This window comes from Xenopus tropicalis, chromosome 6 (assembly GCF_000004195.4).
Source record: "Xenopus tropicalis strain Nigerian chromosome 6, UCB_Xtro_10.0, whole genome shotgun sequence".
NCBI classification, from domain to species: Eukaryota; Metazoa; Chordata; class Amphibia; order Anura; family Pipidae; genus Xenopus; species Xenopus tropicalis.
In genome coordinates, this window is record NC_030682.2 from 95,685,705 (window position 1) to 95,829,883 (window position 144,179).

Genomic DNA, 144,179 nt, shown 5'->3' on the forward strand with positions numbered 1-144,179 from the left:
TCTTTGCTGCTTCCACTCAAAATGGTGGAGAGCCAGCACCTAACTATTCTCCTATATACCTTTCTCCGCCCCGCCTTTGGCACTCCCCTTTGTAACAAATACACTATTCCCCGCTGTGATGCTGTGCAGGGTCATGCAGCCCCTCCTCCGACTCTGCTGCTCCAGGGCTTACATTCTCTACTGCTGCTGCTGGCTGAATGTAAATGTAGCTCTATAAAATATGTTTATTAATTAGGTACTGTAGGTCTCCAGGCAGAATATTGCTATAGGCTACTCACTATCTCAGCTGGGTGGTCATAATGGAGGTAAAGAGAACAATACCTCTCACACACACTCTCAGATAAAATCGTGGATGCAAGAAAAAGCTATTTCACTTAGCAGAAGATCATCAGCTTCACATCACAGCAGCTTCTCTTGGGTAATACATATACCACACCATGTCCAACCCCTAGCATATTGGACACTTCCCATTAGAGTGCCTATAGTATGACAGGTGTCAGCTGGAAAACTACTGCACACTATAATCCTTATTGGAAAATACATCTCTTTTTACTAGCTACCCTATTTGTCTCACACTCCTAGAGGCCGATGACAGATGAGGAGATTAGCCACCCCACGATTAATCTCCTCTAGCGGTGGTGACTTATCTTCTCAAATGCTTTCGTTGCCAGCAAGAATGTAAATCACCGGTAGGAACACATATGTGTCACTTTAGCAAGGCAAATATGTTTTCCTACTGGTAATTTACATCCTTGTCTGTCATCAGCCAGAGTATGATATATATCCCGCCCTCCTTCAAACAGTGCCCTTCCCAGACTCCTAATGTGTCTGGCCTTACTGAGACCTCTTTGCCTCAAGTCATCCAGAAACAGCCATCCCCTTCATAAAGTGGAGTCCAAAATGAAAGAACTATTGGATTACTTCTCTTTTATAGACTAGGGTAATACCATTAACACCCCTGGGCCATTGGTAACAGACCCCACCCTCAGGGCACAAATTGTTGGAGGTTTACTCTTTGAATCCCAAGGGAGTACTGATCATGAAGTTTTAACTTGCCCTTTTAACCTGATAGATAAGCCAGTTATTCAATAGCTTTGTTTTTAGCTTTTAGGACATTGTAGTGGCAAACTGATTATTTTTGGGGGGGGGGGAAGGTGTTATACAGAGTCATGCAATTTGTCTGGTAATTGACCAAGTCACATAGCTGGAGAACAATTAAAATGTAGGGAGACTTAGCACCCCTAATTAGAGACCATCTGCTTAAATTTAAATATAATTATTATTAATTACTGTTATGCAGTGCAAAACCTTCCATTGGTGGCCTCCCCAAACTATTTTTTAGAGAGAAAAAAATAATAATTACTTTTTAAGTTTTAAATTATGCAAATCATGCTCAGGATCTACTGAGTCTGTAGATGTGGCAAATTTTTATTAGGAAAGTTGTTAATACATATACATTATTTTAATTATTGGATTAATGCTAATGTACTATAACCAGCATCATTTGAGATTTAGTATATTGTTCTGTTTAATTCTTGCATCATCACAAATAAATTAAATTGCAGTTTGGGCCTTTCTAAAACAGTTTAAAGGATTTTGACCTCAGTGGGTTCTACCAAACATCAACAGCCTATGTTTCTTTCAACATGCATCCTCCTCTCAAACCTTTGAAATGGTGCCAATCAGCTAAAAGTGCAGTGTTTAATTCACAGACATATCTGTCCTATTCAGTCCTGTTCTCCAATACCAGTGACCTTTCCACAAGTCATATTCAGCAGCATATATCTTTTAACATCACATGTATCCTCACTTACATCTTTCTGAAATAATTGGTCTGTCTGGGACAAGACCTCACTAACAAGCATATGCGGCCTTGGCTTTAAAATATGGCAGTTTTAGAAGAGCAGATTCCAGAAGCCAAAACTTTAGTTATACTGGGATTAAAACCTTTTTGTTTTATTTTCAAAACTTTAACTATTTATTCATATTCTCTTGTTGCTTTCTTCTAAACTCTTGTTTATGAAGAAATGTTAAATATTAAACATAGACCCAATTACAAATAGAATTTTACTCTGAAATATAGTGCTGATAAGTTTTATATATGCTGAATATATATATATGCCAATTTAATTCATGGGTTGTAGTTTAGTAGGTAAGGATTCAGAGCTGAAACTGAACATTGATAAGGAAACTTATTTTACTTTTTTAAAACAGCTCACATTTAATATAATGTTTTTTTATTAGTGGGCCCTCCCCACCAAAAATACTAAAACATGTCTGTAAATAGCTATATTATAATAAAAAGCTTCAAATAACCTGTAAAACATATTCTTGTAATGGTGCTTAGTGTCACCGGTTCTAATTTATATAGACAGAGACAAGTGATCCCCTGCATTTACCCATTATCTATATATATAGGACATTAAGACATTCTATGCATTAAGCTACCAAGAAATGCCCTCTCCTTTAAAGCAAAACAGGGATTGTTTGTCCGTATACTGAAATATATTCAAGCTGGCCAACTAAGTCAGTCATCCCCAGTCTGGCTAGGCCTACACTCACTTTCATTTAATTCATTAAGAATTCTTCTGTTTTACCTGCAATTTGCTCAGTACCCTGGTGGGCCAGTCCGACACTGTCCCTGTGGGACCAATAAAAGGGCAACCATTTAGGAGGTTTAACCTTCTAAAAGGTACAGTTACCAGGAAAACTCCCGGTGGGCCCAGGGGTCAGTGGTCCCTCCTGCTCCTAACCATTTGGCCTGCTTCATGGTCATTCCCTATTTTTGAATGGGAACAAAGAGAAGAAATAGATGGAAGGATAAATAAAAGAGACTTGAAGAATAAACTGGTTGAGTAAGGAAAGGAGGAAAAATATTTTGGAGAGTGGGCCTAGGGTCTTAGATTTTCTGGTGGGCCCTTGGGGTCCCAGTCCGAACCTGCACAGGGATCACCTGACTGTAGCTGTAATCAGTATTTAGTGATGTCACTTATGCCACAAAACTAATTGATACTTGCCCATTGTAAGAAACAATGTCACCCATATTTAAAATATAAAGCTATATCAGAGATCAGTGACCTCTCTAAAAGCAGGTCTTTAGGCGTTATGGTGACTACAATATGCATGGTTATAATTATATAAATTATATAACAGGTAGTATATTATTTTCTGTATTATGTTTATGCTGTAACAATCATTTTCTTGTAAAATGTAAGCATTTGATTTCTAGAAATAGTATAGATCGTATAAAAGTGTCATTTGGCAGTAAAGGAGCTTAACATGGAACATTGTCTCCAGTGAATGTCAGCTAACTATTAAATGGTGCTAATGTGGGATATTACAGTCAGTACATTAAGTTTTGTTCTTAGTTCCTTCCTAATAAAAAATGTTATGGTATAAAAAATAAACAAACAGGTAGTTGAGAATGTTATATTCAGAACAATCCATTCATTTTCTCCTGCACCACTCTCAGAAATGCTCTCCTAAGCCTTAAACCTTCCTTTCAAAGTGTTTGCTATTACTGCTCCCCATTAATTTGATCTTTAAAATGTACAAGCCTTAAAATACAGATTAAAATTCACTCTAAAAGCACTAGCACAACCCCCCCCTTGTAATTTAAGACCTTAAAGTGATAGTGACAATAAAAAAATACTCTTCAAAATATGAATGTACATTCACTGACAGAGCTGCTGAGTAATTGTTATTTGAATTTCCTCAACCTGACTGTCCCTTCTCACCCTGTCAGTTATAGCTTCTAATGGTAACGGACTCCTGCTGCACAAATATGGCAGCCCCCTCATAGAGGAACATTGGGGATCAGATAGGTAATGTAAAACAATCTGACAAATACTTTTATGGCAAAATGATAAATATCAGGCAAACACAATATTAGATAGATGTGAAAAAGGTTTAATTTTTGGTGTCAGTATCTCTTTAAGACCTTAAGAACCTTACTCTCCCCTTATTTCTACACTCCTATGATTTGCAAAGATACAGTTTGGCAAACAACCTAGCAGCTGCCCCTTACTACCCTTACTGTTAATGAGAGTTTGCCTAACTCATATAAAATGTGGAAGGTTAATCGCTGGCCTACAGGCCCAGACTGGGATTCAAAATAGGTCCCGCCATTTTAAGTACAGAGAGGCCCAAACATCCCCCCACCAGCCCAATAAATAGTGACTGTCTATGGCACCTTACAGCAGTCCCTCTGGCATTTGCCAGAATCCACAGATTACCAGTCCGGGCATGCTGGCCTATCCTGATCTCCATCTCCATGGTTTTTGACTTAGGGAGTGTCACTTTTTAATGGTGTTTCACATCCCTCACTAAGACACCATGATGTACACTCACACTGAACGTTCAGGGCTAAATGATCATACACCTTTTATAATGTGCTCTTCTATAGTAAATGATGAGCCAACAACACTAACTGACTAGGCATGTCACTCAGGGTTTCTTGTACTTATTTTCAGAGATGGACTTTGTTTTGAAGGGACTGACAGTTGCGACTAACCATCACCTGAAGGCATGCTTTTAGAACCTCACCACCACCCCAGAGCAGTAGTGTTCTGATTTCTTCAATATTTACTATTTTCTAGATTTGTGTTTTGGAATTAAATGTCAACTACTGCAATGATTTCTGATTTTAATGAAAACCTGCTAGTCTCTCGGCTTTCTGTGTGTTTGTGTTTAAATGCTTGGACTTGTTTATTGCCAGTGTTAACAAGTACAGGCCATTGTGTATAAATAAAAAACATTTTACTGTCACTCTCTTCTCTATGAATATTTAAGTTACTTCTGCTGTACTCAGGGAAACTGTCGTATTTATCTGTTTCTCAGCTTCTTGTATAAAATTTGCTTTTTGTTGAACATTTTGAATCATTTAAATTTCATTTTCCTGCTACATTGCTGAACAGCAAGCATGGCCCAAAAACATATCAACATATTATAGTTGTGAACTCTATGTACCAATTTAGCTCATTTGCAGCAATTCCACTTCTTATAAATTCTTATAGCTTGACTTAGAATATAATGTATCAATAGTTATTAATAGGTTGGTATAAGACATCAGACACATTCGGAAAATGGAAGAAACTAAGAATAAGGTTAGAAAGCACTGTGCAGTTAAAAGAAATAGGACTACAAAGTGGAAAGGCGATTATTAGAAATCCCCTCTTGATTACAGATCAGTCATTTCTATTCAGGGATTTACAATATAATTTTAGGGACTTTCACATTTGCCATTTCAGTATTGTCAAACATCCAGTACAGGTATAGGACCCATTATCCAGAATGCTCAGTATTCCAGATAAGGGGTCTTTCTGTAATTTGGATCTCCATATCTTAGGTATACTAAAAAAAATCAATAAACCATTAATTAAACTCAATAGGATTGTTTTGCACCCAATAAGGATTAATTATATCTTTGTTGGGATCAAATACAAGGTACTGTTATATTACTACAGAGAAAATGGAAATCAGTTTTAAAATTCAGAATTATTTGATTAAAATGGAGTCTATGGGAGACAGGCTTTCCGTAATTTGGAGCTTTCTGGATAACGGGTTTCCGGATAAGGGATCCCATACCTGTACATAGTCTGGAGCACTGTACCTTTGTACAGTCTTGTTTGATATATTGGATAAGATAGCGTCAAAGCAATGGGCTGGATTCGAAAGGAAATATGGACGTTATATGCAAAAAAGATACAATAAATACTATATTCCAGGCAGCATGGCATAGTTTATAAGGGATTATTTAATATGACAAGGTGCTGTGTAAGGTGCAAAATGGTGTTTATTAAAGTGTTTGTGCCTACTGGTGTGTTTGTCTATACTTGCACTAAAAATGCTGTCTTCTTAGATGCAAGGTGCAGCAGACTTATCAAAATCTGTCTCCAATTTATTTATTGTTGTGTCCTGCATTATACACCTGTTTAAAGCAGATGGGAGTTCAAGGAGCTCCTACTTGCACAAACTAAATTGTATGCAAACCTCCCTTTCCCATGGCTCTCCAATTGTACTACAACCCATAAAAGAAAATACCAGTTAAACATCATCTGAATGTCTATCTTGAAGAAACCATGGCGTCTACATCAATTACATGCACACATCAATAACAGCATCTGATTCACTCTGCACTAATTAGTTTGTGCAAGATACTAAAGGGCATTATATAGTATTATTATAGTGTGTAAGCCAACATCACCAGTAAAGGAAAGCCCTGGAGCTATAAGTGCAGGGGCTTCATGACAAGGGATCCGAATAACCAGCAGCCAGATTTCACTGGTTTATGTTTAGAGATTGGCAGAACTAGGTTCAACTGTGATTAGGTGAGAAGGAAAGAGTTAAGGCAGGAGAAGGCTGGCCTGGGGAGGGGCGGAGAAAGAGAGGGATGTGATGTCAGAAAAAGAAGCACTCATTTCCTTATCTTCTGAGCAGGTAGAAACATCCCACCCAGGGTGGCAAGGTCCTATTTATTTCATAAAATGTGAATAAATGCTGTGGCCCTTTTCTCCACCTCTGTCTCCTGGAGTTTCATTAAGGTATGTAAAAAGGGGGTTCAGTGGGGTGCCTCAAGGGTCAATTGAGGAGTCCCCTTGTCATGTTGCCCATAGCAACCAATCAGCAATTTGATTCATGTATCTGCAGGGTTGTTGAAAGAGAATTGTAGAATTTTATATAATAGGAAAAGGAAAAATAAATCTTTTTCTTTTAAAAAAATAAAGAATTTAACATACAATATTTAGGAAAGTAGCAGTTGTGTGGGGGCCTCGCCAGGAATGGGAGCCTGGGTGGGGTCCCTTGACGTAAGGTTTCCGGTGGACCCAAAAACATCACTCCCCCAAACCCTGACACTGCCTAAGGAAAAGCAACCACATCTCTAAATGAACAGCAGCTTAAGTGCAGGTACCAGCACAGGTCTCAACTTAAACTTTCATCAGATTAATTCAGGGGGGGGGGGGGTGTAGAAGAGCAATTTCTTTAAGAGAAGGACTGGTACCTGCTGCTCTCTGGTAGAATAAAGAAGCCTTTAGCTTTTTGTGAGAATAAGCTGTCCTAATAGCGTGGGAATGCACAGCCTCGCTGAAGTTACAGGAGTGTCAGAGAGCAATAACTGACATTTTTCAACCAACAGAGTAGCGTTTTAGGCAAATTCAGATATTCAGATGAAGGATGGTAACTCCAACTTTTAGACAATAGGGGTGTCCAGTAAAGGCTAGACTAGGCCACTGCCAAACATCCAGTCCAAAAACGTATATAGAATGTATTCATTGAGTAACTGTTATATTGATGCAATAGTTTCTGATCTGTTTTCCAACTAACTCTAACCTAAAGGTGTCACATATATGAATAACTACTCCATGGGGAGCTTTTCTTCTTAAGTGGTGAAGCTGTTACACCAGACTTGTGTGAATGAACTTATTGTAATGGTTTCCGTCTTTAGTAGTTACACAGTCACATCAAACTAAAAGTTAATTCATACTAAAAGTTAGACTGAAGGGAATAAGCAGATTTCTTGCTGTAACAAACAGTTTATATAATAATAATAATAATAATGCATGATTCTCCAGATACAGGTATGGGACCCGTTACCTAGAATACTTGGGACCTGGGGTTTTCTGGATAAGGGGTCTTTCCCTAATTCGGATCTCCTACCTTAAGTCTGCTAAAAAAATTATTTAAACATTAAATAAACCCAATAGAAATGTTTTGGCTCTATGACAGATTAATTATATCTTAGTTGGGATCAAGTACAAGGTACTGTTTAATTATTACAGAGAAAAAGGAAATAATTTTTAAAAATGTAAATTATTTGATTAAAATAGAGTCTATGGGAGATGGCCTTTCCATAATTCAGAACTTTCTGGATAATGGGTTTCCGGATAATGGGTCCGATACCTGTACTAGTTTCTACCCTTTTTGACTGCATTAATACATGATGGTGAAAATAATAGAGAATAGTCCTACTCTGTTTCTCTAATCAGTCTTTCTCTTACTTTCTCTTTTTTTTAAGAGCGTAATTTTACGTGTTTCACAAATTTGTCACTATTTGGAGAATTTTTCCAAAGTTTTACAAAAAGCGAAACGGGACAGATTTGCTCATCGTTAATTTTTAGTGCTAAAAGTCACAGAAGAAAAGTCGCAACTTTTTTGAGGTTTACTATGTGTCCATACAGCTAAAAATCTGAACCTGAAAATTCACCAGCTACAACTTGAAGATAATATAGAAGTCAATGGCAGATGTCCATTCTCTTTCCTGGAAGATCCTTCTTTTGCTTTGAAACTTTAGAGGTGTCTATTTATCTGTCTATACTCATGTAATGATTTATCTAGTGATCTGTTATAAACTTACTCACACAGTTCCCTTTGATATGATTTGATCCAAGATTTACAGGTGCACATATTATAACTGCTTCCCTTTCAAAGCTTCAAATCCCTACAAGCTCAATGAACTGGGCTAATTTCTATGATTTTGATTTTGTCTCTCGTGTTGTATGATGCTCGATTCATTCCAAATCATTTCTCATATGGCTCGTGTGCACCCCCCGGTGATGAGAAATACATTAGGCCGTGAGTAGATTTTATTAAGGTAAATTTAACTCATGTAGGGGAGAAAGTATATTCATTATTTTACTCACAAAAACAGCATTTACTGATTTATTATACTTTTACTTTATTAATATTTCTGGATGAGACAGTATATGAATATATAGCAGCTGATCTCTTTTTGGAGAGGTTAAGCCTTAAATATTTATTTTTCTCCACAAATGAGCACATCTATGAACTCAGAAATGTAAATACATTTTTTATTCAGTGACAACCTACAAAATAATATGTTTTAATATTATTTATATAATCTGTGAAAGTATGCTTAGGCTGTCAAGGATGGGGCTGTGGAGGGACATGATTACGCTGTACAAGTACATTAGAGGAGATTATAGACAGATATTGGGGGGATCATTTTTCCATAAAAAGTGGAAAAACACACCAGAGGTCACCCCTTAAGATTAGAGGAACAGAACTTTCATTTGAAGCAGCGTAGGTGTTTTTTTGAAGGTAAGGGCAGTAAAGGTTGTGAAATGACTTTAAGAGGGGCTTGAATGATTTCTTGAACAAGCATATCTGAGGTTATTGTGATACTAAAATCTGCAATTAGTATAGATTTTGTTATATTTAGTTTTTATATATGAGTACATAGATAGGTTGCCCAGAGTGTAAATATGTACACTGGGGTTTGTTTAGAGGGTTGAACTTGATGTACTTTTTAACTACTGTATATAGAGCAGTGAATCCCAACCAGTGGCTCATGAGCAACATGCTGCTCACCATCCCCTTTGATATTGCTCCCAGTGATTAACCCACATTCTATTCATTCCTATGGGATTTTTTATTATTTTTTATTTCTTGATGAAGCAAATTGTCAACAACATTTGTTACAGTTATGTATTGAAAGTTCAATAAAATAGTACAACAAAGGAGATAAACCTATGGGATTTTTAAACACATATTTATCAAATGGTGAACTCTAATTTTCACCTATTGATAATTATGCTACTAAATCTTCTAACCATCTCACATTTTGATAAATCTGCTCCTTATGGCGATCCAAATTATGAAAAGACCCCTTATCTGGAAAATTCCAGTTTCCTAGCATTCTGAATAATAGGTTGCATACATGAAGTAAGTGAGTGGAGTAGCTTTGAGCATCCCCTAATATCGCTCAATCATACTGTAGTAGTTCTCAACTATAGACATCAAGCCCCCAGCAGTCTCGATTTATACTGGATCCTTACATGGGCAGACATGGTGATATATACTGTATATATATAGTAATGAGCAGTGTCGGCACTCACAGGGTTTCACAATAGTATCCAAAGAGAGACACACAGGTAGATGCAAAACTGGTGAGTTTTATTATTCCTACGTTTCGGTTCCCCACTGGAACCTTCGTCAGGGTGACGAAGCAATATAGCATGGTTCCTGGTTGGCTCCTCAACAACCTGTGACATAAAGTTGTCATGCAGCAAGTTTATAAACTTGTTCCCATTTACTGTCCTGGCAGTACTATGGCTCCAGTCAAAATCAGGATAATTAAAATCCTCGATTATCATTTGCCCTAAACTAGCAAAAAAAAAAAAAATTTTGTATTGTGCTTTTTAAAGTACGAAAAATTTGTATCTTGAAATACGAAAAAATCGTATCTTATCGTGTAATGTCCGAAAAGTATGATTTTTTTTTCATATCTGAACGATCGTAAACTGCAGGAAAACCTTTCTGACTTTGATCCTTCTGTGCAGGATTTTGGAAGCCCCCATAGGACTCAATGGCAGCTCCAACTGGGCTCAAGGAAAATCACGATACTGAAGCTTGAATGAATCCAAAACCTTCATACTCGGCGCAACAATACGATTTTGTTGCGCTTTTTTCACAAAGTATGAAAAAGTAGCGCAAATGTATGAAAAAGTCAGACAATATGCAAAAGTTGTAACCTTTAAAAAAAATACAACATTTTTTGTATTCTGACCTGTCGTACTTTGATGAATGTGCCCCTATATGTAGAAAATATGTTGGCATAATACAATTTCACTCAAATTGTTTGCATTATAATTCTTATCACTTCTCTTGTGCACAGTTGAAATGTTAACAAATTAGAACTGAATGCAAGGATATACAATAGCTCCTTAGCTACATGTTATAAGCAACAGGCCAATGCAACAGCTATAATTTGAGTACTTAGCCCAAATGTGCACCACATGCATCAGATTCAAGAACTACCCATGCTGCATCTGTAACCATTTCAGCATATCAAATACGACCACAGTCTGTGTGGCTGTCCCAAAGGAAGACTTCGGAAATGCAATAAAGTTACATTTTCTAACCTAGGCATTATTTATTAGTTGGCTGAGCATTATATGAACTCTCTTGGGACAGTTAAACAAGATGAATATATTTCGAGACATTTAATCAAATGAATCCCTGGGAATACAGTTTACAAAATGTAACTGTCATATGAAAAATAATTTGGGATAGTCAGAGCTTAATCTGCAAGAATTTTGGATCATCAGGTCACAAAAGTCATCTTGTAACAAGTTCAGAGAGGGTCAGAGAAGGCCTTTTATACTGCCTGTGGCATTAAGTATTTTAGATGCCATTTATAACAAAGAACTTAGGCCTCTGCTGTGCATCTAAGAAATCGTCTGCCAGTTTCTGCCATCTGCCACTCCTGGCAGATGTGTCATGAACAATGTAGTCATGCCTGCACTGTAAATTTTGAATGGTCAGGCATAGCAGCTATAAAAAGGCATCTATAATTTCATCCAACACTGCTCATTCTCTCTTAATCTAGAAGATTTAATAAAACCACTGGGGTTTTTTTTCTAATGTAAGTCAGTGATGCTGAATGATGCACAAAAGGCTTAAACTTGAAGGTTTGTTGAATAGGTTTAATAGGTTGGGTCGAAACAAAATTGACCAAGTGGCACTTTACTTAGACATATGAATTTACTCATTTATTATTTTCATTCATGCTATGCAATGCTATTTAATCTCTCTGATCTTCAGGAACCAACATAACTCACCTCCTTCCCCTAAAGGAAAACATACTGGGGGTATATATTATCTACTACATGAACAATGTCATATGCCAATAAGTAGTGAAATTGCTAGATTTCAGCATTGGAAACCTTTACAGCGATTCTAATGTCTAAAGCTGTATATTTCCATTCTGAATAGTTCTTATTTTCCTTGGTGATTGAACTGGTTATCGTAATATATGAATTGACTGCAACCTAAACTTGCCATTGGCATTCAATCACTTTTTGCCGGTCCAATATTATTATGCAAATCAAATGAAATTTAAACCAAAGACGGGATTCAGAAAAATACAATCCATTACAGGATATCTATACCATAGAGTTCAATTTTCTCTTCTTGCTTTCTTTTTATTCCTCTCTAGTGATTCTTTAAGGAAAGTTGACAGACATGCGGAAAATTTACATTTAAAATGATCAGATGTGTCACATCCATCAGATAAGGGAGCAGCTCCGCTAGAAAGACTACCATGGCCTTAAGCTCATGTTTTAAATCCCTCTTGTTCCCCTCTACATCTATTGAAAATTGCAGAGGCATACTGTATATTCAAGCTCCTGACAGAGCAGGATACAAAATGAACACATTGGTGAGGGTTCATTAATCTAGATCTGCATACACTGATAAACCAGTATATTTCTGACTGTTCTACTAAAAAGAAAGTATAAAAAATTCTAGCAAATAACTGACAGTTCTCATTATTTTTTTATATAGACCTAATTTATTATTAAAAAAAATGTGTACTCTGAACTCCCTAGGTACTTTCTATGCAGGACAATAGTGATTCTTTTTAGCTTTGTTGGGTTGTGCTGAATATTTGTTTATTTTATTAATAAAGCCCATGTTTTTATACCTTTTCTTTTTATATACAGACAAAGGAATATATATTTAAATACAGAAAGCGAACCAAGAGAGCATAAGGTAATTTGATTATGCATCATAATACACTGAACCAGGATAGTTATTGTGTAATTAATGCATTTCTTTTTATGATATTTAAACTCCCTCAAGAATAATTATAGGTCAGGATGAATGTTATCTCTATTCTTATCTAGTGCTGCTAATTATTGCAAGGGACTGTTTATGTATTTCATATTTTGTAATCATAAATCTTTGTAATAAAGGAGACCTATAAATGCCCTATAAATTATATTCTTATAATAATTCAATCAATAAATCAATATTGTTGATATCATTTATGTCACATAACTTACTAAATGTTGTGTATTATAATAACTATTGCACACCTTATTTTAAAATAACAATATATTAGAAGTCATTTTGGAAACTTGAGGTGATCTTGTGCCTTTTCATGGTCATGGAACTCCTTGCTGACTTTTAATATTCTTATATTTTACAATATGGGGTGCATTAGTCTATATAATCTCTAGGACTGCATAATAGAACAGCAATCTGCAGTGTTATTGTGGTCCTTTCTTTACCAGTCCTACACAGTCAAAATATAATTTACCTGGTGGCACTGGTCAGAATCTGAATGACTATGCAAGTATAGAATTTATTTTCCAGAATGCTTGGGACCTGGGACTTTCATTTAAACACTACATGTTTTCAGTTATGGCGTTTTTTCTTGTGTTTTTATTTCCAGAGTGAAAAAAATCTGAAAAGCCAATTTCACTTTTAATTACATGTATGTACATGTATGGAAACCCATTATCCACAAAGCTCTGATCTACAGGAAGATTCCATTTTAATCAAATGATTCACTTTTTTAAAAGTGATTTTCTTTTTCTCTGTAATATACAGTAATACAGTAAATACAGTGCAATATACTTGATCCTAACTAATATATAATTAATCCTTATTGGAAGCAAAACAATCCTATTGGGGGGATTTAATGATTTTTAGTAGACTTTTGTATAATGATCTATATTACACAAAGCCCCCCAATCCAGAAACCCCAGGTCTCGAGAATTCGAGATAATAGGTTCCATACCTGTACAGAGAAAAAGGAAATTAGAATTATTTGGATTTCTTTTCTTAAAACTGACTCTATGGGGAATGGCCTTCCTGTAATTCTGAGAATTCTGGATGATGTGTTAAGAGATCCCAACATGGTTAACATGGTCTACTAACAGTAGCTGTGCCACATAATAAAAAATGCACTACATTAAAAAGACTCAAAAGTAATCAGCTGCTATTTTAGCAAAGCTATGTTCCATTGTAGAACCTAACTTTTATTATATAAAGTTATAACATATAATATGCATGTATGTACTGGATGTCTAATTACAAAGCCCAAGCTATTTGAGTAAAATGGGCATCGTGTGGTTTGTGTTTTAGATATTAGTCAGACAGACATTTTTTAATACTTAGAAGATTTATTAAAGTGGTGATTCATCATTAGATGGCTTAATTAATAAGGGAAGTTGGTGTTTAGCATTTTAATCACCATTAGACTTCTATGAATACAACTGTTATGTAGCATATAAGCTACAGAAATCCTTATTGTTACGTTTGGTTAGACTTGATAAGGAAATCTTTGCAATAATTGCTTGAGCATAGTCATGAGCAAAATTTTTTGGCAGGCATGGATTTTGGGGGAATTTCCACGTTTCGCTATTGGCAGATTTTTTCAGCAAAAAGGACACAAAAATTCAGCACAGAAAAAAATTGGTGTGGAAAAAAACATGTGCACATGAAAAAAGTTACGTTTTGCAAATTTTTCGCCATTTTTGGCAAAGCGAAATGGGACAGATCCACTCATCACTACTTGAGCACTATTCTATTCTAAATGCTGGGAACTTTCTCCTACTTATTTATCTAGGGTTACAATTGGCGGTGACTGAGACAAATTCTAGCATTATCAATGAGCCATCAGTCTTTTAAAAGAAAGGATAGAACTTTGTCTTGAGTACAGCATCTCAGTACCTCCTTCTTAAAAATACAGTATACAATGTTTCATTTGAATTTTTAATAACACGAATAGAAAATACTACAGCTAAAATTAAAGAACAGCTATTCTAAACCTATCAGGACCCATATTGTTGAAATATTGGTTTGCTAAATTTATATCTTCTTTGGTGGATGACGATTAACTGGATGCTTATTAATTAGGGCTGAATATGTTAAATATTAATATGTTTAGCAAGATTTCTACAAAAACTATTATGTGTACAGTTGAAAAAGTGATGCAGTAAAGTGTAAAAACTGTGTTCCAACCAATTACCCAATTACTTTGTTGATTACTCCTGACCTAAAAAGAAAATCTATCCCTAGCCAATCCAACCCTACTAAATAACCTACCAACCATATGAACTAGTTAATTTGTTCTTTTTTATTTCTTAAATTTTAGCCTGAATACATAATGCTGACAGTCAACTATAGTGGTGGAAGAATAATGATCTTGACCCTTTTTTTTTTTTTTTTTTTTAATGGTTTGGACTAGGGCCTCTTATTCTTTTATTCATCTTACCGTTGCCGCATGCAATGCCATTCTTCACCATTCTTCACCATTCTGGGCTTCCTTTTTTGGCAGCAATTTGGGGAAGGCCCTTTCTTGCTTTAGAAAAATTAGATGCACAAAATTAGATCTCTACAGAATGGGCTTTCTGAGATGGGTGTGGAAGAACCTAATTGGCCTTCACAGCTCCCTGTTCACAACGACAGGGTTCTAAGGAGCAAGCCAATTTGCTTGTTTGCACTTTTCACCCTGCCCCACCATCAGCGCCTGTTGTCACAGGTCTGAAACACAAGCACCTGCATTTTATGGATGAATACAGCATTGTCTGTGTTTAGAAGAAATATATTTACAAGGGGCTAGGTGTCCCCCATCTTAACTCCTATTTTCACCATAACTTGCACAACAAGATCTGGCATGAGTTGAAGTGCGTAGCTATGCCCTGTATGCAATGCAGTGCTATGTCCTGAAATGCAATTTACACCCCTCACGTATGGGGCATTGTGACCCCTATAGTGTCTTGTAAAAATGATTCATCTTTGTAAGTAAGTGTGAGATTTTGCTAATTTACAAAGTAAAATACAGCTTGCCAAATGTGGATGACTGATTGCTAAGATAGATAAATGTGTTGTTTAATTAAGTCACTGTTAATGAGAGCATTGTCATTTAGAGTATTGTATTAAATTGTCACGACAAGTAAATACAGACAGACATTTTAATTGCGTTGTATTCCTGTAAAAATGTATGATTGTGAAAAATTTTAAATAATGATTTCAGTAGATTAGAATGCACTATTCATTATAAAGCCCCTGAACTTAAAATGCGTGATAGCGTATTTGAAAATGAATTACTTAGAAATAAATTAACTAGTGTTTGGTAAGACCGAACAGATGGATTTGGTAATAGGAACATATGTTTTCATATATTCAGTAAACATCTGAAACACATTAAAATACATCAAAATTCAAACTCAGCTACTTTGTTGATTTATTTCTTTTTATTTGACCTATGAACAGAAAGCATCATATTGTGCATGGAGAAATATGTTCTATCACTTTACAATACAGTGAAATTATTATTCGTCTTGAAGCTAATACACTGTAGCACATTATATAAATTTACCGAACAAAATGTAGCCTGGCAAATGGCTGGAAACATGCTGACAAATGAGTGACTTCACTATTCAAGAACTTTCTTTGTATTGTGTTTGGCTTTACATGTACAAAAGAATCCACCTGACATTGCATGTAACATCAAAGGCACTGAAACGTATGTACAGTATCAGTGTACATTCTATCCATGTCTGCCCCCCCACATCCCTTTAGAATCAAACTGATTGCTATGACAGACAAAGAAAGAGCCCTGTGATTTAGATTGAATGCCATAGGAATATCTAAAGGTTCATTTTTCTTCCAATGGATAATTCTGTCTATATAAATCTTGCGTGGAATTTATGAAGCATATATTCTTTAAGTGAACTAGCAGTAACAGAGGTCACTTTGCGGAAAGGACACTTTCATGTTGCTTATGTGGCTGATTTACTTTCTACTCACATCTGCTCTGTATAGTGGTTAAATTGCTCAGATATTTGACTCAGTGAGCAGAGGAAGCACTGCGAAATATATGTTCTTTTGACAACATCATCAATCAATTAACTGATATCATCAATCATTTATCATTCTATTGTCTAATGATGTCAGTAAAGGATATAACCTCTCTTGATCTTTAAACTTCCAGACTAATTTCAAGTACATTGTGATGGTAAAACAGATCTGTCTATTCAGCTCTTTAATGTATGAAATTCAAATTTCCAAAGTCCTATTACTAGGAAATTTGTAATTGCACCCCTTTTCCTTAATTTATACACCAGTGTTCAATGATATCATTTAGTGTGTATGGTGTCCACAGCTTAAGGTTCCCTAATTATTCTTGGCTGAATAGGAAGAGTTATCAGCTCATAAAGGCACAGAGAAGCCATTCAGTTGATAGATTAACTTGACATCAAATGATGTTGCCTCAGTAGGAACCATAGCTATCAGGCTACAATAGAAGATTCAGAGTTATTTATTCTGTTACCCAACAGCTTGGTGAAAGGGTTAGCTTCATCTATCAATCATGTGGCAGATAGTAGTTTATCTCTCATCTGTGTACTGAAGAAGAAAAGTGGTTTTGATATCTTAAATAAACAAACAAAAATGGATAATCTCAATGCAATTTAGATTTTTCTTTACAAAAATAACAGGATCCAAGGTATTTGTAAAGAGTCTAGTGTATGAGAATGCATTTGGATACATAAAAGAACCACTGTCAGATCAAAACAAGTTACCTTACCTAACCTGCCTTTAACTTGATGGATTTGTAATCAGAGATTCTTTTTGATTTTTTCTTATACTTTGTATTCTGTTAAGAATTACTGTATGCCGATCAAAATAAATAAATAAACAAAAGTACAGGTTGGTATCTGCCATTTCTTCTGGAAGTATTTTCATTTAAACCAAATTTTTAGACAATTTTCATAGACATATGATGTACAATTCTCTTATAGCTAAAAAAAATGCCATTCCTATACCTTGGAACTTTCTGGAATATGGATTTTCATGTGTTTATTTCAGCCAAAGCTGCAAAAAGAGTTCCTCCTCTGTAATACATTATCTATATAGGGTACATCTGTGGGATCCAGAAACCATTATTGAGAAAGGTCCAAATTACGGGAAGGCCATCTCCTTTGGACTCCACTGTAATCAAATAATTCACATTTTCAAAAAATTGTACCTTGTACTCAATCCCAGATAAGATAAAATTGATCTGCATAACAGGCCTCATACCTGTACATAAGTGTTGACTGGTACAGAAAAGTACAAGCAGATATCACACATGCTGAACTATTTTGACTTGCTAAATGCCACCCTTGCCCTTATTATCACAGAGAGAAGATGCCCTTTCCTTATGCAAAAGTAGTAGAACAAAGAATTTTTTAAGAATTTTTTTAATCAAATATTTTTTTGTTTGTTTTTTATTTTAGTTGAATATTTATTACTGAAATGATAGGGTTTTGATTACTTTATCTCTACATTTTATTTGGGGGGGGGAAATTAGGTTTGACTAAACAAGAAGGAACTACCAACAGTTAAACAGTTATGTACAGAAGTTCACTATTCTTTGGTTCTTCCTCACACCAGTGCCAAGGTGGGTATGATCAATCAGTGTTATGACCCAACTGTCTTATGATCCTCCCAACTATCTTTAAATACAGATGAAGTGCACTTTAATTTGACTTCTAGGTACAATGTCATGCTGTTTTTCTAAGTAAGATTAATGGTGTACTGCAGTGGTCATATATTTCCCCCCTCCAAGATTTTTAGAATCACCTAATCTGTTCTTTGCCCTTTTAATGGAATGTCTTTGTCCCAAAATGTATATCTATAGTATTTGCCCAGTATCACTATCCAATTAAATGTGGCTGGAGCAAGACATTTTCCTGAGCCTGTATACTTGTGGGTTGGGATACATGCAAGGCTGCAATGGATATGTAGATAGTAGAGATGTAGCGAACTGTTCGCCGGCGAACTAATTCGCGCGAACATCGGGTGTTCGCGTTCGCGCAAATCCGCGGACTTTTGGCAATGTTCGCCATTTTGGGTTCACCGCGGGTTTTTTTGGCGTGTTTTTTTTGGCGTTATTTTTTGGCGGGTTTTTTGGCGGGTTTTTTTTTTTTCTTTCGTTATTTTTTGGCGGTTTTTTTTGGTGTTTTTTTTACAAAGTATTTTTCAGAGAAATTTTTGCTTGATCCCCCTCCTGCATGCCACTGTCCAGGTCGTGGCACCCTTTAAACAACTTTAAAATCAGTTTTCTGGCCAGAAATGGCTTTTCTAGGTTTTAAAGTTCGCCTTCCCATTGAAGTTTATGGGGTTCGCAAAGTTCGCGAATATTCGCGAGTTTTGCCGAAAGTCCGCGAACATTTTTGGCGATGTTCGCTACATCCCTAGTAGATAGATCAACATTTAGATTATGATATTAAACCATTGCCTTTCCTTACTCTAACAGGGAGTAAAAAGACCCTTTGTGGCAACCATTTACCAGGAATTTTAACAGAGTTTTTCTGTTGTTCCTTTTTAACTGTATGCCCCACAAAGGAGCGCAATGTACAACCTATTATTAGTCATTGATTTAATTTAAGGAATGCTATCACTTTTTATTTGTAAAAATTGTTTTATACTATGTGGAGCTATATTTTAGTTATTTAATATTTGATAAGATACACTGCATCAAAAGTAGCTTTTCAAAGCAAATGTCGGAGCAAATTTTGTATCCTGGGTACAATAGAGAAGAAGCTGGAAAAGATGGAAAAGAATGATACTGTTGCAGCAACTGTCACCTCATTCTAATAGCTGCTATTCTTCATAGAGGGGCAGCTAAGGTCACATTTCATGCATTGTACAAAGAACCCTACTATTTATGCTTTATAGTCCACTTGATTGCAAGCTTTGGGAAATGGATGAGAGGAAAAGTCTATTTTTCCTTTATGAGATATGGATTTGACCTTGCTTTGTCCTTCTAGTTTCTAGCAGGATTAGAGTACTACCACTGAAAAGAAGCCACAGGAAAAAAAGAGAGTATTTTTCTTTGAAAAGAGCAGTTGACAAATGAAGTGTTCTTAGCAATTAATGACCAGCTTCAAAACAACTTTAAGATGAGGTGGTCCTAGGGCTTTCACAAAACCTGCTGAGTACAACAATCTGGTAATTAGAAATAACCTGGTCATAGATCACAATAGGGCAGCAGACATCAGAAAAAAAGGTCTTTAGCAAACTGACATCCCTGTGTTTGATCAGTCACTTTGTTGCCTTCAGAGCTATTTTCCTGTGGCTGCCTTTTCAGCCCTAATACTTGGATCAATAAATATACACACGCTTCTTGGCAGTATCAGTATCAAAGGACAGATACTCCCTGCTGACTTGCTTATACCTCTTTGGATGCATCAAACATTATCTGCATTTCTCACTTTCTGCTCAGCTGGAAATTATTGTCGAGAGCGCTTGCTTATTTGTAGCAGACTAATTAGCTGTCTTTATTTATGAGACAATTGCAATTAGAAATCTCTAGTTCATCGCCATGAAGGAAACTATTGCGGTCATGCTGGTCTATTCATTCCGGTATTGATTTATGATGTTGCTGGATTAGGAACAAAAATATTTAACATTTTTAAAGGTCTGAGGATACATAAATGTGGGTGGTTGACATTCTTGAAGTGTGATACATGGAATGCTTACTGAAAACCATATAAAATCCATGCAATTGTTAATGTATAGGGGATGTTACTAATAAAGGAGCAGACAATTAGAAATTAGGATTGTTCTTTGCTAATGCAGATGATCTGAATTGTCTAGGTCTGGATTTGTGATTATGCGCATTTAGAGGTTCATAAAGGTGTATAGTGTAATTGGAGCTAATTCAAACATTTTCTATTCACAGATACACAGGCATATAGATATACAAAGGCCTGACAGTAATGTCAGATATTTATTTACATACATGACAGGTGTCTCTGTAGACCCTAGTGCCAACTAGATGTGTCGAATACAAATGTTAAATGCTTTATTCATTCATTCATTCATAGCAATTAAACAATGCTATGCATCAGAGTTACATGACCTGTACAAAAGCACTTGGCCTGCAGCCTTGTGCGTTTTATAAATTACAGCAGGGGGAACATTATCCACTATATAAATGTTGCTTAGTGATGTCATCAGTTATAATCAGGGCTTACTTTTGTAAAATATATGTATATATATATAGGCATCTTTGCATTCCTAAGAGTACAGAGAGAAAAGCACACAGTAAACCAACTCAGACCGCATATGGTATGCGTTTCAGGAAGTGGCCATACTGTGTAACACCCGGATTCTGGATCTTATGCGAATTCTTCAGTGTCATCTTATTGTTCCTCTTGAAGAGCCACAGTAAATTAGACGAGTCTCCACAATCCCATTAGAAGAGACAACTTTTACATCACTTCATGCCAGTATGGCTTCAGCTAATGAATAACTGGTTTCCCTAATTAAGGTTATCGACCTGCAGGATAAGCAATGCAAGCTTATAGCAAAGATAAAAAAAATTCCTAAGACATCCTCCAAGCGCAGAGATTCAGACACCAATTTCAGTAATGCGAATAGCGCAACAACCAACAGCCAGATCTTCCTGGCAAAGTCAAAGTAATTTTTCAAAGAATCTGATTTCAGGCAAAGGACAGTATTCCTGATTATCCCACTTGCCTAAAAGACACCGTACAAGTAGGGGAAGATTGTAAGCTTTGCTTAAAATAGGCAATGTTCCACCACAGATCCTTGGGTGTAAAAAATCATCACCCAAGGATACAAAATCCCCTTCATGCAAACCCTTGCCATCTGTTTAGGTCATAGGGTTTTGGACCTTACCACACCCTCATATTAACTTTCCCATTCCATAAACCATAAACTTTCTTTTTGCCCAAATGCTTCAAATCACAAAGAGTGCCAACTGCAACAGCTGCTGTTAGGGCATTTAAGTTCTATTTTAAATGATCTTCTCAAATTAGGAAATCTGACACTTTCATAGTACTGTATGGGCCGAACAAGACTGGTCACCCAGTTTCCAAAACTACTAGCTAGATAGATAGTGTCCACCATAGCCCATTCAAATTCCTTGGTGGGTAGGAACCGAACCGAAAGTCAGCACGTTATGGACACTTAACAATTCAGCATCTGCAGGCAGTTAGATATTCTGGATTCTTCAGATGCGGCCTTCGGCAGCAAGGGCTACTTAGTTAGTTCCTGCTACTCAGTTTTGCCAGCTCACAGTTCAGTCACATTTGCAGTTCTCAATATCAGCTTAGAAGAGTATTTTTTCCAACTCTTTTTTGGACTGCACTGGGACATCCTCAGTTGTCCTGCACAGGTACAGCCATACGTAGAAAATGAACTTTTCTTACCTTAAAAATCTTTTTCTCGTAGACCCAAACAGCATCCTGCCAAATGGGTAGGGTGCAGGGTATTTTTTGCTGCTCGCACCTAGATAGTCAGGTCAGTTAGGTTAACCATCTTCACTGGCAGGCTTGATAATTAAACTAAAGGAAGTAGAACTTCCAGGAAGGAGGACACTAAAGAACAAATTAGTTTGTCCTGCCTCCGGAGCTGAGCAACTTAAACCCCAGTCATCCTGAACTGACAGTACAATCCTACAATAAAAAGATTTTTCAGGTAAGAATTTCTCCTTTTTCCAGGTTTATATTTCCCAAGCATTATTTATGCTGTTTCGTTTAGCAAAAAGAAACCTGATAAAAGTAGCCTTTTATCACATCCATTGCATTGTTGCTCACTAAATAGTTCAATTAAAACTACTGTAAAAATATTCATGGAATTGTGTCAAAGAGGCATTTTAAGGGAAATGAGAATGCAGATTACCTACCTATTGAAGTAACTGAATGTATAACAGATACTTTCCAAGAGGCAATTTATCTGTCTAAGAAAATGTGAATACTTTTGTAAATGCTTTATAACTCCCTTGAGAAAAATACATTACTTTCTCTGTATTAAAAGTCTCCCAACAAAAGCACATTAAAGCATATACAGGATTTAAAACTGTAAGATATATGACTAAATAACAGAAAAGCTTTTCCATATGCATCTCTACAATCATGTTTTATGTGACCATAGATAGGTTCCTTACTTCATCATGCTCCACTACCCAGTGAAGTAACAGGCCAGTCCTGACATAGCATTTGGCTTCTGAGCTCAGACCTGTTCTTATACAAAAAAGGATTGCGGAGCACCACGAGGATAAAAGTAAAAAATCAGTCTTTATTCCATCAATAGTAAAATGCACATGTACATCCCAAAGGACCTACACTTTACGCGTTTCGTGGCATTCTGCCACTTCCTCAGAAGCATCAACAGTCCATATTATGGAGGGGTTTTAATACCCATACAAATCATCACCAATTACCACACAACATATATATTAACCCTTCCCACCCCTTAGGTGTCAAAAAACCCCATTACATAACCACAAACGTTTAAAACCAAAAATAAAGTTACAAAAGCATACAAAAATTACAAATATTTTTACCAAAAGCATACAAAAGTTACAAATATTTATAACAAAAGCATACAAAATTATAAATATTTATAACAAAATCATACAAAAATTACAAATATTTATATTAGGTTAATATATATGTTGTGTGGTAATTGGGGATGATTAGTATGGGTATTAAAACACGTAAAGTGTATTGAAACACGTAAAGTGTAGGTCCTTTGGGATGTACATGTGCATTTTACTACTGATGGAATAAAGACTGATTTTTTACTTTTATCCTCGTGGTGCTCCGCAATCCTTTTTTGTATTTTACGTTTGGGATCCATCTGGGAACGGGTCCGCGTGTAGCACACTTGGGCTGAGTGGTAAGTGCTCCCGTGTTTAGGTTATTTTTTCTGGTGTATATACTCAGACCTGTTCTTGCAAGATGCTTTAGAACTGAATTATTTGCCAGAGCTGATCGCATTCATATAAATAGCTGTTCATAGAGATGTAGTACAGTTGGGTTTAATGGGGATCCTTTTTAATGGAAATCCTTTCACACATATTGAATATAAAATTAATACTTGTACTTCAAATGTTTTTTATTGTGTTGATACAGGTTGTTTAGGTAACCACAGACTAGAGTTTTAATTATTTTTTTTCTTGGCTCTGTGTTCCAAAGAACAAACTAGGGGATGGGATTAGCACTTATACGCTTCCTATAGGTGTTGCTTTGATTCTGGTAATGCCACTGTATGTGACAGCTAAGCGTCATGGTAAGTCTTTAAATCTTTTCTCAATATTAGATAGCTGATTAAGGTGATTAAGCTGATTAAGGCTCATGCTGATTTGTTGATATGGGTTACTAGGAAGGATCAGGTCACATATTGTTCCTGCCACTATAAAAATCTATTTATACCAATATATAGATACTTTGGTAGAAATCTGTAAAAAGCATGATGTGCCATGTTCTGCATTTTTATTTTGCTTCTTATCTAAGTCATGTATTTAGAAAAGTATTAGATATGCTATGTATTATCAACCACACTGTATAAGTCAATCAAAACTCTTATTTAGGAAGGATACCCCTAACTCGGGCAATTTATTTGATGTAGCACTTCTTGCATGTTTGTGTCCTCAGGAGGTAAATAATTGTCTCAGTGTGTCTAATTTAGCTTAGTAATTTAGTTTACAGGTCATTAATAGTATGAATATTAGGTATTTAATCAGAGGCTACCAAACAAATCATAATAAATTGGCTTTCAGTGATGTGTTCATCTGTAGTATGATGGTTGCTGAATTTTAATGTAACCCATACAAATGTTATGTACTAAGCAATTTACACCAGGTATAAACACACTTTATCTGAATTCTGCACAGATATTTCACATAATGTGTAAAAGAAAACAAGCATCATACAGTGTTAATATGTAGTAGTAATATGTAAAAGGTACTTTAAATAGCTTAACTGGCAGTTTGTATATTCACTATCTTAAATACACAGCAGAAGTACTCGGTATGACAGTTGCTTTTTGTTTTAATCACACCACAGGCATCAGTGCCAGTGTAGAAGGTATTTAATGGTGTTTCCTAATGGAATGTACTTTACTCTAAACCAGGGGAATTAAATAACCCTGGGGAATAACTTGTCTGGCTAACACCCATAGAGTGTGGTGTAACAGTTGCTATCCAATGACTTAGTGCAAGTCCTTATGTATGTTTCCCTTTTCCCAACACCCACTAAGGTATTTTCCATACCTGTGGGCCCTGGCTTTTCTATTATTAAGCCCATCTGCCTCAGGCTTTCCAGCAACATCCACCCCATCCAAAAAGTGGAGTCAAAAAAAGGAAAAATATGGCTGCTCCTCCCTTTTTATTGCAAGGATTACCCATAACACCCAGGCACATCCATATCACAGGCAAAGGCTTTACTTTACACAGCATGGAAATTTACTCTTTCACCTACAAACTATTTTTAAAAATCTCACTTGCACTACACTACATATTATTCCCTAGCAATAACTGGTAGGAAAAGATAACTTAGATTTGGTTGGGCAAATTTTAGCATAATGCTATGCTATCATGCTCTTTAATGGTCTCTGGTAAGTATTTGCAGTAAGTGAAATCATGCTCCAGTCATTTATATTACCTGTCAGGTTAACCTTTGACAAGTATAAGTGAAACCTATATATTGGTTTGAGGTAGAGTTGCTCAGCATTACATCACTAAGTTAGAAACAACAAAAAGTGATTCAAGGCTGCCATAGAAGTAATGATGTTATGAGCACAAATTCCTAACTTTATTCTCAGATTAAAACTCGTGTTTATAGAAAAAATGTTTTAAACAAGTTCTCTATGGGACAGCGAAAAGCAAAAAAGTTATGAGCAATCTGACAAGTAGTTTAGTAATGATGCTGTGAATCAGGTCACCATGGATTGCCTCTGCCCTGTCGTAGTTTAATACAACAGAGCAAGTAAGAAGTATTTCAATGAACTAGTAGTGATTTGCCACATAATTAATCATTTTACTAAAACATTCAAGTCATGGATGTGTCTCTAATGAAGGACTCATTGCCAAGTGATGCTATTACTTATATAAGGTCTGCTGCAAACCTGCTATGAAAGACTTTGCGTCTAATATATTACAACACAAGCACAGAGCAAAATTGCACTTGTCAATATACACTCTCAGTATACAGCAAACAAGATAATACTGTAGAAGACAAAGATAAAACTAAGGGGCTGATTTACTAACCCACGAATCTGACCCGAATTGGAAAAGTTCCGACTTGAAAACGAACATTTTGCGATTTTTTCGTATGTTTTGCGATTTTTTTCGGATTCTGTACGAATTTTTCGTTACCAATACGATTTTTGCGTAAAAACGCAAGTTTTTCGTATCCATTACGAAAGTTGCGTAAAAAGTTGCGCATTTTTCGTAGCGTTAAAACTTACGCGAAAAATGCGCAACTTTTCGCGTAAGTTTTAACGCTACGAAAAATGCGCAACTTTTTACGCAACTTTCGTAATGGATAGGAAAACTCGCGTTTTTACGCAAAAATCGTATTGGTAACGAAAAATTCGTAAAGAATCCGAAAAAATCGCAAAACATACGAAAAAATCGCAAAATACCGATCATTACGAAAAAAACGCAATCGGACTCCATTCGACCCGTTCGTGGGTAAGTAAATCAGCCCCTAAATGTCAAAATGGAGTGAAAGGAAAAGCAGTTAGATAATATGGAAAATGTATGTATATCATGATTATTTCAGGCCTCTCATCCAAATATTAATACAGGGTATAGAATCTAGGTTTAACAGATAAGGGATTTTCCATAATTTGGATCTCCATACCCGATAAGGTTGTTTTGAAGCCAGTATGGATTAATGCAGTTAAGTTGGCTAGTATGGGCGCTAAATTTGCGCCTGCCTACGCCAACCTTTACATGGGTTGGTGGGAGGAGTCTCACATCTATGGCGGTACCTCTACTCACTTGCACAATATTGTTTTTTATAAGCGCTATGTTGACGACCTCTTGTTCATCTGGCAGGGGTCAGAGTTGGATTTTTTAAGGTTTGTTGAAGATCTTAATATTAACGATTTCAATTTGAAATTCACTTGTGAATTTAATAAAACAGATATATCGTTTCTCGATTTACGGCTCGTTGCTAAGGGCTCCTCTATAGTAACCACTACTTTCAGGAAAGCATGTGCGGGGAATTCTTTATTGCGAGCAGACTCTTGCCATCCGGGCCATATGTTTAGAGGTATTCCTCTGGGACAATTCTTTCGCTTGCGCAAGAATTGCAGCACGGATAGTGCATTTATTGAACAGTCCCTCTCCCTACGGGATCGATTTTTGGATCGGGGCTATCGTTTGAAATCTCTTTCTCGGGCCTTTGAAAAAGCCTTACACACAGATAGGTCTACCCTATTATCTACACATAGGAATTCTAGTAATACTAATGCGTCTGGAGGGTTACCTACCTTTGTTACGGCCTACAGTAATCGGTTTTACAAAATTAGGCAAATTGTGAACGAACTCGTTCCAGTTCTTTATAATGATTCTGATTTAGCTACCATTTTACAGGATGGCTATAAGGTGGTAGCACGTAGGGCTCCCACTCTGGGTAACTTTTTATCTCCGACTTTATGGAGATCACAGCCTCCCAAGAAACCTACGTGGCTAACCACCAAGGGTACGTATCGCTGTGGCTATAGGAGGTGCGTGACTTGTACCCATATCAAACAATCTACTCGCTTTTCCAGCACTGTAACTGGCAGGTCATACAATATAGACTTCTATATCAATTGTAATACTAAGAATGTCATCTATCTGTTGACCTGTTCTAAATGTAGTATCCAATACGTTGGCTGCACGACACGCCCCCTAAAAAATAGGATGCGTGAACACATTCGGAACATAGTTTCCACTGATAGTAATAGTCCCCTAGCCAGACACTTTATTCATTGTAACAACTCGGATGTATCGTGTTTACAGATACAAGGTATTGATAGGATTGTTTCTGATGAGAGACGTGGTGATTTATATGCGCGTTTATTGCGCTCTGAGGTCAAATGGATTTTTAACCTTGGTACACGGTGTCCGAATGGCCTCAACTCTGTATTTGATGTGAGTTGCTATACGTGAAGCATTTATGATTTATCATTGTATTGTTATGTTATGAATTGCCTTTTAAGATTTTAGGGCGAGTTTTTTATACCTGACACGGTGGCGTTGGGGTCGTGATAAACATGCTTTTTCATGGACTTATTTGATAATTATTTTGACAGTTAATATTTAATGGGGCAGTGACTTTATTATTTAGTCATATGTCGCAACATTGGACCATACACTGTTTTGTGGTGATTGGATCTTTTCCTTTGGATATAACAGTGAATCGAGTGTTAATATATATTATGTTACGATTGGTGGTCATACCCTTATATGACATACATGGTGGTTGCGATTAAAAATAAAAATAAAAATAAATAAAAATAATTTTAGGTAATTTAAAACAATCTTTATGCTTATACATATGTCACCTTCGTTACAATTTATTTGTCTCCCTATTATCTTTGTTAATAATTTTTGCCTTCTCATATCATGTCATCAAAAATCATTTTGTTGTTTTGTAAACGTTTATATATATTCATGCTTTTTACTTGACTTTATATATTACTATGTATATGCATGATTTAGTCAATATTTAATGTTTTCATTATTATTGTTTTCATCATTGTGATTGTTTTCTTTATCTTGGTTTCATTGGGATTTTTGTTGTTTAATTTTTATGCTTTGGGGCGGGACGATTAGTTAATTATTGTCAGGTGATATAAACTATTTAAACCTTTCGTTTTAACGTACGGGTATGCCTATGACTAAGTGCGCATGCGCACGAAACGCGTTAGGTACCTGTATCCTAATGGACTAATAAAGATGAGGTTTTACCCTTTTTAATCCGGTGTGCTTGGAGCTTCTTTTGTTTGAACTTTGAAATCTAGTACAAGGTACTCTTTTAATATTAAACAAAAAAAGAAAATCTTTTTTAGAAATGTGAATTATTGTACTTCCTTTAATTTGAAGTTTCTGGATAACAGGTTTCCAGAAATAGGATCCCATTCCTGTATGATTAAATGAACTTGAGATAACAAGAAATCATTTTGAAGTTATCATTGTACCCAAAAAGTTGTGACTTCTTATTCAAACTAACACCTGGGAATATGGCTGAATATATTTTCTGTAGATTTCTCTCTATGAAACCTGCACAGTTATTTGTGCTCCATTATGGAAATATAACATGCTTTTTAAGAGCATTTTGGGTCCACTAGATTAACACTATGTTGACTTCTGCTATAACAGAATCAATTTATCCACAAAAATGGCACAAGGGTCACCACTTTAGAGGACAGTTGGTTTTAACTTCAACTTCACTTCTAAATCAGATGGCAATCAAAAACTTAAATGCACATATGTAGCACTTTAAAATATGTAACCAAAAGCTCAATTTGAGATGCCAGAAAATTCCCTAATAAGATTGATATTTACAAGCACTTTGGATGGAGGATACATAGCTGTTTAGTTGGTCAACTTTGTTAAAAACTTCCAACTGTAGTTGCAGGAATAAAGAACATGGAGCTATATTCACTCAGATCACATAAGATTCTCATTGGAAGATTTCATATTTTAATGGCGTCTATAGCAAATCAATCTGGCTATGCATGTTAATGGTCAAATTAGAGCAAACCAAAACCTCATACATATCACAATATAAAGTACTGGCTGAACTAAATTTCTCTCTGAGCAACCAGTTGTCATACAAGAGCATTTATCAATAGTCATGTCAAATTACATGCTACTACAATATTGGGGCAATTATCATGAATCAATATAGCTAATACATATCCATTGGAAGGGTAAGGTTCAGCAATCAAAGTGTTTATAAAAGTTAAAGCTCTGCAAGTACCCATATACTGTACAGTGTGCTATAGTATGTATTCAGAGATATAACTTGTTTTAGTTACCACAATAATAATGACATTGCTATACGTTTTGATGAGCAATGAAATGGAACAAGAATGTATATAGCTTCATCTGAAACTAGCAACAGTCAAGCCTGAATTTTCCCCTTCTTCTGGATCAGTTTTGTAAAAGGGTACAGTAAAGGGTTGAATCTGACAGTTTAAGTTAAAAGAAATCAAGGAAATTGTGCAGGTGTAAAGTAAAGAAATAATGTTCAAGTGAATTGATAGCACTAGACTGAAAAGCATATTTTTTTCATCTGAATTCTATTATTAAAAATAAAATGTTAAAAAGAAGGAATAACAGGGTCTCTGCAGTACAAGACTTAGGTTAAAAAGAAAGTAAGTCTTTATTAGAACAGTATAAAAAAAGAGGGAGCAGCATCAGACAACTGATGTGTTTTGGGCGCATCCACCTTAATCATAGGCATAGTAAAGGTAAAGAAATAATGTTCAAGTAAATTGATAGCAATAGACTCCAAAGTGTATTTTTTCATCTAAATTCAGTGATTAAAAATTACTAGGTGAAATAAAATGTCACAAAAGGACAATGATGTAAACAATTCTAATGATGCTTCATTTCAAAATGTAATTAAAGTCTCAACCGCTGAACAAAGAAACATGCCTTAATGAATACATTTACAATTAAAGTGGCATGTTTTTCACTTAGTTGTAATAATGTTCATTGTCTCACTTCACACATCTATTTATTTCAAACAACCACTACAGAAAAGATAAAGGTTGATTAAATTGTAGGGGTACACCGAATCTAATATAAGGTTAGAGATACAGCCCTATCTTACTACTTCTTTGTACACTCTGGCTGAATCCTGAGTGCCTCCCCTTAGCTGAATCTGAACCATTAAAAGGGAACTATCATATACATGAACAATTAATATGCTCTTTATATCATGGAAGTATAGCTTTCTAACAATAATTAATTACAGACTCTGCTTTTTTAAAATAACTTACTCTTCACTATCCACACTCAGAAAGCTCTAAAATGTTATGTTTTACAGGAAAACCATTGTATTTTACACATATTAATTTTAGAATATTACAATAATGGGGCCATGAGACAGACATTGCTGCTCAAAACGAGTTTATTTTCCATAACATAGATTTTGAGCCTATACAGGTCTTGTCAAATGTAACCAATGATGTGAATTCACATACTTGCGCCTCCCAGGATGTGCCATACAAAGGTAATGTCCACTCACAGGTATAACCACATTTCACATAAAGTTGCATAATATTCATTGTGTTATATCAAAAACCCAATATGATCAAACAAAGTTCAAGTACATAAGCTGTAATAAAATAAAAAATAGGAACTAGGATTTGGTACTACCCTATACACATAGGGGCACATTTACTAATCCACGAATCTGAATCCGAATGGGAAAAATTCGGATTGGAAACAAACATTTTGCATCTTTTTTGTATTTTTTGTGATTTATTCGTCGCCGTTACGATTTTTGTAAAGCATTACCAGTGATGTTGCCCAGGGCAACCAATCAGCAATTAGATTTCAACAGTTAGAAAACCAAAGCAAAGCATCTGATTGGCTGCTCTGAGCAACATCACCGGTAATGTTTTACTCCACTTTTTACACAGCATAATAAATATACCCCTAAGCCTATCAGCTCACACCTCCCAAAGTATTTAAAAAAAAAACATGACAAAAATAAAAGTGAATCTTGTCCATACTTTACCATTAGCTGTATTCAGAATATTCAAGAAATAATCTAGGGCAAGGGTTCAAAATTTGAAAAGGTAAAGGAAATGTGGTAACTCAAGTAAAAATAAAACATTGCATGCTCTAAAACTAATGACTATTTGGATTAAATGTGTTAAGTTACTTTCCTTCCAATACATCTCTCTATGCTCTAGTTGCTCTCAGGGGTCTTTTCTCCGCTACCATTTTCTACCTAGTACAGGTATCGGACCCCTTATCCGGAAACCCGTTATCCAGAAAGCTCCGAATTATGGAAAGCCCGTCTCCCATAGACTCCATTTTAATCAAATAATTCAGAATTTTAAAATTGATTTTCTTTTTCTCTGTAGTAATAAAACAGTATCTTGTAATTTATCCCAACTAAGATATAAATAATCCTTATTGGATGCAAAACAATTCTTTTGGGGTTAATTAATGTTATATTGATTTTTTAGCAGACTTATGGTATGGAGATCCAAATTACGGAAAGACCCCTTATCCGGAATACCCTTGGTCCCGTACATTCTGGATAATGGGTCCTATACCTGTATATGCAATTCCATCAATACAAGCAGGGGGCTCTAGGCATGTACCTCTTCCTGCTTAGTTCGGCTTTCTATCTGCCTGTAAATATCACTCATTCACTTTTTGCTCATCACCACAGTGGGGGTATCAATGTCCTCTCTGCTTGCCCCTCACTCTTGCTTGTTTTCTCCCCTCCCATATGCATGTAGTGGATAAATACAAATAAAACCAAATGGCAACTGGCTTCAGTTGCTGTTCTTCCCGTGGCAAGGCTGGAAGACAGATGTCCAGGGGGGGTACAATGCCCAGGCTTTTTTTCTGACATGGATATTAATAAAATAAAATTATTCCTATATAAATTCCCAGACGAGAATTTATAGAGGAAGATTAGATATAGAAGATTTTTTTTAACACTTGAGCATTAAAAATTTTTAAATAAAAATATATATTTATATTTTACAATGGAAATAACTTTTATCCGCTGATGACTGTACTGATTGTGAACAAATACATAACTTCTCAAGAACGAGAAAATCTGAAGCACTGGCAGAATATCTGATTCAGTCTTGGCTCAAAGACAATGCCTAAACCACTGGAAAAATGTACTAATGTATTTTTAATGTATAGCACTGTGTCTGCAAGCTTCCACTTCTGGAGCCACTGTAGGAAATGAGGAAGCTGCATGAAAGAGAGTGCTTGCCCAACACATTGCATTAAAATGGTGATTGATGTATTAATATGTACAAAATTATATTTTCTGGCCTGTAGGGGGAGGTGCTGATTGATAATAGTTACATAGTTACATAGTTACCTAGGGCTGAAAAAAGACCAGTGTCCATCAAGTTCAACCCATCCAAGTAAACCCAGCACACACAACCCACACCTACCAATCTATACACTCATATACATAAACTATACATAAAACCACTAATACTAACTGTAGATATTAGTATCACAATAGCCTTGGATATTATTTTGATGTTATGAGGGTGGGAAATGGGCCGACTGACAAGGGGCAGGGAAATGGGTTTGTTTGGCAAATATAAGCAGTGGGAGAGGGGAGGGAGGGTTTTTAAGGGAGTGTTTATTAGCAAAAACAAATTTACATTGCCGGTATATTTGTAATACTGGTTCTGGCTGATGATTTACTGGCTAAGCCATTCAAATATTGGCCAGGTGGCAACACTATAGTATGTACAAGTAAATGTACCAAAAATGCCTAACCTAGGTCTCATCTACTGTATATTATCACAGTATTTTAAATGTCATGGAACTGTTTGCATCTGTAAAGTATTTAACTTTTTCAGTTATATTACTGAGGACTTTAAGGCCATGTCCTTTACCATTTGTTATTTGTTAGGAACATATACAACATGTACATAACTGTAGAGCCAGATTTTGGAATCAGTAATAGAAATTATTGTAACTAAATGGATTTTTCTTCTTGTGGAGAACCAGACATCTTTGAACTGTAATGTAAGTTTATGCTATAGGCATTTCCCTCCGCTTTTGGATATGGAACATTTGTGTGCCATCTGTAATCTATTCTTCAAAGCATGGCAGAATCAATGTATTTCTTGTTTCTACTTGGGTCCTTGCCCAGAAATAATTATTACAGCAACTTTGTATGGTTAAAATATGAAGGATATCTAAAGGAAATGAAATTAGAGCTTTTTTTGTGTCTAAAGGGTTTCTTACATCATTTAATTGCTAAGTTCTAGACAGGGAGTCATTTACTAGTCTGATACTGTAGCAAGTAGATTTAATACTTATTTTCTAATAGAATATGCATTATAACATTATTATTTTTATTATGGCAAAACATTAATGTGGACAAGAAAATAGCCTGATAGCATGATTTTAAAAATTTTATTTGGATGGCAAAATCCAAAGCATGATGAAAGATTGCAAATGGCAGAGGTTCATCATCTGATGCCATTAATATATGTTTGGCAAGAATGAACACACTTCAAGCTGCTAGGAGCTTTCAAGTATATCTTTGCCTGTATGATAATCATAATAACCTCTGAAAAAGATTTAGTTTTCGCTGCATATTATTTTAAACCTTGCTTCTTTCTTACAATTAAAATTATATTTGGTCTTCATATTCAGAGGACTGAAAATGTTATCTACTGATACAGTTGTATGATTCAAGATATTGTGGTAAGTTCTTAACTGTAAATATAAAATGACTATACTTCTGCATTGTGCTCTTTAGCAACATAAAAAAGCAGAATATGGGCAAAATACGGGAAATGTAATGTACTGTAAACAAAGCACACACTGATAAAGCAAAATGAATACATTCATTGCACAATCCAATGTGATACAGAGGCAGAGAAGTTAATGGAAATTCATTTATAATAAATTACATTTTATTGCAGTCCCAATGACATTTAGAATATATGTATGGAAAAAACCTTATCTGTAACAACAGAATAGAAAAGTTCTACTTTGTACAAATGTTCTTAGACAGACTTTAATTTTACATAAAAGGAATACATACTATATCTCTGTACTGCAATAATTCAGGCCACTGCATGATTGAATATTAAAAAAAATAGAAAGAAAAGGGAATGTGTCCCATCAAGAAACGTCAAACACAGTAATACCTGGTAAGATAGCAAAGCTGTATTGGACATTTGTTAAAGTACATATGTTGTATTTATTAAAAAAACTGTAATTCGAAATTTTTTAAAAATACTGTACCAACAGTAGTGTAATATGGATAAGTTAGTCCACTCTTTGCTGCCTTAAAGGAGAAGGAAAGGCTACATAAGAGTTAATCTCAAGCTGCAGGCTTACCATCCGTTGTCTCAATAGTGCCCTTTAGTCTCCCCATATAGCGATGGTTTAGAAGTTCAGAAGCCAAACCAGGAAAAAAAGCGCTGAGCTGTGTGAAGAAAGTTCCCATGATGCCTCGCTCCTGTGCAGACTTAACGACTGAGGAACAGAAGCAGCGCATGCGCATGTCTATGATCCGTGGGCGCGCACAAGCAGGCGCGCTCCCCATTCATCTCCCTCTGAGCCGGCCTGTACTGGGGTCATTAAGTGGCGCATGCGCATTAGAAGCAGGCGCAAGGGGGAAGTGACATCAGCAGTTTTTAAAATGTCGGCGCGAAGGAATGAAGACAGGAGATTCTTCGGCTGGATGGTGCACCGATCCACAAGCAGCTGGTAATGTGACGGTTCAGGAGGGGGGCTGATGCCCTAAACAAATATACATATAGCATTTTTTCACTTTCCTTCTTCTTTAACAGCCTCTACTCTTGTAGAACAGCTTGTCAATAGATGTTGGAACATTGTCGATTAAAGTTGCATTGATGTGGTTTGGTACTGATTTTGGGGGTCAGGCCTGGCTCGCATTCACTGTTCCAACTCATCCCACAGGTGTTCATTCAAGTTTTGTCACCCCCATCCCAGAAAACCCATTCTATACAGACCTTACTTTGAGCATTGGGGCATTATTGTACTGAAAAACTTAGGGGCTGTTGCTCCAATAGAAGGATGCATAGAATCATTAAAAATTACATTCTACCCTTTAGCCTTCAAGATTATTGAAACCCAAACCATGTAAAACAGCCCCACGGTTTGTGTGTGGCTCACTACCTATAACACCTCACATTTCCAATCAACAGTTTAAGGATATGACGTTTCAGACAGAATATTTCTGGATACTTCAGACTAAAAATGTGTCTGGATATCTTTGGGAAGATAGTGTATCATGCAGTTTAGAAGAGTATCAAGTTCATTTTGACTTCCAGCCTTTATCAGTAAAAAACATTTAAAAGCAAACATAACCATTGTTCATAAAGATCTACAGATTTATTAGATTGAAATAATGGGAGGATTACATAATTATATATTCTTATGATAGTACAGCAATGCAACCCGTTATCTGGAATTCATATGGCCTTGAAGTTCCTGTAATTAGAAATATGTGTAAAATAAACTGGAACACATTTAAACATTAAAAAAAAAGGTATTTTGCCATTGTAGGCATCCATAGCTTTAAATTCCCTACTAGTTTGGGAAAAAGTAAGTTCCAAGACATGTAAGCTATGCCCTGGATGGTATACCATTCTTTATTTGCCCAGGGGGGTAGTGGCTAGTTTGTGTTCTTTTTTTACTGAACAGGTTGGGTGCTGCTGGCCTAAGGCAGTGATCCCCAACCAGTGGCTCATGAGCAACATGTTGCTCACCACCCCCTTTGATGTTGCTTCCAGTGGCCTTAAAGTAGGTGCCCATTTTTACATTTCTGTCTTGGAGGCAAGTTTTGGAAGCACAATGACACAGTTTTACTCCAAGCACAGCCTCATGCAGGGTAACAGTCCACATGGGGCTACTAAATAGCCAATCACATACCTTATTTGGCATCCCCAAAGATCTTTTTGCTTGTGTTGCTCACCAACACTTGTGGCTCACAAGTAAAAAAGATTGGGGATCCCTGGCCTAAAGGAACTAAGCCCATAGTGATAGTTGGGGAACAGGGACCCCATGAATGAGGTACTTAGACATCGATAGGTATAGCACCTGTTGTAGTACACTCTAGGACAGACAGCCCAGCTAGAAGAAGCATCAATGACAGTTCCTACAGAGGAGCGACAGATTTAAGGTAGCTGTTGTAAGGGTCTTTCCAGGCAGGTCTGCCCTTCAATCAGATGGCGCATCCACGTGATCGGTGGCGCGCATGAGTGTGAATACTCGTAGCAATGATACGCAAGCGTGTAAACGATCTGACGTTTGGCGTGTGTGTCGAATACTTGCGGCAGCGTGACATGTTTCAGCTCATTCGCATTGCGTTTAAAAGGACGCCAAAGGCCTAGACTCTTTGCAAAGTGATCAGCACTTTTCTGGTGTGACACTGAGCAACTTCTGATCTGTTTTTCTGTGTTTTGACTCAACCTGTTTTTGGACTTCTGATACTTGCTGCCTGAAACAACCCTTGCCGGTCTAACCTGCTTCTGCCTGATGATTTTGCTTCGATGCCCGGATTTATAGCACTCCTCCACTTGAACGCAGTCCTGCACCACCCTCAGTTGCTGCTGTTTTTAGTGGGAGATGTAGAAGAGGTCTACCTCTATGTGCTCTTCAATCAATCTTCCTGACAGCTATCCTAGGTGATACTCGGCTTGAGGTTTCCACTGGATGGGGACCTGGACCAATTTTGGTATCTCAGAAAGTTAACTTGAAACCTGCCAAGTTAATTTCCATAGTGGTTTAAGTGTGTTCCACTATAAATGGTTATTACTGCAAACGATATACCAACACATATGACAACACTGTACTGCATGAATACTACCTACTACCGCTGCTGTGTATTATCTTAATTAATAACAGCATGAGAGGTGCAATTTATCAACACCACCCATTCCACCACACGATAAGGGCCCAGTTAAGTAACAAGGTCATAATGTAATCTTGCTCTGCTTCAAAGTAGCTAGAAACCTTGTTTGGACCAAGAAAGGGTAATTCCAACAACATGGATTAATGCTGGGTTATTTAACAGCAGTTACAAGGAATTGTTTATTACAGGAAAACTGATTATCAGACAGGGAAGAATTGCTTATTTAAACCATTCTCTGCAAATAATGGCATTACCAGATTTCAAAGTATTCTGGGTAAGGGATTTTCCATAATCGCAATAAAATTGGAGCAGCAAGAAAATGTTTGTTTTTCAGCCATTATATATATATAGCCATTCATACCAGGATGTATAAGAGCCCTTCCTTTCCATTAGATGCATACAGATATCCATACACTGAAATAAAACTAGGCAACAATCAAGTATTTCATGTTAGCTCCACTGATTGACATGCATAGTTTCCAGCTGAAAAAAGTTTGCACAAGCGGTTCCTTGCATGTTTAAAACACTGTTAGTGTTGAGGCAATTTGCTTCATAAAAGCCAGTGTAAAATGTATTTTAAAATGTGAAAGTGATTGCAAAAAAAGTGATTACTCCGTAAGTTTAGTAAATATTGCACAGTTTAATGTCTTAAAATATATACACACACACATATACTGTACATATATAATAAATTATATGCTACAATGCTAAGTATACATAATCTAACCAAATCATTAAGTAATGGGAGGCCAATTTATCACTACACAAGTGTTTATCCACCTTTTACTCAGCTGCCATCTTGCATTTCTGCCATTAATATCAGTGCTACCTTGCACTAATAATTTGCATTCTCATGAAAACAGACAGATAGGGGATGTTCTTTTTTCCCCATAAAAACAATCAACGCACCAGAGGTCACCCCTATAGATTAGAGGAACAGAGCTTCCATTTGAAGCATCGTAGGTGGTTTTTCACGGTGAGGGCAGTGAGACTGGGGAATGCCCTTCCTAGAGATGTGGTAATGGCAGATTCTGTTAATGCCTTTAAGAGGGGCTTGAACAAGGATAGTATGCAAGGCTAGATAGAAAGAAAGCTTAAAATTATACTTAGTTACATATACAGTTACGTTGTATCAGTTTCACTCGCCGTTTCTGAAACTGATACAATGTAACTGTATATGTAACTAAGTATAATTTTAAAGCTTTCTACTTTTGACTCTATTCACAATCCGTTACACTTGTCTTGCTATATGTTTGGAAACAGTGATCTCTTACTCTCATTTGTTTGATTAGGAATGTTTATTGTTTTACACTTTATTTACACATTGGGTTCTCGTGGGCTGTATTTGGTTTGCGTGACGTCACTACTGCACATCTTGAGTCCGTATTTTCCCGCCTCTCGTTGTATTTATGGTTTGTTTGCACACTGTGATTCAACTTTGAGAAAGGCTGAGGTTTTCAGCCGAAACGTCAGTTCACCATATAATAAAAGACATTTTATTTTGGTACGTAAGACCTGTGAGAGCGGCTTCTTCATTTCCTACTTCTAGATATATATAGATATATAGATAGATATATATCTTACATGTACCCACATTTTTGCCCTGGCTTTATTTTAATAATGTGGATTGAATTCTCAAGTCAGTAGTTGCATTGTACATGTGTAGAAATGTGATTTTAGTTGTATCTATGATATATGTCAGTATCAAAGTGCAGGCAATAAGTCTTCCATTATTGAACCTGACTGACCTGCCTGACTTTGTGGAAACACATCTTGCTTAGTACACAAAGAATTTTTTTAAAAGGGTAAAAGCCCTCCTCCCTAGGGGTCACTATACATAGCATATTTGCGCTGCTCTTCATAAATATATATTACAATAAATACAGATTTGAGAAAAAGAAAATTATACTTTGTTCCTTGGTTTTCTATTTCACTGTTCAGGGCTTCGCTTTCCACAATGACCCCATGGCCTTTACTAGACAAGAAGACAACCTTAAGTGACAATGAGACAAATTTCATTTTGTTATGACCTGCCTTTTTATATTTTCTTCTTTTGGTTTTCCTTTGCTGAGCTGGACCACGCTGATACTTTGACAGGGGTTTTCAACCTTTGTAATAATTTATGCAAATGGTAATCCAGCTAGCACTTTAACAAGTCAATGGTATATTGAGACTGCATGCACATGAATGTGTTATACTCACAACATATCATTTTGTAATATCAATTAATATAAAATATATTCTATATTCTGCAGCTCTCACAGCATTGCAAAAGGATACCGATGCATTTAGTTATGTACAGCTAGTTCTTACTAAAATAAATATTTACTTAATTTAAAAAATAGCATTTGATCCATCCAAGATATTCAATGGCATGATTAAACTACATTGCTGTGATGAAAAATGCATAAAATGACACAGTTTAATATTAAAGTAAATATTTAGTAATGTTTTCGGTAATTTAATCAACCTACATATGAGTGTTTGATTTTGTAAGGAAGAAGAACTAATATTAAGACTCATAAAAATAATAATTTGGCAAATTTATAGCAATTCTGTAATCATACAAATACTCCTTTTAATATTTTTTTTATTTTTTGCACAAACTATATGCCTATTCCTGCAGACAATTAACTGTGATCACCCAAAACTTACTTGTCATTTGACATTAAGGGGCATATTTATTATGCTGTGTAAATAATGGCGAGAAAATTTGCCACACATCGCCAGTCTTCGCCGTGTAAAAAAACAGGGCGTAAAATTGGCACAAATTTTATACATGTTTTTTCTTCTACCGGAACTTATGAAAAGAACGCCGTTCTTTCAGCAAATTGTTTTATACAGCTTCATAAATATGCCCCTAACTACAGTATAATGGCAACTGCCTGTCCCTTCAGATCCAAACAGATTTCAGCTCAAAATGCTTGTGTATGTTTTTGGGCCAAAATGCTCCCTGTGAGTGGGAAACGGGCAATTGCTTTAAAGTAAAGGAGCCAGGACAGGATCTTTGTCCTCTTACTGTAAAATTATCCACATGTATCAGTGTAGTAAATGAGCCAAAGGGTGATTTATTTAGCTTTAATTTGTAAGATAGTAGCTGTTGTCCTGACTGTATATCTACAATCCTGCATCTGGTGGTGCAGATCCCCCACACAGTATAAGGGTAAAAAAAATAGGAGGGTACTTAAAGGACATGTAAAGCCTGCATTTGCCTACAATGTATATCAGTTGGGCACGTCTCCCCCACCCAAATGGCATTATTTGTACTGCATATATCCCCTCCACTTGCCAGCACCATCACATTTTCCTAAAGCAAATAGCAGCTTTCACCCGGTGGCCATTTTTCCTCTGATACATAATCAGATACATTAAAATCTGCAAACAGCATACACACACACAGACCCTTATTCAGCATACATTTCATCAAGAATACAGGCTCACACAGGCACAACTGTCTCTGATAAAAGTTCTGCTCTGTTTGAGCACTGTAATGGTAAAGCTGAACTCAGGAGAAAAAAACTGAAGCAGACAGCTAGAGCTGAGTTTCTATGGGAACCAGCAATGCCATCTCTTCACTGGCTGCTAGACTGGAGGGCGTCTTTAGTTTTCTAAACTTAGAACAACTGAGCATGCCCACAAGCCAGATGGGGGGGGGGGGAGGCGAGTGGGTTACAGGAGGAGAAGGACACATAAGTGATTAAGGAGATGCTGCAGCCTTACTATTAACCTCTGGACAACCAGTGTGGCAGGTATTGAAAGATTTCAAAGAGGCTGATTAAATTTTTGTGCGTGGGGTTTACATGTCCTTTAAGAGATTAAAAAAAAAAGGTTTTATTGCATAAGTAACTCAACAGGATTTGGCCCCTAAAAAAGTTGGGGGGTGCATTTTTACAGTTTTCCTGACGAAGATCCCCAACTTTTTAGGGGTCGAAACACATTAGGATAATTGTGCAATAAAACAATTTTTAATCTCTTGAGTATCCTGCTATTGCTTTCCTCATAAACAATTTTAATTCTGAATATAATACAGGTATGGGACCTGTTATCCAGAATGATTGGGATCTGGGGTTTTCTGAATAAGGGGTCGTTCTGTTATTTGGATCATCATTATGTAATTGTACGTCTACTAAAAATCATTTAAACATTAAATAAACTCAATAGGATTGTTTTGCCTCCAATAATGATCAAGTACAGGTATAGGACCCGTTAACCAGAATGCTCAGGACCAAGGGTATTCCAGATAAGGGGTCTTTCCATAATTTGGATTTCCATACCTTAAGACTACTAAAAAATCAATAAAACATTATTTAAACCCAATAGGATTATTTTGCATCCAATGAGGATTATTTATATCTTAGTTCGGATCAAGTACAATGTACTGTTTTATTATTACAGAGAAAAAGGAAATCTGTTTTAAAATCCTCAATTCTTTGATTATAATGGAGTCTATGGGAGACAGGCTTTCTGTAATTCAGAGCTTTCTAGATAACGGGTTTCCGGATAAGGGATCCCATACCTGTACAAGGAACAGTTTTATTATTACAGAAAAAAGGGAATAATTTAAAAAAATAGAATTATTTAATTATTTAAATAAAAAGGAGTCTATGGAAGATGGCCTTCCTGTAATTCAGAGATTTCTGGATAACAAGTTTCCCAATAACAGATCTCATACCTGTATTTCTATAATGAGAATAAAGGAAACACTGACACAATTGTGTAGTCCATTGTTTCACCATTTTTAGATTCAATACATTTTGTTAGGTTTCAGTTCATGTATGGGATTGCAAAATAATCAAACTAAAGGAGGTGGTACAGAAAAAAATAATCATACTCAAGAACATTAAGCCATTGGCATCATTGGCACTGGCATCAATTATTATCTTCAAACTTATGGGTTTATTGATTCTGTTTTTCTAAGTCACATATCAAATGCTCGCTTATTTATTAATAAGGAAAAAACGTGAGACAAACTCTAAAAATTTTAGTTTGAAAATATGGCTTGACTTTGTCTAGGTCCTAGGACAACTCCCATTGACTTCTATAGAAACTTGCAAGCTTTTAGATAGCAAATTTTTTACATTTAAGTTTTTTGTTTTGCACTTAATAAATACAAGACATTTGAGTTTTTGAAACATAATTCAAATTTGAGTTCTTTTAGAGCAAAAAAACATAATCCCAATTCGTGGTTAATCTATAACTTTTAAATATAAATGAAGACTGTAGTACAGTGGTCCTTGATCTTATGTGAAACCAATTGTTTATATGGCTTTAACATCAATTATTTGGTGAAAAAGGGCTTTGCTCATCACAATAAGAAGCAGATGAGGTTCACTAAGGTTCTGTAGTGAATTTAGGCTTCAGTTTTGTAAAACTGCTGGCTAGCAGTGGGTTAATACTTCTGTGTTAGTTCAGGTACAGATACACACTGGAACTGTTGGTTATTTTATTAGAACATGGCAGGTAGATCTGGCCATCTCCATGCTTGCTCTCAGCTTAACAGGAAGCACAAAACAGGAATAGGAATATCATCATCAAGCAATGGCAAAACAGTAAGAATGCCCTTAACCAAAATGTCTACACAAGCAGGTTACTACAAGTTTACCAGGAGAACTATAGGTTAAAGTAAGACTTTCAAAATGAAAGTTTATGGTGCAAACACTGAAGGTCTCATTTATTAATTCCATGGGCAGAATTAGGACCTTAGGACCCAGACTGAGCACTTGCTCCACTGTAATTTTTTCAGCAGGTGGTCAGTACAGGACATGTTGCGTCTAGCACCAATTTGTGCTCAATAGGTTGTATGGCTAAATAATGCACAAGCTTTGGTATGTCCATGGGTACAGTGCTGTGGAACAGAAGCATATGCTGTATTCACTGGAGAAGGTCAAACCTGCATTAAGACCTATTGAGGGGCAGGATGCACCCTGTTTTGGACTTTGTAAATTAACTTACACAATACAATACTTGTGACCTATATCTCTTTCTCTTCCATTTGCCGTTTCCCCTTCATAGGAAAAAGAATATGCAAAATATGAAACACAGTTGTTTGGGGTGGCCAAATGGTACTGTATAACGTTATTGCATTATATAAATGGATATAAAACAGAAATCAGTGATACTGTTATAACATTTATCCCATTGGGAAGTCATGATGGACAGCTTGATGGCTACCTCTGCCCCTTTGCTATTTTGTGTTTCAACACATATATTAATTGGATATGAAAGCATAACTCTGCTTTTGAAAAAATGACCTAAAGGTGATACACACTTTAAATAACATTCGGTACATTCTGCTCTGACAAAAAATAAGGAACATCTGATACTGGACCATGGAGATACGGGTGTATGTGTGACCACAATTCTTAATGGGTTCACTGAATAATGTTTGTGCCTTGTCAGGCAAAATTACTTTATTTGCTTCCATATTTCACAAAGGTCCACCACATTTACTTTAGTTCTAAAAACAGCATTTACTTTCAAGTCGTGTGACCTTCAAGTTGAATGAGATACCAAAACATTGTCAGCATTATGCTCTGGTAGTTTAACATGGGAAAATGATATAATCAAATTTGCAACCAATGATTTAATGATATACTGTAAACAGGTCCACATTAAAGGTGCTGCAGATTATTCACTCTAGTTATTTTATCACAAAACACAAAAACAGATTTCCTATAGCATTGTATAACAATTTCTAACAATCTATCTACAGAAAATAATAATTTAAAAATATTTATATAGGTATAGGAATTGTTATTTGGAAACCAATTATCCTGAAAGCTCCAAATTATGGGATGGCCCTTGCCCATAAGGTCCATTATATGCAAATAATTCTCATTTTTAAAAAATTTTATAAATTATTGACTTCAATGCATTTAACAAAAATTTGTTCAAAGTTTCTACATTTTGCAAATTTTTCACCTATGCATAATGCGCTGATAATGCGCTAATGCTGATAAGAAACAGTCTGTATCCCTTACTGCACTGTTATAGTGGAAAATATAAATACAGCTAATGTCTCATAGTTACCTGTGGTTACAGTTAATTATTGGTAAGCTATCACTTTATTCCTGTACCAGTCAAAAAGATTGTATACAATGCTCCACAGATATAACAACTGCATTTAAATAGTGGTTAAACATTATATTTTATATTTCATTTCATTATTATATGCAGTGCTACCTTTACTGGAAAATATAGTATTGTCCCTTCCCAAAAGTGATAAGGCAATCCAACATGCCTAGTAAAACAAAGCAAAGCAGAAGTACTGACAGATGTCTATCTTACTATGTTCATTAGAAAAATAAAGTTAAAGTGGACCTTTCATTGCAATGACAGGAATTTTTTTTTTTCATCCTGTGATTTCAGGTCATTTATCTTTTATATCAATTATATAGAGACTCATAACCCAAGAACCCAAATGCTTTTGTAAACAGTATTCTGAGGGAATATATCAGAATGAATACCAAACTTCCCTCCCAGGTTTCTTATAAACCTTTGAGCAATATATATGTTTCATAAACATAATCTTTGTGGTGTGTGTGTGGCAGTAGCAGTAGCAGTAGCAGTAGATTATGCAATCAGCCACAAACAAAGAATCATGCTCTTCTATCCAACCCCCCAACGGGAAGATAAAATGAAAACAAGCTATGTTGGGCATGAATAATAAGGCAAACTCATACCAAACTGGATTAAGTATTTATTTTTCAGGTATTCTCACATTCTTGCTAAACGTGCTGTATCCTACTTCCATAAATATCACCCACCTTTCAAACATTTATTCTTTGCTGTATGGCATTTATTACAGAAAGGAATCAGTTTGTTTCTAGCCAGCATTTTTTTTTAATTTATCGAAAAGGAGTTATAAGTGTTTTAATGAGGATTTAGAAATATTTTCCATAAAGTTTCATAAATCCATGCTTCTGATTCTTTACCAGGAAATGTTACTAAGCTTACAGGATATATACTTTTAGTCAATTATATCAGCTTCATTTATAAAATATGCATTTAAATCAGGGGGCCTACTGTTGTGCTTAGATACATTGTAGAACCTACTCGTGGTTAATTTGAAAGAAGAGACCACCAAAGTTTAATATACTTAAACTGAACACATTATATTTCCTGATGACTGAATAATTAAGTTTGCTCTTATTAAAAAAATTAGTAATTGTGTTCAGAGATAGAAAGTAAAGATCAATATGTACCAGTTAAACATTATCTCTTTGTTCCTTACTTGGTTTCTTATTTAGGTCGATGGAATGGAAATTATTCCGAAAATATTGTTATGCTAACTTCAAGCATAATAATATTATTTTTCTTATTTGTGACTTTATAGCTGCATGTTATATTAAATAAAATGAGACCAGTGCAGCAATTAAGTTATTAAAGAGCATATTAAGGCCCCCCCCCCCAAAAAATCATTTTAAAATACATTTTAAAATATTCAGAGACTGTAGCACAGCACTCCTTGCTTTATAAACAAGATGACCAAAATGTACAGTAATGACAGATGGACAAGGATGGTAAGGACCACAAACGTAATTGTAGATGCAAGAGAATTCACCAATGAGAATCCTGCTTCCTTGTACTATGTTAGTCATTTTGCTGTTATCATACATACAGATTTATTGCATTAGGAATGTACAGTACATTAAGCAGAATATTTATTATGCTGTGTAAAACGAATTTGCTGAAAAACCGGTGTAAAAAGCTATGTAAAATTAACGGAAAACATCGCCTTCTGAATGCCAAAATGTTGCACAGATTTTGCCCTGTTTTTTACACACAGAAGGCTGGCGAAGTGTGGTGAATTTTCTCGCTGTTTTTTACACAGCATAATAAATATGCCCCTAACTGAACATCTGTAAAGGAAGGATGTGCTTCTGTTATGTGAGAGAAAAACTGTGTTTCGAACTCCTCCTGGAGGGCTGTGTCAATCCATTAATTCATTAATGCCCCAATATTTATTGCCGCCTGTGTGAACATTATGGGGGCATTACATTGATTATCGAAACTGGAACACTAATCAGCAATACAGGGGGACTGTTGGCTGCATGTTACTCTTTTGATGGATCCACAGAGTGCTTCTTACAGCACATGTGAAAACCTACAATAAATGTTATTGTTTTGATATTTTTAGTATATGCTGGATGCCTAAAGTTACATGCACCTTATGGGGCACATTTACAAAAGCACGAACGCTCCGAGCGTATTTTTGCCGATTTTTTCGGGCGTCCGCATGACTTTTTCGTACGGCGCACTACTTTTTCGGACGTTTGCACGAAAAAATCGGAAATGTTTTACTGCTGTTTACAATTGTTCGGTACGAAAATTTAGTGACTTTCAGATCACCAATACGATATTATCGTGACTAATACGATTTTTTCGTAAGCATTTTCGTGATATTTGCGATCTTCCGAAATTTTCGTTTCCAATACGATTATTTCCCATTCGTGATTCGGATTCGTGGATTAGTAAATGTGCCCCTATGGGGCTGATTTACTTACCCACGAACGGGTCGAATGGAGTCCGATTGCGTTTTTTTCGTAATGATCGGTACTTTGCGATTTTTTCGTATGTTTTGCGATTTTTTCGGATTCTTTACGAATTTTTCGGATCCAATACGATTTTTGCGTAAAAACGCGAGTTTTCCTATCCATTACGAAAGTTGCGTAAAAAGTTGCGCATTTTGCGTAGCGTTAAACTACGAAAGTGCCTTTTACGTTTACGAAAAATGCGCAACTTTTCGCGTAAGTTTTAACGCTACGAAAAATGCGCAACTTTTTACGCAACTTTCGTAATGGATACGAAAAACTCGCGTTTTTACGCAAAAATCGTATTGGTAACGAAAAATTCGTACAGAATCCGAAAAAATCGCAAAACATACGAAAAAGTCGCAAAATGTTCGTTTTCAAGTCGGAACTTTTCCAATTCGGGTCGGATTCGTGGGTTAGTAAATCAGCCCCTATGTGTTAAGTGATAACTGCAAATTCCTCAACCCACTCTTTAAAACCTAAAAATGCAGTCCCTTAGTGACCCTGGTGTTAATACTGTGAGAATGGCAGCAGGTTGAATTTCCCCATTGAAAATCAATAGTTAAAATCTGATTGGCTGAACCGCAGTTACCTGGTGACTAGCTCTGCAAAGTTTGGCGACCTTAGTATTAATGTTTAAAGAATGGCAGCAGTTTAAATTTAAACATATGAAGTCTATAGGTAAAATCTGACTGGCTGTTGTTGGTCCCATCTACTTTTCTTAACTTGGAACGCAGTCACCCAGTGACAAACTGTGCAAAGTTTGGGGACCCTGACATTAAACATGTGAGAATGGCAGCAGTTAAAATTTCCCCACTGAAAACAATGAAAGAAATTGTGATTGGCTTTTGGTGGCCCCACCCACTTTTTCTAACCTTGAGTACAAAGTCACCCAGTGATTTACTGTGCAAAGTGTGGGAACCCTGGCATCAAACCAGGGGCCCCTCTACCCCCAGGCATGTTTTTAAGGGTTGTGGGCAGGGTACTGCTGCCTCAGGCGGCAGTGCCCAGCAAGTTACCATGGGCGACAAAAAGCGGCTCCCAGTTACTTAAAAAGATGAAATTCTGATTTTAAAACAGAATTTCAGCTCCTCTACTACAGAGAGCTCAATAGCTCCCCCCCCCGACACAAAACAGGTAAGAGTGGGGGGAGTGAGGGGGCGCCATCAACTTGAGGCAGCGCAGGTTGTGGATATATTAGCTATGCAGGTGCTGGTTATATGGGGCAGATTTATCAACATTCAGCTTTTTGTGGTTTTAGAGTTTGTCAAAACCACGGCTAAACTCATTTTCATGAAAACCAGAAATGCCTAATAATTTATTAAAAGGTCTGACATGAAAAAGCTTGAACAAAAATAAAAAAAAAAAAAAAACACACAACTTTTTTGCAATGTCGCACAAAACCCTTTAAGCAAAGAAAGATCTTCCATTTGTAAAAAGGACACCTGCCACTGACTTCTATATGATCTTGACAGCTTTTAGATGGAGTATTTTGTCTTGGTTGCAGCTTGTCACGTAATAAATTGGAGACAAATGTGTTGTTCTGCAACAAAATCTGATTTTTGCACAAAAAATACGAATTGTGAAAAAAATGAACTTTAGTAAATGCCCCTTAATAGCAAAATATCATTTAAATAAAAAAAAAAACTGAAACGTGAGCAATCCCTTCTCTGCTTTTCTGTAATGTTTTACATTGCAGAGTTTTTACATTAAAAGGATTAGAATGGTTGGCTGGGCAAAAACCCATATATTGGAACAATTTAATCAACACTTCTTTAATAACAATGTTAGAATATTTATATCATCCAACAATATTTTCCCCAGTTTAATTTAACTGCAGTTGTCCTATTAAAGCTCTTGTACTGGATTCATTTCAGAAAGCCTGTATCAATACCTCTGATTAATATCAATTATGTCCAGCTGAAATGTGTGATAACAATCTGTAATATTCATTTTATAGAAATGCCCTAGCGGCTTGGCTTTGTTTTACCATTTCACAGAGTACATTTTTTAACAAATCCCCTAATTAGACATTATTATTCGTTGTGACATTAAAATGAATCCAATTTTCTCCCATTCCATTCCAAGTCTGCAGGCCAAACCGAGAGAATTTAATTTTCTCTCAGAGGAGTAGTTTTCTGCTGGATAACTCTCAGCAATGGGACTTCAAAGCCATTTTTAAACTAAACCAAATTTATAATTGTTCACTATTAAGACTTTAATACAGCGTTTAAAGGTAATTAATGGGGTGTTAAAGAAGTAAGACCCTGTATTTCTTAGTGCTTATAGAATAGATGTAAAGTAACTAGGCAGGGGCATAACAGTAAGTACGCTTTAGTGCTACAATTGTTCTTTCTCAAAGCCTATTTTAGAACAGTCCTGCTGCACCCCCTCTTTTCTTGCATCTGTAACTATGATTGTACTTACCATCTTTAGAGGACTAAGGGGGCAGTCGGCCAGTTTAATAAAAGGCTGAGATCCCCTTCAAAAGTATAGTAGCTTGAGCTGGCCAATGCATGGAGAAGAGAGGGCATGTTGAGATCCCTGGCCATTTGTACCATAAGTAAAAACTGCAGAGTCGTGTAGTTTCCAGCCATGCTAAGAAACAGGAATGCCTTGAATAAAACATATGCCTTTATTATAGGCAGGATTTGCTTATAGTAAAATAATAGGCATTTATTTATTTATTTATTTGATTTAATTAATGCTGGTAGATGCCTACCTTATCTGGTTGATATGGCTTGGAAGTTTGTGAGAAAAAAACTCAAATATATATATATATATATATATATATATAGTCCCAGCAAAGGTAGCACACCCCATACAAAGGAGTAAATGACTGGGTGCTAATGCAAAAAGTACAAAACAAATGCAATAAAGGCAGGAACTTTCATCAGGGTACCCTGGAACTGAAACGTCGGTTAAATAAAAAACCATGCTATAATACGCTTTGTAAAATTTAAATTTTTTCTGTCATTTTTGTTTTGAAGCCCCGTGAGTGCTGGCCTTTATTGCATATTGTTTTATATATAACATTTTGGCCCGTCACAATGGGGCCAAAATGGCACTTTGCAACAAATTTTGCATTTGTGCAACAAAAAAAACAGTTAGCGAACCCTTTGCATTTCTTGCGACAGAAGGTTTGCAATTGCGAATGTTTTAGTTTGTGCACGTGCACTGCGAATATATAAACATTTATATGCTCTCACAATTACGCCATCTTCAAGCAGGTGTTAAACATTCTCAATGTAATAAATGTTAAATGAACAGTATTCCATTGGTAACAAATTTCGCAAAAATAACAATTTACACACTGCCAGTGATTTTTATTATATTTACCCCAATATATCTTAGGACCACTTGTCCTTAACCCAAAGACTGTACATGGTATTTAAAATCTACAAAGAATGGTGGGTTCTCTCTCACTCTCTGTTTTTTAAGAAAAGCTGATTTCATACATTTAAATGAGAACAACTGTCTTCACTGCAATATGCATCTTACTCACAGCTGGCTTCTATACTACGTGACATGCTATAATTAATTAATATTAGTAATGCAGACTGAAGAACATAAAATGCAATAACATGTGTGAAATATATAACCCTTGTTCACATAAACTCAAATCTGCTTAGCAGTTTTCTCCTTATAATTAGACTAAGTTACTTAGATTTTTTTCTTTGCCTTGACTGTAAATAAATCACACAATTTTACTTACGTCGGCAAAAAAAACATATGGAAAAACTGTGAGTAAAAAACTGGGAAAAATATATGTGTAGATATTAATATCATTATCTTTTTGTTATACACTTTAGAATAGAGAATAAATGTTAATATCGGGAGGAATGGCCATTGAAAATAGCATTAAAATGTGAGCTAAATAATGTACTACCTATTGTATCAGTACAACATGGAGCTCCATTGCCATATAAAGGCACAAAGATGAAAATACCTTAACTCCAATCTAAAGGGATGAATTATTTTTGGTTCTACTTGAAAATATAGCCCAATATTTGCCTCCAGTGTCCTCTAATGGTGTTTATAAACCATTATCATGTCCCCTCTGAAGTGTACCTTCGTAGTTCCATTACTTTTACCATTTTCGTTCCATATCTTACCAGGAATCTACCTCTTGTCAATGTTCTTATTAAAGATACCTGCATCAACCTGCACTCCAAGAACCTCTGTATAGTAGCACTCTGTGATGTTTCCTGCTCCTAGTTGTGAACTGAGTGCTGCTGTGCCTATTGATGCAGATGAACCCTCGAGTTATCTTCACCTCCTATCCAGGTAGTAGCTCCAGGGTTCCCATAGTGGAGATGACCCAGAAGAATTGGGCACACACTTGCTCTCATGCTGAAAATGAAGTCCAGTGGAATATATTCTATGCAATGGTGTTAATTTTTACACATAAGCCCAAACCACATCAGACACTTATAGTGCAGTGTCAAACACTGTGACCTGCAACACTACTATTTTACACACCAACTTAGATTGCAAACTCTACAGGGCAGGGACCACCATCCTTTTTTCTCTTTGACAGTAAGCTTTTAATCTTTAGTGAACCGGGACTTTGTATTTACTTGTACAGATATTGGACCCATTATCCAGAATGCTTGGGACCTGGGGTTTCCAGATAAGGGATATTTTCGTAGTTTGGATCACCATGACATTTTTTTTACCCATTATCTAGTACAAGTTACTGTTTTATTTTTACAGAAAATAAGGAAATAATTTTTTGAAAATTTGAATTATTTGCTAATAAGTCCAGGAGATGGCCTTTCTGTAATTTGGAAATCTGGATCTACATAACTTAAGTCTACTAAAAAATCCTTAAAACATTAAATAAACCTAATAGGATTGTTTTGCCTCCAATAAGTAATAAGGAAATCATTTTTAAAAATCAGAATTATTTGCTTATAATGAAGTCTATGGGACATGGCCTTTCCGTAAATTAGAACAGGTTTCCAGGTAACGAATCCTGTACCAGTATTTATTATTGTAATGACCCCTGTTTGTCCTGTTAATGTTATGGTTCTGCTGTACAGTGCTGCGTATATAAGTAGCACTATATAAATAAAAATATACATACATTTGTTTACATCCTACAATAAGTGGCTGCCACATAAGTGCAGTAAAATCCTTCCTTGGGCTCTGCTGATTTAATTCGGGGGAACATCCTTCTTTTTTATTTTTTAGATATCACAAACATATGATATAATGCTCAAAGCAAGTGATACCCGATTGCTTTCAAAGAGAATACCCCCAGGAAATGCAAGGCATCCAATAAATGAAGCTTAACCTTTTTAGAATTAAGTGAGACTAAAGGCCACATCAAAATCCAATAATGTTTGTGGGGTTTGGTGATATTTAGGTCCATTTAACAAAAAAGAGCAATTGCTTTGGTTTCAAAATTAACATTAATTTAGATTTGTTATAAATCAGACACAATAGCTGGGTTGCCAGTTATAAAGCTGTACACTTTTTAAGGTTTGGAATAAAGTACACTTCTAACCTTTGACCTTTTGAAATATGTCAGTTTCCAGAAAATGTCAGTAATAACATGAAAAAAAACTAACATTCTGTTTACTTGGATGCCCAAAAATGATATAATGCCTTAGCTAACAAAAAATATTGATCTAGTAATCGACGGGGGAGAATCTGTGAATACATTTCTATTTCCAAATGTAAGGGTTGAGATATAGATATTTAATATCATAAACCGACCCTTTTTTTAAATACAGGTATGGGATCCCTTATCCGGAAACCCATTATCCAGAAAGCTCCGAATTGCAGAAAGCCTGTCTCCCATAGAGTCCATTTTAATCAAATAATACAGAATTTTAAAACTGATTTCCTTTTTCTCTGTAGTAATAAAACAGTACCTTGTAATTGATCCCAACTAAAATATAATTAATCCTTATTGGATGCAAAACAAGCCAATTGGGTTTAACTAATGGTTTATTGATTTTTTAGTAGACTTAAGGTATGGAGATCCAAATTACAGAAAGATCCCTTATTCGGAATGCCCTTGGTCCCGAGCATTCTGGATAATGGGTCCTATACCTTTATAAACAAATTAGATATTATTGTCATCAATAGTCATAATTTTGTTGGGCTTTTTATATATGGCCTATATTTTATTCTTGATTCCAAATGTAAATGTATGCTATTTATTAAGGTAGCATGCCAGAATTGCACCAGAATTTATACAATTACATTTTAAAAGGAGACTGTTTGCTTAAATAGATTGTGTAAAAGTAAAATCCAAATTGTGTGGAGTTTTACAATGAATAGGTGACTGGTCAGTCTACTAATTCATACACATTAAATATAAAAAGTAATTCACAAGACCACTCACAATTGAAATATATCTACTAAAATGAATTGCAAAGTTTCAGAATATCTCAGCAAGAAAAGGAGCCTTTAAACAATTCCTGAAAATCAATAAGCAGCCGCACTTGTTTGCGGATTACTTTTGTGTAACCTTTTGCAACCCTTTTATTTGCATGGCACCATAAAAAAAAAATGTCAACTTTATGTAGTTTTAGAAAAACCGCAACAAAAAAATATGGACAAAAAAAGAAGTAAAAATGTCAAATTGTGAATTTTACATCACTTAAATAGCATTAATAGCTCCCAAAAAATACAAAAAACTTGAATATCTCAAAGTAAAATAGTCGCAAAATGATTGTCTTGGACAGATCCCGCTGACTTATGTCCTTTACAAAACGTGTTGTGGCGAAAAAATACGAATCACAAAAAAAAAGAATGTTAGTAAATGGCAATACAAGCACCATAAAAGTTCATGGAGGTGCCAAATAAGGGCTAAGATTGGCTATTAGGTAGCCTCTATGCACACTATCAGCTTACAGGAGGCTTTATTTGGTAGTAAATATTGTTTTTACTCAACCAAAACTTGCCACCAAGTCAGGAATTTAAATATAACTACTTGGTTCGGGGGCACTGAGAGCAACATCCAAGGGGTTGGCGAGCAACATGTTGCTCACAAGCCACTGGTTGGGGATCACGGCTCTACAACATACAAAATTTAACTTAAAGCTGAACAATCTCTTTAAAAATCTTCCAAACGTGTTGCAATACCAAATGTGTTCTCTTGTTCAGCCTGTTACTTGTTCACTTATAGGCCGCAATAATTTATTTATTCATATTCTAATAGTGTGTTTGGAGCACAAAGAATCAACCTTTACATGTGATACACACAGAGTTGCACATGGCTACGACAAAGGGATTAGGATAATACATAGCAGAATCTGCAATGGTAAAAAAACAAGGATTATTTGCTGACAGTAGAGCTGCGTGTCAGGCAGAGGCTGCAAAGGCTAATAATATCCGACCTTGCATAAATAGATGAATACATTTCTGGTAGACCTCATCTTGGGAATGGAATTCAGTTTCAAACAATGGGATTCAAAAAGACATAACTAAACACGAACGAGTTCACAAAAGGGCATCTAAACTTATTAAGGGGAGTGCAGGAATTAATTTATGAAGAAAGTCTTGACAAATTGGGTTTTATTTAATCTACAAGAGGGTGCCTTATGTGAGCTATGATTTATGTGTATAAATGCACCCAATGTCAGTAAAGGGATCACTTGAGGGAATTCTTCCTTCCCAGAATATTGCAAGTGTGACAAGGCCATTCATTATAATAAAGGGGTGGATATTTAAACAACAAAAACTAAAGCAGCTTTTTACAATGAAATATTTCAAGCTATGTATGTATCACTCTGTAAGTAGTTCAATGATTATTTTGTCAATAGGAACAGAAAAGGGGGGATGGTCATAAAACGTGAACTTCCCCTTAATCGAGTGCACTTAGAAAGCAAATATCTGATATTTTTAGAATTATAATTTATCCAAATACTGAGCCATCTGTGGCCCTTGATGGTCTGGATCTTGGAAACACTCAATGGAGTCAGAGGACCATCAGTGGCATAACCAGATGTTACTGGGCCCCACAGCAACTCTGTTCAGGGCCCCCAAAATATTGGAAAGTTGACTTTTTTTACTATGATATATTAGAATTATTAATTAATTAATTATGAATTAGCCCCCTCAGCAAATGCAGGGGATACATCATCTATATTTAAGCATCCAGGGACCAAGTTTATTTTTGACTGGAACAATTTTTTGTGAAAAACATTTTATCTAAATATCAATATATAGTCTTATAATGCTATAGGTTTGTTGTGCTTTTGTCTTAAAAAACATTACCTTGTCTTAGCTTATTTTCATTTTGTGTAAGAGGTTTAAACATAGCCACACACTGGCTCAACTGACCGCATTTTGTGCTTTCACACATCACTCAACTTTTCCTTGCTCCTTCCCTCTTCTTTGGTTGATTTTCAATGAGCCCTCGGCTTCTGTGCTCAGCATGGACCCTCCGGCTATTTGTTTCTCAGTATTTTACTTTCAGTCACTCATACCTACAAACACTGTCAGTCTTTCTTGTCACTTTCTGAATTCTGAAAACATATAGGTAGAGGTTTAAATTGCTAAGTCAATGAATTGTCAGACCATACCACTAAGCCATTTTTCAAGTTGTTATCACAGCTGTTCAATGAAGTGTGAGATGCATCTTCTGCCAAGATTTTTTGTAAACATCTCACACAAGCAACCTAAATGCCTGTTTCACATCTGAAATAATGGCAAAGCTATTCTGTTTTTAAATAATATATCTATATAACTGTTCATCACAGAAATACCAACAACATTGATTTAATATACACACCTTCCTGCATGTTGATATAGAAGCAGCATATCAGGCTCTTGCAAACTTGCACTGCTTATGTACACAGATCATTGAGTTGCAGGATTAATTTTAGTTATGGGCAGATACATGCAAACTGTATTATTTTATTTTTGTAAACACGCATATGCACATACTAACATTTATATATACACTTAAATGTACAGTATTAACAGTATTATATATGTTAGTACAGGTATGGGATCCCTTATTCGGAAACCCATTATCCAGAAAGTTCCAAATTACGGAAAGGACATCTCCCATAGACTTTATTATAAGCAAATAATTCTAATTTTCTCTGTAACAATAAAAGAGTACATTTTACATGATCCGAACTAAGATATAATTAATCATTATTGGAGGCAAACCCACCCTATTGGGTTTATTCAATATTTAAATGATTTTTATCAGACTTAAGATCCAAATTACGGAAAGACCCCTTATCCGGAAAACCCCAGGTCCTGAGCATTCTGGATAACAAGTCCCGTACCTGCATATTATATAAAGTATTGTCTAGCCTTAATAAATTAAGCTACAATTTACTTATCCAAAAAGCTTTCAATATCCATAGATACTACAGGTGACTGGCTTAAATGTAAACACTTGTGGGCTTATTTATCAAATTTTGAGTTTGTGAATTTGAGAGTTATTTTCTAATTCGAATAAACATTTTTTAAAAAAATAGAATGCTTTAATTTTTTTGCTGTTGAGTTTTTCAGCCATAATTCAAATGTTGTGGATTTTAGCACTAAAAAAATCAAACTTTAGCATTGATAAATCACCCCCTTAGAGGCCTGTTTATCAAAATTTGTATTTATGTGACTTTCATATTTTTTTCTACTTCGAATAACCTTGAAATTTAAAAAAAACACCAAAAACCAACCACCCTATTTATTAATAAAATCTGAATAAAAAAACTAGAATACCTTGCATTTGTACAGTATATTATTCTTTATTTTGTAATGGATTGACAACCTAAAAAAATTATTAAATAGTTTTAGTTTTGCCTAGGACTGCTCCCATTGACTTCTTCATGACCTTCCAAGCTTTAAGATGCTGAAGTTTTACATTTAATTTTTTCAAGGTTTAATTTTGCTTGATAAATATTGAAACTGTTCATTGCAATTTTGAAAATACTATCTGTTGTACAATTGTCTCTCCTAAATGGGATCTAAACACTGTTACTTACCAATCACACAGATCACTCAGCTGAAATGTACTTTGGAGTTAGTGGATGGTACTATACATTTACCAAGTCAGGTCATCAGTAGTAGTGATGTGTGGGCTGGGCTTATACCTGCAGGACCCACAGGTCAGGCGGGTTCAGGCTGATATCAGCACATCACTTGCGTGTTGAGCTCTTCCTCTTAGCCTCCATGCCCACGACCTAACACAGCCGGCTGCCTCTTCCGGTTTGTGAATTTATAGGCTCCCGCCTGTCACACCCCGCCCCTTTTGTGACATCATTGCAGGTTGGGCGCAGGTCTATAAATAGAGGGAAGAAGCCAGGTCGGGTAGGGTTCAGGTTGGGAGCAAACGGGTTAGGGTTGGGAGCCTAATTCGTAGGGTCAGTCTTTATGATATGCCAAATTAATTGCAGGCTCAGATAGCAAAACATTAAACAAACCACTGCCATCACATAGGCCACTAGGTATATGATGGCATGCCACATCACAATTTATTATACTTGTAAAATTTATTGGAACAAGATGCATTATTATTAGTGGTAGTATAAAATAATTATCATCATCATATAACTGTTATAAGATTATAAGGGCTTTTGAGCAGGAAAAGGTATATTTGTATATAGTGTCAAAAAGTTGCAATCTAGCACATTAAGATGAAGGCAGTCATTACACTGAGTATCAGTAGACCTGAAATTTGGGGTAAAATTCAGAAAAAAAGATCCTAGTGATAAATAGTCTCACATTGCCAGTACAGATGTATAGCTTCAGCACCTTCTAGCAAACTATAAGTGACTTTGCATATCCAGAGTATATCATTTCTGTCCAAAAAGTTTTCTGTAACACAACTTTCCTTAGTTTTAGGATTTCCAGCAAATAAAATAAAATATTCCCATTCCAAGCATGAAGTCTGAAACATGTGCCAAATAAAAGGTAATAAGCACATGTATCTGTTTTAAATATGGTGCACTTATGTATTAGTTAGGGTACTACAAATTCAGGTCAGTAAGTCAATTATGTACAAAGCACAGTACTAACTTGCAAGAACGTCAAAGGAATGCAGTTGTTTAATATTATTTCAACAATTAAACTGCATTTCAATGCAAGACCTCTTCATCTTCTGAAATGTTGCCTTTCTGATGGCCACTTAAAAATTTTCTTTTAAAAAAATGTATGCGCTGGACCGGTCGACTAATGTAAATTATTTGACTCTTTTATTGCCTGTTGTGGCCACCAAAATGCTTTGCCAAGACACGATGTTTAAAAATAGCGAACTATGAAATGCTGAAAACTAGAATCTAGGGCAGGTGGCAGTTAGATACTTGATAGCCAGTAGCCTCTAGGTTGTATGGGCAAGTAAGTGGCAGTAGTTGTTTTTGCTCAGGCAGAAGTGCAATCCTGCACAAAGTGCAGAGCCAGAGGGTGCAGGCCAGCCTTGTCCTTGCTGCTGGTCTTTGCACTCCAAAACAGAAAGACCAGTGAAAATTTTAGATAAGGCATTATGCAAAGTGCAATAAAAATGGACTCTGCCTTCAAACTTATAAATTACCGCTATATTCTTTGCAAAACACCCTTAAGGTTTTCAACAGTTTTTCTTTAAATTGGGTTATCATTTAAATTAAAGTAAAAGAAACATAATGTACTGTTGCCCTGCGCTGGTAAAAGTTGTGTTTTTGCTACAGAAAGACTGCAATATTTTATATAAATAAGCTGCTGTGTACCCACTGGGGCAGCCATTCAAGCTGGAAAAAAGTAGAAAAGGCACAGGTTCCATAGCAGATAACAGATAAGCTCTGTAGAATACAATAGTGTTTTATCTGTTATCTGCTATGTGCCTGTGCCTTTCCTCCTCAGAATTACTGCCCCCATGCCTACACAGCAGCTTTGTTTATATAAACTATAGCTATAGGCAAACACACCAGTTGTGCAGGGCAGCAGTACATTATATTGGAATTACTTTTCTACACTTTCATTTGTTGGTGTTACTGTTCCTTTAAGGTTTTTGAAACAGAATCACTATATGTTCTCACAGCAAGGGAACTGCACACTTTGTTCTCCCAAGAGTAATCTAGTCTATTATATCCCTCGGTCTAGATCTCAGGTTTATTGAAAGCTTTACTTCTGCTCTCCCACACCAAATGACAAGACCTATTTATTTCCCAAAGTGACATTAATTCTAACCTTTCACTTTGTCAGAGAAGAAAGACCTGGGGGAAACTGAGGAAATATACTTGCAACTTTGTATTGTATATTCTGTTATTTATTTCTGTTTTGAGCAAGTGTAGAAGCTGTCTGATTGTAAATAGGGTTTTACTGAGCTAGGTTACGGAATGGAAGTCAGTGCTTTTGTATGTTCTGTGAACTTACTTTTGCTTATGAAAACAACCAAATCAGAATTTCTTAAAGGGGTAGTTATATTTTAGTGTATAACTTTTATAAACTTGGATTTTTTTTAGCTCAGGAAGGTTTATTAATCAAAGTTCAAATTTGTGAGTTTTTTCCATTTGGATAAACTCAAATGTTTGCTATTTAATAAAACATTTGAATACAAAAGAACTCAATTGAACTCAATTGAATAAATATTCACATCACATTCGCATTGTACCCATCAGGTCTACAAACTCCTCAGAAAAAATCAAAAAGCTAGGACAACTCCCATTGGCTTCTATAAGAAATTGCAAGCAAAATATATAATTTAAATTAGTGAGATTTAGAGCAAAAAAAAATGCTGAAAAAAAAAACAAAAAACTGAATTTGAGTGATAAATAACTCCATTATGTTAATATTTGACTTTAAGGGGCTGATTTACAAAAGGTCACTTAATGCATAGTTTCATGCGTTAAAAAGTGATTGTTAATTAAGTAACGATTCATCAAGGTCATTTCGCATTACTACTCATATCACATGCGCAAAAATCTCAATTATCGCAAATTGTTATGTCCATCGCATTGCAATAATTATCTAATAGAAATGATACTATCACATAATTGACAGACATATTTTAAATGTTAAAAGCATGACATATGGCGACAATTATTACAAATATTAACACCTCCTAGGAGTGGGCGTTACTAAACAACATTGTGGTTTGTGTGCATTTGTGATGACAACATGGAGTTTGCAGTGGAATTTTTTCTTGAATGTGAAGATAATCAAGTACAGTATGTGGTCATCCTAGAGTGATACATCCTCCAGTTTTCAGGGAAGGATCAACTCTAGAGGGATTATCAGTGGAGGAAATAGTGAGGAGCTATAGGTTTAATAGAGCAGCAATCTATGGCCTGTATGAGGTAGTGGAGCCTATCTGCAGCCACTAACTAACAGAAGCCATGCTGTTCCTGGCATTGTGAAACTTCTGTGCTCCCCTCATTTTTTCAGAAACGGAAGTTTTCAGAAAGCTGGAGGGATATATGGGGGAGTGTCACAGGCCACATTTTCACGTTGCCTTGGGCAGGTCCTGGATGCAATACGTTCAGTGTCTGGGAATTATATCAAGTTTCCCATCAATAGAAATGACTGGAACATTGTAAAAAGACAGTTCTATTGTGTCAGTGGCATCCCAAATGTGTTAGGTGCCATAGATTGCATGCATGTGGCATTTAATACCCCACTAATCACAGAGCATTTTTTCCAGAATCGCAAAAAATGACCATTCTCTGAATATCCAAGTCGTGTCTGACACTAAGATGAATATCATGAGTATTGTCTCAGGATTTCCAGGCTCCTCACATGATTCTTACATCTTGAAGCAGTCAACAATAAAATCGCTTCTTAATTCAGACAAGTGTCCTTTTTGTGAATCGATCGTTAGTTGTAACAATATAAAAACTTGTTTTTTTGGCCTTTTGTGAATCAGCCCCATAATCTGCTATGAGATTACTACGGCTTAAGTACCCTAGCAACCCAGCAGCGGTTAAAAAGTCAGAATGAATGATAAATAGTAAAAGATCTTAACAAAGAGATTAGTAATGAAACATCAGCATAACTATAACTATATAAAATGAAACTTCATGGTCAATCTGCTTGCAAGCTGAAAAGAATATTAAGGAAATACAGAAGATAAAAAACAATGAAAACCAATATAATAGAGAGATGTAATAAAATGAAAATAATATGCACAATGCAAACAGAATATCCTCTTTGTAAATCATGTTTCCTTTGCTCATAGTTAATAGAAAGGAAGTCTGGTTTAAAATTTGGTTTTCTAAGACCTTTTAATTCTTCAGAGTAGTAAATATTAAACAAACTTTTGGGGATTGAACATAAGAAATGTTTTTCTGTGTTTTTGCCACATAGAGAATAATTAAAGACAAAATAAACTCTCCTCTGGTCTAAATGGAAAATGAATACACATTTTTAGGTGATAGACACAACCTTAATTTATAGAAGGTTCCTTAATGCAAAATTTTGGTAATGAACAGTCTCTAGCAAAAGGATTATTTACATCACTGGGCTTTCTGATGCCTTATATCAATAATACAATTGTTACATTGATAAGCTAGCCCACCATGGTAGCTTCCCCAGTTTATCAGTTAATGGTTTTATTGTGAGAAGTATTGACAATGCAGATGTTTCCCTTAAAACTCAGCTGTTACCTTCTGGAGCACTAAGACATTATTTTGCCTAGTCCTGCTCTTAATGGCAAATGCCCATACCTGGTGCACTCTTATTTTCCAATTTGTGCCTGTATGTTACCCAACCACTTAGATTGCAAGCTCTATGGGGCAGGGACCTCTTTCCTACTGTGTCCCATACCACATGGCACTTACTCCCTTTGTATTTATATATATATATATTTATTGTATTTATTTATTATAACACTTGTCCTCCCTGTGTGTAATTTTGTATAGTGTATGATTGTACATCGCTGCATACCCTTGTGGCGCTTTATAAATAAAGTTATACATACATAAAACTATAGCTGTTTTCACTGCTGAGACATTACTGGTATGATAAGAGGATCTCCTTATACTAAACTACAATTATGTTGTTTATTCATAGCATACATATTGAGAGCAATACAGTTTATATGTAGGAATAAAAATACTGGATGTCCACCTGTATGGCATGAGAGTGTGCTATACACAAATCAATCAATTTCGTGTCAGCGTGTCAGCTATATACATGGTCACTGTGTTTTATTGTTTGTCCGCAGTATTAGAAACAGAGACAATAAAGCACAGCATCAACTCTGCTCTGCGCTGAGGTGCTGAAGACCAGTTTCATCACTCATGGACAGTTATTTATCCTCAGCATTACATGGGTAACTGTGCCAGCTACTATACTACTGTGGTAGGGAATAAGGACTCTTTATCATTTTGGTGCTGTACATCTGTTAGGCAGTACAAATACAAGAACCCGCATTGCTGGAAAAATAACAAAATGTCTATTTATTAACTCATTATGTGTCTACCTGTGCATATTCTAACAGGTCTATATGTTTTTTCGGTTATTGCAGGCCAATTAACAGCATACAAATATTAAAGCTCAAAATAAATTAGCCAAAAGTGTTTTCTTTTAATGTAACCATTTAATAGTAAATACATGTGTGTTTTTGAGCTATCTAATGTTTGTTTGCTTGTATTATGGGTATTAATATTTATTATTATGGCTGCCTAAGGGTCCATAGGGTTGCAGTCGATTCCCTGTTATCTTTATGTCACTTGCTACATGTGGGTGGCCTTCTTTCTTTTTTGCCATCCCCATCTCAAAGTAATTTTAAGAAGTGTTTCAGATTCCTTAATGTTATGTGCATTATGATTATAGAAGAGAAATATATGACATGCTCTCTATATTCATGCCCACATATGTAATAATGTTTGCCCAGGTGCAGTAACCCTTCACAACCAATAAGATGTTTGCTAATAAACAAATGAACAGTAAATGCTACTTGCTAATTAGTTATTCTAGATGATTACACCAGTAGCAAACCCTACACCTTTTATTACATTTCACCAACAGTTGTTGAGATATCTTGTTTTCTATGTAATGTTGCATATAGACAGCTGTCTGCTATTCCACCATGACCCATGTCCTGTTTTGCAATGTAATCTGTCTAACCCACTCTATCTATTTAAGATGCTCCATTTTAATAATAAAACCCATTAATTTTTTTTATACCAACATGCATTTGTTCAGTTAGTTATTGTATACTATAGATGGAGCACACACTAGTAAGACTTCTAGGAAACACTGTGGCAGCATTTTTTTGTACTGAGATCAATAGTTTGTCTCGTATATCAGATAAAAAAGGAAACTGTTCCCCAGTGTGTTTGTTGTTATCTCTGGGAAAGTGGTGCTTGCAAGGAGACATGATTATTCTTTACCGATACATTATAGACAGGTAGCAGGAGATCATGGCTGCATATGTTGCATATACTGTGAGTATCTATACATATATAAAGCAAAGTGTCCATGGTGCACTCCACAAACTGGTCCTTAATGTTCTTAATACATACAAAATGTATAAATAGACAGCACATGTGATAACTGCAAAAATATAGTATGCACAAATCAAATTATATCATCTTACTGAACACATAAAATAGTGATGTTTGAAACCCAACCAGGCTCTTCCCCAGGCCATGTGAACAGTGACACCATTGTCCTTTATCAAATCAATGCTATTTGAAGTCCATGGGAGGAAATGACATGATTCCTAATTTTGTATGCATAATCTCTAACTACATCTTAAAATAGCAGTATACATCTATACAATTGTACATATTTGTAAAAACAGATAGTAATTATAGTCCTTGTTAATACAAGTCCTTGTTCTGTTCCTGCTATGAATAAATTATAGGTGCATACCTGGTTCAAAACTATATTGACATTGGGTATCATTTTTGCTTCCTTTCTCAACCACAATATCTATCTATCTATCTATCTATCTATCTATCTATCTATCTATCTATCTATCTATCTGTTTGTCTATCTGTCTATCAAGAATGTAATATATATTTTTTTTAAAAGCTGAAGGGGGTTATGTAATAAAATGCAATCAGCAGGTAGAATTTACTGATCACCTGTTTAAATGAAAACTTCTTATTGGTTGCTATGGGTTACTGCTACTAGGCAAACTTAGTGCCTTTTGTTATATATGGAGGTATGTGAGTTCTGCTGCCACAAATGTTTAGTTTTGCATACATTTCTTCAAATGTTATCACATTATAACCAAGGTTTAGTAATGTATATGCAGGCATAACTAAACAATAAATGCTGTATATAAAAAAATATATTTAAATACATCCAGGACATATATCTATATATTTTTGCCCCAAATTTCATGTTATTACCAACCAAGGTGTCCAAAGCACCTATACCCCACATCGCTATGCCATTTGCTCTCCTTCCCGTATGCTTTTGTCATGTTTTAACAAATTTATTACACACTTAATAATTAAGGCCCTTGGGCTTGTGAAAATACAAGGGAAGCAAAATCAACCAATACAACTGTAAGATTGCATTATGTTAATAAGAATTAAATGCTTTTGAAATGAATTTTTTATAAATTGCATATCTGCTTCTCCCTAAAAAGTTAGTATTATTAGTTTATAGCTAAAGTAATTTTAATTGGAAACAATGACAGATATAAATGTATTTATAATGTTAAAAACAGATTTCAAGTTTGCTTTCCCAGTCACAGCAAATAAAATGTGGGGAAAATAGGAATTCAGCACATTGATCGTTTGATCCAAATCCTGACAGTCCTCAGATTGTTATATATTTAACAGTCTAGTACCATATTAACATTCTAAATCTTCCCACTTCTTCCATATTCCTCTCCCCAAACCACTCTTTGAGCAAGTCCAATTAAATTTAGTTTAAATTTCCACACAATCATTGAAGTTTTATTTTATTTAGGAATATAATAACAGAAAGTTTAACTACTGAAGTATTTAAGTTAAGTATTGAATTGACTTGCTATTAAACATACCTTAAGGCACTCTAACTTCAGCTTGTTAGCAAAACTTTGAATTGTTTGATGTAGTCAAACCAACAACATTGTACACTAGGGGGCTGATTTACTAACCCACGTATGGTCCGAAGGCGTCCAAATGCATTTTTTTCGTAATGATCGGTATTTTGCGATTTCTTTGGAAATTGTCGCGACTTTTTCGTAGCCATTACGAATGTTTCACAAAATGTCGCGACTTTTTCGTAACCATTACGACTTGCGCGAAAAGTCGCGACTTTTTCGCAGGTTTCGCACCGGGTACGAAAGTTTCGGATTCATTCAAGCTTCAGTATGGTGACTTTTCTTGGGCCAGCTTGGAGCTGCAGAGTGCCATTGAGTCCTATGGGAGGCTTCCAAAATCATGCTAAGTCTGAAAGTTTCGTCCGCCGCTTACGAGCGCTCAATACGAAAAAGTAATGACAAGATACGAGCAAATCGTAATGGTTATGAAAAATTCGCAACTTATCGCGCAAGTCGTAATGGTTACGAAAAAGTCGCGACAATTTACGAAAAGTCGTAACGGCGACGAAAAAAAACGCAAAAAATACGAAAAAAATCGCAAAATGTTTGTTTTCCAATCGGAATTTTTCCAATTTGGATTCGTGGGTTAGTAAATGTGCAAAAAAGAGAGGAAGGGGGTTATTATTGAACCCAAAACAAACAAGTAAAAGAAACTTCTTAATAGTTAGTGGCGGTAAGGCAAGTAGAAAGTCACAAAGGTCAAAACCAAGGAAGTTATACCTAGAACGTTCATAAGCCCGGTTGTATAAACCCCAGGCCCGCCACTGTTATGTGTACTCTCAATGGAGGTAAACAAAATACATCTCACCAAAGTTGAAATATGGTCCGGGTGCTGCCAGCCCCGAACCCGTAGCCTGGGGAGCAAATTTTCAGTCCAATGCAAAAACGGCTTCATCAGCACTCGGAACAGCCATGGTATTTAAAAGAAACCTTTATTTATTCCATTTAAAAGCACATAGAGCTTTTAATATGTGCTTATAAATGGAATAAATAAAGGTTTCTTTTAAATACCATGGCTGTTCCGAGTGCTGATGAAGCCGTTTTTGCATTGGACTTAGTAAATGTGCCCCTAAGAATATTATAAAAAGAATCATATGCATTTTAGGTGTAGGATACCTATCTATATAAAAACAAAACACACAAAAGCTACACATGATACAGTACATGATTGATGCAGTGCTAATGGCAAATGTAAATGTCCTTTGATGATTGATGCTACAAACTACAAGAGGGTGTTTCTGTAGGTAAAGAAATAAGCTTTCATATGTCAAAGCGCATTGCTGTGAGTTATTTATTAGAGACTTCATCAAACTAACTTGGGCCATTTATTAATTGTCCTTTAAAAAAGTAATTATTGTAGAAGCATGCTTAAATGCAATAGCAAACCTTACTTAAAATTTAGAGAATATATTAAAAACATCATTAGTATTAACACCCCTTTTTTATTTAATCAAAACATATATGACATTTGAAACCATAGGCCCATTGCACACAGAGTGTGGATGTACCACTGCTTGGGTTGTGCTCAATGTGGTGTAGACATTAAGGGTATTACCTTTTCTTACCCTCATTCAGGCATTTTGTTGAGGTGGCACACACAAATGAACAACTTCAGCTTCAAGTGACTTAGGGGGATCACCCACCGAATGTGGGGGTATGAGGAGGAGTATGAGTAAGTATTTTTAATCAAACAGTTGCAGACATTGTCCTTTAAAGGTTTAAATAGAGTTATAGAGTTGAGTTGTTTGAGCCTTATATCTATATTTCCAGGAGATATGGTTTAACCTCTTTTTTTTAACCTGTTGAACCAATATATACTTTGCATTCCATAATAATTTTGTTAATGCTTGATTTTTATTTTTTTTCACTTGTATCTTATATGCGGAAGCAAATACTATTTTGAAATATTTCAACCATTGGACAGTATGGATAGTAGGGCAACAGAACAATGCAATAACCCACACAAGTTTCATCTGAAATGTATTTGTAGTCTTCATCAGTTGATTTCAAAAACACAGATCACTTACTGTTTCCCCTGGGTGAAGGTTTGTAGCCAGCAAATTTCATACTGTACCTTGAACCTTTCCTTATTTTATGCTATAGAAATAACTAGAATTCTGTGAATAGAAGAAAGTTAGCAAGCACAAAAAGCACGGATTCAACTCCACTGTGCATTAATAAACTTTAGTTATAACTTTTTCAGAAGTTAATGAAAAAATATTGTTGAGAACTAATTTGCTAAAGGCAGCTTTGCTTATGTAAAGCATTCAGGCCCGGATTTGTGGAGAGGCCACAAAGGCCCGGGCCTAGGGCGGCAAAAGTTTAGGGGCGGCATGCCGCCCCGCCGCAATTAAATTTTTAAATTTTGCTCCTATACGGAGCAATGGGGACTTCTCCCCACTGCTCCGTATGGGAGATGAAATGTATGCACATGCGCATGCGCAGCTGACGCGGAGGGAGGGTTCGCGCATGCGCTCACTGTGTGGGGGGCGGGGTTGGCGATTCACACATGCGCACAGGGGGAGCCCGGAGGGGGCGGCCTTGGGGCGCCCGCGTCACAAATCCGGCGCTGAAAGCATTGTTATTATAATGCTGCCGTTCCATGTTATTGTTTGTTTTGTTATTTCCAAAGCAGTAATCTGACCTGCAACAGTACCATGATGGAAGTATTGCTGGAAGTATTGTCTCATTTATGTTGTCATAGCTGGAGGAGAATGTCAAATGTATTGAACAAGGCTACTTGTTTTGCACCAATTTAGAAACACCACTTTGATTTGTAACTACTAAGGCTGTGTGAAGGCGACACAACACTATACAGGAAGAATCTCACAGGCATGCACTGAGAATTGGCAGCAGTCATCCTAAGACAAAGAAACAATACAGTATACTGTGAAATATAATGAACGCCCACCCACATATATATACAGTACATCATAACAGAAGGAATTTAAAAATCAACAAAAACCCCACCCTTAATCCCAAAACATCACAAATTAGCCAGGGTTGTATGTCATGGACAATTTAGGGTGCTGCAACCATTGTCTTTCAATCTGCAAAAGAACATCTGTATTATGCTAAATGCCTGAAATCTGGAAATACAGTGTATAAACATACAGTATGTGTGTTTTATATATGTATATATATATATATATATATATATATATATATATATATAAAATCAAAATAAAGATGCACAGGCCGACATTTTGGTCCCCAAGTCTTGAGAAAGGTCCAAGATGGGTACCGAAACGTCGGCATGTTTTCTTTTTAATGATGCTAATTAAAAGTTTTTTCTTACTAAAAATACCTGGTGTGCATCTATATTTCGATTTTGTGTATTGCTGAGCTTTCCGTAATTTGGATCTCCATACCTTAAGTCTACTAAAAAATCAATAAAATATTAATTTGTTTTTTTTGTTTGGTGTGCTTGAACTTTCAGACTTATATATAGAATTTTTATATATAAAATAGTCCATAGGGTGCACACCATTTGCAGCAACAAAATCTGGATGCTAGTACAAAAAAAAATGCACTGGAACAAGGACAGCACTCCTAGGATTAAATAATTGTGAGAAAAATGTAAATGCAAAAATAGAAAGGTTTATTACTCGACGTTTCGGTCTCACACAGAAACCTTCATTGTTTTTCACTCCAGATGAAGGTTTCTGTGTGAGACCGAAAAGTCGAGTATATATATATATATATATAATTTTAAATGCCTAAAGCTAGAAGGCATTAAACACTTCTATTTTATATTTCAAGTAAGGAATAGAGAAACGCTTCAGCTTGGTATGTCACTGGAGCTATGACAAATCATTATATTCATTATTCTTTCATTTCCTTTCTAAAATGATTTAAAATGCCAAAATATATTAAGGTGATTTTATAGGGAAAGTAAATGACTTACTAAATAAATAAAGAACTGTAACAATCGGTAGATAACTTTAGCCTTTCTTCTATTCATAACTATTCCCTAGCTGGTCTAAAATTAATACCAAAGACATTAATTATCCATATCTCTCATACAAATTTACATTTGCATTATCCTTTCAGGAAGACTAATGGAAAAAATACAGTATGCTCTCATTTAATAGAATACACTGAATATTCACAGAAATAGATGCAAACATTTCCATACCTTTACAGCACTCTTGATTTGTGACCCAAGAGAATATTTTAATGTATAAAAATGGTTCTGTTTAACTCTATGAAAATCTTTGAACCTTGAAGTTATTAAACATCTTTGGCATTCCCAAGGTTAGGAGTAGGTATTCCTTTTGGGTCGTAGAAGAGAACAGTGACTACAGAAGATTATTTGTTTAAATACTGTAGCATGCATTAATAAATAGCTTTCAAACTACAGCAGCCCTGTGCAACATATCTCATATCCTAGCCCACCAATCTCTCTTAAATAGGTCACACTACTGTAGATGTTAGCATTCTTATTATTCTGCATTTAGAGGGCACCAAAGAGCCAGCGTCTAAAATGTATGAGCAGAGTGAGAGACCTGAATAAATTTCTATAGTAACTGTATATGGGACATTGTACAACATACTGCAGTCCCATATACTATATATAGTAGGGACCTCTTCATTTGTTTATACCTCAGTCATTTATCATTTATAAAATCCTTGAATATAACCATAATTCACATACCTTTCACCTTCATAATATAACTTATATATGGGGACAGAGGGAACCGACCCCCATCTACACAGACCTCTAGCATTCATTCCCTCTGGGGCAAGGGAGGGCCTAACCATCACGGCATGTATGGAGCCCCAGAGGATTGTTAATAGTAAATGTGCACCCCCAGTCTTTATCTAAGTCATTTTGTAGTTTACAGCCATACACAATTACTAAGTTCTGGAGGCAGATTTTTCAACATTCGAGTTTTCATGGTTTTAGAAGTTCTTGAAACCAAAAACAAACTCCTTTCCACTTTAACTATGAATGTCTAGTAGTTAATTAAAAGATCTAAACTGAAAAAGCACGAACAAATCAAATGCACAATGCAAATAAAAAGAACCACAAAATTTTCATGGTTTTTACACAAATTTTCATGGACCTACAAGTTACAAACTAAAAAAATAATGAATAAAGATTGTTACGATTTGTTACAATAAATGGCAAAAAAAAATTTTTGACACAAAAAAATCCAAATGTTTGTAAATGTCCCCCATACCCAAGCAAACTCAAAGAACAGAGTTAAACTATTACATGAATATATCCTTCAGAGCTTAAAATGATTTTTAAGGCCAAATCCAAGTCCTAATTTAAAAAAAAAATAAATACTGTAAGTTGGGAGGTTGAATCATCTGTTAACAAAAATGTGTTGTTTGTAGAGCTCTAATGTCACATAAGGGGGTTGGATTTGATTGAGCTGAATGCATCACACATCATACAGCCTAAACTTTTGGTATCATCTGGTCCCATTTGAGACAGCCAATTCCTTTAGATGTTCTTAGCATTGAGGAATATGTGCCAGATATGCATACTTCATTTAGTTCCTTCTATCTTGTGTATCAAGTTTATTTTATTCCCTATGATCCATAGCCCCAGAAGAGCCTTAAATGGACATCTACAACTATCCAATGCTATTTTTCATTAAATAAATGCCAGCTTACTCAACCTCTACCACCATATGCAATTCTTTTATTTAAACCTAAATGATTTGTTATATGCAGTTCTGCAACTGGCAAGTAACAGCCACATTCTTTTCCTCCCAAGCAAATCAAACAGACTAGAATTTTTACTCTATAGCCAATTTCATTCAGTTCTCCTAGGGTCATTCTAAATTATGGTGAAGGGAGGACTTAGCTTCTGTCATAGATTTTCTTGCTTGGCCTTCTTTAAATAATAACTTACCAGGTATGTCCTTTGTTTCTTGAACAAGGGCATTGGTTATAGAATGACATCTTTATTTGTACCTTTTCCTCGCTCTTTGACATTATTTTTAGATTTGACAGCTTTGGAAGAAAGGTTTGACACAAACAATAGTTTGTGCTTCACAGATAAATTGTAAAAATCACCAATGTCTCAGCCTCCCTTTTGACAAGATTTCCCATGGATCTTAGAAGATTTATTGAAAAGGTGGAAATAAGTGGTGCCTTTAACCTGCAGTAAACTAAATATTTATTTATTCATTTAAACATGCAGAATCTTTATTCTACAAGTAAGAAAGGATAACAAAGATCAAGGACAACAATGAATACTAGAATATATAAAATGCTCTAGTAATTTTCTACTTATTCACTACATGCACACAACGGTATATGAGCTCAAAATGATTTGTGGCCCTGTAAAATATTATTATGACATTGTTCAAATGATGCATAAAATGACCACTATTGCAGAATGAAATTGATGTTATTTACTGTATTGATACATTCAATGACATTCTTGCAGCAAGTATTTGTTTCACTTTCTCCAGAAAAGGGCAAAAAGATAAAAATATTTACAAAGTTATACACTGTACTGTATATCAGCTACATAATAGCTCAAAACACAAATTGGAACATTTATAGTGTTTTCAAGTTATTTCACAAATATACTTTTTTTTATTAAGCAATGTTATTTATAACATTAAAGGAAATGTTTGTTAGAACACCCAAATATTTTATTAATATATCTCATGGTTATTGTTTTGAATGAGTTATGATGAGTTAAAAAGACCATCTCCCATAGACTCCAATTTAATCAAATAATTTACTTTTTTTTAAAATGATTCCGTTTTTGGCTGAAATAATAAAAAAGTAACTCGTTCTTAATCCTATTCTGAATGTCTGCTATTTATTAAACTCAAATGTAAAAATTTGCCATCTAAAAGCTTGCGAGTTTCTATAGAAGTCAATGGGAGTTGACCTAAAAAAAGTCAAGCCATATTTTCAAACTAGAATTTTTGGAGTTTATAAATTCGAATTTGAGGTTTTCAAGTTTTTTATTCAAAACAGTTTCCCTTATTAGTAAAGTGAGCATTAGATATGCAAGTTTATTTGATTTAGAAAAACAAAATTGAATTCACAAACTCGAAATATTTACAAATAAGCTCATTAAAGTATGAAACAAATTGTGGAAAAATCCCTTATCCAGAAAACCCCATGTCCAGAAGTTTCTGAATAATAGCTTCCATACCTGTTATATAGTTTTGCATCAAATAAATATTTTAAAATAATACATAATATTGTTTATCATTTTAACATAATGACCAAATCTATATATAATTAATAGTGGTCAATATGGATTCCTTACATAGCTTGGTCTACTTTTTTTGCCAACTTGTAATGGCTTTTCAATGTTCCTTTTGGTTTTGCTTCCTGTAATGCCATTCTAAACCCTTATTTAAAAATGAGTTTGTTTTGTGCATAAACCTTATATGGCTTTATACTGACATTTGGGTCACATTGCTTTTCAGCCTGGAAACGTCACTGCTATATGAATAAATAATAATAATACTATGATCAGCTATTGTAAAATATTAGACATAATCTGAATTAATTTCTGAAATTTGGTTTAACGGATATTATTGACGCATAAAAATGTTGTAGTCGTTGTATCTGAGAAATATTAAATATATTTTTTTTAAATCATAGCTACTTCTAATAAAATATTTTATATAATTCATAAAGGACAGTTCATGTGTGTATTATGTATCTACTTTATTCATAATGACTTTTTACATAGTGGTCCATAAACTCAGTAACAGCACAAATTTGCATTAGTTGTGTCACTTTTATTAACTTCTAATAACCTTTTTCTACCTTTTGTCCCTATGATATGTGGGTTTTTATTCAATCATAATTAGTTTGTAGCAAAAAGGATTTTCAGCTTTGTTGCAGATTGATGGCCCTATCCATGCAAGAATTGCAGAGGTCCAAACTGAGGTCCTTTTACACCTCTTTTCTATTTTAATATGTGATAAAGTTACACAGGAGACCAAGGTAATTCTAAGGCTAATGCCACACAGGACGGATTCTTGGCCTCTGTGGAACAAGATTTGAAAGATTCTAGCCAATTAGTTATTCTTTAATTAATCAGTCACATTGGTTAATTAAAGTGTAATTATATGTCAAAGGATTAGGATAGAAATGATGCAACTATTAATTAGGACCAACCAAGAGGCACAGTGGCCCTAAGACAGACAATATCCATTCTCCAGCAGCTGTTCCAAATGTTATCATGTCTTACTCATTGTTGAGTAAACCCTGCACAGAATTCAAGGAAAAATTATGCAAAAGGAACATAGTTTTGATGAGATTTACCAGCTATTGAATTGGGGAAGCCTGAACTATTTCAGTGTGAATTGCCTGATAAAAATTAGTGGCTAGCACTTAGTAAAAAATATTGGGCATGAGAAACTGGCATCAAGTGTAGGAGTACTGTATTTTGGGTACAATATACATTTTTCTATTTTAATTCATTGAATACAATGAAACGGTTTTATTTTCACCTCCGGGTAATAAAAATACAAAGTTAGAAAGTCGCTTTTAAGTATTAATATGCTATGCATTGTGTCATCTGCTTCTCAGTTTGTCTCAATAGCTGTGCCACTGAAATCATAATGGGTACAGTTTTTCTTGGTTAAACGCTTCTATTGATTGTATTAATATTTTTAACAGTATGACAGTGGGGCATCTATTCCATTATGCTTGTCAATACACTCCCCTGCTGATATCTTGAAGAAACAGATTCATGAGTTGTAGAAGTGTGTAATGGACCTCAACATCATGTTTCAAAGCAGTTCCAAGTGCAGGCTTTTCAGAACAAGTTTATTTGGCATAAAGTATCTCATAAACAGAGCAAATTATTTCTGTTTTATTATTTTGCCTCCATGCTCAGCTATGTTTTGGCTGCAGACTCTTCTATCTTACAATGAAAGGGCAGCAGTATATTTGTATGTCTAAATAATTATGAACATTAAAGTTCTTCAAAAATCAGATAAAATGTATGTAACAAAAGAACCTAATTTAGTTAGTAAATGCTTGGTTTCTTAGAAGCATATTGTTTTTTCCTGCTAAATGCTACCCAAAGCACTGATTATATATGGTGAATAATGTACCCCCTATTTTAAGATATAAGGATATTATAAGTCACCGAGGAGTTCCGTGACCATACAAATCATGAAACTTTGAGGTGACTTCTAATATCCTTATATTTACAACAGGGGGGTACATTATTTATTATAATACACACGTTTCAGTGAGTCATTTGACTAACCTTGTACTTGAGGTTAAAATATAATTAATCCCGAATGGAGGCCTATTGGGTATATTTGATCCAGAAAGCCCCAGGTCCCAAGTATTCTGCATAACAGGTCCCATACCTGTATCAAAACTGAGAAAATGGAGGAAAGACTCCCACCAGGTAAATCATGGCTGAGCTCCAAAGTGTGAGTGATGAAACATTTTTAAAATCATACCTTTATTAGCAAAAATAAATATTACAAATACATACAAACTGTTAAATATAACCCTGAATTCAAACACACTCCACAGGAAGGTACCCAGGTACACATGCACACTGCACAAGAAATCACAAATTAAGTCACACAGATCCCAACAGTCAGGTCAGCGTTGATAAATAGGAAAACAGATCAAACTGCTGGGAATTCTTTTGGATCCCCCAATTCAATCTTTTATATATCTGTTTCTAAACAAGATCTGTGTTTTAGAGAAGCCGAGGAACCAAGCATTTACAACTAACAGTATTATATTATTTTGTGTTCCACAAATCCCTAATTTGTAGAGAGCTGCAATTTTCATTATTATTTAGACCCACAAATCATTATTATCAACTGCATCACAGACTAAGGTAAACAATTCCAATTATGTTGTAATTTATCTGTAATTGTTTGAAAGCACAATAGAGGATTATAAGGTAGGTGATTAACAAATATATCATTATTTTTCTACACAGATTAATAATAGTTAACTCGTGTTTTGTCATTTTCAACAATGCATTTGACTTTTTTTTTTTGTTTTGCTTGACAGCCCCATTTTACATTTTTTGATATCTTATTTTATATTATAATTCTGTAAAAGTGGCCATGCAAGTTTTTGTTAGAGGACATAATCATTTATCACCATCACGTCTTTGCCCAGTAACTTGTTCCCTGTCCGAAACATTCGTGCACCATCACCAGTTCATAACACCAACCAAAATGTATGGTCCTTATCTTTTTCTCTGACCACTGTTTTATATATTGGAACCATTTTTCAAATTACTTTCCTCTTGTCTTTGCTAATTTTCATTGTTTATACTGTCTATAAACTAGAGGAGAATCATAAAGGAAACGCCCTGCAAGTTAAGGAACTCACGTGGGGTTTTAGGGAAAAAAACATTGTGAATTGAGGTGTTTTTCCTGAGCAGGCTTTCTTAAATAGGAAAAAGTCTGACAACTTTTAGATGTCGAACTTTTTCTTATTTAAGAAAGCCCGCTTTGGGAAATCTATCTTATCTAATAGGATTTTTTTTCCCCAATACCCTATGTGAGTTCCTTAACTCGTGAGGGGTCTCCTTTATGATTGCTTGAGCCAAAAGCCCTAAACATAGAGGCAAGATTTTCTACTTATGCACCAATACCACTGTACAAATCTATTAAATTGATTTATTCCATTTATTCCTGAAAAAGAAATATATATTCCTCATATTTATCAACCTTTATTTTTGTCTTTTTTTCTTCTCCCAAGCTATCTTACCATTCTTTGCTGCATTCTCTCTAAAATGTTGTGATTCATGCCATTTTATTGGCCTCTGACACTGAAAACCTGTACTAAAATGCTGCTAATGCACATGTGCCAATGTAAATAAGCATGGGGGGAAGTTTGGTATGCTTGATTGCTATTCATGAAACCCTAACTTTTTCCCCAAAACAATAGATTGTGCATACACCATTGATAGTATATACATTTTACTTTGCTAAGCTTTAGCATTTTATTGTAATTTTTAAAGAATTCAAAAAACTCACATAGGTTTACTGAATAATTTTCAGACTGCCAGAATGGTTGTATTTGGCAGCCTACTACATCTCTGTACATGACATAGCTAAAATGTACCACATCAATCACAGTTATTAACAGTTAGCCTGCAAAGCTGCCTAGGTGCATATAATATGTATGCCTTGCCTCTGTTTAGGTACACTGGCTTTGTGAAATACTGATCAGGGGATAGCACTATTGTAACAGCTTGTGATCCAGATGTTCCTAAATGACAAGGCTTCACAATGGGTTCTTGGCAGTTAAGAAACAGAACTACCTACTGACAAACATTTGCCCACTCTTCCGACTGAGAGAACAATATGAGGGGATAATTGAGTGCACAGGTATTATTATACACATCTTGTGTAAGGCACATCAAAACAATTATAGGGCACCTATCACAACTGGACATAGGATTGTCCCACATTCTTCCATTTCTCACTATCTTAATGGTGCAGTAAGCATTCAGATGGCTGTGATAGCTATGCATACTATGCCCAGATTCTATCACAATAATATGGATCATGTATTTATGAATATATTTACTGTATAAAGTGCTATTTATGTATGCAGTGCTGTCCAGCAGAAGAATAAATTAACAGAACAAACAGGGGGTCATTACAATAATAAATACAAAGTACAGTTACAGTTAAGATTAAGAGACAAATGTCAATTAGACACTGTCCCGTTGAGATTACAACAAATAAGATAGATCATTGCAGGACCAAAAGGGGCTGTTAGTTGTTTAAAAGGAGCACTGGGATCTTGGTACCTTGGAACTGAAAAAAAGGGTTACTGCCATTTTGGGAAGGAAAGTAAAGGCGCTAAGCAGCATGTTTCCATCCTATGTCCAAACCAGAAATGCCCATGCCAAATTCAGTGACTGCGGAATTAGAAAACAAGCAGCAATCTAGGATTTTGCATTCGACCTACAGTGGTTATAGTTAGTAGATGAGCACCAAGCTAAAACTAAGCGCAAAACTAAGTTCTCTCAGCTGTAATTATGCAGAAAGAGTGTCGCTAGTAGGGGGCAATCATGGAATAATGGGCAAACCACTACTGAAAATGAAACTCCTAAATCAGAAAGAGTGAACAGGACATCTTCGAAAAAAATCTGAAACAGTGGCAGAGATTAGAAATATGATAAATGAGGCACATATTTCAACAAAAGTGTCAGAACTTGTAGCTTTTTGAATGTACATTTTCACACAGCTGGAAGGGTGGTTTAATGAAGCAATAAAATGTACTTTAAAGAAACACATTCACATGATCATCTTAAGCTGCTTTACTTAATTAATCCCCCTGATATTGAAAATACTTGGACACATAAAAATATATATATATATATATATCTTTCTTGCAGATATTCACCCTGGGGATAATTGTAAATCCTTTTTTCCTTATAATTCTGCTAGCTGTGAAACGCTGTACTGTAGCACGAGGGGGGGGGGGGGCAGCATAAAGTTGGAAGTAAACTGTTTAATTACCAGTTATAAAGTAGATAACTTGATACGATTATATCGCCATAAGGCAAAACCCATGTAACAGAATTTCATATATGGTTTATTAAATACAAGTACTTCAAATGGTTAAATGGTCTGAACTGTATTTTTTTGCTGTTCCCATAGCATTTATTTCTGTACCCTCAAATGGGGAAAACCGTGTTGTTTGTTGCTGTTTATATTTAGTCATTTATTTTGCTATAACATAACAACTACTTTAATTAGAATAGTGGTTTGGCATTGTAGGAATTATAACCTTTTCCCCCCTTGTTGAGCTGTGTCAATTGAAACCAACTGGCTGATTGCAGAGTTTACGTTATGTTTGGTCATCAGCTAATACAAAATATGGTTCATTTATTAAACATAGAACAAATTTACACCAGTGCCGCAACCCAGCACAACCAGTCATTATTTAACCTGTAGAGTCTGATCAAGCTTATTACTGATATGTTTCTTTGGGGCTGATTTACTAAAACATGAATTCGAATCCGAATTGGAAAAATTCCGATTGGAAAACGAACATTTTGCGACTTTTTCGTATTTTTTGCGATTTTTTTCGGCGACTTTACGACTTTTCAGAAATTATCGCAACTTTTTCATTACCAATACGATTTGCGCAAAAAAACGCAAGTTTTTTGTAGCCATTCCGAAAGTTGTGCAAAATCTTGCGATTTTTTCGTAGCGGTAAAACTTGCGCGAAAAGTCGCGCCTTTTCCGTAGCGTTAAAACTTAAAAGGCGCAATGTTTCGCGCAAGTTTTAACACTACGAAAAAATCGCGACTTTTCGCGCAAGTTTTAGCGCTACGAAAAATCGCAAGATTTTGCGCAACTTTCGGAATGGCTACGAAAAACTCGCGTTTTTTTCGCACAAATCGTATTGGTAACGAAAAAGTCGCGAAAATTTTCCGAAAAAATCGCAAAATACCGATCATTACGAAAAAAACCGCAATCGGACGCATTCGGCCCGTTCGTGGGTTAGTAAATGTGCCCCTTTGGGTTACTGCACTGGTAAATATTTCCCCTATGTTTATAAACCCCAAGGGGCAGATTTATCAACATTCAAATTCGACTTGTTACATTTATTTTTGGACAAAATTCACAAATTTAAATTTGAGTTTCTGAAACTCTATTTTTTTTATATTTTTTTTAAGCACAGAAAACTGGAAACTCAAATATAAAAATTTAGCATCTAAAACCCGGCAAGTTCAAATAAATGTCAGTAGGAGTTGTATTAGCAGAAAGCTATTTTTCAGTTTGAGTTTTCAAGATTATTTTGAAATCTTGCATTCACCGAAAATGATTGGTAGAATGTGATTTGGGAGTTGTTTTTTTTTATATTTTTAAGCAATTAATGTTTTGAAATTCTATTTTTTTAATACACAAGCACAAACATATTATACTAACAATGCCTATTACACATCTTATTTCTTGAATCTTTTTTGTACAGATGAAGCCACTTTGGTTCATGAATAAATAAATAAACTCATATAACTCACTTATTCCATTTAAAACAGGAATTTGCATCACAGAGTCTCATCTAATTAAGGAGTTACCTTAAAGGAATATTATACCCCCAAACAATGTAAGTCTATAATGAAATATATTGCATAAACAAGCTCATATATTTGCCTATTTGTGTCTGTTAGTTACCCTCCCATATAGATTGTAAGCTCTACGGGGCAGGGACCTCCTTCATCTTGTGTTTCTGACTCTTATTGCAACTGTACCTTGTATTTATTTGTATTTATTGTTGTACTTTGTATTTATCCATTATCTTTAACCCCCCTGTCTGTATTAATGAATTCTACTGTACAGCGCTGCGTACATAAGTAGCGCTTTATAAATAAAGATATACATACATACATACATATGTAAAACCCTGCATCACTACTTTCTTAGTAGTATGTGCCAATGGGTAATCCTAAATAGAAAATTGCCATTTTAAGAATTTAGGGCCGCCTCCTGGGATCATAGGATTCACAGTGCACACAAACAAGCCAAGGCACACATAAATGCTAGGCCCCATCAGCCAATTAATGGGCAGAGTTCTGCCTTTTGCTTCCACACTACTTCCTGTTATAGTTAGAGCTGCATTATTTCCTGTCAGGTGATCTCTGAGGGAGCACATAGCCCATCACTAAATGGTGGCTCAAGGGCAAGGATGTAAAAGGGCAATATTTACTGATATATATTTCAGTTTAGTAAGATTCTTTAATTGGTCACTTAACATAATATACTATCTAACTATCTGTTGGTTAAGTATTCATTCTGGGGGTATAGCTCTCTTTTAAGCTAACAATGGTGCTCTTTGAAAGGTTAAATGTGGTAAATGGGTTTACATGACTTAAGATAACACAGTTTCTTCAAGTCATGACACATTTAACTCACAAAGTTTACTTTTAAACAGGTAAGTAGTAAATGCTACCTGCTAATTGGTTACAGTAGGTGATAAGAACTGTAGCAAAATGTGCACCTTATACTGCATAAGTCCCTAAGTAGGGAAGCTTGGTGGTAGTATATACAAATAATAAAGCATAGACCTGTGTACAGCAGGGCTCATTTAAGGCATGCACAAGTGCAATCAATCAGACAAAAGTTTCGTCTACTACCTGTAAGAAAAACAGTTAGCTCAGATCTGATAGGTTGCTATGATACAATAAGTGCACTTGTGCACCTAGCTTACGCCTAAGTTCCTCAATAAGCCCCTGAAGGTAAACAGGTATCAGACACATTTTTGGGAAAGTTCAGAATTACAGAAAGGCCCTCTAATTCTAATTTTTAAAAATGATTTCCTTTTTCTCTGTAATAATAAAACAGTACCTTGTACGTGATCCTAACTAAGATATAAATAATCCTTATTGGAGGCAAAACAATCCTATTGGGTTTAATTACAGTTTAAATTTTTTTTTTAGAAGACTTAAGGTAGGAGATCCAAATTACACAAAGACCCCTTATCTGGAAAAACCCAGGTCCTGAGCATTCTGGATAACAGGTCCCATACCTATACTAATAGTACTATGAAGTTTCAAGCAACTTTTCAAGCAAGCTATGGCTAAAAGAACAATAAAAGTATATAGACCTGCAGCCAGGTAAGAGCTCCAAAGGGTCCACATTAAAAAGAACAGCATTTGCAGACATCTATTTGCATCTTATTATTCTGTATCATGCTTTGTTGTGCAGTTGTTCCTCTTTCCCCTTGCTGAAAGGACATCAGTAACTTTTAATACAAAAAATAAACTTTTCTACTCTATGGGGCTGATTTACTAACCCACGAATCCGACCCGAATTGGAAAAGTTCCGACTTGAAAACGAACATTTTGCGACTTTTTCGTATGTTTTGCGATTTTTTCGGCGTCTTTACGAATTTTTCGTTACCTTTTTCGTAGCCTTTACGAAAGTTGCGTAAAATCTTGCGCTTTTTCCGTAGCGTTAAAACTTACGCGAAAAGTTGCGCCTTTTTCGTAGCGTTAAAACTTAAAAGGTGCGAAGTTTCGCGTAAGTTTTAACGCTACGAAAAAAAGCGCAACTTTTTGCGCAAGTTTTAACGCTACGAAAAATCGCAAGATTTTACGCAACTTTCGTAATGGCTACGAAAAACTCGCGTTTTTACGCAAAAATCGTATTGGTAACGAAAAATTCGTAAAGACGCCGAAAAAATCGCAAATAATACAAAAAAATTACAAAATACCGATCTTTACGAAAAAAACGGAATCGGACTCATTTCGACCCGTTCGTGGGTTAGTAAATGTGCCCCTATTTGTGTGACCTTTGTAGATTCACATCACTTGTTTTATCTTTCAATGGATTTCCCTGAGGTGATGGGCTAGTGTTGTGTTCAGCTTCTGCAGATCATATCAAGGCTCCAGAAACAGGCAGCACATTATCTGCAACTTACTCCCTGTGGTAAACACACAGATACATATACTACAGCTAGGGCACCTGGGCCTGTGGAATTTGGTAAGTTTCCCACTGTTCTATATGTTCCTGTAAAAAATACATTGATATGCACCTATCAATGCTGCTGCTATGTCCATTTAATAGTTGGCCTTTTAGTTATAATAATAGAGGGGTATGAAGTACTTACCTGGGTTCATATGCAATTGAAAAGGTATAGATAGAATAGCAAAGCTGCAAGCTACTAAGTGGCCTAGATTTTAATTTCCAGATCAGACGGCAAGAATTCCCACTTGCTTAGGATCTGCTGTATGCACACCTTTAGTATGTGTGGTATCATAATCTGACATTAAACCATTTTGTCTAGATATTGTAAGTATGGGTTAATCCAAAATATCTGCTTCATTGTTTTATGGTGGAAATACTCTGAATTGTCATATTTATTGTTAATTTATCTTCTAAAAGCTATGCTCTTTTTTTAATATGATTTTTTTATACCAAGAACAGTTCCGTAATCTTTTCCATTTGCCCTGTGAAATTATGTCAACAGGACATTCAGGACAGGCTTATTTATCAATTTTCATTTTTTTTTTTTTTTTAAATTCAAATAAACTTGAAATTTTGCCAGACTTGAATTTTTGATTATTTATTAAAACACTTGACTATAAAAAATGTGATTGAATTAAAACCCAAACACATGAAATTCATGTTCTAGCCATCAATGGAGAATCATCAAATTCTCCAAAAAATTCAAAGAACTTAAAAAAAACTGAAAAAACCACATAAATATTGTGTATGACAACTCCAATTGACTTATACATGAACTTTTGGATTCCAAAGTTATACATTCAAGGTTAGAGATTTTTTTGTGCTTAATGAATATCAAACACTTGAGTTTTTGAAACCATAATTTCTAATCACTGCAAAAATTTGAATTCAAGCACTGATAAATCACCCTTGTAGAGTTCAAAGCTCCAACAGGTTCATTAAAAGTTATTTATCTAATCCATATTAGGAGTGTCCTTTTAGGTAAAGTTTTTCTGTACAGGAAACAAGTAGTGCAATTGTGCAAAAGTCTCTAGGTCTTCTATATTGTCATATTGTTTCTTTTTATTATTAGTTTAATATTCAAATACTGCCTAGACATAAGAGTGCTGATTCACTAAAGTGCGTTAATTTTTATCGCACGCTTATTTGCGTTAAAATAGATGCGAAAATTAACGCGCGATTCACTACAGTATTACCACGTGCGTTAAGTCGCACATCGCATGTGTTAATTTGCGCGCCGAAATAACACTAACGCATGATTCACAAACACTTAGATGCGCTAAATATCGCATTAGTCTATGCGAAAATTAACACCTACTTGGGCCAGGCGGTAATTATAGAAAAGTACAGTTCATGATCTTTTGGCAACACAATATGGACTGCAGTGTTATTTATTCAAGTACGTGTTGGCCCTAGAGTGATGCAGCCTCCAGTTTGCAGGGAAATGGTCATTTTCAGTACAGTAATTTTCCGCAAGTATTGGCATGTATGGTTAACATGGCGTGTGCGTTTATTCGCACGACTATTTATATGTGGCTACTATTTATATGCTACTATTTATATGTGGCTACTATTTATATGCAGCTACTATTTATATGTGGCTACTATTTATATGCTACTATGCTACTATTTATATGCAGCTACTATTTATATGCTGCTATTTATATATGGCTACTATTTATATGCGGCTACTATTTATATGCGGCTACTATTTATATGCTACTATGCTACTATTTATATGCAGCTACTATTTATATTCTGCTATTTATATATGGCTACTATTTATATGCAGCTACTATTTATATGTTACTATTTATATGCGGCTACTATTTATATGCTACTATTTATATGCGGCTACTATTTATATGCTACTATTTATATGCGGCTACTATTTATATGTTACTATTTATATGCGGCTACTATTTATATGCGGCGACTATTTATATGCTACTATGCTACTATTTATATGCAGCTACTATTTATATGCTACCATTTATATGCGGCTACTATCTATATGCTACTATGCTACTGTTTATATGCAGCTACTATTTATATGCTGCTATTTATATATGGCTACTATTTATATGCGGCTACTATTTATATGCAGCTACTATTTATATGCTACTATGCTACTATTTATATGCAGCTACTATTTATATGCGGCTACTATTTATATGTTACTATTTATATGCGGCTACTATTTATATGCTACTATTTATATGCGGCGACTATTTATAAGCGGCGACTATTTATATGCACGACTATTTATACGCGGGGCATTGATTGGCACATGTACCGTCAAATACCGCACGAAAATAGTCTTCGCGACTAAAATAACACATGCAGTATCGAGCGTAAATTAACGCAAGTATGCTTTTAGTGAATCGTGCGTTAAGTCGCGAAAAATTTTACTGCATGCTATAAATAGCGCACGTTTTAACGCACTTTAGTGAATCGGCCCTAAGGTGTCATTTACGTCGGCAAGTTTAGTGATCAAAGTGAAATTTAAAGTGCAGTCACCACATTCCCCCCCAATGCAGCATTTTTCCCATAATTTCATTGTCATTGAGGTCACAAGGGGCTGTTTCACTAATGTTTGGCATGCAAGTGCCATTTGTGCCCGATCTCCAATCCTAAGGCGCAACTGCAATGTGCCTAAAGACTCTGGGTGTGACAATAGGTGCAGCAGTGCTCAATTCAGAATGGAAGGCAGAAAGGGCTGGGCGGAGTCAAACTATACCAAGGTGCAAAGGATGCATTTTGATGCAAGTATCTTTAATGAGTAGCGTTTAATGTGCAACTCAGCATGGGGAAAAGAGGGGAGCACAACTGCGCTTGTGGTAATAAATGGCAAATTTTATGTACTGATACATACATATTACATATATTACGTTTTAACAAGTACGTTGGGTTGACTTCAGTCTATTCTTGCGCTTCTTATTATTATTATTATTCTTAGCGCCCCCCATTTTTTAAACTCTACTCCTCCTACAGTTCTAGGGGTACACCCTCCAAACTTGAATCACATAATCATGGGGTCACCCCGAATGAAACAGCGACATTTGTTGGATGACCCAAAGTAGGAGGGGTCAACAAAAGCCAATCAAATTTCATCAATTGACTTTAATAGGGTAAATTGAAACTGCTGCCAATCTTACAGCTTTGAGGCTACACCCCCCAAACTTAAATCACATAGTCATGGGGTCAGCCTGAATTTTTTTTGAATTTTTTTTTTTCGTTTAAATTTAGAATGCTGCCATTCTTATACTATTTACGCCAGGGTCCCCAAACTTTGCAAAGTTAGTCACTGGGCGACAATAATTCAAGATTGGGGAAAAGTGGGTGGAGTCACAGACAGATTTATCTCATTGATTTTAATAGGGAAATTTAAAGTGCTGCCATTCTCACACATTTAATGTGTCCCCCAAATTTTCACAGTTTCTCACTGGGGGACTAAGGTTAAAGGTTCTAAAAAGTGGGTGGAGCCACCAACAGCCAATCCGTTTCCATCCATTAAATTTCATTGGTTTAAACTGATGCCACTTAAGTATTAATTTCCAGGGTTGTTAAACTTTGCAAAGTTAGTCAGTGGGTATTTGCCGTTCAAAGTTAGAAAGTGGACGGAGCCACCAACAGCCAATCACATTTCACCACATTTACTTTCAGTGGTGAAATGTAAAATGCTATCAGTCCCACAATTTTTATGCCTGAGTCCCCAAACTTTGCAGACTTGGTCACTGGGGGACTGCAGTTCAAAAACGTGGGTTGGGCCACTAACAGCCAATCAGATTTCATCCATTGAATTTCAATGGCTTAAATTTTAACTGCTGCCATTCTCAAACGTTTAATGCCAGTGTCCCCCAACATTGCACAATTTGTCACTGTATGACTTCCACTCAAGGTTAGAAAAAGGGGACACACCCACCAACCACCAATCACAATGCACCTATTGACTTTTACTTGATTAAAATTAAACTGCTGCCATTCTTTAACTATTAATCCTAAACATTGCAGAGTTAGTCACTGGGTAACTGCAGTTCCAGGTTAGAAAAAGTGGGCGGAGCCACCAATTGCCAATCAGATGTCACTCATTGAATTTCAGTGGGGAGATTTAAATTGCTACCATTCAGACACTACTAAAACCAGGGTCTCCAAACTTTGCACAGTGGTTACTATATAACTGTGGTCCAAGGTTAGAAGAACTGGGTAGAGCCAACAACAGCCAATCAGATTTCATTCAGTGACTTCATGTTTTTCAAACCAACATAAAGTTTGTTCTCAAACTTCCCTTTCAAGTTACAGCTATGTTATCTTAAATGCTTTTGACCTGGTGTTTTCAACCTAAGAGATCTGTTGGGGCATCATTCTTTAATTCTACTAAAAGACATTTAGGGGCAGACACAGATTTATCAAAATTCAGATTTGTGTAGTTTTAGAGGTTTTTTTCTACCGTGACTAAATACACAAATTTAAAAAGAACAAATGTTTCCTTATTTAAAACCACAATAAAAAATGCAGATGCCAACATGCGTAATAATGCCAATACCATGAATCATGAACTTTACATCACTTTAATAGCATGAATTACACCCTTAAAGGAAAAATAAAGTCAAAGTCACTTGGGGGTGCCAAAATGTTAGGCACCCCCAAGTGACTTTGACCGCCTACCTTTTACCCCGGGCTGGTGCCCCTGTGAGGAAGGAACAGCACCAGCCCGGGGTAGCTGCCGGCGCTTCCTTGCTGCTGATTCGCTGCGCGCGCATGTGCAGTAGAGTGAAAAGCCGAACTTAAATGTTAAAGTCGGCTTTTCACTCTACTGCGCATGCGCCCACCGCTGGCACTCAGGAAAAGGAAGCGAGGAAGACGGAAGCGCTGCGCTCCAGGTGCCCCGGGCTGGTGCTGTTTTCTCCTAACAGGGGCACCAGCCCGGGGTACGAGGTAAGCGGTTAAAGTCACTTGGGGGTGCCTAACATTTTGGCACCCCCAAGTGACTTTGACTTTCGTTTCCCTTTAAAAAATTTTTGGAAAAAATGAATGCCTCACAGTAAAAGGAATGTAAAAATAAAAATGACTAGGCATCTTGATAGCTTTTAGTTGGCATATTTTTACAGTTGTTTTTTGCAGTTTTGATGCATATTAAATGGTGAAAATGTAGCTTTTTTATCTGATTTCTACAGCAAAAAATTTACACAAAATATTCACAGAAAAAATACGACCTTTAATAAATCTGCCCCTAAAGCATTAAAAAAAGATACAATTGTTTTTTGCTATCAATTTGGATTCATACAGCTTAGTTACCATCAAGTATACTGTTTTATTGTTACAGAGAAAAAGGATATTGGACAAAAAATAAGAATTGTTTGTTTAAATAGTACTCAGATATACTGACGGCATAGCAGTATTAAAGAAGATATGAAGCACTGTCAGCTTCTTCCGTCTTGATCACAACAGAGCATATTAATATTCCCATTGTAAGGAAAATTTGCCTTAGGATGTATTTTAGCATTTTAATCCCAATTGACTCAAATAAATCAGAAGCTTTAAGACATCCAAAACTTCCACTGTGAAGTTACTTTAGAAGCAGCAAAATACATTTTAATGCTTAAATTATCTAGTAAAACATTGCATGTAATGATTTGCCATAACTGTAGATAACCTTATGTATAAACTCAATGTGAAGATAGACATAGCATTATAGTAGGAGAATTATAGTCAACAAATATATATCAGCAGTCCAAAGGTGTCCATCTAATGTACAGCAACTAGAATGCCATGATTTATTTTGTCCAAACTGAGAAACATTGGCAAGATCACTGTTTTAAACAATTCAGTGGAAATTGGAAGCTCTAGTTACCCATAACAACCAATTAGCTCAAAATAAGTATTGTTCTACTATTTGAGAACAGGCATCTTAATGGCTGGAATGGGTTAGTAGCCCTGAAATTATGTGAAAAATCATGGACTGTTTTACAGAATCCATCTATGCTTTGAATTTTCCAACATTTTAATCATTGTTTTACTTTCGTACACCTCCTAATACTATAACTATGGCTCAATCTAGAAGGTGAATGCTTACATACTTGCATGGATACAGGAGCTCCAGGAGCAGTGATGGTATCTACAAAATATTCATCAAAAACAGCAATTGTCAAAATACTGTATACATGCAATGAAACAGGCAATGGGAATGTGCTATTCCCATAAGTGCATATAGGTACTTTGACATCCACATGAAAGTCATTTTCCCAAGCTTGTCCTATATCAGCAAAACATCAGCAAATATATTCCTACTGTCTAAAACACAGTTTTGACAGCTATGTGAAATAATTTTAGGTTTTAAGATTGTTTTAGGCTATAAAATTATTTGGAGGACAGCTCTGTTTTATGTGTACAAGGAAATAAAATTGCTTTACACACAGGCATGCCAAAGAAGCTAATAACACATTATAGACATCAACAGTAAAGTTTTACTTTGACACTGTACAAAAATGATCTTATTCGAAGTCTACCTTAGCATCAGGCACAATCAAGGTACCCTACTGAGTTACAACAAATCCCAAACAAAATCAGACAGAAATTTGCTATATTATGGGATAACAAAATAAGTTCAGTTATATCATTCTAGCTGCAGAATACCTGAAAATATTTTTTGAAGATATACACACACTTTTTATCCAACTGATTTCTTCAGTTTTTCTCGACAAAATGAATTATTGGGCTCTTGAGTAATTCATGTAAAACATGTTGCTCAAAATGAACTGACAGAGATAGACTGTATTTTATTTTTGGAAAGAAGCCTTGAGCTATTATCATCCAGGCTTTCTGACACTTTTGTATTACTTTTTCAGGAGAGAATGTTAACTGTAAAAATAAAGTAACCTAAGGGTTAGAAATCCATTAAATTTTTAATAAGTTGTCAACATAACACTCCAGTTTATTCATTTAAATTTGCCTCCACAATGTATCCTGTCAATTCATAAACATGCATTACACAGAGGATGCTATAGTGATACAGGAGAATAATAAACTACAGATGTCTTTTTTGTATTGGTTGAAATTTACTTTTTTTTCTACTTTAATTACCTGTGTTTCTTTTTTTTCCTCCCCAGTAGAATATACAATAAATATATAAATATATACACAAATATAGTTTTCCATAACAATAAGATGAATTGTAAATGAAATGTAAAATTATAAACGTAAGGCCTTTCACTAATAGGAATTGTATATGTACGAACAGCTCCTTTATTTTGTCTTCTTCTAATTTTTCTCTATGTTATTAATCTTTATTTCTTTACCTAGTTTTATTTTTACTTATATTCTATCACATCTATTTATTGCTACCCTGTCTCTGTCCCTATTCACATTTTACATTGGTTCCATTTTAAACATTCTACACTAATAATTACCATCAACTCACTTTTAATGCTATGTGTGTCTTTTCTTTTTACTCCTTCCTCTTGTCTCTATTTTTTCAAAATAATAACCCTGCCATCTTAAAACTGCTATTAACTGATTTCTCGCCCTATATTTCCCTTTCTATTGCGCTAAACACCTTTCTTTTGTCTGTAGACTCTACTGTACAGACATGTCTTAAGCAAGGGCATTGAACACAGTCTTTTATTATTACCGTATTTGTCCTTGGACTTTACTTGCAAGGTACAGTTGCCCAACTCTCTCTTGGATCCTTTCACTTAAACAGCATAGTCAAACCTGGGTAAGAGAAAAAGAGAAGAAATAACAGAAGGAGTGTAAAAAAAAAATGATTAACTTAAAAAAAATTGGGAAGAGCAGCAATAGCCTTATCACCGTAGAACAATGCATACTGGTTGGTTATATATACAGGTATGGGATCTCATATCTGGAAACCCGTATCCAGAAAGTTCCAAATTATGAAAAGGCCATCTTCTATAGACTCTATTATAAGAAAGTAATTCAAATATTTAAAAATTATTTTCTTTATCTTTGTAATAATAAAACAGTAGCTTGTACTTGATACCAACTAAAATAGAATTAATACTTATTGGAAGCAAAGGTATGGAGATCCAAATTACAGAAATATCCCTGAGCATTTTTGCATTTTTGCATTTTGTCTGTATATCAAGAAGAGAGATTAATACATTTCTGCCTCAAATGAATAGGCTACATGTATGCCCTAGTCTAGATTAAGCAGATCAGTGGGCTTTGATTTAGAACCTTAGGAAACTGCAAGAACCATAAAAACTGTGTGGGTTTCTGAGCCTTCTTTGTGTAGAAATCTTCCAAATCTAGAGCTCAACTGAATTGTATTTGTAACTACAGTGCTCCATTCTGCAAGCCTTTAGTGGACCGTCTACCACTAACTAGATTCATTTTTGTCTTTGCCCGCAGTTTCTTTCTTTGAGACTGTAATGTACAAAAACATGTGCTGGTTTGTATGAACACAAATTAAAAAAACCTTCAATATTCCCAAATTAAAACAATAGGCAAAAGATACCTTTTTTTGCTGGAGAAGTTCAATTAACTGATGGGTTTGGAAACATGTTTTGCCCTGACAGTATTCCTTTAATATGGTGTTTAATAATAATTTGTTCACCTCTGCTAATGTATTTCTTAATTATTCCATATCTTCCATATATAAAACCCAATTGTTCATTTAAATATTAATTAAAATAACTTTAACTAGTTAAATGTCAAACCACTAGAAAAAACAGTAGAGACCCACTGCATTCTGTCTCTCTTACAGAAGAATGATAGTGACCACTGGGCAAAACATTGAAATATTATGCTTTATAATATTTGTTTGATGTAATATTAAACATTTTCCAGTGTATGCAGTTCATAGAATTTAAATCTCAAATAAGATAAACAAATCCTTAGGTGAACTTTTTGGCAGTAAATCTTTTTCCAGATAAATAAGAAAAGTCTTCTAAATTTCAGTCTCTTAATTTGCAAAAATCATTTACTCATTCAAAACCTAATTTGGTTTGTCTGGTGCAGCTTTTGGCAATCATAACAAATGGTTTCTACCTTTGATAACAGTAAACAAGAATTAATATCAAACAGCTGAAAAATATGACAAATGCAGCCTATCAGACTTGTAAAACAAAGGAGCAATGTCATCTCCTGCAAGGACATCATGTTCTGTACTCAGTATTTTGTATTATCTGAAGCAATTGTATGACATTAATTATTAAACACCAGCAACACATTTCAACACTGACAAGCTCACAATATAGAAGAAGCACAGAATTAATCTCTAATAGCATATGATGGTGAATTGTTTGTTTGCAGAGGCTAAAAAATGTGAAGTACCTATCTGCAATTACAGTCAACACACTAAGCTTACTAACAATATGTTGTCGTATTTTTGTCACACACTTGAAAATTTAAGTTACTAAAGTAAAAATGTAGTTTGTAGCAGTGCAAGTTACTAAAAAACCCAATTTGTTGGTGATATTGGTCCTTTAGGGCTAAGCTCCATGAGCACTTTTGTTGGATGGTGTCAGATTGACAAAGCGCATCTGACGTCGGATATAGTCATGTGGGTCAAAGTATAATGGGACTGTTACAAAAGTCTGATGTGTAAACTACATCTCCATCTCACACTACTGTATGTGCCTGCACTGCATGCTGCATTTTTATCCATACGTTGACTGTCGGATGTGACTTTGTGCCAGATTCAGTTCAGTGAGAAAAACTTAGCTCATGATTAATTAAGTGAAAACTCATGGACAAAATGGAAACAGTTTTCTCCAAATTCAGTTCCAGTTTTTTTCTATAGAAACTTTGTTATGAGTTTTTCTGAATGGAATTGCATCTTAAATTGAATCTAGTCCATGAGTTATGTGATAAACCTTTTTCTCACTGGACTGAATCTGGCCCTTTATCTGATCTGACATTTCATTTCAGCCTTACTGCTTGCAAGCATGATGCATCAATCCCCAATGGCTCACCACTTAGCCTTTTGGTGTATAGGAAGAGTAGAGCACCTTCATGCAGATTCACTGCTTTAAAAATATTTTTATTTCAAGCCACTGCACACAAGTGAGAAAGTGATTTCACCCTATGGGGATCAGATATTGTAGGATTATTCAAAATCTTGTGTTGCATGCTGTTGTGTGGTCATGCCAAGATTCCACCTCTCCCCACTGCTCCATATGGGAGTTTAAACGTGCACGATCACGTCCGGGGGGGGGTGTTGTGTCTGCGCATTGGCAATGGCGCTGGGGGTTAGGGCAGGGAGTTGGGGGGCGCAGAATGGGGGCTGCAAAAATTAATTTAGTTCCCATATACCACAAGAATCATATAGCATAGCAGCTTACTAATAAGTTACACTACACACCTTTACCTCCTCTCTACATGGGTTTCCCTGCTCTGTGATTTCTCCATGTAGACCCTCCCCCTAGTGGTTACATTTACACTGGGAGGAAGGGCAGGCAAGAGCAGCAGAGTCTGAGCATAAATTATGAAATTATCATTCCTCTGCCAGCAAGGTTCAGTACACATAGGGGCATATTTATTAACATTGGAGACAAAAGGCACCAGTGACTGTTCAAATCTAATTACTGATTGGTTGCTATAGGCAACATCACAGGTGATAGATTATTATTAAGTCCTTCCACTTGCACCTCTTCATATCTTAACCCTTCTTTCTATAGCACACTATCAGTGCCATGCTAATGTAAGTTTTTAAACCAGCTGTCTCCCTCAGTTAGTCGCTTCTATAGCATCATTTTACAGACAAGTTAAGCTAAATTTAGAAAGATTTAGGTTTGGGGAGGCTTAGGGGCTGATTTACTAACCCACGAATCCGACCCGAATTGGAAAAGTTCCGACTTGAAAACGAATATTTTGCGACTTTTTCGTATGTTTTGCGATTTTTTCGGATTCTGTACGAATTTTTCGGATCCAATACGATTTTTGCGTAAAAACGCGAGTTTTTCGTATCCATTACGAAAGTTGCGTAAAAAGTTGCGCATTTTGCGTAGCGCTAAAACTTACGCGAAAAATGCGCAACTTTTCGCGTAAGTTTTAACGCTACGCAAAATGCGCAACTTTTTACGCAACTTTCGTAATGGATAGGAAAACTCGCGTTTTTACGCAAAAATCGTATTGGATCCGAAAAATTCGTAAAGAATCCGAAAAAATCGCAAAACATACGAAAAAATCGCAAAGTACCGATCATTACGAAAAAAACGCAATCGGACTCCATTCGACCCGTTCGTGGGTAAGTAAATCAGCCCCTTAGCCTCCCTAGACCTTCATTAAAATCCACCTATGTCTCAAAACTAGCATAAATTAGTTTCTAGGCAATTATGTTCAATGAATTTAGTATTAATTAATTTAGGAGATTTAAGTATAATTTTGTTTTTTGCAATATATTGGACCAGAATATCTGGAAGCATCTGTAGTATGCATCCAACCAAACTTTGACAAAGTAAAATAAAGAGTATATGATTATAGATTTTTTTTAAACTGGCTTAAAAGGGTTGTTCACCTTTGAGTTAACTTTTAGTATGATGTAGAGAATAACATTCTAAGACAATGTGCAATTGGTCTTCATTTTGTGTTATTTATAGTTTTTTTAATTCTCTGACTTTTTGTTCAGCAACTCTCCAGTTTGGAGTTTCAGCAGCTATTTGGTTGCTGGGGTCCAAATTAACTTAGCAACCAGGGAGTACTTTGCATGAGAGACTGATATTTGGATAGAGGAGGACATGAATAGAAAAATAAGCAATAAAAAGTAACAATAACAATAGAACTGTAGCCTCACAGAGCCATAGTTTTTTGGCTGCCGGGGTCAGAGACCTCCGTTTGAAAGCTCAAAAGAGTCAGGAGGAGAAGGCAAGTAATTCAAAAACAATAAAAAAAAAAAATAATAAGGACCAATTAATAAGTTGCTCAGAATTGGCTATTCTATAACATACGAAAGGTTAACTTAAAGGTGAACCTCCCTTTTAATAAAGGGCATTGTTGTGTTGTGCAACTTGTGCTTGAATAAAACTCTAGTGCAACATGCACAGCCCCGCTCCAGTGGGAGTATATTTTTTAGGGTGGGTGGTAAATACAGACCCTTTAAACCCTGGGAACACCGGTGCTTCTGTAAGTGGTGGGAAACGAGTATGCAGGAAGATTACTATGGGCGTACCCCACCGGCATCTTCATAAATACAGTACTGGCAAATATAGGTAGTGGTATATGCATGGGGCATTTTAAGGTCTTTGTCCAACAATACAGAGTGCAAAGGTCTGCAGCTTAAAATGCCAGGCAGGGTGCAAGAGTGTAAAAAAACATGGTGCTTTGTGCCTGTTTTTGCACTTTGCATCTTGCCTTGCACTAAATAAAGTTTTTAACCAAATACATTACTGACAACCAAAACCACACAGTACACTAGACTTGTGACTGAAATGGGCGTCCATTTCAGTCACAAGTCTAGTGTAAAGTCCAATGAACAAATATAAAGCCAAATCTATTTTTAAAAAAATGGTTTGAATATTTTGTTTAGCTTTTTGTAAATTTTACTTATACAAATCACTTTCAGGGCCTGCATTGCATTATTATTTGCATTATATACATTTAATACAAATATTGGTAGCGTAGATTTTGTGAAGTAACTGCTGCAGTATGGCACACCTGCAACCTTAATGATAAGTAATACATTCTGTGTGTGCAGATTCACCCACAGGTTCCCCCCTAACTTGGATTAAGCTTGGATTGTTCTTAAACTAGCCTTAGTTACATCAGCTATAGCCCTGAAGACAGAACCACCTATTTGGCAAAGACCTTGTTTTATGTGCTTTGAACAGATTTGCGCATACAATTGTAAAATGGTAACACCTTTGCCTATACGTTTCTTATAACATATGCTACTGTCACAAAGTCTATATTAACCCTGTGCTGTCTTTGTTCTGTAGTTCTGACTATCTTTTGCTCCGAACCCACGTACATGTCTAATAAACCTTAAACCACCGCCCGCAATCATACTCATAGTTTTTTGTTGGTTTATCCCTTACTCAGCTACACAACTTCCTCTCCTGCTTGTATGACAGAGTTCCCTTCCAACCCAGTTTTGTATTTATTTATATAATTTATTTATATAATAATTTCCTTTTTTATAAAGAAAAAAAAATGAAAAATCACCCAGTTGGGGTGGTGTGGGGGTTCACTGCTCAACACGGCTTGTGTGATGTCATTCATATGGAAGTGGAGTCATGCTACCAGAAGTGACATCATATGCTACTGGAAGTGACATCACACTATGCGTTCTGTCACTTGTGCAATCTGGGGGGGCGTATTTAGGTCAATGCCTAGGGTGGCATCAGACCTAAATACAGCACTGTTCAACCCCCACCCATTTTTTCAAAGGTGACAACTAATTAATTGAACACATATACTGACTATTCGGTATGAGGGTACAGTTCTGTTATTCTGCACATCTCATTCTGGGATGTCCTTCTGCTTTTCTTTCTTCTTTATTTTAGGGTTATTGTACCACTATATATATTTAAAACTGAAGGGCAGTGTTTACATGCAATTCTTTATATAAGCATATATTAAAGAATAAAGTAAAATCAGCAGAAAGAATTAAGATCATTTACAGTTTACTGAGACAAAACATTAAAAAAAGAGAAAAACTTTTCCCACAGCCAAAACAATTTTAGCTGTAACGGAGATTATAGGATAAACCTTCAAATACAAAAATGTTATATCTGCTACGAGACAGTCTAGTCTGGAAGTAATCGGATGATGCAGCTGCCTGTCTGTCACCAGGCAGAGAAGTTTAAAAATGACTTACATAACACTTTCAGAATGTCTCCATCCAAATATACATAAAAGCTTCTTTCAAAAAAAGCAGTATGTTTTTCTCTTTTTCTTTTGATTATTATTGTTATGCATTAGCTGATATTTGTGAAACTTGTGAGCTCTTTTAACTCTTCATTATTGCCCTTGGAAGTAACCCCACCACACATATATATATCTGTTATGTGGGGGGGGGGGATTAAAAGGCACCCATCTTCTAAACATTTTTTCCCTCGCTGGTGCAGACTAATTTTTTTTTTTAGAAAAGCACCCTATCAAGCATTTTGGCCCATAAGTCCCAAATCCTACATGAGACGTGCATAATGGGTAATCTGGGGCACTCGATCATTATGCCCATGTGTGTACACCAACATGACCGCTTGCAGAGCTACCTCCCAGGGCTTGACAAGGGGCTTTTCTTAGAAAAATACTATTGTTTCCCCTGTGCAGAGTCTGTGCCCTTTAATTATTATAGTTATTAATTTTGTGATCCACAACCAGTGCCTCAGGGGCAAAATGTTGCTCACCAGCCCCTTGGATGTGGCTCTCAGTGCCTCCAAACCAAGTAGTTATTTTTGAATTCCTGACTTGGTGGCAAGTTTTGGTTGAATAAAAACAAGATTTACTACCAAATAAAGCATCCTGTAAGCTGATAGTGTGCATTGAGGCTGCCTAATAGCCAATCTTAGCCCTTATTTGGCACCTCCATGAACTTTTATGATGCTTGTTGATGCTTGCTCTCAAAGTCTTTTTTACATTTGGCTGTGGCTCACGAGTAAGAAAGGTTGGGGATCCCTGATGTAGATGAAACCTCATTTATTTTATCCCCGAGTGATGACCCTGTAGGAATCACTTACTATTAGAAAGGCAGTGTGCAAATTGCAAAAGCCAACCCCAATCTTCATGCCTCCCTGTCGTTATGAATTGCAGCAACTGTACTGTTGCAACTGGGGCAGAAGGAGGGGCATATTGTCTCTTGCACCCCTTAATTCTCTTGTTTGTGGACTGTGTCTACAAGTGATTAAGGCATCACAAAATTTATTGCATGGCCCGGTTAATATTTATACATAGTAATCATCTACCTTTAAGCACCTCTTATCCAATGTAAGCAATAACAGCATGGCTAACATTGCCTTATATATCGAATCTTTGTCAGTCTTTGTATTCTTAGATATTGCATATTTTAGATGGAGCCTTACAGTGCTTTGAAAAGTGAAAGAATACCGTCTGTCTCATAGTTATATACTATACTAAACAGAACAGTATCTCACTGGCACCAAGAACAACCACTGTCCATCTTCCTATTTATACATAACATGTATATTTATACATAAAATGTTGTTCGTAAAGTCATACACATTACTACTTATCTACCAAGTTGCAACTGAAAAGTCTTTTTTGAATTACACCAGCTTATGGATGTATACTATCTGACTGTTAAAACATAAATACAGGTATGGGACCTGTTATCTGGAATGCTTGGGACATTTTGGATAAGGGGTCTAGTTGTTATACTGTAAAAGGTACTCACTGTCTTATAATACATTGCTGGGTTTTAAAGCTTTCTGGATAGTGGGTTTTTTAACAACATTTTCACTGAAGAATGTTCTTTATGCTATACATAATTACATTTGGCCATTACAATTATCAATATATTTTGGTAGATTCTACATTATGCCACCAAGTATAATAGACTTCTTTCTTAAAGCCCCTGGGAATGACATTTGCTAGATAACACTGGAATTATCACTGAAGCGCATGACTTTGGGCAGATTGCCTCTACAGACTTAGCAAAGGTTACAGCCTGACCTGAAGGAGTCTATGACAGGAGAATGCTGATGAGAGAGAGGCCTAGCTGCTGTGTTTACAGACACATATGATGAGTTTTCAATCAAAATGCATGTTTTATAATGTATAGTAACATATTTAGATTACATTAAATAATTACAAAATTTCAGGCAGTTTAGAAACAATTATTGTTGCTTCAAAGTAGAATTAAGTAGAAAAGTAGAACTTCATATATTCATGGGACAGTGTTATCAAACTTGTATGTATTATAATTACAAATGAACTTCACTTTAACCATTTTTTTGGAAATTAGACAAATTTAGCATTACTCTCTGTCTAAAGGCAAGTGCTGGAATAAATGGGTACTTTGTTAAGCTTAGGGTCCAGGGTGGGGCAAAGGAGAAAATATATATTATTTTGGTGCAAGGAAAAGAGCAAGGGACATGGGATAAATTATTAAGGCAATGGCAAAAAGAATACCCTGTCAAGGCAAGGAAGGTGAGAATTCAGTAAACATTATCAGACTACAGTTATTACATATTTAGATATTACTGTATACAGTTAACGCATGCACATAACCAAAGCATGACTAGGTTTACTAACCAACAGGAGCAGTTACACCATGGAAGATACATCAATAAACTGTTGATGATATTACCAAAACATTCAATCCCAGAATACAGGTATGGGATCCTTTATCTAGAAGCTGTATAGGAGCCTTTAGTTATTAGACATAAGGGCTAATGTACATCTGTAATTGCGGTGAGCAAGGTGCCATTTCGAGTGCAATCAATAAACTTAGTTATTCCGTTATTTAGCATACTCCTTTTGATCTGAGATGCCGAGTCAATGCTTCATTGTCAAACAGATGCAAATAAGCAGTTTGCATTTTGATATTCCATACAGATAGACCGAATCATTATTATTAAAATACATTTAAGAAAATCTTATTTCACTTTCAAAACAAATGTTTGCATTCATATGATACTGCAGCTGGTGTTCAGTTTAAGCCAAGTTTTCCATTAGGAAAATATGGCTCATTTCATATTATTTAATTATGACTGCCATTATTAGACAGAGAGGACAATTAGTGCACACCATCTCTTTGCTCATACAAAGAGCAGTCTTTCAATAAACTGGACTGTGGCATCTGTTACACACTAAACAGAAAAGTTGTGGACTGCTCTAGACTGTTAATAATATCTGCTGGATTAATTGTCCTTAGTAATCCTTTTTGACATGGTGGATGTGCAGAGAAAGCCTTTGTGGCACAGCCTGACATATGGACTGGCCGGCTGCTCATTACACATAATACACTCCTTTCTGTTGGCTTAACTCCCAAAGCCACACTGTATTTTTCAGAGGAATTGGCCTCCACACAAATCAAATTTTCTTTGAATGCTAAGAGCAAGTAAGGCAACTAAAAAGTACTAAGTAACTGAAATAAAAGCCTATAAAATGAGAAAATAGAGGAAAAAATGAAATTATTTGAAGGGTGAAAAAGCACTGTACTTTCCACTGCACCATGTGTCTAACATATGCTGAATGTAGTGCAGTATTCACAAGAAATAAAAACAAGAAATAAAACCAAGCTAGTGGCAAGTGACTTTGCCCGTTAGAATAGGCAGATTTCCCTAATATCAACAGGTTTACCCTTCTCTGAGAAGATAATTAGTCCTCAGTGGCCCCAAAGCAAAAAAAAAAAAGAAAAATGAAGGCAAAGATCCGATTGGTTGTTACTGAACAGTGATTCTTAAGAACTTTCTCTATACTCTTATCACTACAGTGCATTTTCACCAATTGGGAATGCTTTTTATATTCATAATCAATGTCAAGTTTTGTAGGTAGAAAACCCTAACCCTCCCCATTCTGTACTTGTAAACAGAAACATTCTGTTGGCTTCATTGCCTATCATCAACAAAATAATCTTATTTTAGTGGACATGGTATCATATTTTTCCTCAGGTTTTATTCTTTGCCCATAATATTTATTAAAAAACCGCAACAATTTATGTCATATTTTATAGTAGTTTGTCCTGCCTTCTGCTTAGGCATTACTCCAATTTACAGGAAAACTATACCCCCAAAACCATTGCTTAACCAACAGATAGTTTATATCCTATTAAGTGGCCTATTAAAGAATCTTACCAAACTGCCCTACATGTATTATCCTACATCTATTACCTTGAGCTACCATTTTGTGATAGTCTGTATGCTCCCTCAAAGATCACCTGACCAGAAATAATGCAGCTTTAACTGTAACAAGTAGAAGTGTAGAAGTAAAAGACAGAACTGTGTCCATTTATTGGCTGATTTGACTCAACATTACTGTACTGTATGTGTGCTCTTGATTTGTTTGTGTGCGCTGTGAATTGAATGATTACAGGGGGCGGCCCTTAGTACTGAAAACGGCAATTTTTTTATTTAAAGTAGAGCTTTAATTATGTTTGGAGGTATAGTTTTCTTTTAACAGAAAAAAATAAGTAATAGGACCCACCTTCACCTAGGTAAAAGAAGAGACAAGAAATGGCTTAAGGATATATATTTCTTTTGACTTCATGATACTATTGCTTGTTTCTGTATTTGTATGACAACTCCCTCGGTGGCAGAAACATGTTGGGTTACATGTTTCCCTCCTTGTCCTCCTAGATGCCACACTACTGGCAATGTTTTATATTGCACCTCTATTTTATTTCCCTGCTTTACAGATATTCTTACTTTAAGGTCTTGAGTTGCCTGCTAAATCATTAGTATTTATATGATTATTTTTTACTATGGAAGGAAATGTAGGTAAAAAAAAAAACACAGAAAGAATATGCAAAGTCATGTCCCTTATGCTAGTGAGATATTAGTCCTATGCTGTCACATGGATTAAAAAACATTATTTGAAAATGCATGCAGAAATTATAATGGCTGAACTAATAGTGTTACTAAATTGCCAGCCAGGTTAGCTGTTTGCCTAGAGGTTTTGTCATTGTACTACAATGTGATTAGCTCTCTTATGCCACCCATATTTAGCCTGACCTTTGTTATTTTTGGAAATATAAAAGTGGAGAAATCAAGTTAGGTCAGGACACACTTGCAAATGTGACTTGGGTGCCTTGAATTGCCTTGTTATATGATTGATTTTCTGCCAACATATAGAAAAGTGACTGCATTTAACAGACCTCTGATTTAAAACAAGGATTAATTGATACCCTTTGCCTACTTTGTTAAATCATACGTTGCCGGATGAAACGAAAGGCCTTGCAGACCAATGTTGCACCATGTTGGCCCCTTACAGAAGCAGAAAGAAGCTCAATTAAAGAGATACACTTAATTGTCAACTCAACAGAACATAATTATAAGCTTCAGGATCTGTGTTTTAGGTCCCTTCATCAGCCAAAGTGTTCAGGAACCCTTATATCTTATCCCTCACATTTCTATATGCAGAACAAATAATCATACAGGTTTTTGTAATAATCATTTTAGTAAATTCATTTCATTTTATTTCCTGTTGCATTTAATGAGAAAAAAATTTGACTTCAGCATTTGCATAAATATGAAAGGTGCTATTCCTATGAGAACAAATGTACACACAATCACAATTGTAATTATCTTTATTGGTATATTTATTTTCATATGAAACAAATCGGTTTGCATGCCCCCAGCATTCTGCAGAGAATTCTGGCATAAACAAGATAAGGATTCTAACTCATTTCATACTAATCTGTTTCATACAAAATAGTATCTTGGTTCCTTAAATCTCATTATGAACTAGAAACCAGATTTTGACTATAGACAGTTGCTTGAAACGTTGCTATTCCGTATACCTTTTTGGGATAGATGTTTGTGATTGCAGAAGCAATTTGACTTTTTCCCTATTTCAGAATCGTAGAACAAACCATAACAAGTAAATTCAATTTGCAGATTGACATATTAGTGTTGAGTTTCCAACTGTGTACACTGATGAAAAATATAGATTATTATCATAAAAAATAATTCTCCAGATCAATTTAATTCTAAGCCGCAAGCTCTACAATGGATGTTTTTATGTTAATATGGGTGCTCTGCCTCTGGTACATGAACTAGTCAATCTATGATAAAAGTTGCTAAAAATATCACATTGAGCTAAAAAGGCTTATTAGAAATAGAACTGCTGAACAGAAGAAACAGTAATCTAAAAATATCTAGAATGTGTGTGACTATTTTAGCCATTTTTTAAAATAAACCATAGTGGGAGGGGTTGTGCTTGAGATTTTATCTCAGATTAATTTCTGATTTCAGCACAGAGGTTTTAATATTACAGGTGCAAAAAAAGAAATTATTAATAATAATGATTGGCCATGCATGTTTAAACTTCTATAAATGAATGCTTAAAACAAGTATACACCCAGCAAAATGTATACATTAAAATAGCATAGCCAACCTAGTGAGAAGAAGACCATATTGATTTTTTTGGGTTACCCAGTTAATGTGTGCTGGGAAGAAAACAGGCAGTTTTGTATTTAGGCGCAATGCTGCCCTAGGAGAACTAAAGCCTAACTTGAGAAGTAGGGCAGAAATGTACCTTATGTTTTGTGCTTCTGTACCATCCCAAGCCAGCCACAGCCCTTTAGCAGGGAAGATCTGTGCCCCCAAAGATGCCCAGTAGCTCCCCATGTTCTTTTCTGCTCATTCACTGCACATGCTCTGTGCTGCTGTCAGTTACCTGAGCTTAGGGACCGATTCACAATATGCTGTATATGTAGGATACATTCATGTAGAATACATACACAATATAAGGTTGATTAGTAATTACTACAAATAATTGCTATATGGCAGCTCAGAAACCAGTGAAACTAGTATCAGAATTTAATAATCAGCTTATATGACAGGCAGACCTAATTTTCTCCTTGATAATGTGTGATGACCCCTAAACTTAGCTTCTCAACAGCTGCTGAGAGCACACTGAGCATGTGAGTGTTGCAGACACTTTCCAAGATGCTGACCCCCTGTGACAAGTCCTGGATCATTTCTGCTATAGAGATGCTGGAAGTTTAGGCTGGTGCAGCAAGGTCAGTATATAAAATATGGCATTTTTAGCACTATTCATTATTTAGGCTTACTTCTTTAAGCAGCTGCACTAGGTACAGGACCTTGGGAGCCTATATAGAAATGGGGTCCTGTCAGTAATGCTCTTTCTTATTTTCATGAAAAATAAGTTCTCACTGCCCTGTAGCTGGTGATTTAAACATCTATCAACAGCACCTGCTTACTTTTGGCATGTCTTTTTGGCACTGACCCCTGCATGCAGCAGCTTTAATAGTCCTATACTTTCTAAGTCCCAGTTTTACAGTTCTGTAAGTCCCAGCCATCATCTGCCACATCCATTTATACAGTAAATGGATACAAATACAGGTATAGGACCCATTATCCAGAATGCTCGGGACCAAGGGTATTCCGGATAAGGGGTCTTTCCGTAATTTGGATCTCAATACCTTAAGTCTACTAAAAAATCAATAAAACATTAATCAAACCCAATAGGATTGTTTTGCATCCAATAAGGATTAATTATATCTTAGTTGGAATCAATTACAAGGTTCTGTTTTATTTCTACATAGAAAAAGGAAATCAGTTTTAAAATTCTGAATTATTTGATTAAAATGGAGTCTATGGGAGACAGGCATTCCGTAATTCGGAGCTTTCTGGATAACGGGTTTCCGGATAAGGGGTCCGATACCTGTACAACATTTCACTGGAATAGATGCACAAGTGCAAATGTATATTACATAGTTACATAGGGTTGAAAAACGTCCAGAGTCCATCAAGTTCAACCCTTCCAAGTAAACCCAGCACACACAATCTATACTTACCAATCTATACACTCACATACATAAACTATATATACAACCACTAATACTAACTAGGTAATACTACTAGATATTAGTATCACAATAGCCTTGGATATTATGCTTGTTTAAGAACTCATCCAGGCCCCTCTTAAAGGCATTAACAGAATCTGCCATTACAACATCACTAGGAAGGCATTCCCCAGTCTCACTGCCCTCACCGTGAAAAACCACCTACGCTGCTTCAAATGGAAGCTCCGTTCCTCTATTCTAAAGGGGTGACCTCTGGTGCTTTGATTTTTTTTATGGGAAAAAAGAACACCTCCTAACTGCCTATAATCCCCTCTAATGTACTTGTACAGAGTAATCATGTCCCCTCGCAAGCGCCTCTTTTACAGGGAAAACAACCCCAACCTCGACAGTCTAACCTCATAGCTTAAATCTTCCATCCCCTTTACCAGTTTAGTTGCACGTCTCTGCACTCTCTCCAGCTCATTAATATCCTTCTTAAGGACTGGAGCCCAAAACTGCACTGCATACTCAAGGTGAGGCCTTACCAGGGACCTATAAAGGGGCAAAATTATGTTTTCATCCCTTGAGTCAATGCCCTTTTTTTTACAAGACAGCACTTTATTTGCTTTAGTAGCCACAGAATGACACTGCCTGGAATTAGACAACTTGTTATCTACAAAAAAAACCAGATCCTTCTCCATTAAGGAAACCCCCAACAAACTACCATTCAGTAGATAGTTCGCGTTTATATTTAGTGCATAACTTTGCACTTGTCCACATTGAACCTCATTTTCCAGTTTGCTGCCCAGTTTTCCAATTTTGTCAAATCGCTCTGCAAAGTGGCAGCATCCTGCCTGGAACTTATAGTTTTGCACAATTTAGTATCATCAGCAAAAATAGAAACAGTACTCTCTATGCCCACCTCCAGGTCATTAATAAACAAGTTAAAAAGCAAAGGACCAAGGACTGACCCCTGCGGTACTCCACTAACCACACTGGTCCAATTAGAAAATGTTCCATTTACCACCACTCTTTGTAATCTATCCTTCAGCCAATTCTCTATCCAATTACAAATATTATGTTCTAGGCCAATATTCCTTAATTTGATTATTAACCTTCCGTGAGGTACAGTATCAAACGCTTTAGCAAAGTCCAAGTAGATGACATCAACTGCCATTTGATATTTATTACTAAACTATATTGTGCACAATCCAAATTTAGGATTATTTCAAAAATAACATGTAGTCTGATGTTTCTTACTGAGAATATCCATCTGAACAGTTATTTATATCTTATTTTGCATGCTAACACTTGGAGTTGTTAAAGGCCAAGACATCAGGCAGACAAGATTATAAAATAAAGTAGTGAAATTGGATATGGTGTCTAAGATGGTTTTATTTGTGATGGAATAGGTACTGCACAATAGGTACTGCCTCTGTTTGCTTGGCCTGGGGGTTATAAACCAGAAATCCCATTTTATGCTCTTTATTCCTCTAGTCTTATCTGGGCAAAACTGGGCCAGTCAAATTATACCTCCTGACCATCTACCCATTCCCATTGGTGACCAGGGTTCCCACTGCTTATTGAACTACATATCAAGAGGAGACAATGTGAGTTCAATTTGCCCAGAGCTCAAGCATTGGACATGTGAAACCATGGCTTTAACGCCCCCCCCCTTCCCCTGATGATCTCTTCTGCATAGGTCTGCACTGAGCCAAAGTGATCCTGGGAGGCAGAAATGGCTTCATGAAAGCAGATGATGATCCAGAGGAAGGTAAAAAAAAAACCTCCTGTACTCTGTGATAAAGGGAGACACCAAATGGCAGTGGGTTTACACCTTGCATCTTGTAAATATTAGACTTATGATAGAATGGGCTTTTTCTTGGTCTGCATAAAAGACATAGAGACAGTATATCAGCATACACCATATATACAGATACAGTATATCCTTTCTGATATTTTGTTTGTAATTATTTTAATGTCACTTGAAAGGCACACAGTAAATATTTGCACTTACAGGGGACTGAGACACAGGGTGCTCTCTCCTATATTGATGCTGCAGCACATTACATGTGTCTTAAATGTGCCCCAAAAGACAGACTTTTTTCTGACTGGTGGCCTTGTTAAGGAGTGCAAATGCTATTGGTGTACCTGCTGCACTCAGACATGTAGCAAAATATCAGAGCATGGCAGGCACAGTTACTGTATTATCGTCTGTCTACAATGAAATGACCATACTGTCCACCAAACAAGGAAGAAGACTGTGTTTCACATTGTGTGCATGTGAAAAGTGTAAGCATACCTTAAATTAAAAACAGTCATGTGTGCAGTATTTTTTTCATCCTTAAAGGAGAACAATAATTTAGCAAAGAAGTAAGCTATAAATTCTGCACATTATGTTTTTGGCTTTTGTACCAGTTCAGGGCTACCACAGCCTTTTACAGTTGAAGACTGGTGCCTTTAGAAATGTCTCCAGTAGCTCACCATCTCCATTAATGATGCAGCACATGATCCAGGCTGCAAGCAGCTGCCTGATCCCATGGATAGGCTCAGAATAAATATTATATATATAGTAAAAAAGTCATTATACAAGGCTAATTAGTAAATAACTCAGATTCACATTGTATGGCAGAATTAGAATTCAGTGCACCCTGCATCAAAATTCAATAATCAGCCCTGTGACACATGAACCACATTTCGTGCTTGATGATTTCTCACAACCTCTGCACTTCTCAAGAGCTGCCCAGAGAACACTTAGGAGCCGATTCATTAAAACACGAGTTCGAATCCCGAATGGTAAAAATTCGGATTGGATACAATAATTTCTGAAGATTGCAAATATCAAGAAAATGCTTCCGAAAAAATCGTATTAGTCACGATAATATCATATCCGAAAGTCACGAAATTTTCGTACCGAACGATTGTAAACAGCGGCAGAACCTTTCCGAATTTTTCACGCAAGCGTACGATAAACTCGTGCAAGCGCAAAAAAACCAGCGTAAATACACTCGGAGCATTCGAATAAACGATCCAAGCATTCATGTCTTAATAAATCTCCCCCTTAGAATGGGCAGTGTCACTGACATTCAAAAGGGGCCTATCAAGAGCCAATATGATAAACAGCTTTGCAGGCCTGAATCATTACTGTTATTGGACTGCTGAACCTCTCTGTTGGCACAGTAAGTTCAGTATATAAAATATAGCATTTCCACCATATAAATGATGCCACATATGGATTCCCTTATTCTCTATGATTTGTGATCAAGTTACTTTTAGAAATACTATAGAAATTGCTCATTGAAATACAATAACATTAAGCATAGGGTAAATCTGCATCCAGTTGGGGGCTTGGAAAGCTACATAACTGGTTGCACAGTAGAGGAACACCCTAATACACCTTTGGTCACACTTGACTACTCAGTCCTGTGTGTGTGTGTTTAATAGGCACCAATGGAAATTCTGAAGAAAGAAGCCAGAGGAAAGATTTTTTCCAGTCTTCATATGGGTATACAACATGTACATATTAGTTGAAACAAATGTAAAAATAGCTTGTATTAGATACAAGAGTTTGGCACGTTTACAGCAAGTACTTATAGCATGTATTTGTTATATTCACAATAGTATACTCACAATATATTTGCAGTATGAAGTAAAACATATAATAGCAGCAGCAACAGTTAAACTGTGTCATAATAAATATTGTATTTAATGTAGTTAAACATAGCTTAAGGATGTTACATTATAGCTGCACAAAACAAGAGCAAACTCAACATTCATACCTTCAGGTTTTAGCAAAATCTTTTAGTTATGGTAATGCTTAATACAGAAATGGCATTGTTTTGCTAGATGTACCTGTACTGCCTTCAGGTTATCCTGTCAAGTTGTAGACTTGTTCCATGGAGTTCATTTTTCTCTGCTGTTTTCTCACCCTGCTCAATTAAAGAAGTAATCCATTCCACTGTGTTTCCCATGGGCTATAATGAATTCAGCTGTCAAAATCCACATCATTGCTGTATTTGATTGTCGATTGTTAGCTGTTACAGAAAATCAGAACCCACAAACAATCCATCGACAGCCTCTTTTTTCCCTAATCAATCAAATCCAGGTCAGGTGTCACAAGCCAATAAAAAAAAGTTTCATTTGGTTTTAAATTCAGTAAATTAGTGCTACATTTGATGTGCACTTGATTTGTCAAATAGTAGAGAGTAACTATGCTTTCTTATAAGAACATACATTCTAATCACTAATGCAGCGCTGAGTATATATTATAACAAAACGTCTTCCAGCCAAAATTAATTTGTATGTTGTTAATCAAGTAGCAAGACTTCTGTAAGCCAGTGTAAATATCATTACAGTCAGTGCTGAGCTATGCCAGTATGGTTAATATGTTATAATCAGAATGTATTAAGGGAACATCTAATTTATGTTACAATAATGGTGCCTAACCTATCAGACGATATGCATCCCAATCAACAGGTAAAACCATGAGATGGATAGGTTTATAAAATATTGTCCCCAACTCAAGTGCAAGGCCACAAAGGGCAACTGTGTCACAAGTGCTTAAGCACGAAGCACTTGCATAGTATCTCCAACCCAGTGTAGGAAAAAAAAGCTACCAAATACAAGCAAACTTCAGCATTCCATTGGGATCAGCAGAAAAACGTTATGTCTGTGTGAGAACAAATATTTCACTCTTTTATCTGAAGGTATCATGTGGTTGGACAGATACTGCACTTTTTATGTTTGAAAGGTTTGTTATATACCGAATACTTTAAATTTACTTAATGATTTGCTTATCTATATCTGGTTAATCCTCATTATCCTTTTTGCAACTCTATTTGACTTTTGCATTAGAGGGCGTAAATTAATGTTTGAGAGGTACAGATGGGTGTGTAAGATTCTATATAAGAAAATGCCAGTGACTGAATCTGTGAGCATCTCATTTCCTTTTTGACAAAACAATAAGGATCTGTTTTTGGTAACTGTTTGGTCTCTATGGATGCTGAAAGTAACAGGAGTAAAGTTTATATGTGTGATGTGTCCTTTTACTTGCTTTGATGGGGAAAATGCTGTTGATTTTGGTTTCTTCAAGGTAGACTGTAGGTGGTAGGGGTAAACACATTGTAGTTGACTGCTCATAAACAATAAAAACAGCCAGTCATGTATCTGTCCTGAAGTCCATAGCTCCAAAAATATGTTGAAGAAGGTGTAATTTCCCACCAAGTTTTGCTTTGATGTCTCACCTGACATACAGGATTTGCCTCATACCTGGCAAATTAATAGGAGGAAGGCAATAAGATGACGCACAAAAGATCAATGTTGGCATTCTGACATACATAAGATAAGGTATTCTTATAACTTGCCCTTTAATAGCACAGGCAATAGGATGTCATCCTGTATCATCTGGATGAGAGCTGTTTGTTTATATTGAAGCACATGTTACAATGGAACTTGGAACCCATGTCAGCTACATATATGTCTGAAGATCATATAAAAACTGGGTATTATGTGTTGCTAACTGATTAGGTGAGTTACTGTACAAAAGGGTATGTTCATTCTTCAAAAATATCTTTTGGTCCCTTATATAATTCATGTTGGTTGTGCTAATATTTTTTTTAATTGTTTCCCATCGCGTCCCTGACAAATTACTGTTAAACAGTTAAAATGTTAACACTTTAGGTAGCAATTGTTAACACATTTTGTGCATCCTGATTCAGATGATAATCATTTATGTAACATCATTGAGAGATATATCCTTTCCTAATGGATCCAATATGGACCAATATAGTAACCAATTTGGACTGAACAATAAACATGTAAAGGTTACAGAATAAAAAAAGTAGGGTTAAAGTTTGTTTCCTTTTTACTTACTGTTATGAGCACCTTTGCTTTCTATTGAAAGCAGAATACAGATTTTAATGGGCCTTTTTGACTGGGTCATAAAGATAAAAATTTTACATTTTTTTATTCATTAAATGAATCACAAGTGAGCAAACCAACCATACTGCTCCAAGAACCATTCAGTCTCAAATTTGAAAAATGTATATAATCTTTATTCTGATTATTGTAGCTTTTCTATGGAACTGTATTAATTACTCTCTGCTTATTAAATATATAATAGAAAAAAAAGTGCATTGAATGGTCATAAAGAGAATGTTTTCAGGGTTTTTTTCTTTGGATATGCTAAATCACTGACAGGAAATCAAAATAAATAAAGCTCCCAGAGACATTTGTAAGAACATCTATTGATGCCTACAAAAACTCCAATAAGAAAACAGTGTTTTTCAATTTTCCACTAAGCTACTCTACAAAACAGTGACAGAAAATCAATGAAATAATAAGAAATACCTAATTACACATTTACACAAGAAACATAATAAAACATGTAGGCAGAGAATATAAATCGGTGAATGTTTCTGATCATTACCTCAGCATTCAGTTATAAAAATGGGGTCAGAGTTTCACCCAAACATATAAACACTATCAGTATGCTTAATTGAGACAAATAGCAATAGTTACATACTTAATTTGGTTTGTTAATGGTCAGCCCTTCATCTCATGTCATGTTCAACCCTTCATCTCTTAATGTTAAGAAGAAATGTATTTACCTATTTCTTTCTGTATTTACAGCAAAATACTTTATTAAAATTGACTATTTAGTATATACAGATATGTATCTGAACTGCCTTTATTATATGTAGAATGTGAAAGGCAACATTCTAGAATATCTGCATCCCTATTCATTCTGTATGGCACACTTTTCCTTTTCCCTTCGGAATAGTAGAATTTTATTGTTATGTGATTATTATATTCTTCACACTTCCTACTTCAAAAACAAGCCAAAGGTGAGTACAGAAGATTTGATTGTGACATGGGTTACATAAATTATTCAATTAACTGCATGTTTGCCACCAGAATTTACCCACCAGTAATACAGGTATGGGACCTGTTATCCAGAATGCTCAGGACCTGGGTTTTCTGGATAAGGGGTCTTTCCGTAATTCGGATCTCCATACCTTAAGTCTACTAAAAAATTATTTAAACTCTCCAACCCCAGGTATGTACCCTCAATGACTCTTGAACGTTATTCACCATACCTCCTTGAACTCACTAAGCTTCCCAAAGACTACTCCATCGCCCATCCATATGGTTTTAAACATTCCCTATGTGCTAACTATATAATTCTTCCAGACAGGACCTCTTTTACCTTCCCCCCCTTATCCCTTACCCAGTTTTAAATCTATTATCCGCCCTCCTCCCTACCCCTCTCTACCAGGCTCTCTTCTTTCCTACCTGTCATCTTTATTATAATTGTTTATCGAATTTGGTTGGCTGTCCACTGTCATATGGCAATCCATGCTCTGAAATACTAGAGTTTTATATGACACACTGCAACAGACCATGCTAACTGGAAATATATTCCAGAGACTCAACAAACCTATTTGACCAAAACATCTGCCCGTCGTATTGTTACCTGATGAGGTCTGCTTTTGATTTAATATACTCCTGTATATGTCATATGCCCAGCTGGACTTTTTGTAACTGTATTAAAACTCAATAAAATGATAATTAAAAAAAATGGTCAAATCGAAGGTCCGTTTCCCCTCCCTGAAATTGTGGGCTATTGAATAGTGGCAGGAAAAGTGAATGTTTGTAGGTGCTAAATAACTTTGTTCGGATTCTATGGCAGGCTATGATTGTTGCGTGTAAAAGGGGGTTGGTGTTTGACTTCTTTCTTAAAAAGCTAGTGCTCTAGGGGAACAACCCAATGTCATTGTGTAAAAAAAGTTTCTTCTGTGGGGTTTTAAACTATTGTCCCTGCCATATAAATAAGGTAATATGTGGCCCTTACTTTTAGCCCCCTGTAACCCTTAAAAATCAATATTATATGTTAATGGATGGGACATCAGTGATCCCTGAGAGATGCAAACTTAGGGAGCTATCTGCCAGGTTTCATTTCTTCCCCCTAAAGTGGAAGGAAGGATCATGTTTAAACTACATGTAAAGCCTACATTTTCCTACAATGTATATCAGATGGGAATTTCTCCCCCACCCAAATGGCATCATTATCCCCTTCGTTTAACAGCATCATCATGTTTTCCTAAAATAGCAGCTTTCACCCGGTGGTGGTTTTTCCTTTAAATCTGCAAACAGCATACACATACAAATTTCATCAAGAATGCAGACTCACACAGGTAGAACTGTCTTTGATAAAAGTTCTATATTGTTTGCACACTGTAATAATTAAGGTGAGCACAGGAGAGGGGGTTAGGAGAAAAAAATAGGAGCAGACAGCTAGAGCTGAGTTTCTATGGGAACCAGCAATGCCATTTCTTCCTTGGCTGCTAGAACAGCCAAAAGCAAATTTATGAGGGAGGGAGCTAAGTGGGTTAAAGGAGAATAAGTGATTAAGGGAATGCTGCAGCCTTACTATTATTATTGGTTGCTAAGGTAAATAAGACCCTACCAACCAGATGTCTGCTAAAAAACCAAATTGGATAGCTGCTAAACAAAAAGCTAAATAACTAAAAAAAACATAGTAAATAGAAAATGAAGACCAATTGCAAATTAATTTAAAGGTGAACTACCCCTTTAATGTCCACTACCCAAACTAGTATTTATTAAGAAAGATACTTAATGGAAATATTTTAGAAGTAACTTGAAAGGAAAGTTTGCGAACAAACTTCATGTTGGTTTTAAAAACGTGAAGTCACTGAATGAAATCTGATCTGTTGTTGGCTCTGCCCACTTTTTCTAACCTTGGACCACACACCATAGCACACCATAAGCTGGCATTAATACCTGGGTGCAATTGCAGTCAAAATAGATACAAATAGATTCTCTTACATTTTGCCATATGTCACACCTAGTAACAGCAGCAAGTAGAAGAGAAGAGGAGAAGGTGAGAACAGGTGGGCATTTGGGGTGAATAAAGACTGAAAAGGGATTGTGGTAAAAGGTATGAAAAAGAAAGCAGACCTAAAATGGATAAGACACTACTGCAGAAGGCAGAAATACCAGAGAAACCGAAAGGGGACAGAAGAGAATGGATGCAATGGGATGGGGCAAAAATAAATGAGCAGAAATGAAAAATGGAGAGAAAAGGGATGAGCATAATAGATAACAAAGATTGAATGGGAGAAAAAGGGGTAGAGGAGAAGATTAGAAAGCAGAAGTCACAAAGGAAGTAGCACAAATATAAAAGGGAAGGAGAGCGCAGAAAAATTAAGAGGGTGGGAGAGAAATTAAACTAAAATAATGGGCGAAAGGTTTGAGAAAGGAAAGTGGAATGAATATAAACAAGAGGGGTGGAACATAAACGGAAATCAGAAGGGGAAACATATAAGGTGGGTGGTAAACTAGAAGTGAAAGAGAAAATAAATGAAATTGAAGTATAAAGAAATGGAAAATGAAGGAATATAAAGGCAAATGTTTGGGATGAGGTTAAAGGTGGAAGAGAAGGATAGGTGAGCACAAGGAAGTAAAGAAAATGGAAAAACAATACCATACTTTCAGCACTATAATATATGGTGTATTGGTCATGTTATTCCATTTTAACTGCCTCACTTACCTAGCAATGATCCTGGTTAGGAAGTCCCCCATTATATTAAATGTCACCAATTAGGCAATGTACCAGGTCAGACAAATACACTGTAATAGCTTTAGAATCATTGGGTGCCATTGACCACTTGCTTCAATCAAAAAAAAATGTAACACTTGCATAAAGTAAAATGCAGCAGACTTTTTATTTTCAATTCCAGAGCCTCCTGCCTGTGTGTGATATGAAGTGTGCAGCTTAATTTTATTCTTAACTTAAGAGGAAGGAGTACCTCATTAGCTTTCAAAACCTCTGTAGACTTTCCTTATACATGCCCAGAATATTTATATGCTGATGTTATAGTAAGTTTCCTTGTGAAAACATGTATCTACAAAATACAACCACCTGGAACATTCAGTGTGTCCTCCCAACAGATTTCACCAGTTCTCCCAACAACAGTGGGAACAATTGAGGAATCCATCAACTATGCATATATTATTTACAGTCTTAAAAGGGTTTCTTTTATTAATTTGAAATGCAAGTACAGAGCCTCTGTTACAGTTCTCCTTCTATTTAGTACCCATATGAGTTAAGGGTCTAGTCCTAGAGAGAAGGAGGATGACAAGAGCAGACTGACCTAAGTTCTGTGTACCGTTAAGCCAAAATTACACAGTAATATCTGTATGTGAGATAACAGCAAAATGACTGAAACAGTGCTGATATTAAGCATTTCCGTAAGTGAGCCCTCTTTCTTTAAGTTTTTGGTCATTTGCTTTATTTATTTTTTCAAAAATGTACATGCAGAAATTCACAGGGATTTAGTATCGTCAGCCTAAGCCTGGTAATCCCATGGTGCACTTACAATGCTGTATTAATAGCAGCAACTGGCATTTAGCATGTAAACTGAGCAATAACTCCAGTACAAATTCATTCAAACACAAATGTGGGTGGGAAAAAAAGCATGCTGCATGTAGATTGCTGTATTTAAACTCAAACAGTCTGCAGTTGGGATCTGATCTGAAGCTACCCTGACTGTGCTTTAACACAAAATGAGTAAGTATCATCCTTTCTATGGCATTCCATCAAAATAAAAAAACTCAAATCTGTCAAATCAGGATTTCATTCCAAAATTTCTTCTATTTTACATACAAATGAGGAGAAAGTCCCCTTACCACTTTATTGGTGTCATACTAGTTACACATAGGGGCACATATACTAATCCACGAATCCGAATGAGAAATGGGAAAAAATCGGATTGGAAACGAACATTCTGCGACTTTTTCGTATTTTTTGCGATTTTTTTCGTCGCCGTTACTACTTTTTTGCGAATTGTCGCAACTTTTTTGTATTGAGCGCTTGTAAACGCCGGGCAAACCTTTGCGACTTTGCATGATTTTGATAGCCTCCCATAGGACTCAGTGGCACTCTGCAGCTCCAACCTGGCCCAAGGAAAGTCACAATACTGAAGCTTGAATGAATCTGAAACTTTCGTACTCAGCACGACAGTACGATTATTTCGCATTCGGACGATTTTCAGACGTTCGTGGATTAGTAAATGTGCCCCATAGGGTCCAGCAACCTTATAAGGGAGATATATTAACGTTTGAGTATGCTTACTTTGAATTATTTTTTAAAAACTCAAATGTCTGGTATTTATTAAGTGCAAAAAACTTGAAACTTGATCTAAAAGCTTGCAAGTTTTTATAGAAGTCAATGGGAGTTGTCTTGGGCAAAGTCAAGCTATATTTGAGTTTTTCAAGCTTATAAATTTAAGGTATTTGATTCTTCTATTCTAAGGAGTTTTCCTTATTAATGAATAAGTGATCATTCAATATGTGAGCACCTTTTTTCTCTTCTCACTTACCATGCACCCTGCTGTTTCAAAGTTTGGAACTATTTTGTAAATGAATAAACCATTTATATAAAGATCATGTTGTAATGTCAGTAATTAAGAACCACAAAACTAAACAGATTCTTAACTTGGTTTCACATATACTAAAGCACACTCCAATGATGAATTTCAGTAGGGGTTGCATTTGCCTGCAGTTGAGATATGATTAGCAGCTGCCCCGGTTGTGCTTTAAAACCCAGTGGGTGGGTATCAGCCTTTGGGCTCTTTAATGAAAATGGAAAACTCAGAAACACATATTGGATTTATTTACAGGATTCTTTTTTATGTTTCTTTCCCCTCAGTCCTAATTTTCTGCTCATACACGGAAATGCACGTGTTCCAATGGGCCAGGACCACAGGCACTAAACAAAAAGCTGCAGAAACTACCTTTTTTAAAGACAGAAGCAAGGCCCATTGTGCATCTCTCTTTTGCCTCTTTACATTACGCTCTATATGTGGAACAGCTGGGTTGTAGCATCACAGTGAAAGTTTGCTTTCCAAAATAATCAGTCCTGTCTTTACAAACATATCCCTTTTTTTACTAAACTGTTGTGTTTTTTTAGTGACTGTTTTACCTTTGCATTGACTATTATGCATTGCAATAAAATGATACCATGCTTATAGTTTGAAAAGGTCAACAATTCATCCATACAGAGAAACAGCTCAGACAAATCATTCTGGTGTTCTGGTTATTTGCTTTATTGTATTAAAGGCTAACGCATTGTTCCTTATAACTTATTGTATTTTCCCTTGCAAATTCTATATTTTAAGAATCTTTAATAGTTGTATTCAATTGTTTTTTAATTTTCTGAAAAAAAGTCCCTATTAAATAACAATAAGTAATAGTGCAAACTATCCATCAAAGGCAGATCTACTGCTGATACAGCATCTTTTCCATTGAATTTAATCAAAAGTCTGTCCAATTCCTCATTTTCATGGAGGCATTTCATTTAGATCAGTGTGCAAGAGAATTAAATTAGTATTAACCTTGTCTGAGAAAACGATGCTTCAGAAAGGTAAATGTACCTTTCTGACATATATGAAAATGAAATGATAAATTGATATACATAACCTTCAGGGTAGATGGAGCACCTCTAATGAGTAATTACCTGCAGTGTTACTATATTGATTATGTTTGTAGACTGTCAAGTGGGTTGGCGGTGTATAAACTCAGTGAAATCAATCTTACAGCAAAAATCTGCAGAAATCTAACTAAGTATTCACATACTGGACCTCACATACAGCAGGCCGGCATGTAGGAAACAACACAATGGGGATGTTAGAAATTTCATTCAGTGATGTTATGTGTTAGTTTGTTTTCCAGGAAATACTGAGGTTATGGATGCATGTCATATTGTTCTAATACTGTGGCAAAACATGGGAAGAAACATTACAGCTTTCAAGTCATTATTTTCTTTCAGTTATTGGATAGATAAAATGTTCCATCTCTTTATCTTCATCTCTCTCTCACAACCTACTTTAGTTATCATTTCCAAGATAGCCTTGGGTAAAAAGTCACCTTTTAGCCTTTAAAATGCGTTGTGTAGCAGTAGGGTATAAATATATTAATATAATCAGTATGTTTGTTTGCAGTTTATGGAGTATAATGACTTGAGGGGACCAAATATATATAAAAAAAACTACTCAAATCTAAAAGCACCTATTATAAGAGTCAAATAATGCCAACATTTACATTTCTCTTTACCTTGAGGCATACACATTGGCACAAACTTTATCAGAAAAGAACATTTTTATCTTTTCATATATTATTGTGATTCTAGATTGCAATTGCAAGGACACCACTGGTAAAAAAAAAGTTTTTATTCTATATACAGAGAGCTTGTATATTTGTGTACAGAGTTGCCGCATTATTCCAAACGCAATGCCTTAGAAGGGGTCTTGGAGCATATCCTATGCCATGACATGGTCAGATTTCATCTACTTGAGGCAATGGGCTAAGATTTAATGCCAAAATGCCAAAAATGCATTGAAATATAAGGGGTCCTTAACATGCACAAGTGTAGTGTGCTAAGTGCAATTTCAGGCACAAATCACCATGTGCTATACCTATATCTGCCACAATTGCTACCCATGGGGCTGATTTATCAATGCATGCATTTTAATTTTTGGCACAGTTTGAGTTTTTTTGCAAGCTTGCAAGGGCATATAGTCCATGGGAGCTGTCCAAGGCAAAAAATTTGGGGGGATTTGTGCATTTCTTTTTTGTTTGGATTTTTTAAGAAATAAACTTTTTTTAATTGCAAATTTAGTAAAAAAAACTTTTAAAATATCATAAATTTAAATAATACCCATGGCATCCATCAAAATGGTTTGCAAATACACTTTGATGCAAACTAGCTACAAACTGCATCCATTTCAGAATGTCTGTTATAAATGGTGTTTGTATCTGATTCACAGGATGCAAGTCTGTTGCTCCTCACACTACAACCTGTTATAGGAACCCTGGAGCTACCTCCAGGTGCAGGTGATTTTGGCTGCAGGGTTACCCAGTGTCCATAGACACAGTTAGATACCATTCATCAGTGGAGGCAGAAAAACTACTACAGTTGAAATAAATAACGGGCCATGTAGCCATGAGGGAGACAATTCAAATTGAAATGGTATTAGCAGATAAGCTAAAGGATGTAGAAAACTGTTTTTCTTATATTCCTATATAGGACATTTGTTGCTAAGAAATCATTTGTTTGAAGGTGCAAAATGAACAGAATATACTATATAAGGATGAACAAACGCATTTGGACAGCTGAAATATTTTCCATTAATTTTAGTGTTTTTACAAGAGCAGCCATACCAAGTGCATTTATAAGCAGGGTTACTTCATTTGGTGATCCAGTAACGTTTCTTAGAACATGCAACAAGAGCATATAGGAAGTCTAAAGCAAATGTCTCTTATGCCTTCTCTTATGGTTTCTATTCTCTCTGTTGTCTAAAAAAGTTTGCATTCAGCTTCACAAATCAGTTCAAATCATCTTAAACTACAATATACAGGTAATTGCAAAACTTGGATTTTGTGTATCTGTTTCTGAAATTGTGACAACATTACTTTGTACCCAATATACCAGTCTAGTTAATACAACTTACAGCAAAACACTATATATATAATGGGACAGATTTATCAAAAATTGAGTGGTGTTTTTCTTTGATTCAGAAAAATAGCCGCAAAACAACACGAGCACAAAGATTCAGTAAATGCAAGTATTTTGGAACATTTTGGAATAGTTTAAATTTATTAAAGAAAAAAGAAAGAAAGAAAAAAGTTTACAAACTCAAAAAAAACTTGAAATCTCGAATATCTTGAATTGAAAATATGGCTTGACTATGCCTTTGCCAACTCCTATTGACTTCTATAGAAACTCACAAGCTTTCCGATGCAAGAAGTTTTACAGTCAAGTTTTTTGCACTAAATAAATACCAGGCATTCGGCTCTTTGAACCATAATTCAAATGCAAGGTTTTTTTAGTGCAAAAAAAAAAAACAAATCACCCCCTAATTGTTTAAGAAGGACATTGGCATATTTTGAAGCTTTTTTGATAAAGAGAAGCCATTAGTGAACTTTCTCACTGGGTGCAATTTTGCATCAAAATTCACAGGTTCATCTGCAGTGAAAATTTTGGCATGCAGCCTATTGGCTGAAAAATAAAATACTTTCTGTCTGCACCAGAAAAAATGCAGACATCATTATTTGCCCCTTGTCTTCCATGTCAACCAGTGGGATACAAGCCCTCCCCAGCCCGCCCCCTGTCGGAAGAAATTGACAACATGGGAGCCTTTTTTTCTATGAAGAACATTTGTAGTGGAAAGGAGCTTCTCTAACATGGAAGAGCATGTTTATGCTGTTGCTGAGCAAAAATGCCTTATACACAATGGGGAAGATTTACTAATCCACTAACACTCCGAGCGTTCAATCGGCGTATTTTTGGCGACTTTTTTGTACCTGGTGATTTTTTCGTATTTTTCGCAGCTTTTTCATATTTTGCAACAAAATTTGTGCGACAAAATCATAATGTCGCACCGAGTACGAAAGTTTCGAATTCATTCAAGCTTCGGTATCGTGACTTTCCTTAGGCCAGGTTGGAGCTGCAGAGTGCCATTGATTCCTATGGGAGGCTTCCAAAATCATGCACTGAAGGTTCAAAGTCAGAAAGGTTTTCCTGCATTTTACGATTGTTCGGATACGAAAATTTCATGACTTTCGGGTTGCAAATATGATATTATCTTGACTAATACAATTTTCTTGTAAGCATATTTGTGATATTTGCGATCTTAAGAAATTATTGTATCCAATCCGAATTTATCCCATTGATTCCAATGTATTTCAGCAAGAATTTTTCAGCAAAGTGAAATGCTCCTGTTTTGTTCAATACTAATAAAGAGTTATGGATAATAGCGGTGTAGACCTGATATTCATATAAAGTATAAAATTAGCTAGTCTACTAATAACAATAATGAGCTTGTAAAAAATGCAGTAACAACATCAGTGTACACAGTGGATTGGTTTACTTACTCCTGGTAAGTAATGGGTAAATGAATAGGCCAGTACTGCAGAGACTTTATCATACAGGGGAAAGTTTTCTATTCTTCCATATAGTTATTTTAAACAATAACTAGTTTGGTTATGTTTTCTTTTAAATTATTTCATTTCTCTTTTACAGAGGATTTTTCCTTCCCCCTGCTCTGGCTGGAAGCAGTGGAAAACCTCTATTTGGTATTCATACAGCTTCACCAAGCAGGATGTTGTGTTATTTTCCTACCCCAGTATCTGCATAGCAGCTGTTTTGATGCTTGTCAGTTTGATAAGACAGAAAAAACTTAATGCCCCCCTCCCCTCACCTCCTTGCTAAAGCTTAATATCAATCCTCTCCCTGTACTGGGATTTCTTTCCATGAGTTAATGTGATTTAGCATTCAGAAGGAGAATTGTGAAATGTTTGTTTCTGTGCCCTGAAGAATAAGCAAAGTGTTTATTCTTTTCACAACGGTGCAGACAGAATAACAAAAAACAGTTGCTCCGTGAACTTCCATGTATGCAAATAACACTAAATAGCTTCCTAATCACCTCTAATTTTTAGAATAACTATATGGACAGTCACACTCTAACCAAATCAGTACTTGATAAGGCGCGAGAAGGCAAAAGCTATGTCTATGTAAAAACATAATGCAAGATTTTAGAATTCTACCCTACAGCCAACAGGCTTCCAGCTATTCTGCACAATGTATGGTTCTTCTATGCACCACTAACTCTGACCTCTATATGGAGTCACTGGCTGAGGATTGAGGCAATGCAGATTTCAGGTTTCTGAACATGAAAGGAATAGGAAAGTTGGATGAGTTTACATACATACACTACTTAATATATCAGAACAGAGAAAACAGGGGCAACCAAAGACCATTTGGATAAGGTAGCAAAGGGGCAGAGAAAGTCACAGCTAAATGATTGCTTTCTACTGCTGAAAACCATCTGGCTGCTTTACAGGGGCAAAAGCTGCAGATGTTTTCAGTTGATGTAAATGTTGAATAAGGCAGTATTAAGCCTACAGCATTTTAAGTATATTATTAAAAAAAATCACAAAATGTAACTTTATTATTGTTACTTATTCAATGTAATTTTTTCGTTCTACTCTTACCTGCATTTTTACACCAAAAAGGGAGGCATTTTGCTTTATACCAAAATCTTTCTAAGTCCAGTATTCCAGTTCAGCTACCTCATTCAAGCAGGCTATCACTCCTGTGCTCCTGTTGTAGCACTAATTACATGTAGACATCATATAGGGTAATGGAGGACACCTGACACTGCAGGGCTTTGCTGCAAATTAGTGTTTAATAGTGTGTTACACTACATGTTTCGGGCAAAGCCCTTTTCACTTGAAAAAGGGCTTTGCCCGAAACATGTAGTGTAACACACTATTAAACACTAATTTGCAGCAAAGCCCTGCAGTGTCAGGTGTCCTCCATTACCCTATATGATGTCTGCATTTTGCTTTATGTTAAATTCACAAAACTGCAAAATTTCACTGAAATATATTTAATTCAATGCTTTGTGATAAATCTGTATGTTCAATGTATACAGGGAGGACCTGTGCCTAGGGCAGCAGCTTTAGGGGGACAGGCCCTGAAATGACTATATTTTGCGATTGATAGTGATGTCACACGCATGTATGTTGTGCCATCATGTCACTTTCAGTGACGTCATTGTGTGTGATGATGGGCCCTCACTGTTCCAGTGCCTAGGGCAATATGCTCCTGAATGTATACACCCATATATTGTACAGGGCTTAGGAATATGTTGACGCTTTATAAATACAAGTTAATAATAACAATAATTATTCACATCCCACTATGCAACAACTGTGCTTCGAAGGGAAAAAAAGGCTCCCACGTTGTCAACTTTATCCAAACATGGAATCCAGACAACTCCTTAAATAGAAATGGGAGGGCTGGAGAGGTCTTCAATCCCATTGGTTAATGTGGAAGTCAAGGGGAAGATAATAACGGGGATATTCTAGCACGGGTTTGTGAAAACAAAATGCCATTTTGTTCAAATGAATGATTAGTAACTAACAATCTTATCTAATAACTTGTATTCATTAAGGCAATACATGCAAAATCATTAATAAATAAAAAACTATTGCAAATGTTTTTCTTTTCCCTCATTCCTACCAGATGAATTAACATTACTAATATTATTAACATTATTATCTAATAACTAATTTGCATTCATTAAGGCAGTACATGCAAAATCATTAATAAATAAAGCTATTGCAAATGTATTTCTTTTCCCTCATCCCTACCAGATGAATTAACATAACTAACTAATATTATTAGTAACATTATTAATTAACATTATCTAATTAATAATTTGTGTTAATTAGGGCAATGCATGCAAAATCATTAATAAATAAAAAAAACTATTGTAATTGTTAATCTTCTCCTTCATCCCGACCAGATGAATGAACATTATTATCCAACATTATTAATAGCATTATTAAATAGATTAGATTTTTATTAATTAGGACAATGCATGCAAAATCATTAATAATTAAAAAACAATTCAAATGTTCTTCTTTCTGTAACATACAAGTGTGTGTGTTAAGGGTATAGCCACAGCTACAGTCCTTCAAATCCAAGTTTTAACTGAGGACAGCATGAGCCCTATGGATTCTGGCACTAGAACTGAAATTAGCTGGGAATTTTTGCAGTTGTTGTATTATATCCAGCACTTGCCTATTTAGGCAAAGGTCTGCTGCTTGAAGGTGGTGGTAGCTCCTGGGTCCCCGTGCTGAAATACATACACTTGCACATGATTTGGAACATTACGTAAGATGGACACACCAACAACATGTGCAACTTTAGGGAAATGGAAGGAGCAATTTTGGAGGAAAGTACCTTTAATCAATGTCAATTCATATATGAACTGCACCCATGTTTGCATTTTGTTGTAAATGATCCCTATAGTGTTCCATGTTACCACAAAACAAATCCCTTTTGTTTCCTGTGTGATACTTCCCATAAACCAAATAGACAAGTGTTTAAAGGGCATGTCAATCCCAAAAATAATGTTTTGCCTAATAAAAGAACCTAATTCTAAGCAACTTTGCAATATACATTCATTACATATTTGTAATGGTTTTTTAGTTATTTATATATATAAAAAGCAGTGTCTGCCTGTCCTTTAACTCAAGTTTCCCCAACCATGCCACCCTACATAGTGTTAGGTAGAAAGCATTTTACCATGTTGTCAGGGGCCTTATCCACATATCTTGCTCCCACCCACTGTAAATGTATGCCATACAGCATGAAAGGATAAATATGTGAAAGTTCTAGATCTATTAGTCCAGCTGAATTGGCTCAGCTGATATCTTCTGAAGGTAAAATCTATATTCCCTGTAACCCAAATGTTGTAAAAGCTCTATAAGCAGAGCTTTGCAAGTTTCCAAATGTACCCAACTTTTGGAACGAAGGGGAATTCCTGTCTACCTGCTGATGTACTAAACCTTTGGCTTGTTCTACATCAGGGATCCCCAACCTTTTATACCCGTGAGCCTTATTTAAATGGAAAAAGTGTTGGGGAGCAACACAAGCATTAAAACAGGTCCTGGAGGTGCAAATAAGAGCTATAATTGGCTATTTGGTAGCTCCCTATGTGGACTGGCAGCCTATAGAAAACTCTGTTTGGCATAATACTTGGTTTTTATGCAACCAAAGCTTGCCTCCTTACCAGAAATTAAAAAATAAGCACCTGCTTTGAGGCCACAGGGATTTCAAGGGGTTAGGGAGCAACATGTTGCTCTCAAGCCACTGGTTGGGGAACACTGTGCTACAACAATGACATCCTGGTTGGTCCAGACTATGTATGAACTGACTCTAATTTTATCCCCCCCCCCCCATGTCAGTTGGTTTCACAACATTATTACAATGATGCTTAACTGCTTGCTTACAGTGATCAATTTCTTGGTACCCCATTTTAATCAAGGAAGATACAAAACAAACACTGTTATACCATCACAGATTGTACAAGTAACTCTTTGAAAAGCCTTGGCAAAAACTAAAATCTTCTCAGATCTTCTGTAATTTAACCAGCTTCTTAGTTCCTACATTATAGAAAGCAAGTAAATGTGTTTGATATGATCTGCTCTTCCTAAAGCCATGCTGGTTACAATTTATAATTCCCCAGGGCAATGTGATCAATGAAATTCGCAGGCCTATAACTGCAGGGGTGTGATTGTAAACCCTTTATTAAATATTGGAATTTCCTACAAACCACTAATACTATACCAAATAAAAGTCTAATAAAATGATGATATGTATAGGTCCTAGATCATGTGCCTTTCCCAACTAACTTGTAATTTTTTTTATTGGTTTCCTTTCTCCTTCCTAATTTCTGAGTTAAGCCACATAGCTTGGTATCTTCAAGATTATCAATAATTCCCACAAGAAATTCTTTATACTATATTTATACTGAGTTTCAAATCTTGTTTAAGGAATAGACAAATATGCCTCCTTTTCTATATACCCTGTGCCTGTGAAACAAGATACTAAAAAAACACTGAATTGGAAAATACTACTGGTTTGTACACAATTTACAATTGGTCATCCTAGAGTCTCTGACTTTTGGTCCCTCTAATCATGTGGGCTAGCCCCATACAAGTCTATACTCCCTTTTCCCCTACAGTCCCCATATACCTATTAAACCTATTGTCTGCAGCATTAGTTGCTACCTCACCCCTCATCTTAACTTTCTAGTCATCCTCTCACCCAAACAGGTCTAGCTCATCCATGCAAGACAACAATGAAAGTTAAAAATACATAGGGGGGGAATTTGTAAGTTGACCCCCAAATGACCACATTCCCTACCCTATTATCAGGGAGCTGAGGAATGTGTAACTGGAAGAATTCACAGAGGAAAGACCTCTCCTACACCTCCCACTGAGGAGAACAGTCACTGGGAGTGAGACAGGACTGGACCAAGTGGAGGAGTGGCAGGAGCACCAAGCCAGACATCTACAGCAAAATCGTGAGGCAGAAGAATGGTCAAACAGGCAGAAGGTCAGTTCAGGCAGTACGATTTGGAATCAAAGGTCAAGCCGGGTCAGAAAGTCAAGGTATCAAATCAGGAATAAGGCTTAGGGGCGTATTTATTATGCTGTGTAAAACTAATTCGCCGAAAAAATGGAGTAAAAAGCTGTGTAAAATAAATAGAAAAGATCGCCGTCTGAACGCCAGATATTACGCCTTATATTACGCCGTTATTACCCATAAGTTCCGGTGAAAGAAAAAACGCGTAAAAATTACGCCGGTTTTCGCGCTGGTTTTTACACAGCATAATAAATTTGCCCCCTAGTGTCTTCACCAGGGTAAAGATTACTTAACAGTGATTCGATGCCCTTGGTGACCTTTTAAGCGCAATGCACATGCGCCAAATTTAAGAATGAATGGCGTGCGTGTTTGCGGCAATATGCCACGTGCACATGCACAACAAATCGGACGTGCCATCTTGGGCCAGGGCAGGAACGCCACGAGGAGTGCACCCAGGTACCTTACACCAATGCAGGACAACACAGGGGTTCTTCTATTTATTGCAGCAGCTTGGGTTCAATTCAGTAATTTGTTACTCTACTGGACGTGCGCTCTCCCAAGTGGCAAAGGACAGGTAATTCGTTAAAAGAAGAGCCGTTTCAGCATGGGGCAGAAAAAGTTACAAATTTTGGTTGGGGGCATTACTAAAATATTGGCACTCACCAGTGTTCTTAACTTTCATTGCCCTTTAATCTCTTATACTCCTGTAATAATGTAAAGTGACATGGGTATGTAACCTATCAGCTATCTGTAATCATTCTTGAGGACTTCATACCTAACTCTTTAGGTACAACATGCTGAAGTCTAGCACCTGGATAAATATAAACTGTTGGCATTCAGGGCACTGGCAACTGGTTACCCTATAACAGTTTTTCAGTTCCGCTTAGTGCTGCAAGCTTGCCCTTGAAATTCTCTTTTTTAGGTAACAAAAGGGAAAAAAAATCATCCCACACAGGAGACTTATAATGGCTGCACCCAAATCAGGTACAAGTTACAAGACATAGGGGCACATTTACTAACCCACGAACGGGCCGAATGCGTCCGATTGCGTTTTTTTTCGTAATGATCGGTAATTTTGCGATTTTTCCGTCGTCTTTACGATTTTTGCGTAAAAACGCGATTTTTCCGGCGTCTTTACGATTTTTGCGTAAAAACGCGAGTTTTTCGTAGCCATTACGAAAGTTACGCAAAGTCGCGATTTTTTCGTAGCGTTAAAACTTGCGCGAAATGTTGCGCCTTTTAAGTTTTAACGCTACGAAAAAGGCGCGACTTTGCGCGCAAGTGTTGCCGCTGCGAAAAAATCGCGACTTTGCGCAACTTTCGTAATGGCTACGAAAAACTTGCGTTTTTACGCAAAAATCGTAAAGACGCCGAAAAACTCGCGTTTTTACGCAAAAATCGTAAAGACGCCGAAAAAATCGCAAAAAATACGAAAAAGTCACAAAATGTTCGTTTCCAATCGGAATTTTTCCAATTCGGATTCGAAATCGTGTCTTAGTAAATCAGCCCCATAGAGTGGCACCATCAAGCCTAAGCCTATGATTATCCAAATAAAAGCTGCTGAGTACAGTACCACAAATCTAAAGTTTGGTTCCTTCTTTGTATGACACCTTTTTTCTTTTTGCTTTAAAGGAAAACTATACCTCCAGAACGAACACTTAACCAAGAGATAGTTTATATTATGTTAAGTGACCTATTAAAGAATATCGCCAAACTAGAATAAATATATCAGTAAATATTGCCCCTTTCCCATGACCCACCATTTAGCGATGGGCTGTGTGCTCCCTCAGAGATCACATGACCAAAAATAATGCAGCTCTAACTGTAACAGGAAGAAGTGTGGGAGCAAAAGGCAGAACTCTGTCCATTAATTGGCTGATGTGGCCTAGCATGTATGTGTGCCTTCACTTGTTTGTGTGCACTGTGAATCCTATGATCCCAGGAGGCGGCCCTTAATTCTTAAAATGGCAATTTATATTTAGGAGTACCCAATAACACATACTACTAAAAAAGTATGTTTTTATGAAAATAGTTTATTTGCCTTTTGGTTGTTAATGGGTTTTAACATTAATCTTCACTTGCAATAGTTATTTTACTTGTCTTCTCACAGGTAGCTTTGCATGAGTTGCTGCCCTTTCAAAAGAAAAGGTAATGATCAACTCATTCAGCATATGATCTTGACAAGGGGACTCCTCAATTGCCCTTCACTTTCAACCATTCCTCTGAACCCCATTGTTACATACCTTAATGAAACACCAGGAGCCAGAAATGGGTAGAAAGGGGCCACAGCATTTATTTACATTTCTACATTTACATTACATTTACAGTTATTTAGTTTCTACCTTTTTTCAGAAGATAGGAAGTGAACTGCTTCCCTTGTGACATTACATCCCTATCCTTTTCCACCCCAAGCCCAGCTTTCCCCCTCCTTAACTCATTGCTTCTCACCCAATCACAGCTGCATCTGATTCTGCCCATCTTTAAACATAAACCAGTGTAATCTGGCTGCTGGTCATTCGAATCCCTTGTCATGCAGCCCCTTCGTAGCTTCAGGTCTTCCTTTCTTTCCCACTTAGTAATCTAAATTCAGTGCCTGTTTAGGACCCTCTAGCCCACTACTAAAACCAGCCAAATACATATATCTTTTAACATGATTTGATTTTGTATTTGCCCTAACGAAATTACAAGCAGTTTAGACTGCTTGTTTCATTAATATTTCTTAAGTACTTTGTAATACTTTTCCTTGTAAGAAATAAACTTCCTTCTCAGAGTTGCAGTTCATGAATTATGTAAGAGATTGGATTGATTTTACTTAATTTACAAAATCATCACATATTCTTTTCATTGTCAAATCTCTGAACAGACTAGCTAAACTTACTTATTATTGGTAATACAAAAGTTATTTCTATTACTGATTTCTGTTTGATTTCGCAATTTTCCACAGACAAGGCAAACAATTTTTAATCCACTTCTATATATTTTGTAATTATTTTGTGGCAGGTCATCCAAAATAAACTGTGTGGCTGAAAGATGGGATGCTGAAGGACTAATTAATAGCAGACTTCAGCAATCCAGCCGACATTGGGTGAACAAGGGTTTTTATACAGCTCTGGGCAACATCAGGTAAGAGGAAATAAAATGTTCTTTTCAAGAAAATGAATGTGTGGGGAAGGGGGTGAATTCTAATAAAAGTTTTATGTTGTGGCAGTAAGTATTGTTACAAGGACAGCTTTATATTCAAAATGGGCGCTTGTAGATGTATGCATGGTTTATAGGTGGCAGGTTGGAAGTCAAAGTGTACATTGGAGAATCATCTGTGTATAAGGGAGAAATGGCATTCTGCAGACTGGGAACTAGGTTGTGAGGAACGTAATATAAGAATGAAGTATAAACGAATATATAAAAGGATGCAGCTAAGCGCACAGTACAGTACCCAATTAACAGTGTGCCGGAAACCAAAGTCATTCTATACAAGTCTAAATGTATGCAGCCTACTTTTGCAGGGTCATGGAGCTAAAAAATTGAACAAAGAGGTCAGGTGAAACACAATAACTACACTTAAAACTGTCAAAAATGAAAAACCTGCTGCAAGAGGTTAAAACTATATGATATGTTTTATGGTAAAATATATATATATACTGTAATAGCTGCTCATTTAGATCTGGTAGTACTTGCCTGGTACTTGCCTGGTCTCTACATTTACTAATTTAATAACACTAGGCTAGATTTTTGGGGGGGGTTTTGCCATTTGGTTTTTACACAGAACAATTTGTTTTTTTCACTGTAGGTATGTCAGGACCTGTCCAGAGTTGAACCCTTTTCTATATGATAGTCTGGTGATACATTTCCCTTTTGAACCACAAGAGATTTTTGGAAATCTGTGTTTACGAGTAATCCATATTTTCTAGCTCCTATTTCTATACACTCTCCACCTCCAATATCATTAAGGCCAGGGGCCAATAATACAGAGTAGCTAACAAGGGCCTGTATAATCCTGTCTGTTGCTACCACTGGTGCTTGGTCATTAAGCTCTCTATCTGTGATTCAACCTGCTGGTTATTTCCAGAAGCTTCTCTGTTTCTGACTACCCTGCCTTGTTCCTGATTTCCTTGTCTGATTCCTGTGTTTCTGTTCTGGTTCCCGAGTCCTGTCTGATTCCTTTATTCCTTTGTTCTTTATTTCCTGGCTGGTTCCTTGTCCCTGCCTTTGTTCCTGGGCCCCTGATGCCTGCCCTGACTTCTGGCCTGAATATTGGACTTTGCCTTAGTTCCATTCTTTTCCCTTTGCTCCATCTTTCCCTAGGAATAACTTTTAAGTATTTAATATTCTTTATAAACTTTATTTTTATTTTCACCACAGCTTCTTTCTGAATACATACATAAAATACATTACATGTCAGTTGATGTTCATAACAAAATACGCAGAAGCAGTCCTGTTTGTTAGATCTAAAACTAGATAGAGAGAAGAGATAAAATGGGGGGGGGGGAGGAATGAGGGGAGAGGGATAGGGTTGAGGGATGGAGAGAGAAAAGAAAGATAAAAGAAAAAAAAGGGAAGAGGGGTGAAAGGAGGTGAGTAGTTAGAAGTGAAAAATATTGATATATAAACCATAACCATAACTTTAATAATGATAATAATAACAACGTGTCATCCCCTATAAATAGATGTGTGATATTTGAATATTTCATGACCATTTTCAGCCAGCAGAAATTATAATTAAGTTTTGACCGCTTTAATGAAGAGTCAGATATCCCATATGGAGTAGCTAGTGTCTTGGAGTGATTTATACGGGACCCCGATACAGTGCGCTATGGCTTGAAATAAGTACAGTGCTATTTTGTATTCTTCTTGACCAATTGTGAATCCATGAATCAATGGGTTAGATCTAACTAAAATAGCTAGGAGTTCTATGCAGAGACTGAAGAGCAGGGGCAATGATGGGCATCCCTGGCGGGTGTCATTGAGAACAGGGAATTCTGAGGAGGATGTGCCCATGTTGTAGACTTTGGCCTTTGGAGATGAGTATAGATTGAAAACTGCCTGTGAGAATTTGGGTGGGAATCCTAACTTTGATAGGACACAGTGGAGGTACCGCCAGTCAACCCTGTCAAACGATTTTTCTGCGTCTAGGGACAGGTGACTGCCGGCATTTTCCTTTCTCTGCCATGATATTTAGTGTTCTCCTTATGTTATCTGTGGTTTGGTGGCCTGGGATAAAACCTGTCTGGTCCAGGTGGATAATTCTACGTATGTTCATGTTTAATCTAGTGGGCATTAGTGATGGGTGAAATGTTTCGCCAGGCGCAGGTCCAAAAATTTTCGGCCGCGTCAAAAGAATTGTTGTTTGTCATAATAAATAGTTGCAGGTGTCAAAAGAATAGTCACGTGTCAAAAAAAATAGTCGCGCATCAAAAGAATAAAAAGAATTTAGTCACGGGCGACAAAAGAATATTCAGGTGTCAAAAGAATAGTCAAAAGAATAAAATCTTTTGAAAAATTCGCAAATTTTTCAGTGAAGACTGAACGGGACAGATTCGCTCATCACTAGTGGCCATTATTTTAGCTAACAGTTTGACACCAGTGTTTATTAGTGATTTATAGGTTTATAGTTGCTTACATTTGTTAAGTCTCTATCTGGTTTGGGTATCACCACATTATTTGCTTGTAGCATTTCAAGTGGGAAATGCCCCAATCTGTAAGTTTGCCTATGACTGCCGCATGGTCTGACCAGGAGATTTCTGTGATAGGTTCTTTACCCTTGGCAAAGTGTGTTTCTTGTATAAAAATTATAGAGCCTCCAAGTTTTTTGTAATAATTAGCTGCAAGCCTCCGCTTCTGGGGGTTGTTAAGCACCTTGACGTTGTGTGAAATCAGTGTGAGACTCATATTTTGGGTTTTATGAAGGGGTGCTTGTAGGCATGGGGAGTCCAGGAAGCGCTTCTGGTGGTATACGACACAGTGACAACATTGAACTAAACAAATAAGTCAAGCTATAACAGTTCAAGCTTGTGTATGGAAGTTCACGCTAGTACCTATATACATTGTAGTTGGGCCCATTGCCTGCGGCCCATGTGGGGGTGGGCACATTCCCACCTGTGCCTTCTGGCAGTGCACTGTATATGGTTGGACTTGAATTTACCATTTCAGACCCATCATCTGAGTACTGAAAATATATGTTCTAGACTCCATTGGTGAAATAGTGGTGGTAGAGAGGGGTTGGGGGCATGCAGCTGGAGAAGGTCTCATAGCAGCGCTGTTGATTTCCCCCATTGTTTAAATGTGTGGTACGTTTTAGGTGTTAACCATTCGGAGGTAGGTGGTGATAATCTTTTGTGACTGGGTGTAGAGTAATCTTTCAGGGTAGCGATACCAAGTGCTGACAGGAATTTGGCTTGTTCTGCTGTGCTTGTTAAGGCGAGAGGTTTCCCCTTGTGCGTTACTATCTATTTAAAAGGATATCCCCATCTGTAGCGGATCTGGTATTGATTCAGGAGTTCACTTAGTGCTTTAAGTTCCCTTCTGCGTTTGAGCATTATTGGGGACAGGTCTGCGTAAATGTGGATCTCAGTGTCATCTTCCAGTTTAACTTATATTAATTAATTAATATAATATTAATTATTAATAATGTTATATTAATTATATTAATTAAGTTATATGATTTGTATAGGATGAGCTCCTTGGTTTTGTAAAAATTTAGTCGTAAGATCACATCCCTGAGTGGTTCCCCTTCTTTGGGTTTATTTCTCAGGGTTCTGTGTATGCTGTCCATCTCCATGTATACGGGGTCAGTGTCTGGTAATAGTTTTTGAAATACTGCAGAGACTATGTTTTTTTAGGTCTGTGTAGTTTTCAGGTATATCTGTAATGCATGGGTTGTTATGCCGGGAGCGATTTTCCAGATCTTCTCGTTGTTCATGTACAACTGCGAGTTGTCTTTGAAATGCCTGTTTCAGTTTGGATGCAATAGGTCTGAATGCTTGTGATAGCCTCTTCATTTTCTGCCACCCGCTCTCCCAGCGCTGTGACCTCCGCACTGATCTCCCTTACTGTGCATTGCTGTGAGATGGTTCTCAGCTTTTCAATGTAATCATATAGTTCTCTGAGATCTTGTTTGTTGATCTGATCAGTCGGATCACAAGCTTGCTCTAGAGTAGTAACTGTGCGATGATGACCAGTTGTTAATGCATTTTTAGGGAGATTTGCTGATGTACGGAGTCTTTTTAGAGGCTAATTAGACGGCAGGCTGAAGCAGCTCCCGGATGACACCACCATTCAGGTCCTCTGCTTGCCTACGCCCACAGTATTTAATGTTCTGCATAGAAGCGGATGCATTTAGGAAAAACATTGAGGAAAATTATTTAACAAAAACAGTAAATGAAAATATCTGAAGGTTAAGAAGCAGGCAGGGGTAGCTACATAGTCATAAAAAGGTACTTATGTGCCCCTGGCTATTCAATTATCTTCTGATAGTAAAGATTTCTGAATTACCATACGAAATAAAAGCAACACAACCACCACAATACTGGGTTACAGTTATCACTAAATCAATCATCAACATTAAGTGCAACATTAAGATTTTACCAGTTAACTGATAAATCTATAAACTAAATACCCATTCCAGGCATGGAATGGGTATTTAGTTTACTAAATGTAACAGCTTTTTGAAGAAGGATAACGGTAGAGCATGTGTTACACGCAACTCTTTTGGGTTATAAAAAGTTGATCTCTTAAATCACTTGGGGGCCATTGGTTCTTAAAACAGAAAAACTCTTTATTTTTAGGATGTTGTACAGACAATTTGTGGATGCTTCCTAGATCTTAAATAATTTCATAAATGCTTCAGACACTTTCATCCCTTGAATAATACTCTTACACAGATACAGCTGTAGTTTTTACAACACACCAGAGGTAGTACTCATAGATCTGTGAACTAACCCCCACATTAGCGGATGCGTTATCTACTGTATGTATGGTAAAGGAAGTTTTTGGTGGCTTCTAATATAAATTACTGTAGGTTGCACAGTAATTATGAGGTTGGTGGCATTCATAAGCAACTTAAAGAATATGAACTAGCAGAAGTTACAGATTTGCAAATCATTATTACCATAATTATTATTTTGAAATATGAATTAGTTGTCATAAAGGGACAGTATACACCTAAAAGCATCTATGCTAAAAAAAATGATATAAATAACTTTCAGTACACAGTAAGTTACTGTACTATGCAATGAAAACTTTAAATGGCTGTGGGACTGGGTGGGTTCTGCATAGTAAAGAATTTATGAAGTGGTTGCATTTCCTTGATATGATTTTCTATGCCTGAAGCTTTCTCGCTGCATCAAGTCTGGCCTCTTTGTAACTTCTGAAATTGATCTATACTTCTGATCTGAGCTGCAGGCATAAGTTTTAAATCTAGAGTTGATGACCAGCCTAAAAGTAACAACCATGGTTGTCTCTCAAACTGACAAGTTCAACTTTTGATTTAGAAATGTGAATGTTACGGAAGAATTTCAAAACATGAAGTCTTTAATTATTAAAGAAAAATATGCACCAGTGTTATGAAGAAGTGGTGGGTATATGTTTGTAAAACTTAGTTATGGTGCTAAGGAAGAAGTAAAAAAAAATAGAAAATCACTGAGAAAACGCCCAGAAGCTTTCTCTACTGTTTGATATCGCTTCATCTAGTACATTCAACAAAAATATCACATCATCATTCACTTTCTTACTGCTTATGGGACTAAGCCAGACCCCGTACTGTGCTTAATTTCCAATTTCCTTTCCACTCTACTTACTTTAGCTCCATCTTGCTGTCTTACATTCTATTTTATTATTTTGAGCTGGGTACAGTACATTTATTTTTCTGGCCTTGATAGGAATTTTCTGCAATCACAATGGTCTATGTGGTCATTTACAATGATTAACTGGATTTAACTAGTATCATAATGAGTTTCTCTCTTTTGCAGTCTTTTTTTCTTATGTTCTTTAGCTCCTGCTATTTATTGCATTGCTTTTTTCTCCAAGCGGTCTGTCCATCTTACGTAACTATTCTCTGTTCATTTTAAATAAACATGCTGCATAATTACATACCTAGCACAAACCGGAAAACATAATTGAATGTAGAGACAGAAGGGAGGAAGAAGTGCATTATAATTATCAGAATAACTTCTTTCAAGGACATATTATTTTAACTTCTACAAAGGATAAAAGGGGTTTAAAGTGAAAGAACTAACTAAAGATCTGTAAATTTGCAGCTTTTGTGCTTATACTATATATATTTTTTTTTTACAGTGCTTTTATTCAAAGTAGTTGATATCAATTAGCATGAAACTAACAGAGCAAAAATGCAAATGTGCGATGAACAAAATGTTTAATGTTTTGTGCATAAGCCATTGTTAGTGAGGAACTCCATTTTGCTTAAAATAGACCTAATTGGTATGCACACCTATGTCTATGTAATTATTTGTGCCATCACAGAGTCATTTAGCCATGTTTTAGGGGCACTCATAGAATACTTCAATCAACAGACTTTTTTGCACCTCTCCCCAATCATTGAAAAACTAGCGTAATACATCTGACTGGTACAGTCGTAGAGCACCACTTACTGCTTAGGAGTTGGCTTGGCATTTATGATAATAGAGAATGCAGGTACTTGAAAAATGTATAGATGAAGTGAATGTATAAAAGAGGATGTTCCCAAAGAGCAAATTTACACAAACCAGCAAACCTCTGTGAAGCCTCAGTAGAACAAGCTGCTTTTTATAAAAAAAAAAATAACCAGCTGGGGTGGAGGAAGGGGTTTATTTATACAGAGGGCTTCTTCATGGACTGCTGGTTTATTTGATTTTGCCCTTTGCAATCAGAAAGCAGAATGTGGTTTTAATTTCATTTTCAAATTTTGCCATGTGCAGGAAATAACAAAAACCATAGATATTTCCTAATTAAAACAATAGGCAATAGGTATGTTCAGCACAAGTTCTGTATATTGAACCAATGTTGAAAATGAGGTAAAATGCCCATTTAACGAATTTCAACTTCTATTTCAGGTCCCATCCTGTCCACACACCCACATCTCTTCTGAACCTTTGTTGAATTTGCAACACCTTTTTCTTTGGCAGTAAGCAGTAGTCCTGTCCCAGAGTGCAAAAGTAAATATATATGTATATGAAAAGCACACCATACTTGCTTGTGTCCCATGCATCCCCTGCTTTCAGCTGCCCCAGAGTTTTGATGTAAAAAGTGTTAATGACACAAGCATGAAAAAAGTTCTTTGAGGATGCCAAATAAGGGCTGTGATTGGCTATTTAGTAGCCCCGTGTGGGCTGCTGGCCTGCAGGAGGCTCTCCTTGGAGTAAAACTGTATTTTTACTACTACTTTACTTCCAAAACATTTATTTTGGTTCATCTGTCCCTATTAAACAGGATCTAAACCCTTCAAAATTCTGCATAAATGTACCCCATAATACTCTTTATTCCTTAAAATGGATCACCAAAAATGTAATTACAGACACAGGAACGTTTATCAGAAAGCTTACAAGCATTATGTCGGTAATCTTCCTATTAGCTTACATACCTATTCTGATGTGTACTTTTCCCTACATGATATTCATTCATTGTTTAAAAAAATCAGAAGGAGGACACAGTGCTGTTTAGTTGCTCTATGCAAACTTTCAAAGCTTTCGATTCCAGATGCAGGGATACAGAAAATGAAGCCAGGTTTAGGGAGTTATAGAGTTTTCATTGTAGGATTTTTAAGAGCACGAACGGCAGCAGTTTTACAGACAGGTAAAAATCAGAGAATGTACAGTTAAAGTAAGGTCAGCTTGTGTAGCAAAATAGGCACATCAAAGACAAAGTAAGGTTAAAGGAGAAGGAAAGTCATTTTGGCATTTTACTGCCAATAGATTTGCCACATTAGTGCCACCTAGAACACTATATTTATTCTGCAGAAACCATTACCATACCTGAGTAAACAGCTTTAGAAGCTTTCTCCATTTGCTTAAGATAGCAGCTGCCATTTTAAGTAGCTTCCTTCCTGCAGTTGTAGCTTAGATCATACAGTACGTTCCTAAGGGAGGGGGGAGGGAGTTCTTAGCATTCTGGTGGGAGGGGGAGCAGGAGAGGTGAGAGAACTGAGCAGACTCTGGCCCCCGTAATTAAGGATGTTTTGGGGAGAGGAAGTCAGACACTGGAACATCATGTTTACAAAAAAAGAGATAAGAAATCCTGTGTTTCTTTTGATAGAGGACTGCAGCATAACTGTAAGTGCTTATGGCTGTATTTACATAGACCCTGATAAAGCTTACTTAGTTTTTACCTTTCCTTCTCCTTTAAACAGACAATGGTCATAGTCCAAACAATCCAAGTCAAGATATAATTGGTGTATGGGTTTTGGGCATCAATCTATAAAATATATGTGAAATAAAGAATACTCAGAGAAGGTCAAACAGTAATTATGGAAATAGAGGGACATATTCTATTTACAAGGAGAGGATTGATAGATATGATATATAACAAGGTTAGTATACAAGATTTGGTAAACAAGATTAATTTCCCAAGATGGTGAAGCTAACATGTGTATATCTATTGAGACTGCAAGAATGGGGGTTTCACCTTTACAGGAAAGGTATGATTTGTTATAGAATTCCCTACCAAGAGAGGTAGAACATATGTAGAGTAATTAAATTAAATCATCAGTAAGTGCTCCAGGGAGTATCTGATTGCCATCCTGCAGTCAGAAAGCAATTGTTCCTACCTGCGAGAGTTTATTGGCAGCTGCTCTGTTTTGGAATGGGGGATGTTTCCTTGAAAGACTCACCCTATGTTGATCAAAGAGAAGTAAAACTTTGACCATAGCACAAGTATGTGTTTCTTATGTTATTATCAGTAATAGCAGCGGGATGATTTAAGGCATTAGCACAATATAATGATATTATCATGAAAACCTACCTCATCCCCTGATAGCAGGCTAACAATAAAAGTGTTCCTTCACTCAGCGGCAATGCAATGCTCAATCTTCCAGTACCCCTCAGCCGCCTCATTTTAATGCTCATTGAGAACGAATGACTTTATGTTTCCAGTCAAGAATGCAACCTAGTATAACTATAATTCTTTTGCAGGTTATATGGAAACATTCAACTTCTTCTGACTCTGTAGTTATTTCTAATGGCTTTAAGTTGTGCTTCCTTTGTAAAGCAAAACAAATTTCCTTGAAACCTAACGAATGCATTACTTAATTGATAAAAAAAAAGGAGTTGGTTTCAGAAGAGGAGAAACAGCAGGTTTACATTTCTTGCACTCTTCAACTGAAACTTTAAAATACGTCTGCCTGAATTTCTGAATGAACCTTATATTTTCCTAGCATGCAAATGGAAGGGGGGGAAGGTGAAAGAAAGTGAGACTGCTTTAAATAGGCATGGTATGAGCGCCATCTAGTGCCATGTCTGCAAATCAAGCTCACCAGATATCATAAACCTTGAGCACTGTAATCATTGGCAATTTATATTAGATTGAAGCAATGGGGAGAGTGAAGCTATATAATCTTAGATTCAATTAACATAGTAATGAGCAATTAATTAAACCACCTAAGTGCTGGAAATTAAAATGGCCTTCTTAATGGCAGTCTGTGTAAATATGAACATTTCAAGTCTTTCTCTGAGCACTCCTTATACTGTGGATACATTATAATACATTATTTGCCTTATATTAATAGAGATAAGCTCTAGATTATCTTCCCTTGTCTACACTGTATTTTCTGCATCTAAACACCTGTTTCATTCTTACTTTGTGCATTCCCCTCTGTCCATACTTGTTATACACCGGATTAAACACTGATTGGCTTATAGTAAATACAGACACAAAGATATTGTTTCTAAGGATATCTCCCCCTATAAAATGGTATGACATAGTTAATACACAAATTGTGCTAACTCAGCATAGAATTCACTAAAACAAAAAAAGACATTCAGACACAAAGATATAGTTTCTCTAAAAACATAAACAGGTATCAAGGCGGTTATATAAGATTATTATTAAAGGGGCAGTAACATTAGAAATATATTTTCAAGAAATATTTTCTTAGGATCATATTTATAAAAGTGAACAAAGGTGAAAAACCTAAATATAGTGTAAGATAAATGGCAAATCAAAAATTGAATGGAGAAACAAGAGTCCAAATTATAACATGCACTGTATTAATTGCTTAAGCGTTGGCAATAATAAAAAATGTTACATTTCAATGTTCAGTGTTGGTTTTGAGTGGGAAAAACTATAAACAGACTGTAAAAAATGTGATATTTTGCAGTTTATGGATAAAGTTATTTTTATAGGTTTGTTATGTAACATTTAGCAATTGTATCATCCCGCCAATAAGGAGTTTTACCAGGAGCAATATTATCGATGCATTGATGCAACCGCGCATGCGCGACATTTAAACTCCCATGCGGAGCAGTGGGGAGAAGTCCCCATTGCTCCGTATGGCCGCAAAATGTAAAAATATTGTTGCGGTGGGGTGGCATGCCCTCACCACAAATCCGGGCCTGAGAAACCAGTTATCCAAATTAGAGGAAGGCCATCTCACATAGACTCCAATTTAAGCAAATAATTCAATTTCTTAAAATTGATTTCCCTTTCTCATTTTCTACTCTGCCTGCCATGGCCCCTCACACTGCTAAAGAGAAAGGATGGAGCTTCATGGTGGAGATTCAAACAGCTGTCCGCCCAACATGGCTCCCTTCTCCCTTATATCTCAGTGGGCGGTGAAGCGGCATGTCACCTATAAAACTTTACCACCCTAGGCCCGGACCTTTGTGGCCTTCCCACAAATCTGGTATGAGATGTCATAACTCATAAAATGAGAAGCAATATAGGACATTTTTACACTAAAGTTAGTGTACAGTTATAGTGTATTATTTAACTCTTTTCTGCATTTGATCTTTTCTATATTTGGATACCTTAATTTTAATTTTTTTAACAGCCTTTCCTTATGTTAAGACCAGCAGCATTTTTTTTTAAATGTTTTAGCCTCTTTGTTTGTCACAAAGAAACAAGGCATCAGCTATGAAAGCACCCATAGGAATATAATGTCAGATTACGCTTGTGCATAACACAGTTCTAATTAAGCATTGTATCGTACAACAGCTTCACTCATACAATGCTTGTACTTTGCAGTTAGGAGTAGCTCTTGACTGCCAGCATTATCTCTTCAAGTGACAACTTCTTATCTGGATTATATATTTTAAGTGCATACACTTCCTTTATGTCTTGTTTTTTCCCCCTTGTGTACAGCATTGATACAGATAAAGGTATAATGGAATATGTCACCATGTAAAATGAGCATTTCGCTACTGATTAGTGACCTGATATGCGGCGTAGCTGGCATGCATACGGATATCTCCCCCTATAAATGGCACGACATATTTAATACACAAATTGTGCTAACTCAGCCTAGAATTCACTTTCATTCTGAAGGCACACCAGTCCCCAATAAGGAATGCCTCTTGCAATTAAGGAGATTGAACTGTTTGATTTGTCTGCTGGGCCACCCTTAAATAAAAATGACTTTTGTTTAACAGAGGGCACAGGTTAACTATTATAGAAAAATAGTATTTGAGGAGCATGACAATTACAAAAAATTGCTTTTGAAAGACCCTTTGAATGAAATTGTATCAATTTCATATAAACATTCCTACAGTATACCTTTCAGTAGGAGAAATAGAAAACAAGGGACATGGGAATTAACATAGTTTCATAAAATATATCTTTCAATGAATAATTTAAGGTTGTTTATTATACTGTGCACAGCATCCAAAAATGCCAACACGAGAAATCATGCCAGAAGGAATTCAGGGCAATTCCCTGCAAATGCAGCCGATTTGCAATAAAATGCCCACACAGTTCTGGTTATTGTGTTGAATCAGATTCAACTGCAGTAGGTACAGCTCAATTGCGCCAAGGTCATTGCCCTCTTGTGAATGCAATGACACTGGAATTCTGGGAAAAAACATGTAAATTGCTCTTGCAATTATACTTTGCTCACTGCACTTGCAGACGTACATGTGCCCTTATGTTTTCATTTAATTTGCATTCTACATTTATTAAATAAATAATATAAAAGGCACTGTGCATATTGGTTACTAATCCACAAATATGGATTTTGGCTAGTTTAGTTCTCATAAAATACATGGTGCATTACAGAGAAATAACAAGTTAGTTCTACAAGAGGTACCAGTTGTTTAAATATGACTTTTAAGTAAATGGCAGCGCCATATTTCAGAGCTTTAAGGATAATGGGTTTCTGTATAATAGATTCCCTAACCATATATAACATTTCTATATAACATTTCTGTGAAATTCATACACAAAGTTTCATTTTTTTTTTTTTACACAAGGGTTCCTTCTCTGCAGGTGCTACTAGTTACTTAGGTACCTGGGAATGTAACGTGTTGTATGTGTGTAACTAAAAAATATTGATGTTCAGCAAGAAAGAAAGAAAAATTAAACTTTATCTCTGTTACTTGTGAGAAATTCAATAATATTTTGATCCTTCAATAAGCAGTTCTTTAGAGACTCCGGGCATGTCATAAAGGTCTCAAAGTTTTATTAAACCACATGAACTCTCCCAGGGAATGTCCCCCCCCCCCCCCCCCCCCCCCCCCGACCACCAAAAGAAAAAGTTTATTTTTTGCTTTTACAAAATAAAGATTGCCAAAATGCAATGTAACATTACATGATATTGCTTGTTGCTGCATAGACAGAATAGAAAGAATATAATTATAAAGTCAAGAATACTCTGTATATCATATCTGATAAGAGTCTGCTCCTCCGAGTATTTTCTTTTTGGTTATACAATGTACAGGTATAGAATTTGTTTTCCAGAAAAACCCTTACCGAGAAAGTTCTGAATTACAGAAAGGCCATTTCCCATAGATTCAATTTTAATCAAATAATGTAAAATTTTAAAAACAATTTCATTTTTCTTTATAATAATAAAACAGGACCTTGTACTTGATTCCAACTAAGATAGAATTAATCTTTTTGGAAGCAAAACAATCCTATTGGGTTTATTGGATGTTCAAATTATTTTTTAGAAACATTATGAATAGCAGGTCCCATACCTGAACTAGCAAATGCAGGTATGAGATCCATTCAGAAAGCTCCAAATTATGGGAAGTCCATCTCCCATAGACATTATTTTAATAAATAGTTTCTACAAATGATTTTCTTTTTCTCTGTATTAATAACACAGTACCTTGTACTTGATCCTAAATAAACTGCAAGAATCCAAATTGGAGGTACAACAATCCTATTGGGTTTATATATGTTTAAATCGCTTTTTAGTAGATTTAAGGTATGCAGATCCGAATAACAGAAAGGCCTTTTATTACATAACCCCATTATGGTATAGTGACCCCTGCACGCTTATGTCCTGCAGCAAGTAATATAATCACTAATTAGGCTTAGTTCCATTCTACAATTGTACTTTTTCCTGTATATGAAACTGTTAAGCAGATTCCTGATTTGTTGCTCTATTTTAAGTGCATCCTCAGTGATAGAGGTGAATTACTTGTAGGTATGTGTAGAATTCTTATTACCTAGGTTCTGCATACAGAAGGTGACAAACAGGGGCAGTTTTGAAGTTGTTTCCTACAAAGAAAATGTGAATCATTGTGCCAAGGCCCTGACCTATATGAATGTAAGCGGATGGGTGTGTATAACACATAGGTCAGGGTCTACTTACATAGCATATCATTTCCATCAGTAAGAAATGAGCCACACTAGATCAGAGAACTTTGACCACTGCAGTTAAATAGCAACAGTCAGAATATTATAGGGGTCATTTACTATGACCCTTGATGCAAGCCCCTAATGCTTATTTAAAAAAGACCTTGCATCTGGGATCTGCTGGCTGAGCAGTACTAGAGGGAACAAGGTGCCCATGAGCATCCCCTTACTTGTGCAGGGAGAAGGATTTCAAGGTGCCTCAATACCTCTGGCCCTCAGTAATTCAGCATTGCCAAATACAGACAGAGCTATCTTCATGGGACACACGCAGGTCTCCATTGAAATTGTGCAGAAAAACATGGTGATCTGTGCAGTTCTTTGCACTTAACACCCTTCCTTGCACTTTGAAAAAGACCTTTTATGTGTTTGATTCATTAGTGTAGGTCCTAGGACATCCTAATGTGGGTTTTCCACGCATTTGATTTAAAGGAGAAGGAAAGTCATTTTGGCATTTTACTGCCAGTAGATTCAACACATTAGTGCCATCTAGAATGCTATATTTATTCTGCAGAAAGATTTACCATACCTGAGTAATCAGCCCTAGAAGCTCTCTCCATTTGTTTAGGATAGCAGCTGCCATTTTAGCTTGGTCTTCTTAGCTTCCTGCTGCAGCTCTAGTCGTTGGTAGCTCAGATCACACATTCCTAAGGGAGGGGGAAGGAGTTCTTATGCATTCTTATGGGAGAAGGGAGAGAGAACAGAGCGGCAAAGACTTGTGCCTCAAGGGGCCCTAAGGGAGAGAAAGTCTGATACCGAAGAACATGTTTACAAAAAAATGAGACCAGAAATCCTGTGTTTCTTTTGATAGAGAAGTCAGTGCAGCGTTTCTGTAAGTGCTTATGGCTGTATTTACATAGAACTTTCTGATAAAGCTTACTTAGTTTTTACCTTTCCTTCTCCTTTAAGGACTGATCTTGTACCCTGAATAACCATTCTGTATGCCTTCAAACATGTGAGGATGAGTGGAGTAAGCCCTGAAACCTTGTTTCAGCTTAATTAAAGTGGACCTGTCAACCTAAGAAATAATTAAAAATGTATTTCTATAATGTAAGTTGAGCAAAATAAACTTCACTTACACTATATAAATAATATAAATCTTGTTCCCTTTAGTCTTGAAATTACTACAGCAAGCAGGCAGGCACCATTTTATGCTTATTACCATTTTGTGTTATTAAGGCAAGCCAAAATCTTGTTTATGTGATAAAATGGAGGGGGAGATGCCCATACTCATGCACTGGCTACACAATTAGATGACGAGGAGGGAGGGGGAAAGTGCTAAATGAAAAGTCTGCCCCGCCTCTATGCCTTAGGCAGGCAATATATGATTGAAAGGTGGGATTTTTAAATACCTTTATAATGGGTATGGATATGTTAATAATAATTGTTTAATTAGAAAAGGACTTTTATTATACAGCTTTTTATGTCTGGGTGACGGGTCCCCTTTAGGCTAATGCCAGACAAGGCGTAGGGCGGATATTTTTGGCAAGCGGAAAATCGCTTGCCGAAAATACCGCCCTACACCTCCTACATGTGCCTGCACCCGAATGAATGGAATACGCTTGGGTGCAAGCACATGTAGCCGAAATACGCCTAAAAACACGAGACTTTCAAACTCTTGCGTTTTTATGTGTATTTTTGCTGCACCCAAGCATATTCCATTCATTTAGGTGCAGGCACATGTAGGAGGCGAAGGGAGCGATTTTCCGCCTTGCCAAAAATATCCGCCCTACACCTCATCTGGCATTAGCCTTAAGCTTAATTTGCACACTGCAGCCAACTGGAAGAATATTCTTTTTAGGTCTTTTGAGTATCTGACTGGTAAGGTGTTAGGTTACTGAAGTGTCTCTGATTTTCAAGGCAACACATATGTTTTGGTTGATAAGGTGCAGTAAATCTATTATATCATCGTATGCCCAGTGTAGCCAATACAAAGCTTGTTAAATGTGCAGTAGAAAAACCATAATACATTTCTTTTTTAATTTAGATGACCTATAGCCACCCTTACAATTGGCATTTTTATTTTTCTGTCACTGTCACACATTATATGCACTTTGACACCTTATTAGTTTCACAGTGAAATGTTAAAAAGATAGTGCTTGTTAGTGGCGTCAGTGAGAAATTGACTGCCAAACAAAAGCAGTTATCTAAGACAAATAATGTCAATCTCCATTTGGCCATTTTGTTCATAAATTGAGTATCTGTCTTCTGAAAATGTGGCAAGAAAACTCAAACCACTGACTATTAGATTGATGGCACTTGCAAACTGCAACTGCCACCTCTCATTCATGTAAAATGTGTAACAGTACTGGCACTTGATGCTCACTATTAGGCAGTTTAGGGTGGCATAACAGTAACATTTATTATTACAATAATACATTTTGATTACTATTTTAACCATTGTTTATTTGTTAACCGAAGAGGGGAGCTAATTCTGTAATTCTGCTTGCTATGATGTTCCCTGCCCCTTTTCTTGGAGTTTGAGAACCCCAATTTGAAATTAGGAAATTTGGGGTTATAGCAAGGCTAGAACTGCATAGTGCTTGCTTACTAATTATTTTTGGTGTAGGACAAACTAAACAATAGGACTCATTAATGTGATATCAGTGGCTATGTGCCAAGTTAAGGAAGTGCTTTATTATTGGTGCATTAGCTAGCATGCTTTGGTAACACAATATACCCAAGAACAGACTTTTACCCTGTTACTCCAGAGAGTGCATGTGTATCAGTTTAAAATTTATATAGTGTTAGTGAAGTTTATTATGCTTGACTAAATAATTTGGAATTATTTCTTAGGGTGACAGGTTCCCTTTAACTATACCTGTTTACTACAATAGGATGAAGAGATTTTTGGCTGCATGTTCTACATGGTTATTAATCTGCCTACTTCCTGGGCATGCATTGTTGCTGTGCAGTGTTAATCTGGAATGAGTGCTAATGAGCCACCCAATACAGCATAAATGTACTCTTAAGTGATTCCTGGCTTAGATATCTTTACTGCCAGGAATTTTATTTTTCTTCTGAAAAAGGACATTCCAGCAATGTAAATATTGATATGTTTTTATAGAGAAAAATATGTATTTTTATCTGCTGTAGCTTAATGTAAAAATCCCAAATGAATGTACCAATGGCAGCAGTTATATATAATTCAGAATGAAACACATATGAGCATAAGTAAATTTGCTATTTACAAAGTACTGGTGCAAGGGAACCCTAGAACCCGCACCTCATTAAGTGTTTAGGGCTTACACTTAGGGCCTAGTTTGTATGTAACTCCTACTCAGAACTGACTTGCACCTAATAAATCGTATACTAATACAGTTTCTTGCACTTTATGCCAGATGTAACACCATTTGCACACTGACTAAAGAAAAAGGACTCCTTGACTTGCAGGTGAATACCAATGCAAACTCTAATTCATTTCTGCAGAAGCATCTGCTATTATGGTGGAATTCTATGGAAAAACACTGCATTCTGGGTAAAAAAAAACTTTAGATTTAGCACTTCGCCCATTACTTAGTTAATGAGGAGTAGAAAGTGCAATTGGTGCATTTTATCATGTTTTCAACTTACAATGCAATGTTTTTCTCATAATCAAAAGCAAAATTGTGTGCCATATCCCAGAGTAGCATACATTTGCTCTGGTGTGTAAACTACCTATAGGACAAATCATTTTATATTTGTGTTATACCTGCGCTGTCTTCATGCTTATATTTGTGATATACCTGCTGCTTGCTGTGCTTATATTATATAGGCAAATTATTTTAACACACTCAAATACACTCAAAGAGATCTGCTTTATAAATTGCTATGTGAAATTTCTCATACTGATGTATAAGTGGGTCATTTACTTTCTGCAGTGTAGTTGCAGTTGTGCTTGATAATTAAAGGAGAAGGAAAGTCATTTTGGCATTTTACTGCCAATAGATTTG